Raw genomic sequence first — 144,179 nt, forward strand, 5'->3', positions numbered from 1 at the left:
GGGAAAGGATGTCTCTTAGAAAATCCTGTTAATACTTTGCACACCTACACATTCTAAATGAATGTTATTCACTGTGTATTTGGCACATCAAATACCAGTATCTGTGGACTTATCTCAAGGCTAGGCTTTTATCCTAATAAAAATATGCAAGTGCTAATTCTTGTCAAATACAGTTCAAATCACCAAATTTAAAATTCTCCCTCAGACTACTGACTGTTAGTCACAGCTGCTATGTGGCATCACCTTCCTCAAAGTGACTCCAAAGGTACTCAAAAACTCAGAAAATGCCTGGAGCACCTAACCTATGCACAGTCATTGATGCATGCATGGTAATGTAGTGAAAAATATTTTTATTTTAACTGGATGGCATTACTTAAATATAAGTTATCAAAACTAGAATAAAAAAATGCATTTAAGTATGAAAATATAAATTACATAAATTAAATAAATATACAAAATTATATCACAGTGCCCATTCTCCTGAGCAGACTGCTTGAACCCAGAATGAGCAAAATAACTGCAGACACAGAACAAGGAATATATTAAGGAACTGGCTTTCCAATCCCATTAACAAAAAAACAGCAAATGAATCACAGCATCTAAATCCTGCAAGAAAACTAGCTACTGTAATTGGCTTGAGAGACTTGTTTTTATTTTGGTAGCCTGGACACCCTTGTTGACTTTTAAAGAGAAATCTTGGTGACCTTTAAACAGAAACCTCCCTTTTTTTAAACAACAGTAACATTACAGATAACATTTGTCTTCTGCACCAAAAATAAATAACAACTTTTATGTGTTTAGGAAATCCTGCAGAACATTTATCTGGAAGTAACAGGTACAGTAAGAGCATTTTATATATTTTGTGCCCATGCACCAGTCCCCATCACAAAAAAAAAATGTAAGTCAAACTATTTGAATTTTAATGTTAAGTCCATAGCTGAATGCTACCATAACAACTTTACTGAGATAATATAGGTTCAGGAATCAGACATGTATTATACTTGTCAGGGTGGAAGTAGGTCCTGAATTGATGTTATTCCAAAACAGCTGTTAACAGACACTTCATACAGGAGCATAGATGGCTTTGTCTTCTTCTTCCAACATTGTGCTAATCTTTTACAGTTTATTACACAGCACATCTGTGGCCACTGAACTAAGTCAATGTCTTCTCTTGAAATAAATTTCAAGAAGCACAAGGGAGTGAAAAGTAAGATTTTTGCTTGAAGTGATTTCACAAAGTGTGCCCCTTTGTGACATAGCAGTATAGTATTTTTTTCTACAGTACAATGAGTCTTTTTGGTAGGAGAATCATCCCAAGGGATACATTGTCAAGGTAGGCATGAGAGTGCATGAGGAGCCTTTAAAAGCTTAAATTATATGTGGTTCAATAACTGCCTTCTAGTTATTGCAAATACATAACAATAGCAATAGGGAGGTTAGTTCAGACCTATGCACAATTAACTGCAAACTGTAAAAAATAAAATGAGACGAAGTGAATATACACAAAGAACACGTCTCAGATCATAAATAATTCAAAGGATGTTTATTTTTTAATTCTTTTCACTTCACAATGACATTTACATACTGTCACCAATTTATGGATATAAAAAAGTAAATATAATCCTGGCAGCAGGAAGACTAATGATAATTATAGCAAAGATCTCTTCACTGGCATAGACAGACACTCAGGGCAATAATGTCACTTACAGAAGGTAAAGTGGGTTCAAAGAAAATAAATATTTATTGAAAATTAAAGCAGATATACTAAAGAAGATGAAAACTGTTGACTGTTCATTTAGTTACAGTATATCCCAACAAACTGTACCCCAAGGCTCTCAGCTATCTGCTATTTATTCACTTTTCTATAGACTAAGAAAACAAATGACAAACTGTTGACAGATTTTACAATCATAACAGCAAGAGCCCAAACAGTAATTAAAATAGACAGTCATGGGGTGTCTGCCAAGACGATTAGCCCACTTTCTATCTATCAAGCATCTCAAAACCAAACACAACTTGGAGCCTAGTAAGAAGGCAGCCAGAAAAACACTTCACTGCAAAATTCATAAACATTTTACTTGCAGAGCAATATCGAGGTGGTGAATGCTATTTAGGCAGGTTGTGTATCAATATTTGAATGGTCTGAACCCACAATCTGAGAGAAGCTTTCTAGCCATTAGAAAGAAAATGCTATTGCCTGTAATGGACTGCAGAAAAAAATCTCTCTGTAATTTCCACAGTTAGATTTGTTCCCTTTTATATAAATTGTCACAATGATGGCATCCTTGAATTAATTTAGATTTAATTCTTCATTCCACATCTGTTTGGGAACTCCATTGCCTTCTGCTGCTTTGTTGTTCTATGCTAAGGCTTTCACCATGTCATTAAGTGTAACCAGCACTTTTTCTATGATTGATGGGCAGTAAAAGTCATGTCGGAAGCACCTCTTGAAATTCTGAACCCACACTATAATTATGGGAATAACTCTTCAACAAGAGGAATTTGATGGATCGGAAGTGTAGTGAACCCCCTACGTTCCTTCCATAGTCATATTCGGTACCTTTCTTGGGGATTGTCAAAATAATCAAATATTCAATTTTTTTCTCTTCCACATTTGTTAGGGAATTCCATCACCTTGTGCAGCCATGTTGTTTTTCTTTCAAACGATGACTGTCATCACCTCATTAAGTGCTGGTAGAGCTCCAAGCTTCTTTAGTGTTGTGGGATGGATTTGAATATAGTATCATTATTGTTAGTGGGTTATATGATTAAACAAACCTTTAAACTATACATTCAAATTATTGGTCTGGTAACAAGGGTATCTGTGAGGACATTTGTATATAGTCCTTTTTGTAGTATCTATTATTGCTTTGGTATTTTCATATAATTATTGTTGTATAAATACAATGTATTGTTGTATTTTGTTGTGTGTTTCCTGTTGTGGATGCTTAACACTGTCTTGTATCTGTCTGTTCCTCCATCATGTTTCAGGTTACAGAGCCTGTTAACCCACTCCTTGAAATGGAGATTCACCATTTGGTTTGGTTTCCTTTATTAAACCTGCACTTATTTTGTTCCATTTATTAAAAGGATCTTTTATGCATTTTCTTTTACTTAACTGACAGCTCATGCTGCGTAGTTAGTCACATTATCTTTATGATTCTATGCATGGACAGGGATCTAGTTCATAGTTGGACTTTAAATGTTGTCCATTGTATTCGATGAAGAGACAAATGCCACAAATGCCACTGGAATTGATATAACTTCTTTATTGCCAATTGTTCAATTGCAGAAATTGCCATCTCTTCGAAATCTGGTGTTGAAGTGAGTAAGTAAGATAAATATGTCATCCTTCGGGATTCCTCAAAAATGTAATGGAGTTTGGCATAGAAAGTGTCTTTGGTTTTATCCTCAGAATCTAGAGCTGGGGTATTTGTGGAAATCACATTGGCATATTGGATCCCTGCTAATTTGAGACAAAGAATCAAGAGTTGCTCATTGATTCCCAAATTGAACTTATCAAAGTATTTAATGGTTTCATTCACAATCGTCCTTTAATTTGCTCTTCTAAAAGAAAACAGACACCGTCAAGGCCCTTCAGTTGCCTTTCTGCATCTTAATGTGTTTTACTCAGGGCAGAGATGTTGATGATTTGTTTCTTAACCCTATCTGCACTATTATAAATTAATAAGCTAGTTTTTAAATTTATCTTTAGGGGATGTCAAAAGTCACAGACAAATGGGCATGCTCTCCCATTTGTGCTTTACAGCAAACATGACCCAGTTCACAATTATTGTGGACACAATTATTGTGGAATTCAAAGTTTGAATTTGACCAGAAAGAAAGGTTACAGGTCTTATATGGCTGCGAGGTCACATAACCAACCCTCATTCAGTTGTTACATTAACTCCCCCAGACTGTTATGCTGTATAGCTTTGAAAAGCATAAAACCTTCTATTACAGATACATACTGTAGTATGATATCTGCATGTAAACCACAGGTACAAAATTTGATTGTAGTAGGCTTGTAGTAGGTTGCTCTGAATGCTCTCAAATCACTTATCACATTAGCAGGGCCGTCTCAAAGTGGGGGCGAAGGGGGCGACACACAAAACTCTGATTTTAACTCAAGATGAAATCTAAATTTAGATTTTCTAAATTTAGGAGAGCAGATGCTTTACTCAGAACTGGAGGTTTCCCGCACTAACTACGTCATAGGCCATCAGTTGCAAGCTAAAAGTTATTGCTGCATAACTAAACTAGCTTGGAAAAATGGTGAGCACAAGCAGACATAGGGACAAATGTAGAAAATACAACAGTGGGTGTGAGAAAAGAAAAAGGAAGCAAAAGAGGGAGAATAGAAATGTGGCACTTAAACGGTCTTTGGAAGGGTTCGTTGTAAAAACCAGAAGCAAAGAAGATACAGTCACAGGTAGTGATCTTGACGACGACAAGGATGCTAGCATTGAGACACCTGAAGGTACCGATTGCATTAGCAACAATGGCGATTAGTAGTTATGTTCAGTTCTGTATGTCTGTTTGCGCAGGCCGGTTAGGTAGCTATTTCATCATCTCAACGCTTCTCCCTGCCACCACCACTACACACAAGAACCCCCCCCCAGGCCCTGCAACACCATCCCACCCCAGGATTAGTCATTAGTCATTAGAATAAACATAAATACACTGTATATGCAAAAATATTCACCCCTGCTAATGTCCCATTTTGAAGACTTATATATATTACTTTGCACTTCCATCCATCCATTTTCTAACAGCTTTATCCATAGGGTCCAAGGAATGCTGGGAAGTGCATGGTAGTCTACACCCTAATTGTACTGCCTGTCCTTTGCACGGCACACACAGATACAAACACACACACATTCCATGGTCAATTTTTCCCAGAAACCAATTAACCTACCAGTATTTCAAGTAGATAGGTGCGTCAGCATCCATAGGCTGCAAAGGAACAAGTAAATGTTTATTCTATGCTGAAAAGCGAAGAAAGGAAGCACAACATTTCAGCTGTGGAGCCTTCTTCGAGTGTGACACAGCAATGCTAACCACTGTGTCACCTTTCCACCCCAATGTTGGTATTTGTTTTTTTTTAATCTATGTTTTTAAAGGCTTTCTTTTAGTCACTTAACCATTTACACCTGCTATGTAGGGAGCAGGACATTGAAAAGTAAGTCCTATTTCAGACACAGAACTTTGCAAATTCTGTGTTGCCTTTCTAGTAAAATCCCTAAACCGTTTTCTGTTTGACTGTTTTCAGTTTGAAAGAGCAGCTTGATCAAGGTAGTGTCTTGGTGGCAGTATGCACATTTCACCTTTTATTGATGAACATCACTGTACTCAAAAGAATAATTAACCATTTCCTGATCATTACCTCTCGATCACCTTATTCGTGATTTCTTTCAAAAGTTCTTTGGTCTTCATGGTCAATTTCTCACTATTGTGGGTTATGGCTTGATAACCAATTCAATATCTCTCTGATAGAACTTAATGATGCAGAGACATTTATTCTGAAGTCAAGTTAAACCACTTTGGCAGAGACATTTATTCTGAAATCAAGTTAAATCACTAAATCACTTTTTCCTGCGGCAACTGAGGAATGCAAACCTTCCCCCGCCCATTCTTACCACTTTCTACAGAAGCACCATTGAGAGCACCTTGACCAGCTGTATCACTGTTTGGTTTGGGAATTGCAATGCTTCAGACTGCAAGACCCTGCAACGAATTGTGGAAATAGCTCAAAAGATCATTGGAGCCTCCCTCCCTTCCATTTCTGTCACATATCACAAATGCTGTTTACACAGGACAGTATAGTAAATGACCCTTCCCACCCCTCCCATCAACTCTTTGCCCTCCTACCATCTGGGAAAAGATATTGCAGTGTACGGTGCTAGCTCCACTAGACTCTGTAACAGCTTCTTCCCGCAAGCTGTCAGGCTTCTCAACACCCTAGAATTCCAGAAAGTTTAAATCCCCCCAGTGTGTTGTGTATATTGTACTGTGTATTGCCTTGTAATTTGCACTATCTGCACTTTTCACTATGTGTATCCTGTCTACAATATCTATGTCAGTGTCCTGTCTGTCCTGTCTGTATTTGCACCGTGGACCAGGAGGAACGATATTTCATTCCACTGTATACTTATATATGGCTGGAATGACAAATAAAAGTGAACTTGAACTTGATTACACACAAATAGAAACCATTATAATAATTTTGACACCGTTTTTCCCATCTGGACTGTGTTAGGGTTGCTGTAGCAAATTGTTGCGATTATGCACATTTATGCAATTGAGAATGATAATTTTCTTCAAGAAATTAAATTTAATTGCTTAATTTTAGCCATTTCAGGGTTGGAGTAGATTTTTAAATGTCAAAGTCACAAGCTTAGAAAATAATAAAATGTAAATGCACAGAAGGACAAAACACTATGCAGTACACATGTACTGTACATACCCTCTTGAAATTTGATATCACTGATATCAAACGTTGATATTACTTTTATTCCAAGTATATTGTCTGTACTTAAATTGGTTTAGAAAAAAAAAATCAAATTTGTGATTAATACACAGAATGATGCAGACAAGTGGAGCCTGTCAGCTTCATTTTTCAATATCTACATTTGTGTTTTATAGGCATTGACAATTCAGGCAAAGAAAGTAAGAGTACTTGAAATATTTATTCAACAACTTTGTTGTTTGGCCCCCTTCATAATAATCATGCCAATAACTAAATTACTATTGTAAATTCATATCCAAACATTGGAAAGTATTGGCCAGCACACAAAATTATAAGAGCATGAAAAATTAAGCAAAAAATAATGCAATTGTGTCAGAATTCCTTGATGCAATTCTATGTAGGTTTTGCTCACTGGCAGTCTTTTTAGCCTGTTCAGTGCTACTTCACAACTCAGAATCAGTCTGTTGGCTGATAAGTGCGGTCTCTAAGTTATTATTTTTAACCTGGTGCGTGAGCTAACTTTATCACCTAAGCAGAAGCTATTCTTCACTATTTTAATGTATACTGCTGCCACTCATTCATGCTGTACTGTCTCTTATATGGTAATGTGTTATCTTTATCGCTGTTATCGTGGCCTTGCAGCTATACGAAATAATGAGTTATCTCATCCATGGCACTCAATGTGTTAAGATCATGTCTTTTAAAATGGCTGTTTATGCCAATTCAGAATTGACTCGTTTTGGCAATTTGAACTCCAATACAGAGCACTAAGCGTGACATTTTTATTAAATCAGCTGACTTGACTTTAGGATTGTGTTATCCCAAGGACCAAATACTACTCAAATAATCAATGAAACTATTTGTTCAATGTTTAGCTTGTGAATAGCACTAGGTGTGTACCAAATTATGTGAAACCTTGCATTTTGTAAAATATCAGTGTAGTGCATGCCTAAAACCCAGGTGCTGAGTAATGTGTGTACCGAGATATGGCATCAATCATACTCTATTAAAACATAAAAAATATAATTTAGTGGAAATATACTCTAAGAGAATAATACTGACAATCACTTTCCATTTTTATGTTCCATATCCTCAGTGTTGCTCATTGGATTATCTTAATAGAAATGCATACTTTTGTTCTATAAGCATATAATTTTATTTTTAACATTTAATGGATGTAAAGTACTTCCTCTTGATTTAGGAAAAAATATGTTATGTGAACAGATACCTATACAGATTGAGACCAATTTTATAAGACATTTTACTTTTCTAATAGGAAGTATTATTCATGGGCAACAGATGTATTTATTCCTTGCATCAGCACCCTAGATTTAGACAGTTTCAATGTTTTTAAAATGTTGTGTTATTTTCAGGCTTAAGCATTGTAATACAATTTTCAATTAAGATCACATTGCAAACTGTATCTGTAACCAGTAATGATATAACAGTTTAGATTACATAAATTAAACTAATCTATTTTACATTAAACTACTCTAACCTGTAGCTGTGGACATCAAATTAACAAAAAACCTTCACTTCAGATTTATAACTTAGTAGGAGTGCCACTTTGCATCAAAACCTTGCCTTTCATTCTGCAAATCAGAAGACTGAAGAATCCAAGGAACCAAATAATCATTTGAATTTCTGTTCAATCAAAATTCCAGTTTTCTGCTATCAAAATCTATCCAAGAGTAGCCATCCAGCAGTATTCCCTTTAACATATCTGAACATTCAGTTTTTACCACTGAGGAACTTGAGAATAAGTAAATTTAGGTCATCTAAAAGTACAGTATAACCTTCTCTTATTTTGAGTTATAATGAATTTTTGCATGTGTAAGACCGTGTTACCATTATTTTTGAAGGAGACTTTCACATATAGTAATCGTTTGTCTAATATTTTATTGAAGATAATAACTATAACACTAGAGCAGGACTATACCAAATTCCATGGTATTAAATTCACGGAACAACAGGAATTTTATATACAGTAGAAGTTTCATAAGGAACTCACTCAAACATTGTTTTCAGACAAATTATACTAGAATATGTAATGACTGACCAATAGTAAGAGAAGTTAGTTTGAGTATATTGATTTTGAGACTAACCTTCATCCTAATTTATTACATTGTCAGCTACAGTATATGGTGTTCGGGTCCATGAATGTCTTTTTTAATTTGATTCTGTTAGCTTAATTACTGTGTTTTATTATCCCCAATATATTGTTATTTCAAACTTAAACAATATGTTTATGTTCAAAATATTCTTATAAAGTATAGTCTTAAAATAGGACTCTACTTACATATCCATTAATTGCACATGTTACCACCTATCTAAACACCACAGTTATTCTAAAAATGGCTCTTTAAAAAAAAGATTTGAAACATAAAATAAAATAAATTAAATTTTGTCCTGTGGTTTTAAAGATAAATTGTAAGACACAGAGAAATATTAATCAAGAAAATGTGTGCTCATTTTTACAATTCATCAGTTTGACTTTTACATTAGCTCTGGATTAAAAGATATTCATAAATTTGACCTGAGAATCAGAACTGGCTTTTTTCCTACACTGAAGCAGGTAAACACATTGAAATTGCCAGTAATGAATTCAAGTAAACAATGAAAACATTGTATAATATTTCTGAAGAACTCCGTATTTCTTGCAGTTGGACAGTGACACCTTTACTGTACATTTGTTTAGTTTTCAATAGATTTGCTACTTATTTTCTCCATTTTATATTTGTAATAGATGTGTAACTGCAGTCTTTGAGGCTTATAGCTGTTTTTCATTACCAACTGCTTAAAGTCTAGAAAATAAGGTTACGTAATGTATCTAAGCAATTTAAGTTAACTTAAATTAGTGATACAGTAATGAAGTCACTGAAATTTAACTTATTTAAGTAATTTTGTTCAGAGGTGGAATGAAATCCACAGGGCCCGCAGCCACTATAAAATCATACTGTAAATGTTCTTTTACTAAAACGTATGGGAGGAGATATTGGTCACTGACAGATTATACTAGACACAAAACCAGCTAGTGTTAGTGTGAAATTGTCCTGAAAAACCAGCTTGCAGTGTTAATTGCAGTAGACTCTTTTATTAGCTATCCACATTTTAATTAAATTTTAAAAATTGTTCAGTCATTTGCCGTGATCTCTTTGAGTATAGGACATTTGAATAATTTACTTTAGCTTGAAGCAGTCATGCACTTGATAAATTCTAATAATGTTTGGATTGGTATTGACCAGTGTTTGATTGGTGTCTGCCCATCAGTTCAATAGCCTGAATCTTAAATTTAGTATTATAATAAACTTAGGGGTGTGAATAGTTTAATAAAGGTGTTAACATTACAAAATAGAAATATCAGGTCTATAATTATATAATTATGCACCCCCTTGTAGTCAGGAAATACAAAGCAGTAGAACTTAGATTCTTTGTAGAAGTACAGTAGATTCTTTGGTACAGCGTGGTGACAAACTAATGAACTGGACAGCAAACAAAAAGACAAACATATATTTGTTTACAAAAATATATAAATGCACAACATGTATTCTTTACTATTTCTTATGAAATAAAAGATCCCATTCTGGACTTTTTGCCTAAAATGAATGGGAACTTCTTCACTGCTCCAAATATTGCATCAGTAAGATGCAAATGATTTATTTTAGCCTGCTGGACACCACTATTTCCACAATTACAGTGTAAGGCAACTGCCCCAAGACCTAGTCAGTCTCTTTAGTGCTTAAATTACATATTCTACCAAAGAATGAGTCCTCTCATCCTGATGCTAATTATTCTCTTGTTTTCCTCAGTCTTGAGGTCCAGTTTTCCTCTGTACAATCACCAGGAAGTTTATATTGATGACCTCAATATATTAGAAAAATTGCTTAGCCATCTTTATTTTCGCTGCTGTCAGTGATTGCTGAGCATGTGCTCAAAGAATTCCCATTATGTTAACCTTAATGAATGAGGTACAGTGAAAGTGATCATTTTCATACCAGTGATATGTAACAGTATAAAAAGGAAATCACCACACCAAATATTCATTTTAATAACTGCTTTCAGAATTATAATGTGTACCAACTATACTGTACATGACAACTAATTTGTAAATACCCCCACAAGACATACGTTTTGGAGGTTTCAAACTAAATCAGTATTAAATATGTTAACATGGGGAAACATTGGGTATGTGATCAAAACATACTGTTTTTTCCAAAGCAAAATAACATCTTATAAAATATACTGTAGGTTTAAATATATTTAACTTAAGAAAATGGAGAAAATCAAGGAATGGGAATATGTGTTTTTAAGAATTTTGGCTTGGGGTAAGTTACTAAATAGGAGTCAGTCAATAGTGTAAGTTCTAATGTATAATGTGTGTTTGTGCAGAACAAGTTAAGCATACGTACAAAAACCAATAGGTGAAATAAAGAGTACAGTCTAATATACAAAAGTGTCCAAAACCAACATAAAATCTGTACATTGCAGTAAGCCAAAAGAGGATAATAGAATATAAATATACAGTAGGATATTTTCAAAAACCACTGCAACAAAGGAAAACCACAATAAACAAATAAAAAATGTACTAATTTAATTACAGTAGCTATAGAAAATGAAAAGGAGATATACTCATTTAAACTTCACTTATACGGTACTGTATGTCATAAATGTGTTTACTAACAAATAACTATATTAGAAACTCTCTTTTTGGATACTACATCAGCATGCTTTGGCTGCAAAGGTACAGTGCCTTGCGAAAGTATTCGGCCCCCTTGAACTTTTCAACCTTTTGCCACATTTCAGGCTTCAAACATAAAGATATAAATTTTTTATTTTATATGAAGAATCACCAACAAGTGGGACACAATTGTGAAGTGGAACGAAATCTATTGGATTTTTGAAACTTTTTTAACTAATAAAAAAATGAAAAGTGGGGCGTGCAAAATTATTCGGCCCCCTTGCGTTAATACTTTGTAGAGCCACCTTTTGCTGCGATTACAGCTGCAAGTCGCTTGGGGTATGTCTCTATCAGTTTTGCACATCGAGAGACTGAAATTCTTGCCCATTCTTCCTTGCAAAACAGCTCGAGCTCAGTGAGGTTGGATGGAGAGCGTTTGTGAACAGCAGTTTTCAGCTCTTTCCACAGATTCTCGATTGGATTCAGGTCTGGACTTTGACTTGGCCATTCAAACACCTGGATACGTTTATTTGTGAACCATTCCTTTGTAGATTTTGCTGTATGTTTGGGATCATTGTCTTGTTGGAAGATAAATCTCCGTCCCAGTTTCAGGTCTTTTGCAGACTCCAACAGGTTTTCATCCAGAATGGTCCTGTATTTGGCTGCATCCATCTTCCCCTCAATTTTAACCATCTTCCCTGTCCCTGCTGAAGAAAAGCAGGCCCAAACCATGATGCTGCCACCACCATGTTTGACAGTGGGGATGGTGTGTTGAGGGTGATGAGCTGTGTTGCTTTTACGCCAAACATATCGTTTTGCATTGTGGCCAAAAAGTTCGATTTTGGTTTCATCTGACCAGAGCACCTTCTTCCACATGTTTGGGGTGTCTCCCAGGTGGCTTGTGGCAAACTTTAGACGAGACTTTTTATGGATATCTTTGAGAAATGGCTTTCTTCTTGCCACTCTTCCATAAAGGCCAGATTTGTGCAGTGTAAGACTGATTGTTGTCCTATGGACAGACTCTCCCACCTCAGCTGTAGTTCTCTGCAGTTCATCCAGAGTGATCATGGGCCTCTTGGCTGCATCTCTGATCAGTCTTCTCCTTGTCTGAGCTGAAAGTTTAGAGGGACGGCCAGGTCTTGGTAGATTTGCAGTGGTCTGATACTCCTTCCATTTCAAGATGATCGCTTGCACAGTGCTCCTTGGGATGTTTGAAGCTTGGGAAATCTTTTTGTATCCAAATCCGGCTTTAAACTTCTCCACAACAGTATTACGGACCTGCCTGGTGTGTTCCTTGGTCTTCATGATGCTCTCTGCGCTTTCAACAGAACCTTGAGACTATCACAGAGCAGGTGCATTTATACAGAGACTTGATTACACACAGGTGGATTCTATTTATCACCATCAGTCATTTAGGACAACATTGGATCATTCAGAGATCCTCGCTGAACTTCTGGAGTGTGTTTGCTGCACTGAAAGTAAAGGGGCCGAATAATTTTGCACGCCCCACTTTTCATTTTTTTATTAGTTAAAAAAGTTTCAAAAATCCAATAGATTTCGTTCCACTTCACAATTGTGTCCCACTTGTTGGTGATTCTTCACATAAAATAAAAAATTTATATCTTTATGTTTGAAGCCTGAAATGTGGCAAAAGGTTGAAAAGTTCAAGGGGGCCGAATACTTTCGCAAGGCACTGTACATGTTAATTCCACGCTGAAAAGTAGAAAGTAGAAATAATATTTCAGCTGTTGAGTCTTTTTCAGGTGTGATGTGTGATGGTGAGACTTTAAGGTAGCAGGGTTACAAGGCATAGGAAAAAAATATTTTCATTAACATGTTTGAACTGTATGGAAAGTTTAGTTACTGTGTTTAATATTATTTTGTGCTTTCACCAGAATTGTTACTAATTTCAGTGTTGTTGTAATGTCTATTAATATTATGGAAGAGATACTGGTATATACTGTATCCTTGAATATTTTCTTCTTTGTAATTTTTTCATAAACACTTTAACAGGATTGAATGTTGTGTCCCCTTCTCTGTCATTGACTCCACAGTTTCTCAGTGACTAATTTAACCTTGTGCATTGGGGACCATACTATGGAATTGAAAGGACCTAATCCTTTACTATAATAGGTGGAATAGTTGGAATAAATCCTGCGTTTTCGTTATGTAAGCCATAGCATAACCACAACAATTACAGTACATCTTTAATTGATAATGGCACACAAAACTGCAATAAATAATGATGACAGAAAGGTGTTTTGCCACATAAATATCCATCCGTCCATTTCCTAGTGGAGCCCACCATGGGAAAATAATCGGTGCATGGCAGGAAGCATCCTGGATGGGAAGCAGGGCACAGACTCACATCAGGGCCAATTTTACAGAAACTGTAAAACCTACCAGCATACTGTAATTTTGGACTGTGGAAGGAAACCCACAGAAACAGAGAACATACAAATTCCATACAAATAGTGCCTAAAACATTGAATCCTGTAAATTAATTGAAAGCAGTGAATTGAATGTCTAATAGTTTGTAATTACTTGTATTTATGCAGTGCTTTTTAAACCAAAGGATTTAAAACATTCACCTGGATTTATAACACCACCTTTATGTATCAGTAGCCCCACAACACAGCAGGAAAAAGTGAGAAACTGTTTCACCAATTGAATCTAGGGGAAACTTTAGGAAGGCCAAACTGTATAAACCCAAAGAGGATTTAGCCAAGGTACCCATGTTAACACAACCCCTCTTTAGAAAATGGCAAAATGAAAAACAAAACTGTGTTAAAAACTGATAACACCTCTGCCTAGATTACAGAAATGGCAAACAAATCTAAGAAGAAAGGTTATGATGTTGAGTGTACAAAGATAGCTCCAACGATAACATTTCTCAAGAACAGCTTTAGAGGCTATTCTGTGAACAACATGATCATTGGAAGTATAGACATTACAAATTATAGTAATAAGAGGAAAGTTTAAAATAATACTTTAACTTGTAGTTTATAATATGACAGTTGACAGAAAGCCTGTTGAATTATAAAACTAAGCTGCAAATTGGTCATTACTACTGACAAAGATGGTCCACTTTGCTATAAAAAGGTATTACTGGTATAGACATGGATATGAGAGTATTTTGTTGACTAAGCAATGTTGTTAATGTAGATGGAAAAAGTAAAGCCCTGGACAGAACATTTTGAGAATACCTTAGTAACTGTAAGAGGTTGTGAAATCCATCAGACTTTGACCACTGTATACAGTTTTGCATGAGATGTCAAATCTATGCAAGGAGGTTCATATAAAATATCTTCTTCAGAATGATCCAAGCATTAAAATGATTATATAAATTCATAAAGACAGCTGTGCTGAGTTTTGTCAAGAGATTTTAATATTGTTGAGAACTTTTGAGGCTGCTGTAACATTCATGCCCAAACAAAACCACACTATATACAGATGCAGCCATTCAAAATGAGCAGGCGATACCACATTATTTTGCGGTGCGCTTTACGCAGTCTACCGCGAGTTACCGTAAATTCTCGTATAGTACCTCAAGTAAAATAATAGTATCCGGAATTTCCGCAAGGTGGAGCTAATAAAGCTCAACCTCTTATGTTTGAGCTGTCGCCATCAAAGTCTTTAACGAAGATATTACTAATATTATTAATAATGAATGACCTTGGACAAGCTGTAAACTCAAAGTATTGCCCTGGTCCACATTCTTTTTTTCATTGACCATCTTTGTAAAAGTAACACCACAGCATTTCGCAATCACGCATTTGTTTCCAATCATGCAAAGTACAGTAATTTTTGAGAATCTCCGATTCACCATGCCTTTCACATGCTCATAAAAGAGATTGATTTAGGAACATAAACATATTACTGTATGCAAACTGTACTGTATACAGTATGTATATGTATATTTAATGTCTTTACTGTGCCCGTTTAAGTATTGAATATTTATATGGAATTTTACCACTGAAGGGAAATCTTAGTAGCTGAGCATAAAAAGAATAGGAGCATACTGTAACGCGTGTGAAGGCCATAAACGATATTAATTTTGGAACATAAACATACAGTATATGGCTGGTCTTGGTACTTTAAAGAAAACATACACACCAGTATTCCATTTCTCCCTAAACATTTTAAGCATCGAAGTCTTTAACTAACGTGATACCGGAGTCAACAAGCATACTTTTAGAATTTGATTAAAAGGGAATATAATATGGAATCGCGTATCTAAAGAAATTAATAACGATATAATTATATTCATGTACCACAACACAAGAATAGTACACGCTGTACGATGTCTGTTGATAAAGTTTGTAGGGCTTTTTCAACACTCCTCATGCGACCTTGCTGGTGGCGCTGTGGGTTAGGCTCCTGACTCCCACATCACATGTTGGGTGTTCAAATCCAGTGGGAACCATGACTTCTTTTTCTTTAACAAACATTTCTTTGAAAAAATAAAACGTTTCCCTGGGTCAGAGATTAAATAAAACTTCACTCACACCAAACTAATTTATATTTCTAAATATCACAACATGATCGAATTTAAGTCATTTTAATAACAATGAATAGTCACCTATGCATTACAATATAAACATTTATATTGATTTAAATCGCGTTTAAATCGCTTTTATTTAAAACCCATAAATAAAGCTGATACTGTTTAGACTTTTAATTATTTAAAACTGTATTACAGCAGCACAATGGACAATGCAACCTACATCGCTATCTTTGTCTTCTGCGTAATAATGTTCACCTCTCTGTCCAGCAAATTAACAATAGTAATAATAATGAACTTTATTGTATATGGCGCCTTTAAAGGTGGCTCCTCAAAGCGCTTTACAGGATAAAAACAATAACAACAATACTGTTAGGCTGGGCAAACGATTTTTATTTTTATTTTTAAAGAAATACAAAATGAGATATAATGATGTGTTCCGGCTTAGACATTAACGAAGAGCATAACACGGGGGCAGCGTAGCGGTCGGCTCTGGCTTTCCCATCTATACCGATGCACTGCAAGTACAACCCCCCTCTCTGCAGGAGTGCTGGCTGTGACGAATTAAACCGATTTCACAGATATTTTCAAAGTAGAAGGGGGCAAGATTTCCAGCGAAAGACACCTCCCCCCCTCCAAAACCCAGTAAGTACAGTACTTACTAGTTAAGAAAGCTAGGCTCCTCAATGAAATCACTTTAACATGCTAATGCGTTGGTGTAACAGTCCGGGCATGGCAAGCTTCTAATGTCTCCTGACTACGGCGAAAGGAACCCTTCTTTCATTGGAAGACAATGAACATATTCTTATATTCGTACATGAGAATATAATGCTGGCGCGTGGGCGCGGTGGGGTGCTGTACCAGCTGTCAAAAAAAAGTTGTTGTTTTTTTAAAAGTCAATTGAGTGTCCATAATGTTGCAGGAAGTGAAAAGACCACGGGCATTCTTCCTCCCCCTACATTCTCAGAGTAGAATAGAATTTATTATTAGCACAATTTATTACAGTGCTAAATTTAATATTATTGATTACTAATAATTTATGCTAACACCTAGCTTTCTTAACTAGTAAGTACTGTACTTACTGGGTTTTGGGGGGGGGGTGTCTTTCACTGGAAATCTCGCCCCCTTCTACTTTGAAAATACCTGTGAAACCAGTTTAATTCCATATTAAATTCCATATTAATTCCATATTTAATTCCTTCACTTCTGCATAAGCTTTCTGGAGGAACAGTGGATGGGATGCGGCTCTTTCTGGGAATACTGCAAATTCACAGGTGCCTGACTTGATGGAATTCACATTATCATATTCACATATCACCCCCCCTCTCTCTCTTGCTTGCCTACCCCCCTGTGTATTGTCTGTTGTCTGTTTAGGGCGAGCAAGAGAGAGTGTGCTGTCCTTTGACAAAACAAGGCTCGCCAGATAATGTGAATCGAAACCTGTTTTTATAGCTTTTAAAGTCGTGCGATGTGTAAGCAGGAACACATCATTATATCTTACATATGAAAAATACATAATATAGCTCCCAAACAAACGCAAACGTGTTTTTAATAAAATGCTTTTATTCACTCATAATCTGGCAATTTCAGGAAGACTAAGGAACGACTAAGGAAATTGTCATCTGTTGTTGAAGCTCTGTGAGCTCGGTGACTTTGAGACCACTTGTTATCCCAAGTTGTTTGAATCGCCACAATTCAAATAGAGAAAAAAGAGCTGACTGACAAGATTTAAGATGTGGCTGTCAATGTTGGATTAAAAAAAACACGTTGCCTGACGTTAGTTGCACTGCTTGAAAAATAATTTTATTTCGAGAGACTGGATAAGTAATTCAAGTGTTTTTTTAACTTCCTGAAAAACAAGTAATAATTTAACAATATGTGCAAAAGTTTTATGATATGTCGCTGTTGTGAATGTCTGTGGAGTGCATCTTATTTGCCTGTCTGTCCTGGCTGTGCTCTCTCGCTCGCCCTCCCCCCCTCTCAATTCAATTCAATTCACTTCAAGGTGCTTTATTAGCATGACAGATGGGTACAATCAGTGTTGGGTATTTACTTTGTAATCTGTGGTCCTTTTAACTGTTTTTACATCTACTGTATTGCTTTGAGATGCCACTTTTAAAGGTGATATATAAAATCAAGGCTTTAACTTGCTTTAACTCCGCAAGTCTGAGTTCTTGTGTCCGTCCTATCCCAACCCGAAAGTATTACAATATGTATCTTTATAGCAGGGGGTGTACAGCTTTTTAGTATAGATTACACTTTTCTAAAATGTATTTAAAAAATAAAAATGATTACAATCTAATCTTTCCACGTTTGATCCCAAGATCCCAAGAAAAATAAATCTAAATGGGGAGAAAGCTATGCTGAAAGTTTATTAAGATACTTAGAAGACAAAGATATCAATTTATGTTGCATTTGTCTGACTGTGAATCAAAAAACACATATATTTAAACACGCGTTTGTGATTTAAATCAAAACACGATTTTAATCAATATAAATGTTTATATTGTAACGCATAGGTGACTATTCATTGTTATTAAAATGACTTAAATTCGATCATGTTGTGATATTTAGAAATATAAATTTGTTTGGTGCGAGTGAAGTTTTATTTAATCTCTGACCCAGGGAAACGTTTTATTTTTTCAAATAAATGTTTGTTAAAGAAAAAGAAGTCATGGTTCCCACTAGATTCGAACACCCAACATGTGATGTGGGAGTGAGGAGCCTAACCCACAGCGCCACATGAGGAGTGTTGAAAAAGCCCTACAAACATTATCAACAGACATCGTACAGCGTGTACTATTCTTGTGTTGCAGTACATGAATATAATTATATCGTTATTAATTTCTTTAGATACGCAATTCCATATTATATTCCCTTTTAATCAAATTCTAAAAGTATGCTTGTTGACTCCGGTATCACGTTAGTTAAAGACTTCGATGCTTAAAATGTTTAGAGAGAGATGGAATACTGGTGTGTATGTTTTCTTTAAAGTACCGAGACCAGCCATATACTGTATGTTTATGTTCCAAAATTAATATCGTTTATGGCCTTCACACGCGTTACAGTATGCTCCTATTCTTTTTATGCTCAGCTACTAAGATTTCCCTTCAGTGGTAAAATTCCATATAAATATTCAATACTAAAACGGGCACAGTTAAGACATTTAAATCTTTCTACGACCGACCAACGCACCACGAGTGCCCCTGTCGGTCAACCAATCACGTATTTTGCGTCATCGCGTGTCACGATGCGCGAGGCCGTAGCCAATTACCTCCGGTACGTGTCTGTGCCGCGCACTTTGAATGGCTGCATGTGTATGAAATAAAATATAATTGCTGTCTAAAAAGAGCATTACTGCTTGCTAACATTTTTTTCAAGACAAAACAGATGTAGGTCTATTGCAGTTAGGGTCAGACTTAACACCCTACCACTGCTTTCAAAAAGACAAACAAGGATGGGCATCCTGTCTAGAATTACTGAGATTTCAGTTTTTTTTTTAAATAGACACTGACATGAAATGAGTATCAATGTTTTATTGCTTCAATACTATTGTGGACAGTGGATACTACTGTCAATTTTACAAAGCTTACACAATACCTTTAATTCAGTAATGGGCTGTATTGTAGAACCAAATGGACACAGTAATTTCACCACACCAAATTAATTGAATCAGTATTATTTTTAAGTATAAATCTATCAAACACATAATTAACATTAATGAAAAGTTCATTGTATGAATTAACCATTTATCTGTCACCATAACATTTTTGTACATAAATTAAATTGGGAATAGAGAGGGTAATGATTTGTTCTCCATAAATCTCCATAAATATGTAATAGCAAATTTTGGAGCTTTTAATGGCTTGTACGAATTAAATTTTATTCATCTGAAGGAAAGCCAATAAGTAAGACACTTAATGGCCCTAGCAGGTTGCCAAGCTAAATTATTTTGCTTCAATAAAGTTGACAACATGGAGCTTAACTAAAGACTATTGTGATATTTCACTCTTCAGCTATGAATGGTGCATGCTTGTTTACAATATTGATAAAACAATCTTGAAAAAGGTCCAAATTATCTTCAACTGATGGGAGGAGAAAACTCTCTTCTGAATTATTAAGAATAACAGATAGAATAATAGAAAAGCCAGATAATTCAAATTTATTAAATTTATTTTAGATAAAAACAGAGGGGAGACTATATTTTGGTATTGGTAACTGTCAGGATTCAATCTGCTCACCACATTTTGGGAGAAAATTAATGTCCAAAGAACTCTCCTTTATGCATTTGTAAAAAGGAGAGAGCATCACAATTTGGGACCTAAAGTTTCAAACCTTCATGGATTGTTAATAATTGACAATTACTTAAATTACCAAACTCCAGAAGTCTAACATCAACATTGCTGCACCAAGTGAAAAAGAATGACCTGGAGAAGGACAGTTCACATAAGTGGCTATACTTTCATAGGGAATGTAAAATCAGAGAAAGAAAGTAAAATACAGTACAAGGATTAAAGAAACTGGATTTGCCTTCAATAATGAAATCATTAAATCATCTTCTTAAGATCCCTGTTGTATCAATAAGTGCTTCAGGACTCTTGGTCTCCAGTTAACAGGGAACCAATATGCATATACAGTAGTATATGATTTGAATAAATACTCATAGATTTAGATTGAAATTCTCCAAAGGTCAAGTTTAATGTTTAACCTGAAGCATTGCTAGGAGAGAATTATTCTTTTTAAAGAAGGAAGAAACACAACCAATACTTACGGCGTGGCACTGACCTGGGGAATGTCATGGCTGTGAGGCTGAGGAATCCAATCTCTAAATCTGAGTGAAGCAAGCAGGGAGATGAGGTGGAGGATTGTCTGGGTAGACAAGCAGAGCAGACCCATATACAGTACAATTAATATCATACCCATCAATAGAAATTTCTCCAAAAATTGTAAAAAGTGTAACTCTTATACAGTAATTGTTATTCTGAGGGAACCCTTAGCCTTGAATGATTGCTGTCTCAATAATCCCATTTTAGGATTAGTGTTAGCTCTCATCCTTAATTACAATAACTTTTTTAAAACTTTTTTTCTGAATAAAATAAAAAGGATTTTAATGGGTATATTATATTTAAGATCTATTAATAGTAATCTCTCAAAAACATAACATAAACCCAACCTCAAGGATATACTGTATACAGTATGCTTAATAATTAAGGAAGGAACAAAACCAGAACCTTATTTAATAATTCTTGAACTTAACTGGACATTATTTCCAAAGTTTTTAAAGGATTGACTTAGCAAACATTGTTATGCCTTACCTGGGTCTGCAGTGCCTATCCTTTTCAAAGTAGTAAGCCATGGAATTATGGTGAGCCTCCTGAAACACCAGCTTTCGAAGACTCTGTGGTATTAACAGTTGTGGGCGTATGGGTACTGGATACTGTGTATGGATACGGATACTGTATAATGTGCCATTTAATATACAAAAAATAGGGGAAAGCTTACTACCTGATGCTCTTCCAGGCACCAGCCATCAATATGCTGTGCCTGCTCAAAGACATAGTGAGGGTGCTATCATGGTATTGTGTGGACATGAAATCAAGCAGCCAGGTAAGCAGGAATGCAGTTTTGGATGGTTCTCATCTTTGAAGGCACCACCTCCAGGTCCTCAGCCTCCACACAACTCTCACTGTCCACTGCTACAGTCAGACGGAGTGCTTACTCTGTAGATGTAACTAATGTTCTCATGTACTGTATACACCATATAACTACCTTCATGTTCTTATCCAGTAATTTAGATCAAACCAGAAACTGGTGGATGAGGATACATTAGCAACTCAAATCCAGAACTGTACATCCTTGAATACTTACCCCTTTTTTGCCCCCTCTGCTCAACCATTAAAAGGTACACCCTTATATTGTTCTTATATATTACATTTCTAAACCATGATAATTGCTGATGCTCAATATATATGATATTAAATTCTATAGTTATATACAGTACACTTATTTTTTGTTCTGAAACATTTGAAAGGAAAACATAATAGGCAGATGACCTGTTAAATTTGACTTTTCAACAACGAGAGCACATTAATAAAGTGTGACAGAAGAAATAGAAAAAAGTGCCAATCACATCCCTGTGCCAACTTATTTTATATATTGTACAAAATGAATGATTCCATTTTATTCAATCTAAAAAATATCGGAAACTGTGGCTGAAGGTGGAATGGTGCTCTTGAGTGATCGATTTCAGCCCTGGATATACTGTACGCCTTGAGCCCTTGCTTGCTGGGATAGGGCCCTGCTCCTCTGTAGCCCTGAACAAGAAGAAGAGGCCAGAAAATGGATGAATGAATAGATACTGTTTACCCACAAAAGTGTTATCACCCCTCCAGTGTCAACAATTTGTTAAAGCAGGATAGTAATTCATTTAGTAAATAAGTCTGCTTGGTCTGTTTGGATTCTGCCTTTTTGCAATTTGACTTTTGGTCTGCCGTTTCTTTTGAAATCCAGAACTGCTTTAATAAACAGATATGATGTTCCATAATCAGTAGGGTTCCCGAGATATTTCAGTAACATTTATAACTTTCTTTCACTTCTTGGAAATATTTTTAAAGTAAGGCCTTTCTTTTTTTGGGATCAGTACTGCTGTGTCAGCTACAGTTTAAAATTAATATATGCATTTTAAAATTCAACCCATTTAAGTATGCAAGGGTTACATAAACAAAGATATGAAAAGTGTCTTTGAAGCTAGCACTTCCAGACCCCTTTGTGCACAGGAGTGGTTAATATGATGAATAATGTATAATGGATTAGAAATTCATAATGACATCCTCACCATGGTTCTCAGCTTTACCTGTGCCACCGTATACAGTATATATCTCATTATGTGGTATTTTTTAAAGGAATTTAAATGCTCATCCACATTCAAATTGACTATATATTTGGACTCTGTGATATGTAACAGGATTAGACTTTTAAAACCAGATATTTTAAATACTCTATTGTTAATGTCAGTAAGATGGCAATAGAATCATCTTTATACCCACACATGGTATGTTTATGTACTGTAATATAGAAAATAATTGAAAAATATCTAAATGTTGTTAAATATACAAATTTCAGTGTTAAAAACCACTTTCAATTTTAGACAAAAGTGTTATCACCCCTCCAGTGTCAAAGATTTGTTAAACCAGGCCAGTGCAAAAATGTATTTGAAGTCAAGGTAAGATTTAAAGCAAAGGAGATGAGTGGAAAATGAATTTGCCTCCAGAAACATTGCCTGAGCCAGGTTGAGCTTATCCACTACATTAGCCAGGTGATCTAATCCTAAAATGTTGTACATGCCATGAAGCATGTAAAGCAAACCAAGCTTTTTTCTTAGTGTGCTGAACCATGAGAAAGAAGGCTGATGTAAATGGCCTCAAGGCAACATCAGTCCTGGCTAATGTATGAAGTGTTTCCATTGCAGCTATTGGCAGATAGAAAAACAAAAAGGAGGCACGATTAAGGGTACAGAACCAAATTAAAACATGATAAATTACACAACCAATCTAATATAGCCACTTGAACATCTATATAAATCGAAATTCTCAAGAAACCAATGCCCTGATATGTTGCATTTTGTAATTACTTATAGAGGGTGAACTACCCCACTAATGCAGGTATTCTTTTTATTTTTAAGTAGATAACAGTAACCAAAAGACTTGTATGTCTTTTTGTTACTTATTTTTAAACACCTTCATCAGCAACCTTTCATTACAATGAATTTATACATTTATATATTTGCCACTTTCATTTTTTTCCCTATGATTTACAGCTTGCCCTTGGATACGAATGTAATCATTGCGTTTGTTTGACATCTACTCAAATATAAATTTGAATATTTAAGTATTGTTCTGAAATTAAACAAACAATTCTTCTTTCCTTTATAGTGTTTAATATTTAGTTGTATAATTTTAATGTTTATATTTACTGTGATTTTTAAAATTTACAGTCATAGATACTGAGGAGTTATATATAGAAGTAATTGTATTTAGAATAATTGATTCACTTCAAAAAGTGGAAGGTTTTTGAAAAACATGAGAATGCTTACTGAAATAAACAAAACAAATATTCTTAAAACAAGACTTCTATGATTTGTGATTTTTTGTTTTTGTTTTAACACTGAGGAGTGATTAATGTTGTTTATGCAAGCCAGTTGGATATCTATATTTATAAAAGCACATGAAAATACTTGGCTGTCAAGGAATTGCCTGCAATAAATTAATTTAGCTAGTTTTTATAAAATTGAAAAAAATGGTTTACCATTAATTTGACAGCCTGTTTATGCCTTTCATGTTTTCTTTAATTTTTCAAGGAATGTCACAATGTTTTCACATATCTTAATCATAGAAGTTTTACCCTTAGCCTTGTGTTCCTACAGCCCATTTTTGTTGTTGTTTTCTGCATTTCCTTGCATTGAAAATGTATGTGCACTGAAACGTTAGTTTTACATGCAGCATAAACATTCTAAATTCTCTCACCATTGTCATTAAAATTGAGCCTAGTATGCAAATATGTATATATCTCAAAATACAAGGGTGTAATGTACTGTAAATAGTAGGCATTTAATAAGTATAATCCCTGCCAGAGGAGAATTTACAAATACTAACTACAGTGGTATGAATAAATGTGGACCTCATGTTTCAGGACTTATTATTTATGACAAATTGACTTTGCATGGGCAGCACAGAAATACAGTGTTCAGCACTGCTGTCTCACAGCACTGGGGCCCTAAGATCAAATCCTGGAGTTCTAACTGTGTGAAAATTGGTATGTTTGCATGGGTTTCCTCCCAAAGTCCAAAGATAAGGCTTCTGTAAAATTGGCTCTGGTGTGAGTGTATCCATGTTTGTGTCTATGTATGCCTTGCAACGGACTAGCATCCCAATCAGGTTGGATCCTGTTTTGTATTTTATACTTGCCAGGTTAGACTCCACTCCCGTCGTGACCCATGTGCTGGATAGGTGGAGTAGAAAATGGGTAGATACTGTATATATTTTAAATTCTTTAAGCAAGAAACATCCAATCCGTTAATCTTTCTAGCATTTAATTCTTATTGTTCCTGTGTCATATGGGATATTAAGACATTTGGAGGTTACTGTGCAGCATGCAACCTTCAACACCTTCAAAACTTTACATCTTCAAAACTTTGAAGGATACTTTTGGCAAAATGCATGATATTTTTGGTTTATTTATATTATGGTTTATCTTTATTCTTAAGTATTCCTCTTTATTATTAGGCATAATTCTTTCTACAGTAACTCAGTTTGCTATTTGTTTTTATACTTTCTTTTCTTTTTACACTAACTTAAAATAAAAAAAACTTAAAACAGCTACTTACTGTAAATGGTTTCAATTCATATTAATGTGGCTGATATAACAATTTTTTTCTTGTGAGGGTGAATATTGAACTATACTCATCCACAACCGTGGATTCATAAATCCCACACAGAAGGATGGGCAACTACTGACTGGGTATGTCGCAGGACTGTCCAATCCGTGCTCTGTTGTCCTGAGGCAGCTTGAGGTATTGGGGAGAAAGCTGACAGTTGATCCCCTCAAATTGATTGTCCTATTAGCATCGAGATAAATTGGGACGAAGTCTGTGCACAGGGTGGTGACTGTTCAGTCGGGGCGAGTCACACAAAAAGGGGGGAAACTCGGTTTGCTTCCTGTATGACGACTCTTGCTGAAAAATGCTCTATTCAGGCATGTAGGTGAAAAGTCAAACTGTATTACTTTGGTGATCAACGTGGAGCAGAGTGGTAGCTAGCTGGTCACAAGGTCCAACTGCAGGCTAGCCTTTGGGCGGAAGTCCCAAAGTTCAGACAACAAGTGTGGCAGGCACGTGGTGCTATTTGTCAGTCAACCAAGTTGGTTCGATGGAGAAAGGAGGGCAGCGGAGTTTGAGGTGATGCACCACTTTTTAACTGGGGAAAATACGGTTGGTGATTGTTCAAGAAGCTACCAGGTGGTGAGGGTACCCACACCCTGCAGGTCCCTGATGGTTGGTCAACTTGTTGGATGATTGATCATGGCCTGTGACATCTCAAGATGTGCCTATGTCCCTCTGCCAGACATCCAGGTGTCAGCAGTGGACATCCATCTTAACAGAGTATTGGTGGTGTGGGTACCCACACCCTGCAGGTCCCTGATGGTTGGTCATCTTGTTGGATGATTGATCATGGCCTGTGATATCTCAAGATGTGCTAATGTCCCTCTGCCAGACATCCAAGTGTCAGCAGTGGACATCCATCTTAACAGAGTATTGGTAATGGATCTGGACTGTCCTGGGAAAGATTCTTATCAAAAAGATAAGATCTTCTCCCTTACTTGCTCACATGCACATCCTGTAGCTGACCACAGAGATGGGTCTTTTCTGCTACATTCCTGTGACAGGCCAAAGACTGTTCCAGGCACACAAAGATTGTTAGAAATACTTAATATCACTTAATTGAAAGTTAAATAATAGGCCTTTCCCTACATATCTATTCTATTGTACAGTGCTTGCACATTCTAGAAACGTACTCTTAAAAAAATTAACACATCGCTGTTGTCTAAAGTTGCTTTACTGATTGAATGGCAGTCTGTGCGCAACATCTTCATCAATCTGTGCTATGTTGTTTGCATACACTGTGTGCAAACCCATACAGTACATGACATCAATGCATTGTCTGATCCATACCTCACATAACAAAATAATCCTCATAGGAATATGTTATTTCAGTTACCATTTGAAAACATTTTCAAAATAGCACCTGAGAATATTCATTCTCTTACAACATTTCTTGTGCCGAGTGATCCATGCTAGTGATGTCACCACAGTGGGATTGAATACCAAAAATGTCACTTTATTGGATTTAGAAATGATATACATCAAGTTAGTAATAATAAATGTGTTAATATAACATTATCTTAAAAAGTCCTTATTACTAAAGTGCACAACAGATGTTTCTAAGATATTTTGCAATTCTAAATGTGTACTATTTACAGTCTTACAAAAATAACGGTTTTAATGGAACTAGTGCTGTTCAGATTTAGAGCCCGTGTCATGTGTCATGTTATGGATTGTTTTACAGTTAAAGAGCAGAACACAGAAATGTTCTTTCTGGAGGGTGTCCAGATGATTTACGTTGTGGCTTATGCTGTTTTTTAGGTGTTACTTATTTTTCTGCAGCTATAAATGATGATTGTATCCTGAATGTACCTCATTCTTTGGCACCTCATATTTTAAATGATAGAGGGCACCTTTTAATCATGTCTTTCACTTCCATTTGGCTGAAATGAATAGCTTTTAAAAAACAATAAGTGGGATTTTTTTTTTAAAAGTTAGCCAGCTGTGTTATACCTAAGTACATTATTCTGTAGAAAGAGAAAAGAAAACATATGCATCAAACTTTTTTTTAGAATAAACTCTGTTGAAAAGGAAAACTATCAGGCATACCCCTGTCATATGCAGTGAAAATAAGATGCTGCACTGATTAACAATCAGCAAATCAGAAAGACAATGCACACTTGATTAATTAAAGGCTTTAGGCAATTTCACAATCCCACAAATCCTCTGTAAAACCAATGATTTACTTAGAGCCCACTGACCCCGCAATATTTCTTTTAAACCACCCTTCACAATATTTTTGCTTCATTAAATTTTTAACAGCATTTATCTTGAAAGGTAAATCTTATGTACTAATATCCAGTAAACACATCCATTCAGCTACAGTATGTGATGCAATTATTTTTCAAAGCAAAACTACCCCTGTTATCTTAAAATAAATACATGACATTTAACTAAACTATATCTGATTTTTTAATTAGAGGAAAGGGGCAGGTATAAAAGGTCACATACAGTATAAACTTAACATCATTGAGCAGCATAAGTTTGGTTATGAGGAAATTATTATTTTTTTTACTATTGCAACATGCTGTGAATTGAACAATAAAAATTATTGCTGGCCTAATAATATGATATGGGCATAAAAGTTAAAACAGTTTAATGCAATCACATAACTGCACAATCCTCAAGGATCTCCTAATGGTGAAATAAAACATTATGTTTTTTTTTTAAATAAAATCTCTCCTTCAGAGATCATGTGTATCTCTTTATTAGAATGGTTTCTCTCTAAGGAGTGAGTCATATTGGCCAAAGTAGTAGGAATTGCCCAGCATGAGGCATGTTGCATGATTACTGAGGACTACAAAGCAATAGTAGACTATTTTAGTGTATATGCCTCTGGTGCATCACTGCAGGCAACAGCAGTTCTTGCTAAAGTGGTAATCCAGATAGCCTCAAGGGTTAGAGATGATGGTGGGCAAAGAAAGAAAACACCAAGAGAAGTGTAATTCAGGCTACAAGAACCTAAAAATTAAGTTTATATTTAAACATTGTGTTGTGTTTCATTGTGTTTTTGTGATAAAACAAATTTGAATTAAAAATATTGGCGGGATTGATGTTTTACTGCTCCCCGTAATTTACTGTATGACATTCTTCATTCATGTGATTCATGTGTCAGGCTCCTGTAATGTGCTTAGCATTAAGTTTAGCAAAATAGGAAAAAATCTCAGAAAATTTCTTCCAGGCACATTGACGTACAGTACATATGATGCAATTCTTAGGACATTTCCAGTGGAAGATACTGCTGAGGCTGTTTAAGGAGTCTACTCAAATAGGTTTCAGTTTCTGAATTTCAGTTTCTGAGTAGCTGTTGATGATCCATGAATCTCAGCTGTAAGTCAGTTATCTATGATAGGAGCTTTTCTGTCCAGTCAACATGGAGACTGAAGAATGAAAGTCTATTACTATACAAAAGCCAGGGAAGAACTTGGGCTTTTGAGATTACTACATCCTTGTAAATCATATGGATCTAAGGTTATATATGAGTTTAAAGGGACAAATAATGCTCATTTCTGTTTTTTATTTTACAGCCATCTATAACTTAACTGCAGTTAGAGGTTTTAGCTGCCAATTCTGGGGAAATAACTTTTAATCTTTACAAAACATAAAAGCATAAGTGTTACGTTTTAAGGTTAAATGTGATCATCAGTAAATCTTTAGTACTTCCTAAAAATCCTTTTTACCTGATTTCAGAGTACCCAAAAAATCAGCAGAACTTTAATTCACCTGAAATACTGCCAGGAGGACAGGCAAAATGAAGGTGAAACTAATTCAGAACCAGGACTAGAAACTATGGTTGTGGCTTAATATCAAATGCACCTGTAGGCTAAAGCAGTGCAGTGCAAGAGAGAAGGGCAACATCAAGTCCTATACCTGTCTTTTTTGGAAGCACAGAAAAATCTGTAATCCAGTAAATTGAAACAAACATTGTAATAACATCATCCCATGCTGTAAGAAAAAAAAACTTCGTCGCCACTTTGAGGGAACTAAAGAGTTAACTGCATGTGATCTAAACAATAACAGATGCTGAGATTATTATTAATGTAGAAAAAGTTTCAGGACATTATATCATAACCTTTCTGCAGGCCCAACTTTGTTCTTTTCAATCTATACTTACTATAGCACTGGTCCTGGAGAGCATCAATTCAGTTCGTTTCACAGGTTACTTATTTCTAAAGCTAGGGAACAACTTGTAAGTTTTTGATGAATGGGCAGTCATTTTTTTAAATTAAGAAAACTCTGGCCCTTGAGGTTTGAGGTTACAAACATTTTAGTCCCAATTGGTTTATAAATTATGTAATTTAAGAAATAACCTGCTTAAATGGCTTTGAAATCAGTAATTTAAAGACTATTTACAGTATGGAGCTCTGCCGGATTGTCTCTCCAGGATCACAGGACTACAGAGCTGGGGAGCCCTGCTTGAGATAAACTGCTGTTAACATTTCCGGTTGTTATGAGGTAAACTGGCTGACACTTTACTGTAAACAAGCGCCGTCTTTCGGATGAGACGTAAAACCGAGGTCCTGACTCTCTGTGGTCATTAAAAATCCCAGGGTGTTTCTCGAAAAGAGTAGGGGTGTAACCCCGGCGTCCTGGCCAAATTTCTCATGCCTCCTAATAATCCTCCTCTATGAAGTGGCTACATTACTTTGTTCTCCTCCCCCCCTCCCTCTGACGGCAGGCGGAGCAACGCACCGGTTGGAGTAGTCTCGGTCGCATTTAATGGCAACGTCAGCTCAAAGATTTGGTTCAAACCACCAAATGGAGACAGGCATACTGACAAGTGGACCCTGCTGATGCGGGATTAATGCTAGGATGAGAGAGAAACTGGCTGTGGGAAAATGTACCTTAGTGAGAGTGTGTGCATGTTTGTGTCTGTGCGTGCCCTGGACTGGCTTCCCAATCAGGGTGTATCCAGCTTTGGGCCCAGTGCTTCCTGGGATAGGCTCCGGGCTACCATGATCCTGAATTGCATACACAGTTCATGAGTGATGAGATGGTTATTAATTGTCAAAAAAGAATGTATTATTTTTTTTAAGTAAATATAGCAGCCCATTGAAAAAAATGGGGATAAGAAAACATTTATTTCTTGTTTGTATTCTTTCTGGGTTGTTATTATTTATCTCCTCATTCCACCTTTTCCAACTTTTTAGATCAGCTAGAGATATTCATTACAGTTGCTACATAAACAATTTAATAAATAAGAAGGTAAACATTAACTGTATTTAGTAGATTTAGCATCCCATGTGGAAACAGGAAGGGCATAAAAACATATTAACTGTATTTTTTAACTTATTTACAGTGGGCTGTTCCCCATAATTGTGTAAAACTAATAACTAGATATTTCATATCTAAATTATTTACCAACAGTACCAAAACATAGCTGGCAGCTTATAGCACCACTGATTAATTTACTGTTTTCATTCTGGCATATGATTTCTTTCATCTCACACTATGTTTTCAAACTTATTTTTGATCCCTATAAATGCTGTATGTTTGGAATAGTAGAGTCAATAGTTACATTCAGAGATTATATGGTAACATTTTTTTGATCTTGGCAGTGGCTCTGAGAAGCTAAGAATTTCAAATTACAAGATTTTGATTGACAAAACATAAGACATATAGGTAGATCAATTGGTTGATCTAAGTATTATATAGGACCTGATGAAGATGCTTCCATGGAAAGGTGTTTAGGTACACCATTTACATACACAACAAGGAAAGAAACGTATTTTGTGAGAAATCTGTTGTTTAATATTTTCCTCTTGGCTCAATAGTGTACATGGTATGGATGTTGACATAGGCTAATGAATAAAGCAGATTATTTGTCATGTAAAGCAAAGCAATTTGTACAAATAAATATGCAGTACTAAGAAAAGAGAAACCTCCCAGAATCAGACTCCCACCAGCAATATGGTGCTGATCATTCAGATCACCAGCAGACAAAATGGAATGAATCCTGAGGAGACCAGGCTTTAACACGTAAATTTTATTTTGGTGGATTTTTCAGTGGCACCGTTTCACTTATGCTAAAGAGTATTTACATTTCAAGAATGTACATTTTAAATTAGAACACCTTATTTTTGTTCCTTTTTCCTACAAAGCACAAAGGGATATTGGCTCCACACACTTCGAGAAAAAAAGAGATACGTATAGCAATAATACACATGCTGCTCTGTAGGGATCGATAACTCAGGTTTAGTAAGATATTGTGCTTGTTTCTTATGAATCATTAAAGTGTTATTTATAAGGTTAGGTATAATGCACATTATATAATGTACATCTATAGAACTGAGACTTGGGAAACATTTAGAAGACACCTCAAAGTGCTAGAGTGTTGACAATACTGTATGTGAAATATTTTTTGAATACTGTCAGAAGACAGACAAACCAGCTTTAGAAATCTCTAGCAATCAAACAATGATCATTGATGCAATTATCATGTTTGGATAATCAGCTCCAGGCAAAGTCTTAGGCATTGCATACATTCAAGAGGAGGGTAGAGAAAGGACTTCAATGATCTCCTGAAGGACAACATAAAGAAGTGTGATTCATGGGAGACTATTGCCCAGAACCACTTTTCAAGGCATAAGAATCTGCAGCAAGGATCTCATCACATTAAATATATGATTACAGCAGGACACTGAAAAGAGTCCATGGCAGAAACATGTGTGTAAACTGAGTCATAGGAGTGCTGTTTGAATAGAATTACATGAATAATCACACTGACCTGCTTTAAGTTAATATTTTCTTGAATCAAACATAATCAGGTAATATTGTCTGGTGTAGAATCAATGTTTTTAATAAATTTGATTTACTTGAGTACTATAGCAAAATGCTTTCCTACGAGAATTTCTATGGATTTCCAATAATTTTTCTTCATTCTTTTGATAAAGGTTAATTTTTTATAGTAAAAAAATAATCATGAAAATAAATATGTTTAAGGAATTCTAGCTGAGAAATACACAAACATCTGAAGTAGAATTTACACTTGTTTTTAGCAAGATTTCGTTTTCTTTATTTTTCTAAGACATATACTGTACAGTAGCTAAAATAGATGATGCAGTAATACTGTAAGTTACAGCCAAGTGCCATTTCCTTGTGACTTAGAGATGTTAAGGAGATGCTCAGTGACACAGCTTATAAAGACATATTTAGCACATATATTTTGCCTTGTAATCCATTATTCTCTGGTTTGAACCTGGGTTGTCGCATTAAATGACAATTAATTGGGCTCCCACATTAATAGAAAAGCACCACTTTATTGGCCCAAAATCATCAAGAGTTCCTTGGTCTAACCACAAAACACTGTTCCTTTTTCAGTTGCTGGGTGTCCATGAGGCTGTGGTATTGTTAACTGTGGTAGCTGCTCTTCAAATTGTTGGTTAACTTTTTTTAACTGTACCTCCATTTTTAGTCTATATGTTTTTCTCAATACTGATCATCAATAATGGGAAAAGATTCTGCTAACAATTTGAAACAAATGTGCTAAATGTCAGTGTCTCTTTTACAATGTAATTGTTTTAACTTTAAATCTTTTAACTTGTAATTGATTGCAAGTTTTGTTTATCTAGCATTATCAGGAATTTAGCTGAAAATGTCTTATTACATTATAATGGAAAATGAAGACCTATAATTTAAGGTTACCATACAGTAAATAAGCAATGAATATCCACTGATGGGAAACTGAAGAGAATCAGATCATTCTAAGTCATGTTACTTAATCCATTTCACGCAAAGAAACTGCAATTCTGATTATCAGTTGGTATAATTTAAATTTACTGAGATAAATTTCTATATCTCAGATTGTCGCAAAATGCTTTCCTCCTAAGTGAGGGATACTGAAACCGATCTCTAGATAGAAAATTAATCCTACCCTGCAATTAACATGTTTGTTGCAATTTCTCTTCATTTTGACAAAACTTTTGACTAAAAGGTGTTTTGAAACTCTTATTATACAGTATACTACTGAAGGGGCAGAAAAGCAAAAGCATTCAGCAATTCCAAATAATCTGAGTATTTAAACAAGTATGCAAAATGCTTTACTCAAAATATTACTCAACTTGCTGAGTTTTGCTGCTTATACACGAAAAAGAAATATAATATTTATAAGTGTAATAATAAGAGAAGGATGTTAAAGAACTGCTACTGTACATTCATCATACTCAAACTCTTTATTTATACTGTTTCAATTTTGTTTCAAGTCTGTACCATATTTCAATGTGCATTACCTTTCTTTGCAATAAAGAATCTCAGATGTCATGAAAATCTTTCTAAAAGAAAAAAAAATGTTTAAGGCTTAAAAGAAGATTGTGCAAATGCTCATTTTTGCTCTTTCCTGTGTGCTGTTCCTGCTGTTGCTCTTAGTCTTTCACAGTAAGCGAAATGCTTGTAGTTGAAGGATCCCTGCAGGTCTTTCTTAAAGACTTCTAAATCATTATGGATCTCTTCTTTTTCTGCAGGATATCCGAAGCCTAATCACTCCTAGCAGTCATTAACAGATGACACAGTTCATTAAATGCCACATCACTGAAAGCAGTAGTGGATTTGACAAGCTTCCTTTAAACTCGCCCCTGTTAAAAGGGTACCACCGAAGCCTCCTTCAAAAGCCACTGGCTTGTTTGCAAAGGAAAAAAAAAAAAGAAACATACATGTACGTTGGAAATTAACCCCCTATATGTCGTTTAATTCTATCATTCTTTGAATGTATGTTATTTCAATATATTATTTTTATACAAATGTCTGTCGTGTTTGATATAGATCATACCAAAATTACATTTGCAGTCTGGTCACAGGCAAAGATTTGACATAAGATTCAGGCTGCTGGCTGCCCCCAGGTAATCTCTCAACATCTGTGTGATTTCTGCATGTAAGAGAAAAGTCTCTTTTTACTTGCAACAGGAATTTAAGAGATTAACTTTTCCATATCGCAGAATTGGTGGCATGGGCTGCCGTGGTTTAAAATTACTCCCATATTGTTCATTTGAGCTGTTGCACATCTGTACCTTATGTACAATGGTATAATATATGGATTTTCTGATATGTGCTCCTGTCAGTCCCATAATCTAAATGAGATTTTCTTTAGCATTTCTTGTTATCTTAATTTCACATTATCTTGATTTCCTCTCCACCGTTAAAATTAAACATCTGAATATTTTTGCAGGGAGAGTCTCTATTTTACAGTAACTGACATTAATGTTGTTGTTTTTTTAAAATCTAATAAATACAGTATAATTTGCAAATAGGGCCTTTCTCTATGAAAATTAGTGATCTTAGTCAAATGTGTCAAAGGCTTTTTTGTTTGCCATGCATATTTTAGAAATCAGCAGATTTTAGGATTTCCAAATCAGTAATTGGTTATTAGCAATGCCTACAAATATGACATATAAACTCAAGGCTCTTTTCCTCTTTGATGATTGTCCATAACTACATGTGAAAGCTTTTAAAATCCGTATAATTTAAATCTACAGGTAAAAATCCTGTGATATAGTATTTTTCAAAAGTGTTTTAGTAAAACTGATTAAGCATTAACACCCAAAGTATTAATCCCCATTGAAACTGAACTGGACTCTTGACAATAAACAGACATAACTTACAGGTGAAATTCAAGCAAACAAAGTAAGAACATGCAAGCTCCACACAGATGTCCCAAGCTGGAGGTGAACTTAGGTCATGGTGCTGTGAAGCAATAATGCTAATCACCATGCCAAACCTTAATAATACTTATTTATTGAAATATGTTTTCAGTAATAATTCAAAATCATTTTAATTGTTGCATCAGAAACATTGAATTTGAATTCAGTAGTGTAATATTTAAAATGTTTATTTTATCATACTGTATCATACTTCTTTTGTCTTATAAAACATGTATATATAATTTAGTAAAATCCACATCACTAACTGAATTCTATCTCTGATGTTCTCTATCTAGAGGATATCAGAAAATAAGTTGCAGCATTCTGCTCCCAAAAAACATTCTGCCTCATGTTTTTAGCAATAATTTTGTCACTGTTCTATGGGAAGAGTGTTATAATGCCAACAAGCTGAAGCTGTAGCCAGTAGTACCTGGTTTTAGGGGTCACCTTCACACCGTAATCAGAAACAGTGGGACTTATTGGCATCAACAGAAAGAAGACTTTCTCAAGCTGCTGTTCCAACGAGTGCTTTACTGACAGTGTGAAAATTAGATTTGTTACAGTTTCTTTTGTCACACTGTGCCTAGTGACTTTTTTTTGCTGTAAACAGCTGAAAAGATTCCAGTTAAATTCTTAAGAAAGAGATAAATTTGCAACGAGCAAATTTGGTTGGTATTATTACTACAATAGCTCGGTTTAAAAGAAACCTGATGTTAAATGTTAGTGCAATACTGACCTCTAGTGATGGATACATAGACACAAATGTATCTGAATGGAAATAAAAATGAGTGTGAATAAGGGAAAATCTCAGTACAAAAATTAGTTAATGATGCAAAATAACTAATATGCAAGCAGAAATAGTACAAAGTTCATCAGTCTAACAATACAGCTTGAAAATAGTATTAATGTTGTCGTAAATTGTAAACATTAAACAAGGCTTGAAAATAATTTTTACTGTATGTGGCTTTTGTTGAAAAAAATTACTTCTGGTCAGCTGAGGATTAAATGATCCATCATTATTATTTTCAATCAAAACATTTATATTGAATTCTTAAATACGACACAGAAAAAAATAAAAATACTTCACATTTAGTGAAGAATACAACTTTGTTCTAATATTCTAATATTTTATTGAAATGATTCTGAATGTGAGCTAAGCTTCTCATCAGAAGGCAAATGTACTTATACTGTTTAATTAAGAGGACTGTAATCTTTTAGAACTGTATTAAAATAAACTCAGAAATGTTAATTAAAAATAACCTTTTGTGCTGCTATTATAAATGTCTGCTTTGTTTTCTATTTAAAACTTTAAAAGTTTAAATTTCTCCTGATACAGTGCGTACTTAATGTTCAAGTATTATTTATAACAAGTAATATTGTTGTATTTAAATTGTATATACATTCTAGAAATCTTGACAAATTGCCAGCAAAATAATAATAAAACATAAATTCTCTACCTACAGTACAAGGGAAGGCAGTTTGGCTCATCCATCTCATTTGTTTCTACTCTATTCTAATCCCATAACCTGTATTGGTTGTACCAAAGTAAAGGAGCAACCTATGTAACCATTTTACAAAAAACAAAAATAGGTTTCTTAAAAGGCTAAACTCTATACCTCCTTTGCCATGAAGAATTCAAATTTCTTCTTCTTAAGTTTCTTTTAGTAATCCTCCCCTGCCCCACCAAAATGCAGTATTAGGAAGCAGTACACAGTACACACTTAATTCCAAAGGTGTGCACTATGTACAAAAATACAGAAGCACAAAGGTGCAAAGATTTAAACTGACAGTTCATTTTAAACTCTTATACCTTAATGGCCATGTTCTAAGAGGAAACTAGTGGAGAGTGAAGAACAGAGTTAGCAACTTATTCAACAATGCACTGTATTTTGTCTGAAATCACCCTGAAATCACCTGCCAAAGCACCAGCTTCCTTTTTTGGCTTAGTCCTGAAGATAAAAGATGGAGGAAGCATCAGAGTGATGAGAAAAGATGGATGAGAGACTCGAGAAAAATTAGAAAGAGGATTTATCAACCTTACCCTTGTGAGAGTAGTGCTACACAGCAGGGCTAGAACTGATACATAATGAATGATCACATTCTTAAGTCATAAAATTGGTAAATGCAATGATGGCAGACCATACAATAATCCTAGACAAAAGTATTGTGACTGTACATTTGGAAAAATGTATTCACTAATTTCTTTATTTACAGTGTCCTCCAGTTTTATTCATGCCCCCAATGCCACAGAAACAAAAACGATCAAATAGCAGAATAAGTTAAAGACTGCATAATGTGTCTCACTGCTCACTTAACTGGGCATATTTGTCATAATTAACGGAATTCCAGAACAAAAAGAGGAAACAAGAAAATGTATTCATACATTTAAGTATTCTGTCCATCTATCCATCTTCTAATCGCTTTATCCAATACAGTGCCGCAGGGGAGCCGGAGCCTATCCCAGCAAGCAACGGGCAAAAGACAGGATGCATTCTGGATGGGACGCCAGTCCATCAAAAGCCACACATACAGTACATACAAACACAAGCACAACAAGGCCAAGTTTCCCAGAAGCCAATTAACCTACCAATATTTTTGACTGTGGAAGGCAATCAGAGCAAACAGCAGAGAGGCATGGGAACACCAGAAAAACATACAAACGTCTCGCAGACAGTACCCCCAGGTATTGAACCCAGGGCCCTTGTGTTGGGAGGTAACAATGCTAACCACTGCTTCTCCATGGCATCCTCAAAGTATTCATGTAAATAAAATAAACTAAATCAAATGTAAAATAACATTCTCATTTTTGGAAGTGCAATGGAACAATATACAGCAGAGTTGTGAATCAAGCATTTCCTTTTAAATAACACATTACAGGACTAACTCTTAATTCCAGGAGATTTAACATAATTTTCAACCGTGTTTCACAAATGTGCTGTTCATCGCTTACAATAAAGAAAACTTGTATTTATTTTCTTGTTAAAGTTGATAAAACACTTTATCATATTTTTACTCATTGTTAGCCTGATTCATAAATGCAGACATTACAATGTTATGGCTTATGACCAGAAAGCAACAACATTTAGACGTTTCCTTGATCAGATGTCAGGTATGTTTCTCTTCAGTGCCATTGTAGTACCTCTGCAACACAGTCCCATCTTTTATAATAGGACTGTGTTGCTGAGGTATCTCATTTTTAATGAGCATGAAGACTACAATTATGGAAATACAATCACATCAAAAACTACAAACAAATTTGATGAAAGCACTCAAGAAAATGTATACTTAGAGAGATCTTAAAATAAAAACTAAAGTAATTTGCTGTAATACATATTTGTTTTCAAAGGAAGTTGCACACCAAATGTAAACATTAAAATCTGTTTACATTTCTAAAGGCATTTAATATTAAATCATGGCCCTAGATTTTATATAAAGCTCAACACATCCATTGTGGTAGCAATGTGCTATAATTAGGCCTACTTAGGCCAACTTTTAAATTCTGAATTATCTGTAACTGAGATCCTTCAAGATCTTAGTTAAATTAAAAACAACCATTTGAATTACAACTAAAAAAGTGTAAATTGCTTAAAGCCACTGTATTCCGTTGATCTTACAAGCACAAGTATCTACAAATGAGCAATGCAATGGGTTAGTTAGCATGATTTTGTTTTGATTAAAAGAAGTTGTTAGAAGAAAATCTTCAACGTATAAATACTCATGCATGCATACTTAGTTGAAAAGATTGTACTTATACAACAATCTAATTTCCTGTAATTTAATATCCCAGGCAATCATACTATAGGTGTGTTGGGGAATAAATGTTCTAATAAAGTTTACATAAATGCTAAATAATAAAGTGATTTTAATTAAGTAAATGGATTTGGTTCACATTTACATTAGCTTACATTTAAGTGCTAATACTCTATTTACCTTTGAACACAGCCACCTTAAGAAGCCTGTACTGTCAGAGGTGACTTGCTATTGAAGGCATATGAAGGCATATGTCTGTATAAGCACATATTTCATGGACGTTACAACAAAAGATTTGAACCAAATGTGTTTTGAAAAGTTACACTTTCTTTAAAAGTTTATTCAATAATAAAATGTGTTTTATTATATGAGGGAGTTTTAAATTCCATATTGCAGTATGCCTTCCAATTATGAGGAACCATGTTGGCAAGTATGGTGTTCCATTAGCTTATGGTTTTATCTCCAAGGCCACAGATTATGTTCAGGAAAAGTGTTTGGCAGTTTCTGTTTTCTATAGCACTAACGCCTACAGCCTAAGAATGCAGGAGTAGCAGAGTAGCATCTTGCTTAGCCAGCTTTGTAAATTTGCTCTGTGTGAGAGGAAAAACAGGGGTGTCCATATGCAAATGACAAGGACATTCATTCTCAGCTGTGAACTAATTATCACATAATTAACTCATGAGAACACACAGCTGATACCTTCATACATATTTTTAATATTCTTACTTTTGGGACTCCCAAAGAAGTAATTGTTTAAAATTCACAGCTGACCAAAATCAGTCTTGCAAATCCTGATTAACACTGATCCTAGGATATCGAAATTCTCATCATCATCATCACCATCATCTATTTAACCAGATAAGAGTTGAGGACAAATTCTCAAATGGTGAATTATGATGACCTGGCCAAGAGCCAAATTGACATTGGGTCACTGAGTTGTCCAAGAATAGAGTTAATCGGTATCTGCAAAACCGAAACAAGAAAATTAATGGAGAAAAGAATGAGTATCTACAAAAGCTTCGGTTTAATTAAACCTTTAGATGAAGATTAATTAAATAATATCATAGATTGGAAGAAAAATAAAGATACAGATGATTCAGACTTGAAATGTCAGCTGGTTTGACGCCTCATCAGAATTTGTACTATATAAATACCTGGGTAGGAGTCATGCTTATACAGTAAAATGCATGTTAAGGACACAATGTTAAATTACTTCTATAGTTCTATAGTTAGGAATGCAAAATCAAGGTACAAAAGAACACTCGGCCAATCTACTTGATTATTTAATTCAACCATTTTTAGTTTTAGCTTGGATAAGTTTAAATAATTTTTTCCAGGTCTTAAATTAATTCTTATTAAAAGAGACATACACTGTGGCCATAAAGGATGTCATATATACTTCCTGAACCTGTCTTATTGTACTCCAAGACATTTTGTCCATCTGTGTTTGCTTTCCAATGTATTCTGAAAAGTGATGATTAAAAATGTTTCTGGAGTGTAAACTGTATATAAAGTATCAATCATTACATATCTTAATAATAAATTAATGTGTCAAAAATAAAAATATTAATAACAACATATAAATTAAAAGCATCAGCATTTCCATACTTCTAATGTTCAAAAACGAAGTGCATGAAGACTGAAGAGAAAGCATGTCTCCATGCAAGTCGTTACACTAATTTTAAAATATAATTTGAAATTATATGTTCCCAGATCTGTGCCCTTTTTCATCTTCAAAACACTTTTTAAATTTAATTTAAAACTATAACTTAATTAAAGATTTTCCATTATTTCATCTTTGCCATGTGTTTTGGTACGCCTCAGTTTAGTGCTTAAAATGTAATTGCTTTTGAAAGAGAACGAGATGTTCACACACAAATCAAAACTTGTATTGCAGCATACAGTACCTCTAGTGCTTATAAAGATCTTTAAAGCATTAAAAGGCTCTATAGCTGAAATAATCCATCCATTCATTTTCAATAACAACAGAATGCAGGGTTCCTGTGAGGTGTTAAATTAAATGTGATTATTACAAAAATACACAATACCCTTTTAGAAGTCACTGAGTTATCAAGAGCTGTATTTATTTTTTTGTGAATTAAATTCTAAAAATGTTTTAATGAAAGAGAAGAAAATCCGGATGTTAATTCAATTCCTCCATTCCGTCAGCTCTCTAGATCTGTGTTTACATGATTCCTGTTCTGTTACACATCTACAGTATATGATGTTAGCCCAAACAACAGTGGACCCTGCATGAAATGCCAAAGATGGTCTTCACCCTGTATTGATTTACTAAATACCGTATATGCCTTTCTCAGTGAGCCATGGGAAAGACCCCAGCAACTCAAGTTTCTGAGGTTTTTTATTAGATTGGGCTATTGAAGCTTCTCTAAGACTGAATTTGGAAAACACTGATCGAGCAAAGGGCCTCCCTCCTCCTGATGCTAATTTTCATTATTTAGTTGAACCTTTAACTGAAATAAATAAATAATTAGATTAACTAGAATGAACTAGAATGAACTAAAGGGGCTTGAGAAAAAACATACAGTATTGCTGGGCAGTATTTACTCATGAAGAATTTGAGATTAAAGTCTTATTAAGGATGTTTTGTAATTATATTTTTAATATTCAATTATGTTCCACCTTTTCAACCAATCTGAAATTGCCTGTTGATTACATGCAAGTAAACATTTTCATTCATGGTCAGAACATTAACAAAAGCAAATTAAAGTTCCCATTAACCACTAGTTTTGATGAATAAAAAAAACTGCAGAACATACCATTTATACAAAGATTTACTTCTATTTTACAATAAGCAGCTGAAATCATTTAATTATTTACACAACAGGCCAATGTGTCAATTAAAATAAAAGGTAGTGATTAAACCTCAAATTTGATCTTAGAATTGTTTTAATCTCTTATACTGAATCTCTTTATTTCTTTAATCGCTCTTTAATCTCTAATCCATCAAGGTGGATGTATAAATTATGTATATATTATTATTATATTTTAAAAATCCAAGTAGATTTTTTAATAAATTTAATAAATAACTGGAAATTGCAACTTTTATTAACATCTGAAAATGCTGAGAACCACTTTATTTAAACCATTCTTAGTTCTTAGTGCAAAGCTAGAAAAAAAGTTAAAGTAATTTTGAAAAAAAGTTATAGTACTTTAACTTTGTAAATTTGTAAATTGAGAAGAATATCAGTTATGCTTCTAAACACCAAATCTCCAAACATGTTATGAAATACTTACTAAACATGAATTCAGACTCTTCTATCATTTTTTATAACATTAGCACTTAATTAAAATTATTCTTTTTTAAAAACTCAAGGTAAATACCTAGTGAAAACGTTTCATGTTTCTGGTGATTTTATACCTTCTTTGTGATTTTTTAAATATTGTCTCAGACTTGAGGGATTTAAGAATGCACTAGTCAGTGTATCTGTCTGAAAAACTTTATATAGTTAAGAGTGCACTTCCTCAGGAGTGACAGGGGAACACATTATTCCTTTTACTGTTGTTTGCATTGTCTCTGTGACCGCCATTCTGGAAATTCTCCATACATCCTTAAATCTTATTAATTTTGTTCGTATTTAAAAGTCCAATGTTGTAATCCATGTTATTTCTGAAAGAGACATAGTTTGAAAATTAAAATTAAGTAAGCTGTAATCACAACACTCTGGGCCTGAAAGCTTCATTGTGCTACTGTACATGTGAATAGATCCATGTGTGTTAGTATTTATATAGATAAATTCATTCCTAAAGTGAAATTTTTCCATCAATAAATAATGCAAAAATGTCATAGTGTATACAACATGACAAATTCAGTTAGTCAGACAGTTCAATGATAGAAGTAATTAATTGGATTTTGATTATTAGCTTAATTGGCTTGGCAAGGAGTGACAGTTTTATGGTAAGGATGAGGTCATCATAACAAGAGCCAAGATGCTGCTGTAAGAGTGTAGTTGGTGCAGAAAGAAGGATGCAAAGTGACAAGCAAAGGCATGTAAGACACTAATCTTATCCTTTGATACTTATGCTTACGTGAAATGAAGTGTGAGATTTCCATTAACTTCCATTTAACTCCATTTCAGTAGTTCATCCAACTTTAATATAAAGACAGAATGATAGAAGTGGTTAATTAGATTTGTCATTAGAGTGAAATCAAACATATCAAACATGCATATGTGAAAAAGGGGGCTTGAAGGAGGAGATGAAAGCTGGGAAAGTAAAAAAGGAGAGATTTAATAAAAAGTTATGAGAGTAAAACAGTGTTTTTTACAGGAAAAGTGCTACCTACAGTATGCCTGAGGTTATAGGCAAAAAAGTTAACACAGGAATTTCAGATTTTTGGAGGCCTTTTGGGAATAATTTATTTGCTTATGGGAAATTGTTTAATGGCATGACCATTTAGTAATTTATGGAAGAAATAAAGGCCAGATAAGTATGCTTTAAAAGTTGACCATTTGTTATACAGGTGCAAACAAATGAGGATACAGTATAATCATAGGATTGTATCCTATATAGAATTAAATCTTATTACATAATATATAGGATTATAGGATATAAATTGCACAATTTCTGAAATTTAAAAAGAGTGAGTCAGTGACAATATTATTAAACAACCAGTGAAATGAACAGGGCTAAAAGAAAAACAGGAAGCATCTTACAATGATAAAGAAGAGTCATCATATTAACAAAAATAACAAAAGTATGAAAGTATCTTAAGTCGGGTGTGGGGGGGTGAGCCCATCAGGCTGAAAATAACTTTCCATGGCACACGTTCTGAACAAAGTGGAAGCAACCAAAGAAATGGTCATGGATTTTCGAAGGAATAAGTCTCCGCTGAACCCTGTTTCCATTCAGGGTGAGGACATAGAGGTGGTGCAGTCCTACAAGTACTTAGGGGTAGACCTGGATGATAGACTGGAGTGGTCTGTTAACACTGACGTCCTGTACAAGAAAGGTCAGAGCCGACTCTATTTTCTTAGGAGGCTCAGGTCCTTTGGTGTGTGTGGAACACTGCTACACATTTTTTATGAATCAATGGTGGCAGCGGCCATCTTCTACGCTGCTGTGTGCTGGGGCAGCAGCATCATGACAAGAGATGCAATTAGGCTTAATAAACTCATCAGGAAGGCTGGTTCTGTGTTGGGGCTGAGCCTTCACTCCCAGGAGGTGGTGGCTGAGAGAAGAATGCTGACCAAGCTCACAGCCATCATGAACAACGCCTCTCATCCGCTACATGGGACTGTTATTAGGCAGCAGAGCACTTTTAGTAACAGACTGCTCCAGCTACGGTGTTCAAGGGAACGTTTCCACAGGTCTTTCCTCCCAGTGGCTGTCAGGGTGTATAACACTGCCCTAGGCTAGGACTGTTAGCCCTTCATTTGCTCATCTATGGACAGCATGTTGCACTATTGAACATTTGGACACTCAATCTGTATATACCTATGCACATTTTGCACATATTTTATTGTTCTTACAGTGACTATGAGCATATTTTGCACACACCTATGTATTTATTTATGTTTATTTTGTATTACTGTATGTATTTTAATTTTTCAAGTGGGTAGCTGCGTCAGCTTGCGTAGGCTGCAAAGGAACAAGTAATAGGTTTATTCCATGCTGAAAAAAAGAAGAGAGAAAACACAACGTTTCGGCCGTGGAGCCTTCTTCAGGTGGAATTTTAATTTTTCGTCTATTCTGATGTCTGTTTTTGCTTGTCTTGGGCTGGGCTGCTGTAACAATTTCCCTTTGGGATCAATAAAATCTTATCTATCTATCAACAGCAACATTAGACCATCAAAGGCAGTCATCTTTAGACAATATTACAATGTAATTGGTATGGAACAATTGTGATGTAATGCCTACAATGCAAATGGGTTTTAGAGTGACACTGCAGTGCAGGGAAGGAACAGAAGACGTCAAACTAAGCTGAGATACAAATAATGCCTTTGAGGATTTATCCACGTAACATAAATGTGGTGGAATAGTGGGATTAAAGGTACAGTATGTGTGGCACAGAGTCTGAAGATGACATCACACCCCTGTTCTCTAGATAATGTTAAAATCTCTCTCCACAGGGAACCACATATTCTGGTGCAAAATTCACCACTGTCTAGGAATTAGTGCTGGTTGGCTCTGAAGTTGAGGATGCCTGTGAGTGGCTATGATTAAATGCCGGCAGGGGCCTATTTATACTTGCAACACATGTAGAAATAATTCCATGTAGGACCTAACTACCATTCAGGCCCCATACAGACATTAAAGATTTATTATTTAAAATTTAATCTGAACTGAAACCACCCCACAGGCACAACTGCAAGCGCTTAAGACACACTACACAACAAGCAGCAAACACACTGTGCTAAACTGGGGATTTGGGATACCCTTGAGCCAAAGAAGCGTTTGAGATAACAATTTGTGGTACGATGTCATGTTAAATATGGATGTCTTACACGTTGTATTCAAATTTGCTGTTTGATCTTAAGAAGAATATAGGAACATGCTTTATTGATATTTGAGTTTAATCTCTCAAGCACTACCAGCAAGAATTTCTGAGAAAAGTTGTCATACAAAAAGTAAAATTCACAGGCGTTCGTCAAGAATTATACTCATTTTTTAAATAAAACGAACTAAAGAAGTTACTAAAGATAACGTACCATGCGTTTTACAAAGTAAAATATTACAATCTCAAAAATAAGACAACAAGCAATGGCTAACAAAATCGTGCCCCACACAAATAATAATGTCAAAGGGTTGCCTTAATAATTAAAAAAACATTCTTCCCTGGATAAAAAAAATGCCTTTTTTAAGTATTTCAGTCAAAGAACTACAGGTACCATAATGCAGTCTGGTGAGGAAGAAAATACAACTCCTAGGCTTCCATTAAACCTTTGAGTCACGCAAGACCTGCTGTACTTTCGTTTTAATAATTAATATAAGGATAGCGTCCTCTTAGCCTCACGGCAGCTGTTTCTTTTTGACACAAACAACATGGCGAGAAACGTCTTCCACAAAAATGTTATTGACAAGTTCCTGTTTGCAAACTATTAACAGGCGTCTGTTCATTTCTATGCTGAGAGCCATGTTTACGTAGTTTCCAAAAATTCAGTTTTTAAATGTGACACATTCTATTTGTGGCGTGCTTAATGCACGGTTCACAGAACTTTTATATTGTTTGCTTTTTGCGCTGAATGTACATTATTCCTAAAGTTTGACAGAAAATGTCAAGTGTGTATCCTGATAAACGAAATGAAGCTCTAGTTAAGGTAAGGCTACAGCAATTATGCTTGTTTTTATTTGTTTACAAAATAATTAAACAAACATTAACAATAATTGATGCTGTAGTGGAAGGCGAGTCAAATAATTTAATGGTATTAAAAATGTCAAATCATAAGTGAATAATTGCGACAGTGCGGAAGGTGATCAACGCATCTAATTAAATGTGATGCAACACCTAAGATATACTGGACTTTCATTCAGAGGTCATTAATAGAATCAACTTAATAGTAATTAAATCGTATTGTTTAGGAATAAATTAAATACATAAGAAAATGTATTTTCGTTAATATAGGTTGAATTTGTTTTATTATTTTGTTAACATAATGTGTTTACCTATATATTAGTCTACAGTTATGCACACTTGTGCAAAAAAGCTTAGACGTTTTGCTAACTTCTACTGTTATTACTTGGTAATAAGTCATTTTCTGCTGAAAACAATTCTGTATTGATTATGATGGAGAAAACGTAGTCTTACAGTGTCATGGAAGTGTAGAGAAATCCAAATGATGTTAATATCAAGAAATCTTGTCCTGGCAAAGAGACACTGTAGATTTGATTGGTATTAGATTTGATGTCATAGTTTAGCTCTTTAGAACACTTCATACTGGCTGCTTGTGCATACCTTGAAATGTTCACATTTTCAAATATTTTTGTTCAATGTGAGTTAAGAATGGATGGTGTAGTGGTTTGCATAGCCCTGGGTTCAATTCCTGGGGTCCTATTTCTGCCAAGTTAGTATGTGTCTGCATGGGTTTCCTCCAGTTGTTTTGGTGACCTGTGCACCTCTGTGCACAGTCCAATGACATAGTGGTACGATAATTGGCTTCAGTAAAAAAATGGCCCTAGTGAAAGTGTGTGTATTTGTGTTTGTGTGTGCCCAGCTTTGGAATAGCCTCCAGTCAAGAATGTTTCCCGCCTCACACTCATTGTTTGCTAAGTTACATTTTCCCCTTGACCTGTGTAATGGATAAAACAGTTTAGAAATTTCTTTATACAATTTATAAATTACTTATAAAATGTTGACATAATTGTCTTTTAATATATTTAAAAATACAGGTATTTATGATTTGCTACAGTAGATGACCAAAGAGATCAGGCTCAAGTTAATATATTTTTCTTTTACCTGCAGTGCCACTATCAGTTTCCCCAGGATGTCATTTCTGATGTCAGCAGTGTTCAAGCCGCCTATAGAGATCTTCATCTGTATATAGATTTTTATTGTGAGTACTCCTAAAAGACATAACTTTCTGTCATTTGTTTCAACAGAAGTGAATCTGAAACAATTTATTTTAAGAGAAGGAGGAAAAATATACAAAACATAAAATCTATATTCAAAACATTTACAGTATGCAAATGTGTGTTCTTTATTTATATACTATAGCTCTGTCCTGTTTAAACTGATTTAATATGGCAATATTACATGAAGTATTTTTCTTGGTCATTTTTTTTTCACTTGAAAGCAAGTCCAGTAATGATCCAGAGATGGTCCAGTGATGGTGCATTCATTTAGCTACAGTGTACTATATGTGTCTGACCTGTTTTCACTTTATATGTAATTTATATGTACACGTATTAGGAATAGTATTCAGTTTTGTAGCTGGATTTATATAAGCAAAAAAAGGAGAAGTCCCACACAATCCAATTTTCTTCTTCTTCTTCGTGATGATGATAATGATAAATGATGATGTTGCCTTTCTTTCTTCCTTCGTTCCTCTCTCTTCTTTTGACTTGTGTTATATCTTGCCCTGAGGATAATTCTGTCCCATAATTCATTTCTAGGAGGGTGGCCCAATGACTTCGCTATAATGGTCAGGTCACTGTTAAATAATTATGTTAGAATGTGGCTGACCTAATGATTCAACAGTGATTTAATGTACTGTAATCTGATTATTAAGTGAACTCCTTCGATCATTTATATCAAACCATGTTTATTTGTCACAAGACCTACTGGACAACTGTGTAGATACTGCAAGACAATACTCAGTTTCAAACCTTCAAAATAAGGTAATCAAGCTGACAATTGCAAACATCTAGCTAACCAAGCTATCCCCAAATTACAACAACATATTGGTTGAGATCAACACTTATGCCTTTGAATTTCACTGACTCTAGTCTTCCACCCCATATTCATGTTAAGTTACAAACTTCATGTTTTATTTACTAGGTTATTAAGATCTCTCCTTATTTTCAGTGAATCTTAAAATGAGAATTCTTCACATCCTTAAAATGAAAGCAGGGTTGACTAGATGATCTTCCTTACAGGTTGCTCTACATGATAGCATTCCTGTAATAAAGGTGAATATATATACTGTACTGTGTATATCAAAACCAGAAAGGAATGGGAAAATAATTATATTTCTTTTATTTTAACTTAGCATAAGAAATCAAGTTGATCATACTAGGTCGCCTGTCCAGAGATTGATTTTACAAATCTGAGCTCTGAGAATGAAAATCTAAGTTGAATCATATTGCATTGGAGTGGTATGTAGTGTGGACCTGGGCTGGTTTCCTGTCTCCTACATATTTCATGTGTATGAAAAAAGATGTAATTGAGAGATTGAGCATTGCACCTTGTGCTATGATGGGATTGAGCAGGAGCATGGAGTGTTAAAATTGCTTTTTTGTCAGTTTAAATAAGTAGTGTTGTTATTTTCTTTGTGCCTTGTCTTTATCATCCAACGTCTTGCTTTCTGCAGGTTATGCCAATGGTGAGAAGAAGCAGCTGGTAAATCTAAGTGGTACTGTTCCCATTTTATATGAAGGTAAAGAGTATTATGTTTGTCACAGAAATAAATCACTCAAAAAATGCATCGTGTTTGTCTAAAGGCCCTGTGTATTGTGTGAATACAGACATTATTGTTTATACAGTGCCTTGCAAAAGTATTCAGCCACTTAGATAGTTTTCACATTTTATTGCTTTAACTTTTGCAGTCATGACTTGGAATAATTAATATTTGCTATATATACAGCCTACTCCACATATTCAAAACACAAACAAAAAGTAAATAGATAATATGAAAGCAAAATGGAAAAGTGATTGAGGAATATTCAAACACTTTGTTGTGGCAAACTTATATTACGTGCACAACAGTACCTTATCAAGCCACACAATTAGTTGTGTGGCCTTTGTGTGTAGTAATAATGGTTCATAGGTGATGTTATTTTGATATCATATCTCTTTAAGGTCCATCTGTCAGGTAGTACATGTGTATAAAGACAGCTCAGGAGAAGGGAATAACATCATTTCAAAGACCCTTGATATCTCTTTGAGCATTGTGAAGTTGCTTATTAAGAAGTGGAAGACACCAAACACTGCCTATATCAAGCTTGAAGCTGTCTCTTTAAGCTGAGCATTTTGGTAAGGGGGAAACTAGGTAGAGATGCCACAATAAGGCCTCCAGAAACTTTGAAAAAGAGCATTCAGCAAATGAGTAAAAAAAACCCACCTCAAATCATGCATAGGGTTAGTGACAAAACACTTAAGTGATACTGTAATTATGTGACAAAAGGTTTTATGTTCAGACAAGACCCAGTTGTAACTTTCTGGTCTAAATGCAAAGCTTTATATCGGACTCAAAGAATCAAACTCAGCATAGTTCATCACTCAGTAAACACCATGCCTACTGTCAAGTGCTGACAGCATGTTAAATTTCTGCACCTGCAGATACTGTTGAAGGTTGTCAAGACTCATGTGAACATAGATGGAGCAAGACCTGCTTCAGACTCTAAAACTGGGCCAAACATTCACCTGTCAGAAGGACAGTGAACAAAAGCACAAGGCCAAGGCTACAATTGAGTGGCTTAACAAGAAAGTGAATGTCCTTGTAGCCCCGTCAAATTACTTACTGTAAATCTATGGAAAACTGAAAAACTGCTGTCTATAATCAATTTCCCAAGCATCTTGAGAGAGTTTCAGCCAATATGCCAAGAAAAATGGACAAAAATCACATGTGCCATGTTGGTATACAGATGCAGCCATTCAAAGTGCGCGTTACAGACACGTACCGCAGGTGGCGTCGCGCAGCGTGACGCAAGATGACGCGTGGCACCGCAGTACGTGATTGGTTGACCAACAGGGGCACTCGTGGTCCGTTGGTCTGTCGTAGAAAGACTTACAGTAAACGTCTTTGCTGTGCCCGTTGTAGATATTGAATTTTACCACTGAAGGGAAATCTTAGTAGCTGAGCATAAAAAGAATAGGAGCATACTGTAACGCGTGTGAAGGCCATAAACAATATTAATTTTGGAACATAAACATACAGTATATAGCTGGTCTTAGTACTTTAAAGAAAAAAATACACACCAGTATTCCATTTCTCCCTAAACATTTTAAGCTTCAAAGTCTTTAACTAACGTGATACCGGAGTCAACAAGCATACTTTTAGAATTTGATTAATAGGGAATAGAATATGGAATCGCGTATCTAAAGAATTTAATAACGGTATGATTATATTCGTGTACTGCGACAGGGCTGTGTAGGGCTGTTTCGCCTCCCTGTTCATGCGAGTTGTCCTGTAGCCTACTGGTCTACGTGCCTGTCTAACAACTCGCAGGTTGTGTGTTCAAATCCAGCTGGTGCTGGACTTTTCTTTTAACAAACATTTCTTCGAAAAAACAGAATAGCGATATTATGGACAATCAATTGACTTTTATATTTCAAAATATCCCAACATGATTGATTCTAAGTCATTTTTGATAACAATGAATAGTCACCTTCTTCCCATCTGACAACGGTCCCTGCTTCTGCTTCCTGCTTCTATTGTGTGTGTGTGTGCAACAGAGTAAATTTTTATAGAGAAATGGAGGCTGGACAGTATGCGTTACAATATAAACATTTATATTGATTTAAATCGTGTTCTGATTTAAATCGCAAACGCGTGTTTAATTATATGTGTTTTTTAATCATAATCAGGCTAATGCAACATAAATTGATACAGTATCTTTGTCTTCTAAGTATCTTAATAAACTTTCAGCATAGCTTTCTACCCGTTAAGATTTATATTTCTTGGGATTTTGGGATCAAACGTGGAAGGATTAGATTGTAATCGTTTTTATTTGTCAAATACGTGATTGTATTTCTGAATGTTATGTGACACCTACAGTAGTTCACTGCTTTAAATACATCGAATTAAGAAAGTTATGTGTAGCACTTTAGATCTTTTTTCTGAACCAGGGAAAATCTGATCATGTTTCTCTATAACAATAATAAAAAACTTTATTTTACATATCTGGACAGCTCTGTCGCAGTACACGAATATAATCATATCGTTATTAAATTCTTTAGATGCGCGATTCCATATTATATTAGCAGAAAAGCTTAAAACTACCACTTTTTCACACGCTATTTCACATGCTAGTTAAATACTTCGATGCTTAAAATCGTCAGGGAGAAATGGAATACCGGTGTGTATTTTTCCTTTAAAGTACCGATTCCTGGAATCTGACTGGCTGACACCCTTCTGAAGTGGTTCCATAAAATCTGGTATACGGAAAAGAAAGCGTTGATAAATACAAGTGTCTTTTAATACACTCTTTGCTGTGCTCTTGAGGATCCTTGTGATATTTTGAGCTCTAGTTGAATGATAAGTGTCGCATTTTAAATCATTTTCGTAGTTAGAAATTATGAAACGCCCTGTTAAAAGCAAGGAAGTTTTTATGCCCGTTGAAGTAAAACAAAATGCCTGACAAAGTATGGCTTGGACAGATTCCAAGTGCTTGTACAAATGTGCTAAAGAAATTATACTTTGAGTATACAGCTTGTCCAAAGTCATCCATTATTAATACTATTAGTAATATCTTCGGTAAAGGCTTTGATGCATAAATATTTCTGATAAAGGTAGGTTGTGTACTTTTGTCCAACTGAGCAATCTTGCTTTCATAAAATATACCAACATTTTAATGACTGATGATTAACATGCTGTAATACACAGTTCAAAATTAAAGGCTCAAATGCTGTACATGAGAGGTTAAGCTCCCCCTGGCGGTTTTACAAGGTGACGCCAGATAGTTTCCGGCAGAGCGTCAAATGACGCGCGATTAACCACGTGACACTGCGTGACACCGCGTGATACCGCGACACGCCCACCGGGGTATGCCGCAAAATACCTCACCCATTTTGAATGGCTGCATCTGTACACCAAATAGATGTGGCTACAATGGCTTCCAAAGATGCTTCCACCAAACTTCACAAGTATTAACTATTAGCTTTTGCTAACATTCACTACATTCACTACATTTACTACATTTACTACTGCATTTACTCTAACATTTACTTGCTAGCATTCAAGTTTTGAATAACAATTTAAGTTTAAAGCACGTATATACATCATTTTGTAATTTTGCTACAGAAAATGTCCAAATAATTTTGCAAAGCATTGTACATACAGTACACTTCTTTATATGTGAATTGATCCACATTTATTTGAGTTTCTTTTTTTTTGGTTTAGGTAAATCATACAATATACCTGTCTGCATATGGTTGCACAACACACACCCTCAAAATCCTCCTAAATGCTTTGTGAATCCCTCAGCATGTATGGTTATAAATGCAAACAGCAGTTATGTAGATAAGAATGGGCATGTTCGTCTCCATTACCTCTGTAACTGGAAGCATGTAAGTAAAATCTTTTTATACAGTATTGCATAATACTAGTTTTTCTCTGCGCTTTGTCTGCTTGACGCTAGTGAATGTTAAGTTACAGATTGCATGATGTTAGTTTTACATTTTTTTTAATTGCTTGCAGTACCTGGCATGGTACAGTACCAAACATGATTCTATAGACATTTTCTTCTCTAGGAGCACTCTGTTTTGACAATAGAAAATAATGTCCAAAATAATATAATGGTTCTAATGTAGATTAGATTGCAGTAATTACATTTTTGCCATAGTTGTGTCAGTTTTGACACAGGATGTTTAACAAATATGTTGTATAAATAAATAAAATATTGTATTAAATGTATAAAATAAATCTGTTTTAATGTAAAGGCAAATGTTTAATGTAAGAAATTGGAATCTTTAATTTTTAAAGGTTAGTAGGGGTATGTTTATATTATAACTGACTTTTAGTATTTGATTGTTTGTTTAAAAAATTAATTAGAATACCCATATCACCTTTGGTATGGTTATAGTTATTTTCAGGTGGTACAAGAATTTTACTGGGTCTTGATGAAGACTGCACATTCTGGCTTTAAATACATGTGAAATAATTTCTGGCTTTTGACATGTTTTAATTTTAAATACATTGGATTGGAGCACCTTTTTACATGTTTTTGTCAAGAGTTGTCATCATTCGGGTGCTTAGGTATAATCCTACCAGTACATGGCCAATTAGGCTTCCCTGTTATTGAATATAGTGTGCCTTTGGAAATACTGTTGTAATCACATCAAACAAAATCCTTCGTAAAGCTATTGAAATAGAACGAATTACAGTGAGATCTATTTCAGATCATAATTCCTTTTATGTCACTGTATCAGTTAAATTCATTATAAGGCTCTTTGCATTCCCAAGTTCTGACTCATCTTCATGTTGAAAGTGTGGTTCATATGACAAACATATTGATGTTGATGAGACAATACTGATGTCATGAGAAAATGCAGTCTGACCGTTACACTATAGTAGTAAAATCAATCCTCCTCTGTCTGGCACATGTCTTTCAGTACAGTGACTATGGTTTTGCCTGTATATGTGTTTATGACCACAGGGAACATCTAATTTATTAGGAGTTGTAGAGGAGATGAGGACAGCTTTCCAGAGTGAGACACCATTGTTTTCTGCATTACCTTCACAAGGGCTAGTGCCATCTCCACTCCAGCCAGGTGACTGTAGAATGTCAACATTAATATTTATTACATATTCCTTATTTCTGCTGTGTATGTATTAATCATTTTTCATTTATCATTTGTGCTACATGATAGAAATCAAAAAGGTAATACAATTGTAGAAGAAAGTCAGTCAAAAGCTTCCTTATTTATTATTTTATTAGCTTTGTCCTGCCTGCAGCTTCTTTTGATCCTTTTTCTCTATATTTAACCCCACATCATGTTTACTTAATTAAATGACATTATACTAAAAGTCCCCAAAAGAGTGATATAAGTGATTATTAAGAATCATGCAAGTAACTTACTTTGTGGATTTGTAGTGTGTTTAAGACTTGTCTAGAAAGTTGCTCTTTATGTTATTTTATAAAGACAAACCGATGGATTAAGCAGGCTGTTCTCTTAATAACATTATGGCTCTAAAAGGCATAATTTAGTCACATTTAGTCAGGCAGTTAAAGCCATCTTCCCCCTTTCCTTTGCATTTTTTATTTTTTAAAATTTATTTTTTGTTATACCTGAAAATTCTGAAATTCTGTTAATGTTAATTCTGAAATGTCATTCAGGCTGCATGTAAAGAAATACAGAGAAATATGTCAATGTTAAGCAGGATTTAATGTTCAATGACTGAACAGTGGATTTCAGGTTATTGTACAGTGCTGCTTAATCTAGAGCAGACATCGGGAATTTTTCACAAACTTTTTTTTGGTCAGGAGTTGTTACTGGTACAGTAGTTGATTAAAATAGCTAGATTATCATATTTAAGAAGACTAGTGTTGCTTTATCAGTGACGGCATTTTTCTGTTTTACGTATTTGTACAGGTAATACTAAACCTATAGGATATTATGAACCTTCCAGGAAGTATATTCCTGACACCAGGTAAGTGCTTATGCTTTATGTTAACTAAACTGTCCAATAGATTGCCTTGAAGTACTGAACAATAAAGCAAAAGGAATAAATATGTACATAACAGTACATCATCTGTATATTGATTTTTTTGAGAGATATGAGAGATACGTGTAGGAGGCATTACAATTGCATATTTCCTTAGAAATATGGTACTTTTATTATACTTTTCTGTCCTGTTAGAAACATTTACCTACTTTTATATACTTGCATAAATTTGGCTAAAAAAGATTGTATTTGTGAACAAAAAAGGCAAACTTCCAGAAAACTTCCTCTAACCCATCCCTGCCCTACAGATATTGCTGTTTGTTATTGATCTATTTTGCCTTTTAATGCAGTGACGTACAAAGCTTCTCAATGTAGAATGGAATGTACTGTACCTACAGTATATGATTCTTAAGATGGAACACGGTATGTTTAATTCTGGTTCTGACAGCAAAATGAAATATTTTGTCATTATAATCCTGGTTGAGAACAAAATGCCTGTTCAGCCACTCAATTATACGTATTCCATTGTGTTCTTTATAGCACATTGACCTACTCTGGGACCGTCATCTTTGATCCGAATACCACACTGAGTCAAAGCATGCACGATGTTTCACCAGTTCAGTGTTCAACTGATACACGTAAGTACATCTGTTTACTCCGGTAGAAGGGTTACAGACTTTTTGTTTAAAAATAAACTTTATTTTATGTACTGCCTTTAAAAGTAACCTCTCAAGGCGCTTTACAGTAAAAAAAAGTAAACAAGGAGAAGAGGTAACAAAATTACAATTCAAAACAAGGATTAAGAAAGCAGATAAAGATGCAAGGGGTAGACACAGAACTGGTTCACATGAAAACTGATAGGAAGCCAGTGCAAGGACTCCAGGACAGGAGTAATGTGATCATTTGCAAGTGGCCTAGTCAGGATTCTGGCTGCCAAATGTTAGACATACTGAAGTAGATTTAGAAACCTGAGTGAGTAGGGCCTTGCGATAACCAGTACTGGAAAGGACAAACATGTTGACCAGCTTTTCAGCTACAGTCAGAGGTGTAATAGGACGTAGTCTGGTATTTCTATTTCTGAAATGGAAGAATCATGTTTATACAATATTTTGCGAATCAAACGTTAAGCCTGGATCAAATATCACTTCCAAGTTCTTTAATTTAGATTGAAACTCAAGTGTAATGCCGTCTACAGATAGGGTTACTGTGTTGGCTTTACATAATTGATCAGATGTGCCGAGAAGCATGTCTTCAGCCTTGTTGTAGTTTAAGTGAAGGGAGTTTTGAGTCATCTTATGTCAGAGATGCAATTAGAGAGTGCAGAAGCAGCAACTTCTGTGTCAGGTTTAGTATGGTTTAGAAGATTTGAGTATCATCAGCATAGAGATGATAATTCAGACCATCTTGAACATGTAAGATCTTGAAGCATTATTAACGGAATAAACAAAACTGAAAGTTTACAACTGGGATCAATTCTAATAAGGCACAGCTCTGTGTCATGAACAGCTTTATAATATATAGGAAGAGTAATGTGGTATGCAAAATGGCATCTTGGTTCTTAATTTATTATTAATCTTTAGCTTTAATGTAATTCAATGAACTACATAGACATAATGATAAATGTTTAGCTACTGTATATAAGTCTTGAATGTAGCTCACTGTGATAATGAAGCTGTATGATTCTTGGGTTTACTTCACTATTGGAATTAAGCTGTATCAGTCTTGGGTTTACTTCACTGTGATAATTAATGCTTTTGTAGAAATAGTCATCTAATTTTGCAGAGTAAAACTGTATTTATTGTCAATGTCTTAAATTAATTTTATGTACATTAATATTAATTTTGAACTTGAATTGAGGCTTATTAGCTACAGTTTTTCTTTGGCAACACCATTACTTGTTTAGTTGACCAGTGCTTTAGAGGTTTCACTTTCTGTTACTGTGTTAATATACACTCTACTTTTTGTTACCAGGAAAGCATGTGAGAAAACCAGAGCAAAGTTCACAGCACGAGGAAAAGAAGTCCTATGCTACCGAGCTTATGGATCTGGGAATCGCATTTCAACCTGCCAAAAACAAAGTCTGTTCTTCTTCTATCCCCTCTGAGCAGAATAAAGGTATGTTTTATACAAATTAAATGACAATTGGCCTTTAAAATAAAGGTAAAACTGCCAGTCTTTTCCATAGGAGGGCGCGTAAGTCACAGAGAGGTTCTAAATAATGTCAGCACTGGAGGCAGTGGCATCTGAGTTTGATATTTGGTATTTAAAAAGATGTGGAAATAGTCATTTTGTCCACAAATTTAAAAGTAAACAAGCTGAATATTTTAAAATACATGTAATACATGTAACAGTAATTTTAAATCAATTATAGTTTTTGTTTGTACCAAGTATGTTTATTTCTTGTCATTGTGCCCAGACCCTTTTTAATGCTTTCTGGTTTCTGAATTAATTCCTTTTATTTTGGAATTGTAGTATTAAGACACTGGGTAACAGTGGAGCGATTACTGAAAATATTTTCAATCGTTGAATTCTATTTTATTTAAAATAAAAACTCAGTTTTAGTGTGCAGTACTGCAGTGCAGTATTTACTGATTTTAAATATGATTTACTTTCAAATTACATAGATTGTTGTAATTCTATTATTAATAATTAGTTGGATTTATGTATCTAATAGCTTTCACAACTGTGGGGTGCTCAGGGACTTCTGAGTCCTACACTTTTCCTTCTTTCTGATGATATTCAAATTAATCTTAGCCTGGCTTCAACCATAAATCTGGAAGAACTGGCAGCATCCAAAAGAGAGATATTTACACTGTTACATTTCTGAGAAAAAGGGTTTGTCCTAGCTCTTAAAAGTGTTATAGTATCATTGATCTCTCCTTTCCTGTTTCAATGACATACGATTTAGATAATTATTATTTAATTACTATTAATATCAATAACAGTATTTTAAATATGTGGTGTACAAATCTTTAACAAATGCTTAAATGTATATCTGTATTATCTCGAATATATAATAAATTAACTAATTTTCAGTATGTTTGTGGGCAGTATAATAAACCAAAGCACTTGTTTTCTTTGTATTGTTCTAGAAGCTTTAAGAAAAGTAAATCTATCTTTCTTAGTTTATTTTTATTAGTACTTGTATTAACGTTTTTGTACAACTTTAATTAGTTGTTTGCAATTACTGTTTCCTGATGTTACTACAGGTTTCTCATGACTGCACAGACAAATTTACAAATATATCTGACCTGTTTCATTTAAAAAAAAAAACGATTTGGAGGGATGCTTACACATGCCTCATAAAGTAAGGGCTGTAATTTAAAACCTGACCATTGCAAATTCAAGGAAGTTCTGTACGTGTGCAGTATAAAATTTCTAAAATATATATATATAGTATTGATAAACTTCTTTTTATCTATTCACAGCTAAAGTTCCAGCAAAAAGTCCCACATGTGCAGCAGATGTTGATGATGTTTTCAAGAGTTTAGAGCTTGAAAACATTATAAATATTTACAAGTTAGGCACAAAAGAGAATGGTATGTTTTATCCTTTTTTTCTTTTTGCAACTTTTAGAAAAAAAAATACATTTTTAAATTCCTGTGCTTAAAATCCTGTGATTTTCTCTTTTTTAAAAAGTCAAAATCCAAGTGTTTCTTAAGTTAAAGTTGACATCCTGGCAACTTCTTTTCACAGTTAATGATTGAATCTCAGTTCCATCTGTTTTCAAGGTATCATGTGGTGTGCATTTATGATAAAAATGTTAAAAAGTGTTTTAACCTTTCTGTTCACAGTTAGAATCTAATCAGAATGTATAATGCTATGGTTTCCTCCCATAGTCCAAAGTACTGGTAGGTCAATTGACTTTTGGGAAAATTGACCCTGGTGTAAGTGTGTGTGTGTTCGTGTCTGTGTGTGCCTTGTGATGGGCTGGTGTCCCGTTCAGAGTATATCCTGCCAGGATGGGCTCCAACACCCTCACAACCCCAAATGGGTGAAATGTATGGGTAGATGGTTAGAACCATTATTAACTAATTTATGTGTGTGAGCAGTAATAATAAACGAAAGCACTTGTTTTCTTTTTATCGTTGTTCTAGAAACAGCTTTAGGCAAAGCAAATATATCTTTCTTTCAAAGTAATATTCAGTTTTGTTTTAGTGGTGACATTTGCTTACAGTTCTCTGAAAGTATAAAATATGAAGTGTGAAGTCTAACAAATCTAAATGCTATTTTGTTCTCTTCATCATGTTTTTGAAATTAATTTAGAAGTAGAAAACATGGAGTAAATGTTCTATTTCTTTAAGAATTTCACAAATTATTTTCTTCACCACCAAACTAAAAACAATTTTCTGTTTTAGTTTTCTAAACAATATTATTGCAGAAAATTGGAATTAATGAAGGAACTCATGAAATGAAGGATTTTGACAATGTTATTTTAAAGGATGTTGCAAATCCAGAATAGCCACAAATGATATTCTGTTAACTACTGCATTAGCTACGTTCAAAAGACTTAATTATACTTTTGAATTGATTATCATTATTTTAGTTTCATCAAGGAAAATTAGCACAAGTAACATATACTGAGATAATGATAGTGAATTCAACCCTATTTTTTTAAAGACGTCACCACCTTCATTGGCAAAATGCAGCTTAATGGCCCCTTTGCCCAAGACCTGGGACTGGTGGATAATAGACATAAGATCGAAGTGAGCAGACTGCCAGGGGGCTTCCCAGAAAACAAGCTGAAAAATAAGCTCACCATTTACTTTCAACGAAGACTTAATGGAGGTGGAGAAGTTCTGGATGTCCAGTATCCAACTGACCAACCCAACCAGGCTTATGTTACATTTTGTAACCCTCAAGGTACTGAAGAATAGGCAGATTAAAAAAAAAACTGAAATAAAATGCTCTGCATGCCTCTACTTAGGCCATGGTAGTTCAATTGCATGTTCTAATTATATTTTGACACTCAAAATGGTTTACTATTTGAATATTTCTGCTATATTTAAAAATCTATAGTACTGTAGAATTCATCTCAATTTACATGAGCAATGTAAGTTTGAAATAAAGGTTTGGGCATTGTTATCATCTGCATGAAAGAACAGAGTATCAGTGATTGAAGTGGGGAGCTGCATCTGCATGCAAACTGCAACAGAATAAGTAGAAGTTAATTCCTCCTTGAAATTCACACATCAATGTTTGAATTTAATCTTTTTACTTTTCATTGTGAAATTAACCTTTACTTGTTTCTATGTATCAGATGTCTGCAGGTGATTGTATTTATTGTCACATAAATATATGGAGATCAAATTCGGCAGATCCGATGAACACGTGAGGTGAATTCTACTGCAGTTTGTTACAGTGGAATTACTTTTCATTATATTTTTAATCCATAGTTTTTAAAAGTTATCTTCATAATTTCATTTATCATACTTTTCACCAATGGCTTACAGTGGAGCTGGTATTTGCAAAAGAAACAATAGGTATGGATTCTCAATGTCTTTTGCACAACAAACAGCCATAAAGTATTTATTGTATACATTGCAGATTTGTTTCTTTTTAAAACAACCGTTTGCAATAGTGCAATGAAACAAGGGAAATAAGTTATTTCCAAATGCACTTTTTTTTTGCAACCTTTCGGTTTGATTTTTTTCATGAACATTAAGGTTACAAGTACCTTACCTTAGCTATGACCTGTACACAATGTGTGATTTTTACCTTCTCAGATGCAGAGCGTGTGGCTAGAAAGGAGGAGCATGTAATTACTTTGAACAACCAGAAATTTCCTGTTCAAGTAAAGAAATATGAAAGACCAGAGGTAAGGCATTTACACAGCTATGGGGTTTATGATTGCCTTTCAGATACACCTCAGCTTTGCAATAACATCTGTACCTTGTGCTGATTTCAATTATTGTTACATGTTCAATATTTTGTTTGTTTTGTTTACTTTTCTATTTTGCAGATTTATATGTATCTAAATGTATCTTCTAAATAATCCTAATACTGTAGTTAGCTGAGACAAACAACAACATGATAATGTTTAGTATTTTCAGTTGATACACTTAGCTATAATTATTAAGCTACTACTTTTCGTTCTCATGGGAAAGCTATCTGAGGCACGTGCAAATATTATTTGATAACACATTCATCCTCTAATAATTAGGAACACTTATTGCTGTTCTACCATATGTAAGGGTAAACCTACCGTGCAAAATTGTCTTTGAACACAGAAACTCTAAATGAATAGCTGATGTAATAACTTATTATTAAGGGTAATGATATTAATAAAATACTATTAATAAATGGAGGATAGAAGTTTTGTGTGTGCTAATCTTCAAAAACTCTACCACTACAGCTCTCAAAGTATTTACTAATTCATTAACTGCTAACATAATTGTTCATATACTAAATGGACTTGAGGTTTTAAATGGCATCCTTCATTGAATACATAGGGATATTATTATGTATTATTACTATTTATTTATCTAATACTTTTATCCAGAGCAACATAAAGGAGTTGTAATTACCTGTTCCTTTTACAAAGTGCGTTGTTCTAACAAATATAATTACTTTGAAAAGAAATATTTGAAACAAAAATTCTTAGAGTGCTACCAATGACATCACTGAAATGTTATATATTTAAGAGTGATATCAAAGACAAATACCCTGTCAGATGTAAGCTTACAACACCTCAGGTTTACAGGTTTTCTTTTTATACATAAAAATGATCAAGATTTATACACACAATCTTACTACTTACTGTAGGCATACACTTCATACTTGTGTGCGGTTGCTTTCTAATTCCATCTTTTGAGCGCAGAAAGGGAAAATGAGTTATAATTTTTTCTACAGGCACATCATAACCTGTCATAATGTAAGACTCACAGAGGTTAATTGTTAATAATCAACATTCATCAAGCAATTTTATGCCTAAAGAAGTGTTTTTTTCATTCCAAATCATCATAGGGATGTGATGTCAGTAATTTAGTCATTTCATTCACAGTTGTCTGACCCAGAAAGCCCAGAAAGCAAACCAAGATTGCATTTGTTTCAGAGATTCATGTCTATTGAAGTTAACAAACTGTTGTTGTTTTTTTTCACTTGTCTTCTCTCTTAGAATTACAAAAATCTGAATCATCGCAAAGATAAAAATGTTATGAAAAACACAAGAATTTTGCAAAGAAAAGACTATCTGTTTAAGCATATCTGCCATGAATGTCATGTTTAGAAAGTTGCTTGGACTTTTTTTCTTTGTAATATTCCCCATCAAATCACTTCCAAAATAACCTAGTACTGCTTGAATAATTCTAGGCACTTCAGTGCTTGGAAATAAGTATCACAATACACCAGTCCTTCTTACAGTACTGTATGTTTATGCATCCCAAATTACTCATTTATGAAATTGCTTGCCTTGCAGGTGAATATTCCAATTCCAGAAGGTGTTTCAAAAGAGAAGTCTCACATCTTCCAAAGCCTATTGACTCTGGATGGCAGAAGCTTCTCTGTAGAAGATGTCATGGAGGCTGTACAATCCAGTAGAGACTATGACTCTGCTCTTAGGTACCTCTCACATGAATGTCCCATCTGCAGTGACCAGGTGTCATTCAATAAGGTATGGCCTGAAGGTGGAACTCCTCATGTTATAATGTTAGTTTCAAGTGTTTGAAGGTATACATTCATTTCCCATAATGTGAAGGACTGATTGAAAATCAGAATGTTATTCAGATGTGGATGCACAAACAGCAGGTAAATGAAACAGACAGCTCTTATAAATTGCCACTGTTGTGTCTGATTACAGATAGTACAGTTAGCCTTTATTTTCTATGGGGACTCTTGACTCCAATGTGTATGGAGTCCCAGCTTTTCCTCAGCATTTACATTAAGATGTTCAAATAATTATGGAATTTGGGTTTTCTTTTACATTGCTGGTGCACTTTAAACACAATTAGATTCTGGGAATTTGGAGTCACTTAAAAGTGCAAGTCTAAATTTCAAAATAAAGGATGCTTTTTAGTGCACTTTGTGCCATTTTCAATCATATCTCTGTTGACATTTGGCTGAACACCATGGAGCAGAAATCAGATCCCTTTCATGGTTAGCTTCCTACTTCTTAGAATCATACACGCAAGATGTACAGTATAGTGTGTACTCCTACTTCCTGTGTGGGTCATTTTGCATTTGATAATTTTACATTTCATTTCTCAGGTGTCAGCCCAGTCCATATTTATGTCCAAGACATAATTAACTAGTTTTCTAACCAAACCAGAATCAATATCATTGGGATTGATCAGGAAGAAGTGCAGTACACCTAAAAATGACACCTGTGGTGTACCGTGGCTGACATCTGTCCAGCTGGGGGTTATGCCCTTTAAAAAGATATTCAGTTTTTTTCATTGTTAAGTAGTTGATAAAAGTAGTCTTGTATGCAGTGAAAACCTTGCTTGTATGCAGTGAAAACTTTGTGCTTTTCTTAAGGATATAATGAGAGGAGGCCATTTGTCACATCTAGCCTGTTTGGTATCTTATTTATCCAATGATCTATGTTTCTTGGAAAACATCTGGGTATGAGATTCAACAACTTGGCTGGGTAGCTTGTTCAGTACTCCCATTCCCAACTTTTTGGATGAAGAAATGACTCCTGCTCCAGTTTTAACTGCACCTCCATATACTGCAGTTTCCACTTGTGTGCTTTGGTCTGTGTTTCACTGTTCATTCTGAAGACGTTTATTGTGTTGACTTTGTCGGTTCCCTTGAGGATTTTGAATAGTTTTCCATGATTTTGATTCCATATCTCAGATTAATTTACTAAAGGGCTATCTTACAGTATATGCACTAAAAGGTTAATTAAATCTCCATGCCCCTTAGGAAGTTGATTTCTGAAATATCTTGACATATCCAGTTAACATATGGATGGAGGTGTTCTGCTTTATCCAAGGCAACATTGCTACCCATTTGTGCCTCATTTTAAGAAATTCTTCCCCATATTTTTCTCAAAAGATCGTCACCATGACCTACTGTTCCTGTGCTATCTGCGAAGGCTGTTTCAAGGCTTACTTCTCTTCGGTCATTAAAGAAAAGAGTATTGTGAATGTGGTCTGCCCCATTTGCAACATGCCTGATGTAAATGGAAGTGGATGCACAGAAGATATGATGGATTACTTCAATCTTTTGGACATACAGGTCAGAGTTGCTTATAAGGGATGCTCCTAAAGGTGCCCCAGCTTTATCCCCCACATTTGCCCCACATTTCCTGATAGATATTACAAAGAGTATCTACTGCATCAAATGAAAGTCCTTGCGTGCTAATTGTTGAAATCCATATCTATGGAATTCAACAATTTCACTATTATAGGCAAGGACAGAAATATGGAGTTATATTTAATAAAATCTATATTAAATGTTTTTTTAATAAAGGTTATGAAAAAATAGAAAATGACCTGCTTTGTAACTTCAGAAGTGTAAAGTTTTGGAACCTTAGTCAATATATTAAATCATAACAATAACATGAATATACCAATATCATTAATATGAATATTGTGATAAGAATTTTTGATAAATTGTGAACTAATCAATAATTTGTTTCTGCTTAAGCAGTTACTACTAAAGCATCTTCTTTCTGATTGATAAAGCAGAATCTGACATTGTGGTGCACATGGAACATTTCTGTAAACATTGCAGTGAAATTGCTGGAGGAAGAACTCTGAGGAAATGTTAACAGAGTCCATCTGCGAACATCAGAATTTTTGGAATATTAAGATATATTAGAAATGAAGTAAAAATGATTGAAATAAATGTGTCATTTATTTATTTTTTCTTATAAACAAACCTTTAATAATTAAGGATGTTTTAGTATTTAAGAGTCTCTGGTACTTCTTTGTTCATGTGCAACTTGTAGAAAATATGGTAACATTTCAGTACAGCAAAATGTTTCTTTAACAGATCAGGCATTACTTGGAACCAGAAATTCATGAGTTATTTCAAAGAAAACTGAGAGACCGAACACTGCAAGAGATGCCCAACTTCCGTTGGTGTGCACATGTAAGTGCCTTCAGTTTTAACTCCTTTCTTTCAAAACTTTTGAAAGATTTCGCCACTCTCTGCTGTCTTCTTTACTAAACACTGTTGCATAATTTTTTAACAGTTCCTTGTTTCAGCATGGTATTTTGAATATGTAGTTCAATTGTAAGATTTATAGGTTTTGCTTTTTCATCACAAATGTAAAAAATTGTAAAGTAGGAAATTCTTTAAACATATTCAATGTGTATATATACAACTGCTTCTTATTATATGTAGGCTTTATTTTCACCGAAGATCATGCTTACTTATTCCTTCATCCAGACTGACTTTAAAACAAGTTATTTTTGTTTAAAAATCACATTTTAATTTTTCATATAAGACTCCTGATTAGAAGAGTGTGTAAACATTTTCAATAGTATTACTAGAAATTGGACAAAATAGACAGCATTTAGTGTGCACCCCTTGTAGGGTTAAGACTACAGTCAAATAATGTGAAAGGTTAGATTAAAGCCAGTGATGTCTGGACTGTAGAATTTATTTAATGTTTTGAGCAACAGAGGACTATCTTTATTTGTTTTATTTAATAACATTAATATTATTAGCATCAAATAGACTTGAACTACTGTATATAAAAAATAAATGGAGAATTGAATCAAAATCAAAGAAATAACCCACAACATATCAAGTTGGTTACAGGGAACTTAAGTATAAAAAATAGTTCTGTGTCATTGAAAATATTTTTTTATTATTTTGTATTCTATACAGTTTAGCTTTTTCTATACAGTTCAGCATGTTTTTATTATTTTAGGATATTTGAGGCTACAAGTGGCCATCTCCTCCTGTATTGTAGTAGTTATTTGGTCCTTTAGTAAAGATGCACAGGTAAGTTATATAATGTAATGAAAAGAAGGCCTTTTTCATTACTTGTTCAATCCAAAGTATGTGACTAAATGAACTCATTTGCTCATGTAATCAGTTATACTGTTAGATTTTATAATTAAACAGAAGTGATCTGAAATATAACTGGATTTGTAATTAATTTTATTTTTAACTGTTTCAAGGTGTGCTTTAAGCCTGGTGATAGTTTCTTTGCAATCCGATCAAGTTGAAATGTTGTGGAAACCTCCCCCTTTACTCTTCCCTCTGCAAAACACGGAATACAACTAAAGTTACAAAGTGGTGTGTTTCCTTCCAGTGTTCATTTGGACTTCTGCACGAAGCTGACAGACTACGGATGGACTGTCCTTCTTGTGGGAAAAGCACCTGCTATCAGTGCAAGTCTCCTGTAAGTCTAAATAAAACAGAAATTCCTGAACCCCAGTCTGTATTCTGGCATCTCATTTAACGATCAATTTATTTCTTAAATTTTTACCACAGATTTTTAAGGAAATGAACATCTCTTTGTTTATATGCTCACATAAATAGGGATATAGTAATTGGCAGGGCAGTGTCAAAAACGTTATTAGGAGTTAAAACTGTATTATTTTTAGTATGAATTAATAGGAATTGATTTTTAAATTGGAATACATTCCACTGTGAAGACAAACCTGTTTGTCCAGGACATTAAAAGGTTTATGCAGCTAAACTGGAAGCAGAAAATCTGGTTGTGATGATGTCATTTGTATGGTTTTACAAAATTCTGACACAATTGTTCCCACGAGCATAATTCCCACCCTTCCTCTTCCTATAAATTTCAAGTTTAAAAGAATGTTTGACAATATGTGACTGAAACAAAGGTTTGAATCAGGTATGTGGTTTGAGTTCTGTGTTTTGAACATTGCTGTCAGTTTGTTATCTCCAGTTGAAGATGATTTTTTTACAGGAGATACATGCAGTGCTTCAATCCAAACCAACCTTAGTTGAAAACAATAACTGTAATTTCTTACATTGCATTTTGTTTTTTGCTTAAATTTCAAAATAATTATTTTTTAATGTGAATACCAACATTTTGGATTGAATATAACTGCAGGTGAGCTTCAGAGGATGTAAAAGTTTGATTATGAGAACAGGATGTTCTACCCATCAATGCGTATTTTTAACGCAGTATCACAACATCAAGTCTAGACTTGAAAATGCCCAGCATCTCCACCTCCACTATTTGTTCCGGTAATGTGTTTTATGTTTCAGTGACTCTCTGTGCAAAATTAGAATGTGTCCCAAGGTTCTGTTCATACTTAGAGCAAGGATCAGCCTTATTGTTTCCATTTAAAGTTTTGAAGACCTTAATGAGATTGCCCTTTAGGTATCTTTTACAGATTCTGAAAGATTCAATTCATTTAGTGCGTCTTCATAGCTCATCTTCTTAAGTCCTGGAATGAGACTTGTTGTTATTCTCTAGATATTCGTGATCTGTTTTATAGTGTAGAAAACCATATACAGTTTTGCAGATACTGTATGGTCTAATTAGGCATTATTCTGTTCTTCTATAACAGTTTTGGATGGTGTCCTTATATCAGTTTTCTGAATAATTACTCAATATTTACCCAGTTTACTAAATATAGAAATTGTATTGTTTGATATTTTTAATCAAAAACTAAAATACTGTACAGTATGTTGATTGTGGAAGTATTCACCCCCTAAGTTAAAACCTGATGGAAGCATGAATTACAGCTGTGAGTCTTTTGCTCAGGATCTGTCATGTTTGATGAAAATACATTTTCAAGTCTTGCTTGAGATGTTCTGTTCAATTGAGGCATTTGGCTTTGCCATTCGAGGGCTTTCACTTCTGTTTTGTTAAGCCACGGCAGTATAGCTTTGGCCTTGTGCTTTGTGTCATTATCTTCCCGAAGGGAGAATTTTTGTCAATTCAGTTTTATGTCGTTAGCATTCTGAAACAAGTTTTGCTTTAAGGTTTGCTATAATGTACTCCCTCCGTTTCCATCTCAACCTTCACACTCTTCTCATTCTCCCACTCCCTGTTGATGAGAAGCAGTCCTGTAACACAGTGCTGCCATCATCATGCTTGACAGTAATCCGGATGATTGTTGAATGGTCTTGAATGAGTGATGGACTGTGTTGGGTTTGCACAAAACGTAACACTAGACCAGAAAAATTCTGTTTTTCTTTCATCTGACAAAACCTCTTCCCACAGTTATGCAGTATCTTGTGAATGCTTTGTTGCAAACTCCATGTGGGATTTGAGATGTGTCTTTTGCAGTAATGGCTTCCTTCTTGTCACTCTGGCATATAAACTGGCTTTATGGAGTGACCAGAATGTCACCAACTCATAGGCGTTTTTTCCAATTTCAACCTCGAAACTCTAAAGCTATTTCAAAATTGTTGTTGGCCTCACGGTGGCATCCGTAACCAGATACTGTATCTCTTTCATCAACTGTTCAACTTGGATTTATTAAATTTGTTTAAATAAATATAATGAGCATCAAAGGAAACTTAACACTTTAAACTGCTACAAATTCACTACGTTATCAAGAACATTACTATCTTTTGTAGTAGGTACACTGAATTGTATTGATCAGAAATGGCATAGATACATTCATTATGCTAATTAATGATTGATGATAATGAATAATTGATTAATTGAGTGATACATTTTTTTTAGATGCTCATGATATATTGAACAACTGGAGTTATGCTGTAATTACCCTAAACCCAGCCTCACACAGCCATGCAAAATCTGAAAAAACAAAAGGTTTATATACATGTGCCATGGTCATAGACTCTAATTCTACAGTTAGTGTAACAGAATGTATAGCAGTTCCATTTTAATTTATTTTGTCTTTTTCTTAGTGGGCTCCACAGCATGAAGGAATAACTTGTGAGAAATTCAAAGAATGGCAGCTCTACAACAATCCTGAATATCAAGCAGATCGTCTTGAGCATTTCCTTAGCAGAAATGAAATAGGTAAGCAATCTGAAGTTAAGCTGGTGGTTGAAAACAATCAAATATGTAGTCTGTTGTATCTCATAAGAAGAGTAAATGCTGGCACAATTTAGGAGTCTTTTGTTTTCAAGAGCAGTGGAAGGTGCACAGCTTAAGGGGAAATTGACTGTGGCACATCGCACTTGCAGGGTAATATAGAGTTCTGACAAGAAAGCTATTTTTTTTGTTGTAGTGTAATGTTATGCAGTGTAAGAATTGCAAAATATGAAATATCAATTAATCTAAAAAACGGGTCCTGAACCCAGCTTGCTATGGAAAGCAAATTATAAAAGGTAAAAATAATTACATTCCCTATAGGCAGGGAATACCAAGCATTAGATGGTATGTTTTTATTTTTACCTAAATAGCTTGGCAATAAATAATAACCATGCAGCAAAGCTAATAAAACAAATGTTAATTTCACATTAAATGACTTCAGTTTTTTTCTACTTCAGTTTTTTCTGTGAATAGATATTCACAGATTTGTGAGTTACCAGAAAGCCTGACTTCTTTAGATCTAAATAAATAATTTATTGGGGAATATGTTTCCCCAATTTTTATATTAGCAAGGTGGACATTTTTAGCTCTGTTTGAAGAGTGTTTTTTTTTAAATAGCTTAAGGTTAAATATTAACTATTATTTATTCTTTTTTTAGATTGTCCAAATTGTACATTTCGATTCTATCTGTCGAAAGGAGGCTGCCTACACTTCAAGTGCACCCAATGCCAACATGAGTTTTGTGGAGGATGCAACAAGCCATTCAGAGTGGGATCTGTAGGTGTTGGTGTTCTTCAGATTGGTGCTGATTTCTTATGTGTCTTATCCACCGTTTTGGGCACAAGCAATAGAATTGTAGAAATGCACGTGATTGATTTGTTTATATTCTTTTCAGCGTTGATTTCAACTTACCTTTTCGTCCCTCACAAAAAAGGGTTGTAGAAGTACTACAGATGTATGAAAATTCTGCAAAATATTAAATCTTGGTTTTACTTTCAATATAAAATAGCCTTGAAACAATCAGTGTGCATAAGTATACACTGTTAGAATTCAAAGCCTCCCTCCAGTTCGAATGGATTGCTATCTGCCACCTATTAGTACTTGATAGCATTTTTACATGTTCTTGAAAGATCTGAATCTGTAGACAACATAAAAGACTTCTGTTCGCAAAGTATTTGTAGACAGATTGTCAATAGATAGTAGGTGATAGATGGCTAGAGAAGTACTGTGTCATTGTGCAGCAGAAGTTTTCATTACTGCATGAGGAACTCATTTATTGGTAATCTGCAATTCCCAGTTCCATTTAATCTCAGTTTAATTTCACCATTTCAGTTGTCCTTAACTCTGACTCTAAGGGAGCCGTGAAATTATTGAATTCTTGAATTTCTTGAAGTACAAAACCTCAGCCTTGGTCCAAACTAAGAGAAAGAAATTAACAGTACAACACTGCCACCTCTACACTGAACAACAGGCACAGGGCACTGCTGTTTGAAGCATTTTCTGGGGCTGCTGCTACTTTATTTTTCATTCAAAGTGAACAGTATGCACCAGGATTCATCTGTCTAAAGGTTTATTTTACTTTCAGTGCTTTTGGGATGAGTATAGTTGTCGATGCATATTCACACATGTGATCATTGGCTTCTGGCTGCATTACAGATGTACAGCTTGTATTGCTTCCAGCAGTGGTCACTTCTACTATAAAAGTCAGAGACTAGTAGCAGCTCTCCTGTTAATTCCAAATGTTTTTCAACATAATTATTTACCGACTGTATGCCATTTATGTTAGACAAAGTGTCAGTTTACGTGGTATAAAAATATTATTTTCCTATGTTAATTATGTTTTGGATTTGTTGCAATTATAAGTGATCTGTTTATTTTGATGTGGCACGGAGGCGCTGTGGTTAGCATTGCTGCCTCGCAGAGCTGGGGTCCTGGGTTCAATTCCAGATCTGGGATGCTGTCTGAGCAGTGTTTGTATGATCTCCCTGTGTTCGCATGAGTTTGCTCAGGGTACTCCGGTTTCCTTCCACAGTCTGAAGACTTACTGTACTGGTTGGTTAATTGGGTTCTGGGAAAACTGCCTGTGGTGTGTGTGTATGCCCTGTGATGGACTGGTGCCCCCCTCTGGTATACCCCACCTTGCTTGCTGGGATATGCTCTAGCTTGCTCACGGCCCTGAATTGGATGAAGCGGTTAGAAAATGATTGAATGTATATTTGAATGCTCAGTATATAGGACTGTTGCAAATTGTTTTCAATTAAAACTGTATATCCGTGGCATTGTCTATAAAAGTATTAAGAAATTCACCTTTTTCTCTTGTTACAAAACTTATTTTTAAAGTTTCTCAGCCTTTTGTCTGACCCGTTACATTATCAGTACTCTGCTACTATCTGAAGATATTAAACGACCACCTCAGTACAGGGAAATACAAAGGGCCCTTATTGTTTATTTTTAACGAAAAAATGTGCCAATAAAGCACAGTTTAATTGAACAATTATTTCCCTAATGTGGACAATAGAGGACATTTAAATTGCGCATCATTAGTGAAAGAAACATTCTTTTCAGTCTGTGATTGTCCTCATTCGTCAGGCTTGCAGCTTCTCAAAAGAATGCCATTTGAAGGGTCTTCATGCGCATCACCCCAGAAACTGCCTCTACCATCTACGAGACTGGCCTGTGAAACGATTGCAGCAGCTTCTTAGGGTACGTGCTGTTACAGTTATTTCTTGCTGGTTCTTGAGACAGAAAAAGAATATCCTGTAACATTTTTTTTCTTACAGAATTACAACATACCTTACTCTCTTGAAAACAGAGCTGAGGATAAAAGAAGCTCCACAGGTAGTGTTCACCATTAGTACAATGTTTATTATGAGGCTTATAAGTGCTGTGTGTTTGTAAAGTGTGGACATACAGCTAACACACAGTGTTGGCTAAAGTTATTCTAAATCAGTGATCAAAATGATAAAAGGAGAAGCTTTTGTTTTCTAAAGGAACTGCAGAATGTTTAAGCAAGTCTAAGACCCCTGTTCTTTTTCCTAAGACCAAGTGCAGGTATTGTACTGTACTGTTTTGCACCGGACTTTAAATAGATTATCCACATTTTCCAGATGATGACAGCATCAGTATGAATTGAAGTAATTTACTTATTTTGATACGTCATGCCCAAAGTTGATGTTTTTCATAGGTAGATTGCAGTACAGTAGTGCTTAGTGATTGATTCGTATTGCCAGATACAAACACTAATATAATTTTACAGATCATCTGTGGAAAATATGATCTTTAAATGTTTAGAAGTAAGACTGAATTCAATGTTTTGGTGTGTGTTTAAGGAATGTGCACTGTTTTGGAACATAAAGAAACAAGTAATGGGGTGGAAGAGGAGCAGTGTGGGAGACGCGCTCCAGTGCTTTATTCAGGATACTGCAAGTAAGTTTCAGCATCACTGATGTATTTGAATTTCATTAAAATTTCGAAATTTCCGTTTTTGTACTTTAAAACAGTTTGTCGCTTTATGTGCGTGTATTAATTTACTTATCCAGAGCCCTGCCATATAAAAAATATATACTATAATGCTAAACAGAGCACATACAGTACCAACAGTAGCCTTTATCAATGGAGTTGCCTACCCCCAAATATAGGATTGGATAAAAAGTGATGCCCACAGCTCTTACATAACACCGTTGTAACTTTTCTGATAAAATCTTTGTTTATGTAGAAGGATGATAACTAAAGCTCCATTTCTATTAATATAATGCTTGTATACAATATAAATATGACATGTTTGTGGTATATTTTAATATGTTATTTTTTATTCTAATTCATTTCCTGATTTAAAACATTTTTCAGACTGCATTATAAAGAATATTTGGTGGAGCTCATAAATAACCATTCCCTGGATCCTGCAGTGATGTTCACTATTGATGAAATTGCTACTGAATTACAGCGCTGGAAACTTTCTGTCCCTGAGAAAATGGAAGGAGAACTTGTGGCACATTATCAACATCGACTAAAACAAGTAGGATATTTCTAATGATTACCAAGACAAATTGTTGAGGATTTAATTACAACCAGTATTAATGTAACCAGATTGCATGAAGCTGTAGTCCACAGAGCAGCATATTAAAATAATTAACATATCAAGTAATAGGTTTATTCCATGCTGAAAAGAGAAGAAAGAAAACACAGTGTTTCGGCCATGGAGCCTTCTTCAGGTGTGAGAAAGACAGGGCAGTTAGCAAAGGCAATGTAGCAGGAGAACAAAAGCTGGGAGAGAGGAGGAGCGAGAGGTGGGAGCAGGGAACAGACAGAGTGGCCAATCAGGTAGTGTGAAGTCAGGATAGGTGAAGAGAGGTGTGAAATGAAAGCTACATTGAATAGAGAGAATTTAGAAAAAAATAGTCTGTCATTGAGAGAGTGGAGTGCAATAATTAACAAATCGCCTTATTAAAATTATCAATGTTTAAGTAATTATACTACTATGATAAAACAGAACCATATTACTGGTTGCTTGGCCTAATGCAGAATAGTTACAAAAAGTTGCTATTCATCCCATTGAAGCAGATTCAACAATTTAACAGTTTCCTTATATTATGTTTAACGAATAATATTGTAATTATGAAGCACTAACTGTAGATCTTTTTATATACTGTAGTTTTTCTTCAGTCAGTACTTGGAATTAGACTATTTTTGGGGCACTGCAATACACTGATAAATTCATTGCGTACTGTATAGGCTATATATAGGTGTTTATCAGCATAACCACTTCCAGGGTTATGTAAGTAAACTAACTTCACATAACAACTCTCATGGGTCCCATAATAAAAGTTTACTTTAGATACATACAGAGCAAGGAAAGAGTTTATAATGTGGCAGTAAATTTACCCTGGAGGAAGGTCTTAGCCAATTAGATGAACAAAAAAAGGTATACATAATAATTAGGCTTCCTGGGCTTCCTTTACTGCGTGACAGGTGTTTTAAACCTATTGTAAAGCAAATGAAAAATAGAGGAAAACCTTTGCTAAGTGTAGTACTTGGTTTATCTGTGGAAACAGTATAGAAAATTCCCTTTATCTTCAAAACTACTGTCTGCTACTAATGTTAGATTCTGTTCTTCTACTTCTGTTATTCTTACGACTAAAACAGTCTCAAACCATTAAGTTTAAGGACCTTGCAAAATGTATGGTAAACAAAGTCATAAATCATTTCTTTCAATGGCATAATTACTCTTTTCCACACTCTACAAAGTGTACAGCAGACTAATGATCCTTTACTTTACAACATAAATAACAGTTCAACAGCTCAGTAACACAGAAGCTCATCAGATCAGTAACAAGTAGCATTTTATAGGTATTCAAGAATAGAACACCACTTCCCCCTTGTCCAACGAATCTTTGCCCAGGACTCTACAACAGTGTGGAATAAAAGTTATAAATATATCTGCATTTTTAACACATTCTTACCATAATACTTCAATTGTGAACATTTAGTCACTTAAGCACTTTTACAGTTAAGCACTGTGTCAATGAAGTTCAGTCATGAGTGTGTCAACATATTCATACTGTATATTAGTTGAATTCATGTGTTTGTGGACCGGCATCCTGTCTGTGGTACGATCCTGCCTTGCACTCTGTGCCTTCAGGCTTAGGCTCTGTCTCATTCTGACCCACTGCGGACAAGGTATCAATTGCCATTTTGGTAAACCTCAACAGTCTATTTGAAGCTAGAAAGGTTTTATAAATTCTACCCTCGAATCCATAACTTAACTTTTATCTGTTTCAAAGTTTGTAATCAAGTTCCATGACTCTATAGTCTACCATTACAGCATACTCAGAAAAGGTTTGGGTTCACTAATGAGTTTTGTAATTTATGAATACACCTTGAATCCGAGGGATTGTGCGGGTATTTGTATAAAACATGAAGACTTTTGTAATTTGTGCTTTTTTTTTAATCAAACAGAAGCTAATTCAGGAAGTGAAGTTAATGCCAGACAAGAGAAATCTGAAGAAGACCTTATCGGGACTTTCATCTACAAGGTTCCCTGGGTCTGCACATGCTGCTTCAACAGAGAGAAGGCAGCACGATCTTCTTACAGACTTGCAATTTCTGGTGCTCAATGAATAAATGTTATTACAATTAGTATTACAATTATTACAATAATCCACTAGGAAACTGTTAAGTACTTTTTTGTGTCATTCATATTTTAAGTTAATGCTGGTAATTTTATATTTAAAATATATATTTTTAAAAAAACAATTTAAAAAATACAGTTTCTTTATATGTCTTAAAATAACATACAAGTAGTAAATCTACAGTCATAACATTTTTAGATGGCAAGAAACCTGTGATCATTTTTTATGGGTTATTCCTGTTTTAGCTACTCAGCTTCCATTAATGAGGCAGCAAATGATGGATTCATTGCATGGTGTAAATTTGGTACCATCTACAATTATTTTGATCATCATATGAATAAAATAGTACTTGTTCTGTTTTGTTACGTTTTTGGAGATTCCTGGCATTATAATTGTGCAGTTATAATTTTATACATTTTAAGACCAGTAAGCTTGCTTTAACATTTCAAAATCTATCCATCTTCTAACCACTTCATCCACTTCAAGGTCACAGAGACACTTGAAAATACTTTCACTAAATATTATATACAATAGATGCAGTCCAAATGGGAAAAGTACATATGTGAGATGTTGACTTTTTGTTGAATCACCTGATATTTTGTAAATATGTGTGTCTGTTTTTTTCATGCAGATTATTTCATGCAGCATAGTCAATAAAACAATTTGAATGTGAAAACAGACTGCATGATGATGAGTTTTGCATTGTGGTCTACAAGTTTAAAAGGAAAAAAGAAAACTGATAGTCCTTTAACATCAATGCATTTGGTGGCTTCAAACTCAGATGTTGGAGACATTGTGTGATGTAAATTTTTTTTTCATTATTCTACAAAATAAAATACATTTTGCACTTAAAATTTTTAAGTATAACTCAGATACAGTATAAATGCTACACTACATCATTGAAACCAAAGCACCAAAACTAACACCCGTGAAATGATCAAATTAGCATGAAGAGTTTGGAGCACAGAGGTGCATAAACTCAAGAACCAGCAAGAAATAATTCAGGTGCACATTGCAAATGAACAAGTAGAGATCAATTCCATGAGGTGGAGTAAAAGAGCAAAAGTAAAAATAAATGAATACCTATTTAATATATATCAAGAGTTCAAGAAACTCATAAAACCGCATACTGGTAAGTAATATATGGGATTTCTAGATGTAACATTATAACAGGAAAAAATAGTGCAGATTTCTAATTGGGTACAGAGATCCCAATGTTTTCCTTCTTTTAAGCTAATGTAAACTGCATTTTGCATGACGTTTACATTAACTGTGTTCTTTGATCCTTTTAAATGCCAAATAATTCATGTACGTTCAAAAAGAAATATAATTTTATATAATTTATTCTTTTTAATTCCTGAACCAGAACAGTGAATTATATTAACCTTAATTCTGAATTTAAGATAAAAGCATAAAGAAACTGTGTTGTTTCAAATATAGCTTTGCACTGTTGCATCCAAATCAGGGTAGATGATCACATAGCACGTTTGTGATTTAACAAGACATCATTGCTTTCTAACTTGATAACAGAACATTGTATTGAGTGAATAGCACTCAGAAATACTCCAGAAACTATACTGACAGAAATATAGAATAAATGAACTGTATACCAAATTTTAAAAATGCAGTATGTTTAATTAAGCATGAATCTGCATAAATGACAGATGTGTTCTTAACAGTAAAAACAGTAAAAAAATGTTGTGATAAGGCTTAATTTAATATATATACAATTCAAAGAACATGAGTGCTATCAAAACAGGTAACGTATTACACATCTTTGGTGACATCCAAGATAATAATTTATATATTTAATATTATTTATGCTTCATATTATATATATAGTACGGCATTTACTGGAAACATCTGACTGAAGTACGTTTTAAAGCCCTCTAATCAAGAGTCCTAACCACTATGCCACTTTAAGAAATAAATAAGTATTTTCAGGCTAAAACACAAAATATTCATTAAAAGTCTTTCAAAGAGAAACTATAAAATAAGTTTACTTTCATACATAATCTCTTTCAACGTGAAAGGTTTCAATTTCTTTTATAATTCTCTCTGCAATTATTTTATTGTTGGCTGCCAATGTTCTTCGGGACATCAGATCAAAAGGCCCACCTGAAAAATAAAACATATTGAAGGCATCAGAACTTTTATGACAGAAGAACTTTCCTTTTCTACCTTTGCTGTCTTCAAGATGATGTTGACAACAACATTCTTGAAGCTAACACATAATAATTACTTTCTGAAACTACAAGGTGTTCAGTACTAAAAATTATAATTATATCTAGATGGGTACTTACAGTATGCTTTGTGCCTGTATTTGTAAATTCAAGTAAGAAGTAGATATTTCTGCATAGAAATTCAAAGAGTTAAACAGTTCCTTATATATAAAGGAAATTAAGCATTATGTTTGACAGTTACTCTTTTTTTGTATCCAACTTAAATTATAAACCTTATAAACTTACTTAGGAAGACAGCAATCTGCTGGATCATCTCAAACCAGCCATATACCATTAAAAATAGTGACAATATTTGTAATAAGGAAATTGATTAACATGTCTAATCTATAATACTTCTCTCACTGAAATGTATTTCATTTCTATTTGCAAGTAAGGGAAAATAGTTTTTGCATACCGTCCACATCTAGTAAGATACCACCAGCCTCTTTCACAATGACAGCACCAGCTGCTACATCCCAGCAGTGGATTCCAATTTCAAAGTAGGCCTCAGCTGCCCCCGAAGCCACTAAGCACATGTTTGTTGCTGCAGTGCCCACCCCTCGAAGCCTGAGAAATCAAGCAGTATTCAATACTGTCAAGGAAATGACTTTCAGTTTGACACAGCAACTCAAAATCAAAAGGCACATCCACATACAAAAAATCTACTATATCATATAATCTTGTCATTAACTTGAGGTTACTTTAACAAAAACAGAAAGAAAGTACTTCTAATAAAGCATGTATATGTTATGCACATCAGACTGGGGAGAAACAACAGAATGTGTTAATAAAGTAGAACTGTGAGAAAAAGGCGGTACACACATAGTAAGACAGTCACACTGCAAAAGTAAACGTATATCGTTTCATTACCTTCCAAATGTGCAATAAAGAAAAAAAAATCAGGAGATATTTTTTAGAAAAAATATATTTAAGAGGATGGACACCAGACTTCTTTTGGGACTACTCATCTGGAATGGAAATAAGGTCAAGCGGAAGAGTAAACCAGTACCCAGTCACACTTGAACTAACCTGTAATACAGGGACCAGCTCCCAGCAAAAGCCTGTTCTGCGCAAAACTACATGTTTTGTCAACTCTACCCTACACCGTTCTGGCATTATGATCATTCAAAAACGTGAAGAATCATAAAACGATACTAAAACTTACCCATGTACTGGAATGGACAAGATTTTCTGCATGGTGGAGAAGATCTTGCCGACTACTACTGGGTCTCTGTTAGATCCCAGCTCAGTGATGATAATGGACTGCTTAACGTCTAGGAAAGAAAAATAGAAAATCTATTAATCTATTATCCTGTTTATCTACTATAAAAGCTACTTCATGGAGCACAGCCTTTTAGGTCATTTGTTGTCCATATGGCTGAAACAGGACTCATGTCTTCAAATAAATTACAATACTTCAAACTTAATTTTGTAGTTATTAGTCACATATTAGACCTCCCCAGTGACCCCCTGCTAAATCAATCCTTGAGAACATATTATGGGAGCCTGTATTGCCAGTACTAAAGGAACCGTAAAGCTGTTGAATTCTGTCATGAATTCCTCCTTGTTCATGTCTCCTACGTGTTTAAAATATTTCCCACTTACCATCCTGATTTGATACTGAAAGCTTGACACCATTACAAAATGCCCCTTTCCCTTTCCGGCCAGTGTACATTTTGTCTTCCACACAGCTGTAAACGACTCCAAATTCCAGCTGCAAAACACATTTCAAGATATTTTTTTATCTTAAAATATCTTAAACTTCCCAGCTATTTAATGACATAACATTAATGTATATAGATTCAAATTCTATTTGAGGGAAAGGTAAATATTGTCTTAGATGATCTTTTAGATTAAATCTGTATTCTGTGTTGCACTTACTTAAAATAGTCTTATGCATTTTCATATTTGAGCAAAATTATAAATGATAAAAAGCAACAGAGAATTAAATTACTAAATGTGACTTATTCAATAGGCTTCAGATGCAGCTAATTCAGCTTTACGTCCAGGACATCTTTGCTTTGCTTTGAAATTTAAAAGAATTATTACCTCCTTATTGACAGCAAACCCAATGGACACTGCAACAAAGGGAAACCTAATAAAAAATACAGAACATACAGACAAATTAGAACTTCTAAATGGCCCCTGAATTTGAAAACCTGCTATTTTATATTAACTTTGATGTTACTACTTGTAAATGCTGCAAGTGGATACCTTGCAGACACTCCTAGAATTACAATTGACTTATAAACAAAGCTTCATAAGATGATTTTACTTGAATTGTTTGGATATCGCAGCACCAGCCCACACATGTGAACCAGTCACTTTCAGGAACTACTAATTGCACTTAGTTCACTATGTGGCCACATACTATATGTAGTGTAGTCAAAATACTGTGTTTTCCTTCCATTTGTGTGGTCTCCAGAAAATGACACTAATCATGGATGATAAAATTAAGAATGCTAGTGATACAGTTTTATAAGAAAAATGGAAAACTGTAAGCTCTGATGTGAAATTAAACATCATAAAGTGTTCAGCGAAAGGATGACGTCTCAAAATGCCCTCAGATGCTGCAAGGAATTTCAGAAAAAGAAGGCTACTGTCCAGATTTCCCCAGATTTTTAAATGCCTCCCCCCAACAAATGAACCAGTGCCATCAACCTCTCAAGTCCTTGAAAGCACCCAGAGTTCCCTCCACAGAAGTCCTTCTCATCATTATGAAACTTGCTTTTCCACAAGAAATACTGTACCACTTCCAAAGTTTAAGGTGGCACCAACAATAAAGGTAAATAAAACTACTACATTTTATTGTCCTACTATTTAATTACTTGTATTAAAACAGTACTGTTTTGTAATATTTCACTTTGCACAGCTAAAGTAACCATCACTCGCACTATGTTTTAGTCCACAAAAGATTAAACAGGCTTTTGTGGGCTAGCCTAGGAACATACCCAGCACTTATAACATTGTTTCTATGGGTTCCAAACAACTAACTTACAACTTAGTAACTTAAGGAACAAAACACATTTGTAAGCTGGCGACTTCCTGTACAATATAAACAAGCCTTGGCCCTACACAGCGACCTAACTCAATACCAGTATTTCAGCTACATTGAAGAGGTAGGGAGCTTCAAAGGAAGAAGTAAATACTCATTCCACACTCAAAAGTAGGAAGAGTATGAGAATATTTTTTTTGTCATATTCTCGTACAGATTGCTTCTGACATCTGAAGAAGACTCACCAATTAAAACACAATGATTTTTCATTTTTCCTTTTCAGCTACTTGCCTTACACCAATAGTATTATTAGAAGCCAAGGCAACGTAGAAACAATGTAACATCATGCACTATTGACATCAACTATTTAAAAACCAAAGCATACCACATAACTCCAAAGATAACATGGGATATGAAAAGATGAAGAAGGAAACTGAGACATATTGATTTTTGGTGAGATATGGAGTTAAGGTAAGGGCAAAACATTCACTCAGTAAAAGGCCTCAGGTAGACACCGAATAAATTAAGAGTTAGAACAGTAGAACTATAGATTAAATGCCAACCCGTGCACAAAGTTTGTTGTGCCATCGACTGGATCGATGATCCAAGTGGGATTGTCTGTCAGTATGCAGGGCTGTCCAGCAGCAACAGACTCTTCACCAATAAAACTGAAATGAACAGAAAAGGAAAAATGATGACATTATTGTAGAGGAGAAACTATCTTTCACAGTGAGATGAGAAAGAAGAATAAGACTTCAAAAGGTATTGGGAACTGGATAAGAAATAATGCAACACAGTATAGAATTCAAGCACAAGCTATCAACACAATAATGGTCAGCCATATGGTAAAATATTGTCAATTTAAAAAAATAATTATATTAATCAGTAAAATATACCTCCGATAAGAAACTTTTTTCTAATTATATCTTCTATTTTTTGTTATTATTCTGTGCTGTTCTAACTACCAATTAAATGTGTTTAGTGAATACCCACCTGTGGGATGGATACTTCTCTCTGATAGCTGTTATAATCAGCTGTTCCACTTTTTGGTCCGTCTTTGTTACTAAGTCCACTGAAGAACTTTTATGCATTATTTTCATTTCCTTTTGTAAAGCTTCTCTAATAACCTGGAGTGAACAAAAAAGGTTGCTTTTTAATTCAAAATAAACATCAAGAAGGCACATTTTAGGAAAAAAAACGTAATACCATTTTTAAGATATTCTTACTAAGAAACGAAAAGTGTTCTAATTTTGTGTTAGCAGAAAAATCTAGTAGACTGAAATATCATACATCTGGGAGGGACTGGTTATAGTTGTTCGGACAGTTATGTGTGAAATAAGTACAAGCCGAAAACTCACTGCTCCAGCATCCCTTGCAGCAGCTACTGCATGGTCCATTGCCTCTTTCCAAGGGTCAGCCATTTTGTCCAAAGTTTCTAAATGTCAAATGAATATGTGAATAAATGACTACATATTAAAACATTAAAATGAATCCCACCCAAAAATCTACAAAATGACTCTTATTCTGTAATCTGTAAAGGAAAATACATCTCAGGAGTAACTGCTAAATGGGCGGTGCGGTGGCTCTATGGCTGGAAGGTTTCCAGTTTGTATCCCGTGGCTGGCAGAGGAATCCTACTCCGTTGGGCCCCTGAGCAAGGCCCTTAACCCCAACTGCTCCAGGGGCGCTGTATAAATGGATGACCCTACGCTCTGACCCCCAGCTTCTCTCCCTGTCTGTGTGTCTCAGGGAGAGCAAGCTGGGGTATGCGAAAAGACAAATCCCTAATACAAGAAATTGTATATGGCCAATAAAGCATTATTATCTATCTAAAATCAACATTTATAAAATAAAAAATTGAAAATAAATATTAAACTCATAAAGATTAAATGTAGGATCATTTAAATTACACAATATCATTACATACTGTCATAGACTGCTGACTTATCTGAAATTCTTATTGGTCTGGGAAATTCAAATTTAGCTAAATATAAAAACAAATCCTTTTAGTTTCTCATTGGTATGCTTTAATGTGATTAATATACAATTCAAGAGCAAAAGAAACAAAATCAATATTGTTTATTGTAATTATGAAGTAATAACATAATAAATAATAATGTGCTCATTTTAGACCGTTTTTAAAATAATAAGCAGAAAAACAAAAACTTAAAAAAGATACAGCAAAATGGAAAATCAGGTGTGAGTGCATCTATTAATAATAGCAGCTTTCCTTATGTCTCAACTTACACATATATTCCTATTTCACAATTTCAGTTAGTTTTGTAGGCCCAAATATAACTGAGTAACCTGATAGCTCCCACACAATACTGAATATTTAAATTGACTACCGGTAATTACATCGTAATGTCCCGTGTTCAGAATTAAGATCTGTAATAAAAAGTGTTCTATTCATTCTATTATTATTTCTAGGACAATAATTTAAGTTTATCTGCAATACCCTGTTTGTATAAAGCTGTTTAAAGTTATTAAAATTTTGTTGACTCACACGCACAGACTTCCGAGTTCCTAAGACACTGCTTCCTTATATAACAGACTGAGCAAATATAAGAGCATTAGGATATAGCTATTACCCACAACGTGTATCCACAATATTCCAAATTGTGACACCGTAGCTCACACCCGACATAAACTCGACATATACTATACCTACTTAAACCCAGACTAAGAACTAGTTACCCCGTATTTGTAGGTAAATAAAATAAACTTCATGTTGCAAAGAGTAATGCAGTTCTTTAAGTATATAGACTACATTATCAAAGCATCACTGAAAGATGCACAAAACTACCTAATTCAACTTTGCTGTGCGCGAGTTTCAGCTGGTGGTACCAGGCTCCGGCACGTACTGTATACTGTACTGTACCTTTCAGTGCAGTTTTGTCCTTCCTGGTCCACTGGTCAGCTTTACTGTACTTCTCAGTGCTCGAGTTATGCCAACGCAGTGAAACTAATCGAAGGCCAGACAACTGGGAAATCACTGTCACAATAATAGATTCATATTCATCAGTATCATTTACATTACCGCCTTTGGGGAGGAGCGGGAAAAAAAAGACAACCACAAAAGAGATACGAGGTCGAGTTAACGAGCAAAGCTAAAATCACAACACAACGAGCTTTGAACTTCCTACCTCCGTCTCTCCTTCCTGTTTAGCACGTCACGAGTTCGTCTGATGCAGCTAAATTGTTGTCTTAAAGGAAACACTTGCAAAATCCTAGTTTCCTCATTTTGCTACAGTACGACTAATATAATACATGTATATATATATCTGAGATCTGCATACAATTTTGCAACGAGTGACAAAAGGAAAAATGCATTTAGGCAAGATTACAAAATACACATGCGAACAAACAACCTGGACGTTCTTACTAAAGAGAAAAACCATAATCAGCAGGAGCTTTCTTTTCCAGAAAAGATGTGTCTGGATGAAACTCCCCTGCTTTACAATCCACACTCGACGAGATTAAAAATATTTTAGTTAGGTTTCAATTAGTGTTTTTTTTTTCCTAGTAATTAGACACAATTGGTGTTTTAGAGTGTAAGTGCCTTCATTAGGGTGGAGAGTGAATTCCTTTGAATTCTGCAAAATCTCCGTTTTAAAAATGTACCATCTTTAAGTGAAATTGAATTTTAATTTACTGTACATACTGACTGTACAGTGGGAACTCCACGATTCTCTTTTTCATCATGGAAGATACATTGTCCTTAAAGGCACACTAGTTTGAAAAAAAAAATAGTCTTGGGGAAACCCAGTACACTGACTTTCCTGTTTGAGTTTGACCTGGCTGGAACCCACTGCACCAGACGCACCCTTAAAAGAAAATTGAGGGATACCCACAGGCCCATTCTGGTTCACATTGTCTTGCTTGTCTTTGTTTAGACAATTTGTCCACAGTTTGTACAGGTGCTATTTTTTTCTCCAGCCTGGGGAGACATTGCACACAGTCTGTCTCTCCTACTGGAGGTCTTTCACATTAACTTCCCACTGCTGCTGCTTTGGATCTCTGGAACCAAGTTCATTTTTCATCAGGAGAAAACCAGGAATAAAATATTTCCCACATTGGAAACCAGATTCGTGAAGGTTAACACTGTTATTCCCTAGAAACATGCAGCTTCAGGGCTGACAAAATCTACCTTCACTTAATAACATTTTCCTTCAATACAAGTATTTATGATCTGAATGTGTGTACAAAATTACCCATTGTGTTGAAGTGACTTTCATTATTACTTTCTTTGCTCTGGGTCACCACAAAATTTACAGGATTTATAAATTCTTTATCAATGTAAAAAAAAACAATCATTCAGAATCACCTTTTTCAAAAGAGGTTTGGCTAAAATGCATTCCTCCTAACCTTGAAGTATATTCTAAAGCTTATATAAACTTCTCATAATACTTCAAATATTTCTCTCAGTTTCTTGAAAAGTGTTTTATTTTCATTTGTTTGAAAACAAAATTGTATTAATCATAAACACAACTGAAGCTTTTGATCAATAGATTAAACTTAATCATAGTCATAGGCTCTTTGTTTATTCTCTTATTTAATACCTAAATAAAATTAACATTCATCTTTTAGATTTCCCACGATAATAGGTTACATTGTCATTTCAAACATTATTTTTTAAGATTCATCTCACTTGTAAAATAAATGAAAAGAAATTAAGAGTAGCTTTCCTTACCAGAATGCACAAGGTGCCGCTGACCGATACCTATACTTTGTGCAATATAGAAAGACACAGAGCTGTTTCACTGATCAGTTCAAACAGGATATTTTGGAAAAATGTTGAGATGCAGGCAACAGCATTGAGAATTTAAATAATTACAAATGCAGCTGCTGACCAAAGTAATCTTACAGTTCAAAGGATTTCCCAAATTACTCTTATATCAGTAGCTTGACTATAGAAATTAATTTTCTATAGTCACCCTGCGCTCACCCTGCGGTCCATGTGGGTCCTAATGCCCCAGTATAGCGACGGGGACACTATACTGTAAACAGGCGCCATCCTTCAGATGAGACGTAAAACTGAGGTCCTGACTCTCTGTGGTAATTAAAAATCCCAGGGCGTTTCTCAAAAAGAGTAGGGGTGTAACCCCAGCGTCCTGGCCAAATTTCCCATTGGCCCTTACCAATCATGGCCCGCTAATAATCCCCCTCTATGAATTGGCTTCATTAATCCGCTCTCCTCCCCACTGATAGCTGATGTGTGGTGAGCATTCTGGCACACTATGGCTGCCGTCGCATCATCCAGGTGGATGCTGCACATTGGTGGTGGTGGAGGGGAGTCCCCATTACCTGTAAAGCGCTTTGAGTGGAGTGTCCAGAAAAGCGCTATATAAGTGTAAGCAATTATAATTTAATAAAAACGGGGGTCTGTTGTAAACCATGCTTCAGACATTTGTCTTGGCTTGCTTTTTCCTCATTGTATTGGAAAAACAAAGTGGAAAAAGATCAGTAGAGGGCAGCACCTATACAAAAACAAAACACTTCTGAAGTAAAAGCTCTTCCTGTACAAATCTTTCATGAATATCAAACAAAAATAGTGACTAGAAGTGTGGGGTATTTTTGACTCAACTACTCACTCAGGTAACTGGGAACTTGTCAACTGGCTTAAAATGTTATTGCATCTAAAACATGAAAACTGCCTAGCACAGGGATTCCTAATCTTTATCCTAGGGACCCACATACCTGCTGGGTTTTGTTTACATTTGATCATGTGAATAATTGAGCCCTTAATAGACCGCAATGGGTTTAAATCTGAACTTCATGTTGGAGCTGGTCTACACTTTTGCATTATTTTTAACATTAAGATCTCCAATCTCTAAACTGTTCTACCAACATAGCTACAGGTGTTCTTTGAAAATATTGCATACATTTAAATGGCTAAAGGCAGAGTATTACACATTTTGTCAGACACCACGCAGTCATAACAGTTATTTGGATTAATTCATGACTGAACTAAATGCATTTGTTTCATGAAATAATACAAACCAGTAGGAATGAGTCCCCACACTATACAGTACATTATATTTTAAACACTGAATTGAAAGAAAAAGCATTTTGAAAGTCTCCTACTAGCCCCAACACCTTCCAAGTGCAAGGGCATTAAACTGACTCGCACCTGAAGAAGGCTCCATAGCCAAAACATTTTTCAGCATGGAATAAACCTTTACTTTTTCCTTTGCACCCTATGCATGCCGACACTGCTACCTACTTAAACTGATTAGATGTCAGGCTTAAAAAAAAAAACTAGCACCAGAAGATGAGAACTACAAGTACAGGGTTTTGGAGGGGGAAAATAAAAAACATAGAAGACTATAGCAATAGAATATGAATGAGCACTGAAAATAGTAACTTATTGCAAGTGCTTCCCCCCCAAAAAAACATTAAAAAAAGGGGGAGGTAAGTAGCGATTAGCATCAGAATAAAAGGCACAAAATTCCTTGCAATACAGATCTTTATTTAGTGAAAACCTGAAAGTTAGTCAAATCTTCACATTTATAAAGCAAGGGTACATCACTTTTCCCCACTGGGATGACCATTTACATTCCCACTCGCACCCTGGGGCTTCCCATCATCCCTCTCACAGGGAAAGGCTTCAATCTCTCGGGCAATCCTCTCTCCGACAGCTCTGCTACTCGCTGCAATAACCTTTCTGGACATCATATCAAACTCGCCACCTGTGGATTACAAGAACTCAGTCCAGTTGCCGCCCTTGTTTTCTTTTATATTGACAATTACCTCATGGCAAAAGCCTTGGAGGGTGACAGTTTGGTTTGTTAAATCAATGAGTCTTAATGGAACAGAAAAGGAGATCCTGCACAATTAAAGATCTGAATTTAAAACCCAACTTACCATCAGTATCAAGCACCACACCACCAGCCTCCGTTACGATAATGGCAGAAGCAGCAATGTCCCAGCAATGCATCCCAATATGGTAGTAAGCATCAGCTCCTCCTGTGGCTACCAGGCACATGTCCACTGCAGCAGTACCAACAGCACGGATACTGAATCAAAGCCAAAATGGAGATAAGGGACCCAGTATGTAGCTAACCATGCTTCCCACAGGACTTCAATACCAACTGTGATGAGGTTGGATGGAATGGCTTCTTACCCATGAACTGGGATCTTCAGCAGCTTGAAGATGTTCGAGGTTAGCGTTTTCAGAACATCCTCCTTTCGTTGAGTTCCAATTTCAGTCACAACAAGTGATTGTGTTATATCTTGAAATAGAAAATAGTATGGAAGCATTGTTTAACAGAACAAAGTTCACTGTATATCTAGACAATGAGCAATAATGCAGTCAAATTGTATACTTTAGACGAAAGGCTTCATCACTCAAAGGGTACATTTAGGTACAAGCCTATACACTTTAGTAAAGAGACTAAACCAGTTTTGTGTCACATACCTTCCTGTCCAGAGACCTGCAATTGCACTCCATTGCAGAAAGAACCTTTTCCTTTTCGGGCAGTGTAGAGTTTATCTTCCACACAGCTGTAAACTATCCCGAACTCCGTCTTGAAGAGAGAATTGTGTCACCACTAAGTGTGCAAGGACTTCTAAATTGAAAGCTTTATGGCTTTCAAAGCTTCAGCTTACCTGCTTGTTAACAGCAAAGGCAATTGAAATGGCAACAAATGGAAACCTAGAAAGGACAAACATTTCAATACCCATTCTACTAAAATGTGTAAATTCACCCACTACTCAATTCAAGATAAAATTCAACCTGTGCACAAAGTTTGTAGTTCCATCGATTGGGTCAATAATCCAGGTGGGGTTATCAGTCAGGGTGCATGTTTCTCCTGAAGCAACAGATTCCTCACCAATAAAACTGGGGAATAAAAAAAAAAACAGCATACAATGAAAACTGAAGCTGGGGTCCACAATGGTTTACTGTAAATTAACCCTCAAAGCCAGAAGGAAATTTCACTAAACATGGCAAGCAAAACTAGACCTCAGTTTACATTTGCATCATTACTATACAACATTTAGGACAGACTAGAAAAGCAAACTGTTAAGTCTTAACCATAAATCCATTTATGGATCATAAGTCATTATAGAGAAGAGATACCATCTCACCTGTGAGTCGGGTACTTCTCTTTGATTGAGGATATAATCATCTCCTCAATTTTGTGATCAGTTTCAGTCACCAGATCCACTGGAGAACTTTTCAACATCACAGTCTTCTTGCTTTTAGAAGCCTCAAGAACAATCTGTGGACAAACAAGCTTAGTATAAAGGTTTTCTGTAACTCAAAGCATTTCCAATAAACTTTATTTTAAAAAAAGCCTACCTCTCTTGCACTTGATGCAATGGAGATCCCAAAGTTCATGCAGTCTTGCCAAACATCTGCCATTTTTGGTGCTGTGGGGAAAACAGAAATACCTGATGAGAAGCTCATCTTGTAAGATAGTTACAGTAGTATGCCTTTCAACAGAAGAACTACAACTGCAGACTTATGGCCATCTTATTCTCATATTAAAGGGGAGGAGAAAAATGTGTAGTAGGCGAAAGTGTCACAAAGTTTACGACTGTAGCAATCAACCATTTTAATATGCAATACAACAGCCGAGAACTCCAACCAAGGGAAAAAACCCTCAAAAATAATGAAACAGCCTTTACAAAACGTACCCCCTTTTAACTAATTATTAATCTACTCTAGAAACGAAGAACTAAAACAATGCTTAGCACCCAAAGAAACGAATATATAGAGAGCTCGTAGACAAATACAAGATGTTAATGATTAGTTTGGATGCCCACGAGGAACATTTTCGACTCGACGGTAATTGTTGTACTAATTGTGTTGTCGCTTTTGGAAATGTACTCCGAATGTGCCTGATGGCTCACGGAGCTTCTGCAATTAAACCTGACTTAAAAACACAGAAAGCTAAGCAAAGTAGATACCAATAAGAGTTTCCAAACTGCAATAATGAGTAGATAACCTAAGTACATCGTCAAGTACTGTGTAGTACACTCCGTACAATCGCAGTTTGATAGATTTTATTAGGTATTATAACATAGAATGTCTGAGGTGCGGACTAGTTAAATTATTTCAAAAAATGTCACAGGGTGTACATCACAGGACGCTGAACAAAAAGCACAATACGTGTTAAGTGTACACACGCATGTATTGCTTTGCAGCTTCAGACAACTGAACAAATGGACTCCAAAACCTAACTAATTCAACAACTTTCAAAAGATGATTGTTGCGCTTCCGCAAGTGACAATAATCGAACTGAGGTTAAATGTTAATGCTTTAGTTTTTCAGCACCAGATTTAGTTGTATGTCATTTTGTTTTAATGTTTTGCAGTTTTGGAAAAAAAATACTTAGCGTTTATTAATGTAACGCTAATAATTCAAGAGGGAACGAGATTACTGAAATGGCCAAATACTAAAGTGTGGTATAAACAGCAGCAAACACTGCAAATAAATTATGTGCAACAGACAGTAAAATAGTTTATTTGCATGTAGTAAGATAAAAAAATTAGAACAACTTAAAGGGAAGCATATAGATATAAATGATTCTATGTGAACTGGTAATAAAAGCTGTTTATAAAACGGGAGACCTCTGAATTACAATTCAGCTTCTGGAAGTGTCCTGTCTCTAAATTCAAGGATAATGTTACGTCTGTATAGCCCCTCAAAGAAAATACTTTATTTCGTAGTGTATAATATGGTGCATTATGCATTTCAGCAAGTCATTGTGGTTTCATTTGATATGCCTCTTGTTTTTAATCAATTACTAAACCATATACTGTAAACAGTAGTCTGTGCAGAGTAGAAGCAATGATGGCAGCTTCAGCTGTATAGCGGTGCACCCATAATGGACAGTAATTGTCCATAGTTGTGTTTGTTACTGTCATGCACAGCAAAGTCGCTACAGCAGCACTGTCTTGTCAAACATTCAGAATTGCAAAATCTACAGTATTAGTCATTTGAAAGTGTGTGTAAAAGGAAAGAATAGGTTAAAATGAGAAACTGCCCTCAGGAGTGTCATGTATAAGGTCAGGGCTGCTTAACTTCTGCCCACTCCAACCCAGTCCATAACTGAATTTTGCTACAAGCAGCTCCTGAATTATTTGATAAATAGCAAGATCAATATAACGTTCGAATAGCTGCAGTGTGTGAAATTTCATAAGACTGCAGATGTCTTTGATGTTCTGCATTCGGAACGTGAGCAAATTATTTTGATTTTCAATATCATGCCTCTATTCACTTGAGGTGGTTATATGGAAGATTTTGATACAAACCTTTTTGTTAAATGAAAAAAATAAAATGTGTCCAAACTACACCACTATAAGTGGAATAATACCTGGACATTTGTAAGACAGAGAAATAAGAGAATTTTCTTGTTTTCTACAAGATTATGTATTAAGACTGGAGATAATGAGTGTTTTGGCTAAAAATAAAGATAGCCCACATTTTCCTGTGTGGGTAACAGCTCACCTCATTCCTTCTTTATTTTTGCTTCTTAGGTAAAGATGAACATTCTTGCTATTTGCAGTTTAGGGTTCTTAATATAAAATATATTTAAAACCACTTTTTATCTATCATTTTCTCTCTGTAGTCACACTGAACCTCTGAGCACCTATAAACCTTTTCAAGTTTTGTAACAAATAAACACACCATATGCAGTATTGGGAATATCAAATTGGGAGCATATTATATCACTTAATTAGTGCAAAAATAATGTGTAGCTGACTTTAATTTCTGTACTGTGTGTTGCCATACTGTGAATTCCAGGACCAGAATCGACAAATTCTTCCATACACCACGGACGTCCACGAAATTGTGGCTATGGGCAGGCCAGTTTTTGTTTGAAATGTGTCCTGTTCCAGGAAAACTTTGAGCATTGCAGTGCCTGATCTGTCATTCTCATAGTCTCATAATAGAAGAGCAGACATGACACAGCAACAGGTCACAAAAGTTCATCAATATTGTACTAAGTAGTAATACCATTTACTACTTTTGGGGGGTTAAAAATCACAAAATTAAAGTTTCAAAATAAGGTTAAGAAATTATTTTAAGAAATGCAGACACAATAACACTACATTGTATTCAGTAGAATTTTGGCCTTCATTGTAAACATTTCAGAATATTACAATAACATCATCTTGGGTGCACAATAAGACTAGTAAAATACAAATAAAGTGTTGAAGATAATTAGAAATAAAGCATTGTTTTATGTTTTTAAGGCTTTATGTTTTCTAGTGTAGGGCTTTGTATAAAACGTCTTGTATACATTTGCTATAAAATGAACACACTGCAGAGAAATACAATTTTTCTTAAATATGATATAATCTTTAAATATTGTACCATACTACAGTAGATCATACAGAATGTTTACACTTTAATACACATGATACCCTTGAGAAATTCAACTGTTCACCTGTGATACAGTATATTAAAGTTACGTTAATCAAGATCATGTTAATTCTTTCACTACACAATAACCCACACAAATATTGAATTTAAAGGCACCAGGTAAACATTTGTATTTTATAATCCATAATCTTAAATATAGCTGCCATCCAAGGATGAAGACTACATCAATACTTGCCAGTAAATCTGACATTTCTAAAGTATAAACATTTGAAGCTTCCAGCATGAGACTGTGATTTTCTCAGATCACAAACTCAAACTGTTATCTTCACGAATCCACAAGTGAACAACTGTGACAGAAGATATAATAGAAACTGATAATACCTGACATAACAAATATGCTCGTTGTCAGTAGAGACAAAGCCAGTGGCATTTCCATATTGCAGTGAATCAGTTGTCTATTCTTTATCCACATATAACCAAAGTACGGTATTTAAAATATTTGAATTTATTCTAAAATATCTGTATGTTCTATCATTGGGAATGATAACATTTATGCATTAAAAAAATCAATCTCAACTGATGTATCTTCTTAAGATTAAGTAAAATAAACTAATGCAAATATTGAGCAAGAGAAGAAATAAGAAGAATATTGTGATGCATGCAAAATGCAAAGGGTTCTGTGATCTTTTCTGTCCTTTTTTGGTGATTTTCTTTTAGCCAAACCTGATGTTGATTGCGTGCCTTCACAAAACCTTATCCTGCACAGCAGAAGAAAATATGAGGTACTACCTAGAAAAAGCACTGTTGTACTGCATATGGAATGTGATCTCTCAAATATTTTCAAAGACTTTCTTATAATCAGTAAATGTATCTGTTTCTGGAGCTTTTTTAACTTTAGACAAATCTGTAGTTATTTATACCTTTTTAAAAGGTAGGAGACATTTAACCAGTATACTTTCCCTCTGGAAGTCATACAGGCTGCAACAAGCAGAGGCTAATTCCACCTTCAGGCATCAAATAACCAAATATACAGTAGGCACTACAGTATAAGTATCCTAAGTAAAAAGTATCCTAGTCTTCTTCATCATCTCTTCCACAGGGAAAAGGCTGAATCTCCTTAGCAATCCGCTCAGCAAGAGCTCTGCTGCTCGCTGTGATCAGCCTCCGAGACATCAGATCGAAAGGACCTCCTAAAAAACAAGCAAAGGTTATCTGAAGGGTCCTATAATAATAAAACTATACCCTGAAACGTGACAGTAACCTCATTGTAAAATACTGTAATAGTATAATTATCAAAGTAGTGCAATTTTCAGATTTTCATATATTTATGTGCTTTTATAAGTTGTATCAGCCTTTTGATCGAAAAGCAGCATTTAGGGCAGCATTTTTACCAGCCTAGCTTCCAAATTTGAATGTGCTGGGGTTTGTTCCATTTTGTGCTTGTGGTTCTGAACTGGTTCTATTTTCCTTGTCACTGTACTTTCTTTCAACATAGTTGGTCTCTGACATACTAATACTACAGCTACTACTAGTAAAAATGATAATAGTCATCATCATATTCATCACTTTGAATTACAACTGGTAACACTAATGTGACACACCCACCATGCAAAGAGTTCCTTACCACTGATATCTATAATCACTCCACCAGCTTCAGTTACTATGATAGCCCCTCCTGCCATGTCCCAGCAGTGGATTCCTATGTGATAATAGGCATCAGCTGCTCCAGCAGCCACAAGGCACATGTTGACAGCTGCACTTCCAGGAGACCGGATTCTGAGGTGAATCATAGAATGAAAGAAAAAATAAGTAAAAATCTCATGCCTGCTTATGGAAAACATAGAATGTACAAAGATATGACCCATTAAAAAAATCAACCTTTCAGACAGAGATTATACATCATCTGACCAAACAAAAAAAAAAGCTCAAAATGGAGATGCCACAAACACCCCATTGTCAAGTTGTTGTACTGTCAGTTTAAAACATGTAGGCCCTGATGTAGGCATTAAGACAGAAGCCTGAACTTTATACAGTGAGCATGGAAGTCCTCTGGAAAATATAAACTAAAAAAGACTTCTACAGTTTTGTGGGGGAGGGAGACCTCATTCATGGCAGGACTCTCTCAGCATACACTGTAGGCTCTACATCACAGTTTTCCTGTTTTTCATCTCCATTAAAATTGTCAAAATTGGTAGTTAGACTCCTGCACATACAAAACATTTAAATTATCTTAAGCTGCTAGTTTCAATAGATCCACCTCTTGCAGAGGTAATTAAGTTAAAACAGAAACATGATCTTATTTCCTCTGCAGTTGCAATGTTTCCTATAGGACAATACTACCATAGCTAATTATGGCAAGGCCAGCAAACATGTGGGTGGAATGATATACAGAGGGACAGGGAGAGAATGGTGTAAGGGGGCTTTTGGGCTTCAACAATTTTAAAGTGTATGAATTACCAAGAGGACAAAATGACTTAAAAAGCTTTGAAAAGCTGTGAACTCTTATAGTTAATCTGTGTCAAAATAAATTTCCATATAGCTATACTGCAAAAATATTTTGAATTCAAGAAATGCCGATTATGCTTTACTACATACCCAACTAAAAATTGTCAGTTGCGTCTTTCTAATCTTACTGATGTATCTGGCTGAGTCTCGAGCCCTAGCCACCATTCCACACTGTTTTTATATCTCAGCTCACAGCGACAACCTCTGGACCCAAAGAGGGAGAATGAGGATGTGCAGACAGGCTCCACTGAGCACTTGCATGGCGAGGCACTCATCTTCTGACATGCTACAAACTCCATAGTTATGTATTTGAGATTCACTGCATCCCCCACTGAAATCAGTGAAGTTTCGCTGGTAGATGAGAAAGCCCTTAGCCCCTGCAATTGGGAAATCCTTGCCATAGCCACATAGTGTCATGACCCAGCCTTGGACCGTCACAGGCTTTTGAATTCTTAATCCTTATTGCACAGTGCTTCTATCCAAGCTGACTAACTTCATTTGTTTGGAACAACCTCAAAGGGGAGTACCACCGACGGAGGGAGGGATATCATATTTTTATTGCTTTCTTCTTGTTTTGGAAAAACAAAATAAAATTAAGAAAGGGTGGTTTAAAAAAAATCAACATCTAAACTGCAAAAAATGAATGCAGAATTATGTGATGCAGTCTAAAAAATGTAAAAATCCATAATGCAGTACAATTTATAATACACACAATTATACATTAGCAATCAGCAATTTTTAGAAGAAGCATAAGTAGTAGGAATGATTTTTGTTGGACCACGCACTTATTAGTTTATGAACTATCAGCTTTACTGAAAATGAAATTAAACAGGCATGAAAGAAAACGTGCTTACCCATGGGTTGGGATGCTCACAATCCTTTGCATGTTGGTCATCATTGTTTTAAAATGCTCTGGATCCTTTTTGTATCCAATTTCAGTTAATACAAGTGAGTTTGATATATCTAAAAAATACACTTTTATTACTATCTGCACAGATCACTGTGATTTATTTGCATTTTCTCTTTCTTGATTGATAATATGTCTAACACATCATTAATAAACTAATATAAATATGCAATGTTATCGTGGATTATGGGAGACTGAATCCAGATGAATTGACGTTATTGAGATGCTTTTACTGACTGCTTCAGACAAGCCTTTGAGCTCATATGGTCCAACTTCATGAGATCACTGTACTAACCGCAAGATGAAATTGAGGGAACAAACAGACTGATGTGCACACTATGCACAAAAGTGATTGTGATGCGGCTCTTAGTGGTCCAACCTGTACAGGAACCAATTCTTACGTTTCTGCTTTGAGTGTGGGCAAGCTATCTACAACTAGAGTTCATCAAGCACCAGTCCATGACTGGATGAGTGGATTTTGAGTCCTCCTTTACATTACATTACAATGCTTTCAGAGTATGATATATTTCAAAATATAGCGAACATGGAATTGGACAAAGCTAGAATTACCGATCTCCACATACTGTAGCTTCAAACATCGCAAGATTTAAAATAGATAATTATGATGCAGTGAACCTAGTTAACCTTACCAGTTTTTTTTTCAATCATGCAAGTCAATTAAGATGAGACCCCAGCAGCATTATCATGTTTGAGATTTGGTGTCCTAAGCTTCTATATTAAAAATAATTTAAATGCAAAGGGGTTTACCACAGAGAAATATCAGATAATATTTTAATCAAGAAATGTAATTATAAAAATGGGAAACCCACCTTCTTGTCCTGATACATGTATCCTAATCCCATTGCAAAATGCTCCTTTTCCTTTTCTGGCAGTATACATTTTGTCTTCTATACAGCTGTAAACTATTCCAAATTCAATCTGGAACACACAACAAGGACAATGGCAGATTTCAGTTGATATAATTTAAATTTAATGTATTGATGATTGGATTTAAAAGAAAAAAAACTAATCTTGTCCCACTTTATTCCTGGCCACATCACATGTTTTACAACTTTTAGATTTTTTGGGGAGTTGTAAGAAACTTAGTTGCCTGGTTGGACTATATAAAGAAGAAAGGTTCAAAGAAGAGTTTAGAGTTTTGTTTTGTGTTCTTGCACACTTTTTTTTTTATCAAACCCCAGGTGTATTACAGGGTTCATAAATTAGACAAAACCTAACTGGATCCTATTGTTTGAAACCATTTTCTAAAATGACTAATTGTCCCTTGTATAACTGATTTGTTGAACCATTTGGGGCACTCTTATTTAGATTCTGACTAACCCACTCTTAGAAAAAAAACTGTTTTGTGCTTTGTTCCCATCTGCTCTCAACTGATTCCATACCTAAACTATCTATTTATACATGTATTCCGTTATTTCACTAATATGACTTTGTACATATAATATTAATTTTATTATACAGGGTTGAATTATAAGCAACATCTGCATTTGGCAGTCTATAGCATACTGCTAACACTATAGATTATTTAATGACAAGTATGACCCATATAGATTCAGGGACTCATGATTCCTTTAGCTTTAGTTCCTGAGCCTAAATACTTTTTTGATATGTAATACTACATCTACCCATCTGTCTTTCTTATATCTCTGGAACAGTGTTATCCAATAATTTTACGCTAATCTCTATCATTTTCAGTTTTAAGATGCCAAGGAGGCCCAAAAAGTTAAATTATCTGCACGCAAAAGCTGTCACTAACTTTGCATACCTTGTATAATTGCCACACACATCTATTCATGTTTTGTCTTATATACTTCACATTCAAAAACATAGCAGCAAATCACTTTAAAGATTCTGAAAATGAGCATTTTAAGTTCCTTCTATCACAATCAGAATGTGGACAAGTCTCTGCAAAACGCTCTATCAACATTTGAATTTACATTTTTTAGAAAAAATCTGTTTAAGCATTTGCCCACCTTCAGTATGCAAATCACAGTTTGAATTATTAAAGCTGCACCAGGCCTAGATACACATTACTTTCTACTTGTGCACCCCCTTTTCCTTTCTGTGACTCATATAAAATTTATTTCCGGAATTCCTTTGGAAGATTTACTTTGATGTAAACCCACTCCTAAAATTAACATAAACATAAAGCACATAACTACATGTTGTGAAATTTCTGTTCAAGAATGGGAAGGTCCCACTTTATTGAAAAGCCTTTGGTCCTTTGAATTTGATTTTAGCCATCATCAGTCTTCAGATCAATTTGGTTGGCTTTTTTGATTGACTGTCTGTTGAAGGTGGAGAAGATTAGAGAATTACACAGTGTCCTGAATCCTCCTCCACCTCTTCTACAGTATGTTTTCTCTCCACATCTATTTCTGGGGACCCCCTTCTCTTCATTCCTCTCTTGTGCTCCGCCATTCTCCTGAGAAGATTGTGGTTCTTCTGAAACGTTTGAAGCTTCGCTCTTTCTGATGAGCTTGGATGGGAGGCATGATATGTCCCCTGTGCTTTCTCTTTTTTCACCCAATACTTTTTACGAGCTCCACATGTCTTGCAGTGCTTCCTGTTGCCTTTTTGTCTCCCCTTATCATCCAGTTGTTTATCCCGTTTAAGATGCTGAGACGTTTCAGGGAAATAGTCAGAAGATAGCTCATACGCTAAACATGTCACAGAACCTTGCTTGTCCTTGCTTTCTGGTGAGGAAGGTTGAAATAAATGTTCAGGTTCCTGGGCCAGTGAATCTTCAGCAGTAGTTTGAGGTAAAATTGCAGGTGCATTTGACAAAGTTGATTTTGGTTCCAACAGTTCTGAATTGTTACTCTTTGTCTCAGGAAGTGCTGTCAGAGGACTTCTGAAATGATTTGGCGAGCACTCCTGGACTGAATACTGAATATAAGCTTTAAAACGTCTGTGAGGACCACAGATGGGTTCCGTTTGAGACTTACAGCCAGGAAAATGGGTCTGAAAAGCCTTTGTTCTTCTTGTTTCAGCAACATCTGCAGGCCATTCTTTGACAGGGATTTCTTCAAGGAGAATGGTACCACTGCCCATTCCAACTGACCTCGTTTCCTTGTGTCCTTCAATCTCACCAAATTGTGCAATTTCATTCTCTATAGTCCCACTTGGGTTTTTAATTGTTTTTAACTTATTTGGCTTTGAAAGCGTGGAATCTGAATCCAAATCTTTAATGGTAGAAGCCTGACAGTGACCTGCCTCCTCTGGTGAAGACACAACTGCAGCTTGATCCTTGCTTGTCAGTCCCGGTTTTGGTTTGTGTTTTCTCTTCAGCAGGGATTGTTTCGCTGCTTCCATCTTTTTGGCATTTTTTTTCTGTCTCTTCCTAAATTTGATCAGTTTTCTGGCACTGTGTACAGAAATGCCGGACAAATGAGTGAGCTGTTTAGCAGTGCATCGGTTCAGGTCAAGAGCCCTTCTTATCCCCACCATCTCTGTCTCAAAAATGAGAAGGACAGCCAAGAGACAGACTTTTCTCTATCTCTCTAAAGACCTCTTCTGTCTTAATTCTGGAGGTCCTGCCTTTCATTAACACATTTATGATTACATAACACAAAATTCTGTTGTGTCTGCTACAGTAGTAGTGTGTAGTGTTACTGTAGTCGATCAACACTGACATGTCATAATGATGTCATAATAGGTTCCCTAGTTCCTGTATTACCATGGCAAAGGTCACAGACTCCCAGATCTACTCAATATTTACTCAGTATTTATTTTAACACTGAGTAAATGCTGAGTAATACCAAATACAATAATGTATTATAAACTGTATGTTATTTTTTTAAATTTAATTTACATAGATATATTACCACAAATACTACTTTAGTATTTATCTTCAAGCAATTATCTTCATAAGCAAGGGATAAAAGTATGCCCTTCCATAATTGTCAGCAAACCCTAATGTTGTGAATGTTTTATTTATTTGGAGCTTATAATGAAAATTCAGTAGGTAGATTCACAATCCTGTCAATCCTGGGTAATGTGGGTCTCTAATCTAATCTATCCCACAATTCATTACACTATTACCCTCCTACACTCAATTCACAACCTCTAATTCACTCAGCAGTGGGGCTACAGAATGCACCCTCCACCTTGGTCAAAAAAGCCAAAGGACCTGAGCTGCTAATATACACAAAATCAATTTGCCTCAATCACAGTGTTGAAGATTTATTATACAGCTTTGTTTATTTTACTTAACATAAATCTTGTCTCCTCTATTTATTATTTTTCAGACACTGAATACGTCATCTTAAAGGTTACTGTGATCAATTGAATCCTTAAGAGTTTGTATTTTACATTAATGCAAGTGGGACTCACTCTCTCATTTCAGCTTTTTCCCTTGGCCAGGCAAACCCAAATTCAAATGTCACCATCATCTCAACAATAATATCCTATGTGAATATATCCTAACACACATATTGAATCTGAAGTTCATATACAGTACTGTATTACTACTGAAACTGAACATAAGAGAACATTTCTTAATACTTATGTATTATAACATTACTTCTTAGTGTATAATGTGAAAACCAGGGAGCAACCGATGCAGAAACAAACATATATTAAAAATGCACATGATGTATAAAATGCTGAAAGGATTCACCTTACACTTTTATTCCACAAGATCTCAAAGCACTTCACATAAAGCAGCTCCAGGGCCTGAAAAGCAGTCATTATGTGCCAAAATCCCTACTACATACCAGATCAGGTAGACAAGTACAAAACTGCTTCACAAATTTGATTAAGGCAGGAGTGTTAAGTAGACCAGATTATGCAAGGACACAGGGGAGTTTAGAAGGGTAAACACCTCTTATTTTAAGAGCTTTGCCACAGTCTCATTAATGACCAAGCAGTCCAGGCCACACTCCGTTGAACACCTTATCCAAAGGAATACACTTTCTATATCACAGCCCCAGATCACCATACTGCAGCAGTGGTTTTGGAAATTCTGGTCATGAGGGAAGCATGACATCTACTGGTCCACTAATAAAACTAACAACAATTGGCTAGAAGTGGTAACTTCCATCTGTTTTTAAAGCAAACCGTTTTAAGGAAATGTGATGCACACTATTATCATTTTCCTTCTATTTGGGCCTCAGAGACACCAGTCTGCAAGGTGGTTTACAAATGTCACTTCTTTCACTAAGGGCCAGTGTAAAGTAAGGATAACCCTCTATAACTTTCTGTATTAGGCAAGAGTACTGTAGCATCAACAAAAATCACATTTTTGCTTAGAGCAGTTACATTAAAATGCAGGTGAATGATTAAATGTGTTGTGCAGGTGGGTTTGACTTGCAGTATAAACTCATTCAGAGATACTTAAAAGTATAAACTATACCTCTTTGTTCACAGCAAAACCAATAGATACAGCCACAAATGGGAATCTGAAAAAGAAATGTTATACAGCAAATCTTAAAAAATCCTGGTATTCTTTTAGGATGTGAAAGTAGAATTATCAACATTACACTGTAAAGTTAAAAACTCGCACAATATTTTTAAGTGGAAATTCCACTGTTACTACAATTTGGAACTTCCCAATTTCTGTGCCTTGCTTTGCACTGCTTTTGTTTGTTACAGCATTTTAATACAGAATCACACTGTTTCATTTTTGTAGCATTTGTTTGGCTTAATAATGAATAATGGAGAGGCAGGCACATTTATTCTCCTTGCGCATCATGTACGTGCACTGTATACAACAAAGAGCAAGATGAAGTCGTAACAGAAAAAGAGAGCATTAAGAGGACTATGTAGTGGTCCTCCGAAAAAAGAAACATTACCCATCAAAAAACAAGTTTGAAAGTTGAACCACCTGTTATTCGGCAAGCAGACCATATAAGCAATAAAAAAACATGGGGTTCACTTCCTTTGTTCTTTTGCTCTTATTGCTAACAGTCTGATTCTAAAATCAGCATGTTTCTAAAAGCACAAACCACAGAAGGAGGCATTTTTATGTATTTTCTGGAATGAAAGTGCACAGTCTCTGATTTGTCATGGATCAATCATTTCAATTAAAAATAATGCAGGGTATGTTCTACAGTAGCTAATTTTTAAGTGATCTTTTTAATAAAATGCAGTATTACATTTTTTAATAAAAATCTTTTTCAGCTCTTTTTCGTCTACCAATATATCCTATTATTGCAATCACAGAGAATGAATTGCTGCTAATTCTGTACGTTTAAGCCCACTCCCATCCATCCTATGCACATGCTCCACCATTGTCACCACTCTGACCTTGTGGATTGTCAGCACCTACTGGAGGACCCATGCATCTGTCCCTGATGAAAGTGTTGCTGTTGCTGACTTTATTCCAGTTTACCTTGGCAGTGCCCAAGGAATCCCAGTGACTATCACCAAGGGAAAACCAGAAACATATGGATCTCACTGTGCTCTGCAGACAAAAATACTTTCACTGGGTGAGCTACTCAATGTGAATTATTCAAATTTTAATTTCCATTAGTAATAACATTTTAAAGTTAAAAAATTGAGAAGAATGCTAACTACGTACTGTAGGCGAGGCCACAAGAGTAATGTAAAGTATAAATCACAGTGACATACAGTACCTGTGTACAAAGTTTGTAGTCCCATCAATTGGATCTATTATCCATGTGGGGTTGTCTGTCAGAATACTGGGTGCTCCAGCAGCAACAGACTCTTCACCAATAAAACTGAAATGAAACAACAATTAAAGTTATTATACAATACATGTTACACACTGCACTAGCAAGATTGTCATAAAAATGTGTCCCCGGATAAGCATTTTATGAAAGCACCATAACCACAACCAAACCTTATGTACTATTAATTGACCAACATTCATTTTCTTACCCATCACATTTTCATTTGAAGATGTTTTTATTGCTTGTTACTTTTACAAACCAGGATTTTACACTCTCACCATGTCTTTCACCATTGTACTTGTTCCCTGTGTGTTTCTTCCAGTTCTATCCATGCTCACTAAATTTGTCCGCTATATACAGTTTCATTTTTATAATTTTTTTATTAGATATCCACCCAATGTAGTATTACCAATTGTTTTTAAGACTTGGCAATGGCACTCTTACTGCTTGGGACAGAAAGAAGCACATGGACATGCTCTTTCAACATGCTTTCCTGCAAACACATCCTCTTGACAGGAGAGGTATCACTGACTGAAGAAGCAACATGTTTGTCATTTGTTTTCAGCTGCTGGAAAGCCAAAGGAGCCTTAGTCAAACAATTAATAGGTTTATTCCATGCTGAAAAGAAGAAAGAAAACACAACGTTTCGGCCGTGGAGCCTTCTTCAGGTCATGACCTGAAACGTTGTGTTCTCTTTCTTCTTTTTTTCAGCATGGAATAAACCTATTACTTGTTCCTTTGCAGCCTAGCATGCTGACGCAGCTACCCACCTGAACTACTTAGTCAAACAATGTCAACTGTGAGACACCATTTGGGGAAATCGTGGTATATAAAGCAGCTTTTTAAAAAAAACCTAAATATAAAAAAAAACTATTACCTGTGAGATGGAAACTTTTGCTTGATTGATGATATAATTAGAGCTTCCACTTTCTGATCAGTTTCAGTCACAAGATCTACAGGAGAACTCTTCAACATTATTGAAACATCATGTTTTAGGGCTTCGCGAATCACCTGCAAGGAGAACCCATTTTTCTTCTTACAAATCCTCACAATTCCAAAAGTATAAAAAGAGGCAAAAGGTCAAAACCTTTTTATGCATATTTTAATATAGCTAATTGGATAAGTGAAAAATCATAGTGTATACATAGTCTTGATAGTTGGAGATCCATAATATACCCAATTGTATCCAAAGAAATCAGATACATCACAAACTATTTAATTCCTTACTTAAATGATTGGGAAGAATCACACAAATCTGCTGCACTCATCAGAATTAATGAGGTACGTAGCCAAAAAAAGATCAATGAAATGAGGCATAAATGAGGAATTTAATTTAAAGTACTTTTATAGGGCATTACTTTGGTTCTTGTTCAACCTGAAAGCAGTTAAAGTGAACAAACAAGAACTGTATTATTAAGACTGATAACTTAACAAGTTGGTATTACACGCAAGCTGAATTACTTTCAGCTTTTAGGAGAATGTGTTTTATTTAAAATGGTTCAACTAATTATTGTTGTTGCTGAGCCTGTACCCCATTATGTTGTATTTTTTTTCAAATTGGATAATCAGACTTAAATGAAACTAGATTATTTATACAATGAACATTCATCAAAATAATTGTATTACTCATAACTACAGTACCCCTCAAAATATGGGGACAACAAAATCAAAACAGTTATTTTCACTTTACAGTCAAATACTTTGTATTTTTTAATTATATCAATCTGAATGATAAATAGAATACAACATGCATTTCAGTTTTAAATAATTCATTAAATGCATTTGACTGTATTTTGTACTAAAACTGAATACTTTTAATAATATCTAAACTAGTGTTAGGTGTAATATCTATACTAAGTACTAAGTATTGTGACAAATCCTATTTAAAGTGTGCATTCCAAAAACTAACAGCAAACTGCTACTGCTTCATTACTGAAGCAAAACTCTAGTAAAACTTTATATACTTTTTAAATGACATGAAGACTGGTACTTTAGATTGCAAGTTGTAATTGTTCACATTGTAGAGTACTTCTGCATTTCCACAATATTATTGAGTATACTTGTAATCTTTTTTCTAAGACTTTTCTGATCACTTTTGTAAGACTCGCTTAAATGTTATGTGATATAATATATACAGAAAGCGTTAAAGATAACCCCTGACCAATTCGTTTTTAATTCGCCATCTCACTCTACACAAATGGAAAACTAAAGGCAGGGCACTTACCTTCCCAGCTTCTCTAGTCACAGAAATGCAATAATCCATGCATTCTTGCCAAGAATCAACCATTTTTCGCTGTAATCTAAATCCTAAAAAAAATTAAGTAGAGGAAGTTCAGTACATCTATCCTTAACTTTTGAGTTGGTCATGGTTTTAATTTTGCGCTGTAAATTACTATTTTCTTAATTTAGATGGGTGGCAACGCTCATTAGCAACGTGAAAGAATAAAACTAGCAAATCCATTATTTTGTTATTTCGTTACTGTAGAATATAACTTCACAAGGCGTACTTTGTTTAGGCTACTTTCGGGAAACAGAAGTTTCCCGTAGGAAAAGGCTTCCTTCGAGTTAAACAAGGAAAATAAAAACACCACCAAAAATAACTATTAGCGGGGCGCTATGCAGTATTTCCTATACAATATTAATTGGTAGATTAATATTACAGCTATCAAAATTGTGTTAACTTCCAGATTGACGGTTTTTGAATAGATTTCCTTCTACTATCTTGTTATTCACCTGTTAATAAACCTAAATATCTAAACTAGATCTACAGATCGTAGACAGAAAGATTAATATGCTGTCTTCCGAATTGTCCATCGGGGACTAACTGATTGCTAAGGGATTTCAATATACCTAGATTTATAAAATCACAGAATACTGGTAAATTTACCGAGATGAATGCTTAAGAGGCACTGGTTTAGATATACTGTAAATATTTATAAGGTTAACTTTAATTGAAAAAAGCTTTAATATAAAAACACGACTATACCTTTTTATTTATATATATATATTTCTTTGACGAAGGCCTTTTTCATAAAGGTTTCCCTGCTTCTCTCTGCTTCTCTGCTTGCAGCAATACCAGTTTAAGACTACAGTGTCGACACTTCCGGTGAAAATGCGTTGCCATTGTACTGCGCAGAAGGGCGGTGCTAATATATTATGCATAAACATGCAACCTCTGAAGCATTTTGTTTCATTTTAAGCGTTATCAATACAATTTGAGTTGATCAAATATTTCCATTGTTCCAGGGTTTTCTTTTTCATTTTAGAATTACTTTAATTGCTCTCTTTCTTGCTACAGAACGGACGCTTGGGATTGAATTTTGTGCAAGTTTACATGATATGGCTTGTTTTGTAATTTCAGCAAAAAGTGTTACGGTAATCCATTCTGGATGAAAGGGAGACAGGGTTTACTTTTTTAGAAAGAGATATACACAGACCGTATCTAGTTTTGATAATATTTATGAAATAATGTAAGCATATTTTTTGTGATTTTCTTGTGCAATTCTAAAGAAAGGTAAAGTCAAAATAATAACAAAATTTCTCACTTGGGGATTTCAAATGAGACCTTAGTTACCTAAATCTGTTTTTGACAATTTAAATTGTTGATGTGAATCTTCAATAAAGACTTCTATATAATCAGAATTTAGGTTCAAAAACTTTGGGGGTATCCAATTTTTTAATTAATACATTCAAAACCAATGTAGTGGTAACATCACTAATATTCCCAGAGATGTTTGATATAAATGTGTGAATCATGATCATGTGAAAAGTTAAAATGATGCTTTCAAATACTTGACTAGACCTCAGAGGACACTGCTGGTATTTACTAATCCTGATTTTGACACTCCCGGCAAAAGAAAAAGAAAATCTCATTTGTAACCATCTTAGGTTCTTTGTATATTTAAATTTGGCTTCCAAAAGTCCTAATCATCAAATAATTTAGTTTTGTTCATGACCGATGATCCTTGTAGAAGTACTATCCGCAGGGTTTTTTGTGCATGTCCAGATGTTAATATCTTTTCTAAATATATTTATTCTTCTTTGTCCATTGTTCAAAATGAAGATATTCCTTGTTCTCACCACATACTTTTGATAAATCATGGTCTCCTATTACAGCAGGGCCTACTGGTTGCAGTTAACCTGGTAGATGATGTGATCAAATACTTAGTGCTTGTTACTTCTATCATGGGTTATTCGTGATAATTCTATTGCATCTCACTGAGTAAATTTGAGGGATTCTTTGGCAAAAACTTAGAGTAATATATTGTACCATTGCGGGGAGCATCTATAGATTGATGGAAAGCGTTCTGCTATACAGGCTCACAAAAAAGTTAAAATTCCTGTTGAATTCATAAACATAAAGAAAGGTGGTTGATAAGATTCTTAAAGCTCGCTTCCTACCAGTACAGTATGTCTGATAGAGTTAAATTCCAAAAGCCAAGGAAGTCATTGTATGATTTACTGAATACTCTGATTTGTTTCATTAATGAGTTAGTTTGTTCAAAGTGAGATCTCGTTCATTGTTTAGATTGAGATCTTGATTTTGTTTATGCAAACCATTGGTTTTATGATTATTGTCCATGTATTGAATCTATTTCCATATACTGTATATGTTCATGCATGTAAAACGTGAATGTACATTGTTTATATTGTGAAGTGAATATATTATTAAAAAGATGATTATTACTGATAAGAGACCTCCTGGGATGTTAGTCCATTGCAAGGTACAGTATACAAACATTGGCACGATATAGAGATTAACCTAGTTAACATCTTTTTGGAAGGTGAGAGGAAAGTGAATGATTAAAAAAAAAATCTGTGGGAGAGGGAAAAAGCCTGGAATCAAAACAGGGTTCAACAGTTTTGAGGCAATACCATCACAAACCTCTATGCCACTTTTCATTTGAAAAATATACTGATCAAACTTAATTGAAAAATAATTGGTCATATCTTGTGTGTGATGCTACTTTTGTACTTTGGAGGAAGTTACTTCACACAGATTGCTTTATACAGTATGTGCTTTACTGGAAAAATGTGAACCTGGTCACCAGTTCCTGGTCATTATTGAAAATGAGAATTTACAATTTTATTTAGACGTGAATTATTTTCATTTGTATTGGGTATGGGCTGCATGGTGGTGCAGTGGTTCACATTGCTGCTTTGCAGCTGCAGCACTGAGGCCCTGGATTTGGTCCCAGGAGTGCCATCTATGCAGAATTTATATGTTCTCCCTGTGTTTGTGTGGGTTTGCTCCAGGTGTCTTCCTTCAGACAATGTGAATAACAGTTGTACTTTGTGCAGCACATCTGTTTAGAAGATGACTTGCACGAAGAAACCTGTGCAGGAGAGCTTTTTGAAGTGGAAAAGCCATTGCACTGGGGCATGATGCCTTTCTGTGCCTTGTCATGCACTTTGCTTTCCACGGAGCATTGCAGTATAGTGTCCTATTACTATACTGGGGCTTTAGGACCCACACAGACCGCAGGGCGAGCACCCCCTGCTGGCCCCACTAACAACTCTTCCAGCAGCAACCTTAGTTTTCCCCAGGAGGTCTCCCATCCAGGTGCTGACCTGGCTCACAGCAGCTTAGCTACAGTGGGCTGCCAGTTGTGAGCTGCAGGGTGATATGGCTGCTGGCACAGACATTATACTGGTAGGTTAACTGGCTCTAAAAAACTGGCCCTGGTGTGTTTGTGTGTGCCCTGAAATGGACTGGTGTGTCTCCTGGGTGTACACTGTCTTGTATACGTTACTGTCGAGGCTGTGACCTGTATTTGGTCAAGAATTTAGAAAATGAATGGATGGTATTTGGTACTAAAAGGAAAAGCCAGTTTGGCTGGAACACCTTCTTACTGATGCTTCTTTGCAAATACGGGTCTCTGTTTTCAAAGCAAAATTCGGGGCACCAGTGTGACTGCATCCTTCACTTCACCCATGTCAGTCACGCTGGGCGAATTTGTCCTGTTCATATCAGATTTGTTTGTGTTGTGTCAGACATTAGGTCATAAAGTTGTTTTAATATATTTTGAAATTTGTAGTCAAAACCCTGCAGTTTTCTGGTGCTTGCCTTGCCCCAATTACATTTCTTGCACTAAATGGCCCTCTCTATTAAAAAGTATTGAAACTATAGAAACTATTGCAGCAAATACAAGAAGCAACTTCAAAAAATCATTAAAAATCACGATCTGGTACAAATTCTACATATCAGTGGGGAAACTAGGGAAGTGAAATGGCTGTGAACAATGCATCATGGTTAACTAAGCAGGAATAAGTCATTTCTTTTGAGAAAACAAAAGATAAGGGTTGCAGATGAACAAATACACATTTTCTTTTCATTGTCTTTATTTTAAATCTTTGTTTTACTTTATTACAGCGCAGACAAACATACATTTCTGTTTAATCAGTAATACCTATGATAAACGAATATGACATTTTTCATTTCTTTCTGTTATAAATGTTTAATGTAGTTGTATTAGTTTTGTATTTTATTAATATTTAACCTCTACTGTACACTTCTGTGGAAAATCACATTTGCGTTACATTATAAAATATATATAATCTTTTACAACTAAAAAATGAATAATATTTCACATCACAGATATGATATACATGGTAAGAAAGTGGGATATACAAAACAAAAATGCAAATGAATTACCATGTGAACAATGGAAACCAGCTTTAGTTTTCATGTAGCACTGTTAAGAGTACAACATTTCGGCTGTGGAGCCTTCTTCGGAAGAAGTGTTATCTCTTTTCTTTTCCGCATGGAATAAACCTTTACTTGTTCATTTGCTCATTAATACATATGCACTATCTATTGCAGCCAGATTAATTGTTCTCTGCAGTATGCACCATTATGTAGAGGTTAGTACTCTGCGAATGCCATCTTATCAGTGTCATACTTGTATCACTATTCGAGTGGTTACATTTTACACCCCCACCTTTGCAACTTGGTACAGTAGGTTATTATGGGAGCAGATGTTTGTGCCTTTACTATTAAAATCCATCAGTGTTAGCAGAACATTGTTTTCCTTAATGTCACTACATACAGTATGCTAGTACTTGTGGTCTTGTTCCAAAACCTAGTGGCACTATTCATTTCACACAATGTGTATGACATGAAAGACATACCATTTTCAAGACATAACTTTGTGGTTTTAATATGGTCTTTCCAAGGCTGTTTGTTCTTACTAGAAAAAATGTTCTTCCACTTCTTATGAATTAAGGTCTTCAGTCAAGAATGTGAATCTTGGGCAGATGTGCAGTGTGTTATATTTCATTGTCATTGCAAGAGACTGTTTCCTGGATTTTTGAATTGCTAGTTGTTTCATACTGTCATTTGTCTAGGTTTTTCAGTGGAATTTGCAGTGCTACAGTCATACCCTTTTTTTAGACTGAACCGACATATTAGATTCCTTCTCCAATTCCATGTGAAACCAAAGGCTATTCTCGCTTCTACTACAGAAACTGAGTAACTGAGGGGCTGGAAAATCTAAATTTCTCTAGTCACTGCCCATATGTTTTAAGGGAGTTCCAGCAACAAGAAATTACCATGTCTGGAACAGCCATCTTCCTAAAAACTAATGTTTGTTTTTTTGGTCTTGAAAACTTTAATGAGAATGTGAGTGCTTCATTCAGTTCTGCAATCTCCTTTTGATGTTTTTCATCTTTTATCAAAAGGTTGGTGTATTTACAGTAATATTCAAATATTTTGGCTGGACAGAATATTTGAAAGGTATGCTCTTTATAATGAGGTACTGTAGATAATCACCATCATTATTGAAGGAAATTACCCTTAATAGTTAAATGTGTCAGCAAGAAATATAACTACTACAGATGTGTATAGCTTTAAATGATTAATTTGTTTAACGAAGTTGGCAGCAATCTTAATGAGTTGTGATTGTGCTACTTTTTAGGCTCTAAAATCTTTAAGCAATTTAACCTATTCTGAAATATATATAATCTTTAACAACTCAAAAATGAATAATATTTCACATCATAGATATGATATACATGGTAAGAAAGTGGAATATACAAAACAAAAATGCTGTGTAATCAAAGATGCAATAATGCAAATGAATTATCTATATCAAACATATTTTCTATGTAATACCTTATTTTGTCCGCTAAAATGTAGACATTCAAAATGAATAAGGCTTGTAACATCAACTTTCCTTGCAATACAATGCGAAGTCAACAGCTGGATGAGATCTGTTTACTCCTTCATTTAACATTTCATGGATTAAAAGTTCATAATATAATATTTTCAGATTTTTTTCATTCAAATTAGCAACACTCAATGATGACCAGGTAAGCAGATCCACAATGGTTTAATGATTACAAAATGTGTTTCAATAACAATCCATCACTGTTTTCAAAGCAGTGTGGTTAAAGTGATACCTGTTTTTTAAATCACATATCTAGGTTGTGGAAAATATATGCATCATTGCAGCAATTGAGGTACAGAATCGGAATCCAAAGTGTTTATTGATAACTGCGGGGGCTGTAATCATAATGATAAGTTCATCTTATAGTTAACATTTTTTTAGGAAATTTTTAAAGGAATTTTCTTAAAGCCAAGATTTAATTAGAATCTCCAAGCATTCATTATCAGAAAGGTACTTATTCTGGTAAAGGTCATGGAAAGCATAGTACTCAACATACTATGGGATGTAATCCCTGGATACATAACTAATCAAAACTTGCATGGGAAGTGAGAGGAAACCAGAGAATCCAGAAAATCCCTCCATGGAGAGGAGGGAGAACATACTGTAGACAGTTGTCCGAGATGCCATTGCTGGATTTCAAGTAATTACAAAACCTCCTTTTTGTTCAACCTTGACAGAGTCCCTATTATCAAGGCTGAAATGTAACCTAATATAGAAAGCTAGAGAGTTTTTTTACAGGCAACCAGTTATTTAAAATGCTATAGTCATGCACAGGGATGTGTTACAACTCAGAATGATTGTTGTTCAGGATCAATGTGGAAGACATTTGATATATAAAGCAGGTTTTATTAAAAATATTGAAGTGTGCAACCTTTGGTGAGACTGCTCACTGTGCTTGGCATTGGTAACATGATTTGGGAAGCATAGCTGAGACAAGTGCAATGTGTACAATACATTAATTAAAAAAAAATATGTGTTGCAAAGAAGCTGCTTTGCATTGTCTATAACATCTGTGCAATATCATAACATAGGTTGTATACAATGGGTTTTCAATTTTGAGAGCTGATCATTCTTAAATGAGTCTTAAATTTGGTCTTCAATGATGCTGTTCTCTGTATGACATGGCAGGACCCTGTATACTGTGCAGTATGTGCGCCACTTGTATTGTGCTCAAGCTAACAGATCATGCATTGGTTTAAGAAATGTATTAAGAAAACGCTCTTGAAAGCCATGTACGAAAACTGAATTAAATTAAAAAATGATTAGACAAGTTATAAATATTTTTCTAATATTTATTTCAGATAATATATAAAAATATTAAATAGAAAAAAACATTTAAAATATACATTTTGATAATATAAATATATTTATAAAGTACAGTAGTGTTATTGTTTCAATTTCTATTGCTTTCAACAATTGATCTGTTAGATCAACAACTGTTTTTAGATAGGTGCACAACAGGACAGAATCTGACAATAAAATAAATGGAGCCAGTGGTTGTAATCAAGTTTCACCGCCTTCGTCTTGAAGTGAAATGTGCAAGCCTCTGAAGCATCTCTCTTGTTTTGACATGCACAATTTCCCAAGCACACTTGCTGTTGGCCTAAAAAAGTAAAAAAAACCAACAAAAACTAGTTATTTCTTCAGAAAAATTAAAGCAAGTAAAATTCTACACTTTTGTTTAGAAAAACAAGTTATCTTGTTTTATTCAATGGTATTCAAAGATATTGAACTAAAGCTGATTCCCCATCTAAGGTAAAATGTGTTAAAAGTCCTGATAGTGTTCTCCTAAAATGTATTAAAATAATTTATTTCAAGTTTAGTGTAACTTTTAGCAGGATTTTTATTTCACCTGATTCTCTTATTTCACCTGATTTTCTGTTGATTTATCCTTAGGGATATTAGCTCTAGCTCTTTCATTGTCAAGTATTTCAAGTATCTTTCATTGCTTGCTTTCAGGAAGTGCACATGTTTGCACTAAATACAAACTGCCATGGTTATTCAAACAAACAGAAATATATTAATATACTGTAGATTCTAATTCAGAGGTGTCAAGCATAAGGCCTATGTGCTGTGTATGGCCTACCAAGATCATTTGTCCAGCCTGTGTGACAGTTGTGAGATCAGAGCCATTGGTTATGAGTTCCACATACTGTAAACCTTTTGGTTCTCTACCTTTATCCATTCAGAGTGCCCCTGCTTGATGTTATCATTATACTGTATCATTATACTGTATCACTGTATCATATCGATTTAAAAAGTTTGACAGGGGCATATCTTTGGTGGGAATAAAATCGACATGTGCTCACACTTCTCTCAACTCCACCTCCTAATTTTGGAGAAAGCTCAATAACTGAACCACCTTTGATGTCAGAGAATCTATACTATTCTTTAATATCTCAAAAGAATATTTTTGAAAATAGTGATAAGGTCCTTGTAGTCATGTCACAGAAGAAAAAGAAGTGGAGAAATACAGTATGTAGCAATAGTTGTAGAAGTGAATTTAATTCTGTTTTTATATAGCTGATACTTAGCAAATAAATAGTGTTCTGCATTTTTGGCGTTTACTTTTTGTCTCAACATTTCCCTTTAACCTGGCCATTTGTTTCCCAGTTAAAAACACCAAAACTCTGCTAATAATGAAAGAAGGCAAATTGCTTTTCACTTATCAAAAATGCTCTGTGTTAGTCTTATCAATATCGGTTTTCTGACATGATGTTAAAAATAAGGAGCATGGTCAAATCATTGAGTGAAAGCAAAAAGTAATTGGCTACAAAGAGCTGTCCATTCATTTTTGGCAGTTGTTGATCGATATGACTTAAGAATATAATTTTCAAGGGAACAGATATATTTACATAGCATATAATAATCAAAACTATGATATTTTAAATACTTAAGCTTAAATCCTAAAACAATCCCATACTCAGATGGTGATGAGTAAGTCTTGTCAAAATAGGATCTAGTGAAGATGCAATTATTTACAGTATATGAAGACTGCTTATTTTAATGAGAGGTATATAATTGTGATTTAACACTGTAGAACACCCTAAATAAATAATACTGTCATAATTTTAAACTAATGCTATTGAAAATAATGCTTTGTAACTGTTAATTTGCCTAATATTTCAATAATATATGGTTTGCACACTATAACACCTGTGCCTTCTTAATATGACAGAGAATCACACACAGTAATTACAATGTATAATAAACAAATTAAATAAAAGCTTGGGAAGCAAGAAGTACTAATATGAGTGATTCAATATAAGTGAGAATATAGGATTAACCAACAAAACATCAGACCTACCTTGTTGTTTAGAAAGGTCTCAAGTTTGTCAAAGCATGTGGTTACTGCGTCATGGTGTGTTGAGTGAGGAGAGTGCATCTGAGAATTGAAATAATGTCATTATTTTAATAAGATGTTACCCATTAAAGCCATATACATTTTGTGCACTGGAAGCCCAGTGTACAAACAGCAGAGCTAAGGTATCTTACATATAGTACAGTGTATATATACAGTATGTATAGATGCATATTACAGGAATCTGAAGTAAGTACTCACACATGAACTAAGCACAGAGTGAGTATGAACCACCCCATCAACAAATTTCTTTGAGTTCTTGAAGGGATTGTCTTTGCTGTAAATCACTGCAGTCTTATCAATGATGTTGGTGAGCAGCATTTTGTTATGTTTCACCTGAAAAGAAAAATGCGATATGAACTCCAATATTTTTTCTGTTAATTTGTATCAATAATCAATTGATACATTTTGCATTGAAACAGAGTAAAGTTAACAATATTACAATAAAAAAATAAAATTCTATTTAACTGTATTTAACTTACCACATTTGTCACTGCAGTGACATCACAGAGATTTGCATCATCAAAGTAATGTTCACATTCTGGGGAGATGTTTGTATTCTAGTAAGAAAAATCCAAGAAGAACAATATATATTTTTTATTTCATATGGAATGCATAAAATATTTATTGGTGTGCTGCTTAAATATCTAAAAGCTCATGAAATTTATTTTTTAATTTATTTTTAAAAATCATTTGTTACTAGAACAAGTTGATTTATAATTGTTTATTCTATCAGCATGAGATCAGTTATACGAATTAAAAAAGAACTATTTACCAGATTGTCCAGATCCCACAATAGGTCCCTCCATTTAATATGTTCAAAACAATGCTTGTGTGCTTGAAGAATCGGGAGGAGAAAGCAGATGAGGGCAGCAAGAAACGCAATTCTGATCCAACACATATTTCCTAAAAATCAAACAACACAAAAATCAATAAAACCTATATCTACATAAACAAAACAATCTTTATAACATAACTATATTATAATGGGAGATGGCAAAAATAATCTTTAATACATATTAAACTTGTAATAGACACAATACACTACTTTTAGTAAAACATTTGACATCTAGTAAAACACTCATAAAGCCTATATTTGAATAACAAGAGGTCCTCAGAACTTTCAGCTCTATTGCCTGGATTATAACCTAAGCTTGAAACATTTATACCCTTACTTAACTCATCACTCAGTCATATTTAGAATGTTCTAGGGTGTAAATTGCTTTTATTTACAATAACATTTTTCAAAAGCCTCTTTTTTTCTTGTCAAAGTATATAGCAGCTCTGTCATGATTGTTAATAAAGATGAAACAGCTGTCCATGGCTGTTTGCTTTGATGTTGAATTTTTCTAGCTTTGTAAAACAATCAGAGATCATTAATATGCAAATTATATATTGATTATGTGGAAATAATTTGGAAAATGGAATATTCAACAACAGGAAAGTCAGCTTATGATTGATAAAAGTAAAATTGTCCTAAATTAAAATAAAACAGACTCCTATGGAGAATTCAGTCATCCTCCTTTAAAATATGCAAGAATACTGTAAGCACTTAAGAAGAAATGCATCATAGGTTAGAGAGTAAGGTTACCTTACAGGTGAAGATCTTTGGGCTTCAGTTCTTGAGCAGGTTTTGGATGTCGTTCCTTGATCTTTGTTGCCGTTCTGTGCACTGTTGTAGTTCTTATATACCATGTTGTCAACCCTAAGGGGACACCGCACCTGTTAGGTTTACACAAAATGAAACATATTTGTGTCACTGTGCACTAGGCAGGAACAGTTATTTCCAGGTAAAATGCCCACACAGTGGAAAACTCTGTGTAGGTGGGAGGCTTGCACATTTTGTTTTCCACATTTTTATAGCATAAGACTCTATAACAATATTAGTACTAGGTCAAGTCAGGTAAAGAGTTTGGTTGGCAAGTCATCTGTGGGCAAATTTAACCTAAATACATTTTCAGATCTACAGAAGTTGAAGCAATAAAGCTAAGTTGTCAAAAAGAAAAAAAATCCTCAGCTATTTTTACAGTAATATTGCCAATACATTTACAATCACAATTTCTACAACTGCCACTAATATTCATAGTTAATTATGAAAATATTAACATAATTATTTGTATGCTGTAGTTGTACAATAATTAACAATTATTGTAATATTAGTAATAAAACAAGCAGAAGAAAAGCTTCTTCTTCTACATTCCCTGTAGAAAAGCTTATGAAAAAGTTAACTCTAAAGAAACTTCAATAATTCAAAAGTATATTTTGACACAATTAATTATTTCTGGAACATTGCATGCAACTTCTCAGTGACTCAAAAGTAAATGGACATGTACATAGGCTATGGTTCATTTTTCAGCGTTTTTTTGCATTTCCTGTTTTCTCCCTTTAAATGTTCCTTTTTGTCATTTTTAAATCCTTTTAATCCAGCAAAGTTAAAGTTTTTTTTTTTTCATGGAGCAAATATTCATATTTTTCATATATTAGTGTTATCTCTCGGTGAACATGTACTGGTATAATCACTTTCAATCACTTACAATAACTTTTACAAAATGTGCAGAATATTTGTTCCAAAGGCAAAACGCTCTGACAATACGTGAAAGGAGACAAGCTCAATTTTATAAGTGATGTCAGAAAGATCTAGGTTGGAGTACAACTAGTTGACTCAGTTCGTTTTATGTGTCTCACCATATTGGGTCCTAATATGCAAATGCAATTTTGAGACAAACAAACATTATTAAAACTGTTTCTGGAATTTCTTTTTTAAAAGATAAGAAAAAGACTCCAGCAGCATGCTGTGTCTTCAGAATGATATTTTAGCTTTTACTTAAAACAGCTCTATTACATTTCTATTAAATTAGTGTGACCTGCTGTACTGTGTTGTCACGAAGAATAATGAAACCTATGTCAAGTGTTGGGAAAAAGGAAGTGGAGCAGGTTGAGCGGGTGTCTTAGAAGAAAAGTGAAAGTAAATCCTGTGAATTCCTGTACTTTAGAAAATGAGATTAGGTACAGTAAAAGCAAGAAAAAGGGTGTTTTACATCACCCACACCTTTTCCGGCCTTAGGCTTGATTTATTTTTGCAGCATGTCTATATGTGAGAGATGTAGTCAAAAGTCTATTGCCTTTAAAATGACCAAAAATTATATTTTCTCTCTGACTGTGATGCCATTGTTATGGAGTTTCCACATTAAATGCATTAATGTATATTTCCACAAAGAAATTAAACGAAATTATAATTTTACGTTAATTCCAGTATAACACCTTTTCTTACAATGTCAAAAATGTTAGATTCTAAAATACCACAATATGAAGGGAAATTATTTATCCTTAACCCATCAAAATTCCATCAGTGATTTTTAGAATAAAGACATTACAGTATATTGATTGCTCATAGTGAGGTAGGGAGTGGGTCTCACAGTAGTAACGGCGTACAGAAAAACAGTTTTTTATCATAAAGGTGATCGAATCACTTAAATATATAAACCACTTGTCAAATCCGTTTTTGGAAAACATTTAATGAAGCAGAAACCTATTACATTCACATATGTTTTCTATGGCTGGCATGCTGGCACCAAATGGATAGAAAATGAATCAAGGTTTCTTGGTACAGTACATGTGTTTAATCAGATATATAAATGCCTACTACATGTCTTGTAAATTCCACCAGATATTTTTATCAGTAATTTTTCCTTGTTTCTTTCAATAATAAATATTTAATACATGCGTACTAATATACAGGTAGGTAATAGTATTTTCAAAAACATTTTCAGTGTTTACAGTACGTTTCATAATACACTCTAATGTCTCTTTAAGCTTGACACTGATTGATTCTGTTTTCCGTATTAAAAACACTAAATTTGCTAATTTAGTGGCTCTGTCGCTAAGGATCTGTGCCTGTGGCTGGAAGGTTGCCGGTTCGTACCCCGCGGCCAGCAAAGGAATCTTACTCTGTAGGGCCCTGAGCAAGGCCCTTAACCCCAACTGCTACAGGGGCGCCGTATAAATGGCTGACCCTGTGCTCTGACCCCAAGCTTTTCTCCCTGTCTGTGTGTCTCATGGAAAGCAAGTTGGGGTATGTGAAAAGACAAATTCGTAATACAAGAAATTGTATATGGCCAATAAAGTGATCTTATCTTATTATGAAAGAAAGTAAGCTGGTTTTCACTGAACATTGCAACCAGTGAAAGAGCTTGTGATTGTTTTGTCCTTATTAGTTCTTCATGAAGATGCTGCTGATCACTAATCATAAAGCCTGTTTAACTCTGTTTTCAGTTCTTCAATTTACTGATGTACTGTACAGTACAGTATGTGCATATGTATATGTTATTATGTACAATATATCCAGTATATAATAGATTGATACTTTATTGATCCTGTGAGGGAAATTGCACAATAACTGCAACCATGGTATTGTAAATAGTTCTAGTTAAACATGATAATTTATCCTACGTATATTCAGGAGGCAATACATGAGTTTTGATATATTCGGATCTTGTGAAGGAAAAATGAACACCAATTATATTTTACAGTTAGACATGTCATTGTAAAGTAAATTTAAAAAACGCCAAGTATTTAGGACTTTCAGTGTCACACTTTTCAAAGATAACTGTATTGATAGGCATAACTATAAATTGATTTTGATGCATTTAAGGCAGAAAAAGCTAGAACACCAATATACTGATATGTATTCAATGGTAATCACTTCTTTTAACAAATGTCCATCTATCAATGTGACAAACAGTAATGATGACAAAGATCAGCTTCTGTTGTTAAAATTGAGAAAAGGTAAGCAGGAGTAAAAAAGAATGTATTTTATACATAAAATTAGAAAGAAAATGCAGTTTCTGGCAAGCAGGGGACATTTTTTGCCTCTTTAGTATTTTGGAGGTGCTCAACTAATTTGTCTGTATTTGACAATCCTTCTAGACCTGGAATTATTCTGGTTACTCTTTTTTGAAAACTTTACAGGCACTTATGTCCTCTTTTTAATGTGGCAATCAGAATCGTATGCATTATTTTAAGTGTAGCCTAATATATGTATTATGTAACCTCAGACTGATACTACACCAGGAGTCTCAAAAACTACTGCTGAAGGGTGTAGCTCCTTCTGGTTTGTGTTCCAATGTGAGAAATGCTACATTTCTTATGGATAAAGAGGTAATGGCCTTTCAGTTTAAAAAGCATTCACTTAACTAGAAGTACAGTTACATGTAAGACAGTTTGGAGACTGGTTGGAAGTATTCCAATTATGGTCAGACATAGTTCTGGAGCATTATTTTTATTGCTTTGTAACTTTATATCTCATCTTTGGAATTTGTACTTTAAGTACATTTTCTAAGATTATAATTTATTTGACCGAATTGTGCAAACTTGAACAGAACATGCGGGAAACAAGTAGATACGTGAATAAAGTTTCAATTTGTTCTGTACCTGCTATGTGGGTGTGGGCATAAGCGTAATTTTCTGTTAGCCCTTGCATGTAATTAAAAGTAAGTAGAGTGTGACTTAGATACAGCCATGCCAAAAGAGACTTCCCTGAACTCATCATACTGACGTGTACTTGGACAGAACATTACTCCATCACTTACTTCCTTTCTAAAAAATATATCCAGCAGATGTAAATCATTTAAAAGAATAACCCTGGCAGGAGCAGTGATAGGTCAGGCACGAAAACACATACAAACTGATTGTCAAAGCTTTTTATTTCTTTTTCTTTTCTCTCAACACATACTGTATTGTGAAGACTTAAAAAACAAATCCTAAACATATTTTTGTTTCATTAAAATCTGCAGTGTAAATTTTAACAGGAGTCTTTCTGGAGATAAAAATGTTGGAAGTTTGAATATACTTGAATAATCACATTAAATAGTTAATTTTATTTGATTATATGGACAGTGCATTGCAAAAATATTTATACCCTCGGACAGTTTTCACATGTAGATGCCTTAAAAGCTTGCAGTCATGAGACTTTAAAGTAGCAATTATTGTTATTTACAGAACATAATCTGCACTTTCGACGCAAAAAACAAATTAAAGATATGGATGATTAAAATGAAAGAAAATGGAAAATCATGGTTGCATAAGTATTCCAACACTTTGGTGTTTCAAACACAAATTAATTTACAGTAGGTACACAAAATTACCTATACATAACGGGCCACACCAGTAGTTGAGTGGCATCTTTCTGTGCAATAATGGTAGTTCTTATGATTTTAGAATAAAAACGATGTGGATAAGTGTTTGTCAACACAAAGTGCAACACAAAGTGCAGACAGTGCATCAAGACAATATACAAACACTAGACAATGTACTAGCAAACAAGTAAACAGTCTGAATGTAAACAATGCAGACATGTAAACAATGACTGGAGATGTGCAATAAATAAGAAATCATAATGAGCTAGATGGTGTATGTGTGGTCCGAGGGGCATGGCTAAATGTGTTCGCTAATCGCACTGCTTGTGGATAGAAGCTATTGAAGAATCTAGTGGTGAGTGTCCCTGTGCTCTTGTATCTCTTTCCTGAGGGTAGTGTGGTGAAGTGCTCATGCCCGGGGTGGTGACTGTCCTCTGTGATGGCCAGAATTCTACTATGGCAGCGGTCCACATAGAGCTGTTTAATCTCTGTGAGACCAAGAAGAGGTGTTGCCGTACCACACGGTGATCCCATTGGTGAGGATGCTCTCAATGGTGCAGCGGTAGTTCACCAACACAGGTACTGGCATCCTCCATCGTTTGAGGCACCTCAAGAAATAAAGGCGCTGATGAGTCTTCTTCAAGAAAGAGTCCATGTTCACAGTCCAGGTTAGATCATTAGAAATGTGAATTCCCAAAAACCTAAAGCTGGTGAGTGTTTCCACTTCTGTTCCATCAATACTGAGTGGGCTGTGAGTGTGTGGCCTGTGTCTCTGAAAGTCCACTATTAGCTCTTTCATTTTATTTACGTTTAAAAATTCCTTTCTTGTGGCTAAGTGGAGTATTATATTTGTTATGGATTAGATATTGTGGTATGTTATACATATATATTGTACATACTGTATAATATATATATTATGTCCACAAAGCTTTTCCCTCAAACCTTCACATTTCTAAAGATTGTAAAAGTCTTTAAGTGCCATGCATGTAATGAAGAGTATTACAGTACATTTTTAAATAGGTCAACATGCTTTGCGACTTATTAACTTTTTACCCATTATTTCCTGTCTTTATTTTTCTGATTTTTGCTGTTTTAAAAAACATAAATGTCAAATTTTCAAAGACTATAAAATCTGTACCTTTGGTTGAAAAACAAAAATCAGGTGATTATAGAGGCATACAGAGGATACATGGTTTGGTTGAAAATGTTTTGGAACTAAATCAACTTCAGATATTAAACATTTTCCAATTAAATCCTATGTCCAAGATGTGAACCTGTTCAGGACATGTTGATAGGGTACTTTGTTGCAATTGGATTGGTCTTTTTTAAAAGCATCCATATAAACTTCTCTGAACAGTCCTCTCAAAACTGTTCCATACATGTTGCTATATAATAAAACATTGCTGCTGAAAGTCAAAGTTCAGATGTGTTTTGTATGTATGTACAAATGTTGTGAAATGAATTATCTCACGAATTATCACACAATAGAAACATACTGTATAGAAGCATAGGCTACAATGGATTCAATGGATTGATATGGTAAGCATGCATTACCTTTGATCTCTCCTTCTAGTCAAATGCAAAATTTGCTTACAACTCCTTGCCAAGTGTAGGTAAGGACATGCTTATTATGTAACACATATTGGTAGCGATATATACCTGGATGGGAGACCTCCTAGGAACTCTGAGGTTGCTGCTGGAAGAGGTATTAGTGAGGCCGGTAGGGGGTGCTCACCCTGCAGTCTGGGTGGGTCCTAATGCCCCAGTATAGTGATGGGGACACTATAATGTAAAAAGGCGCCGTCCTTTGGATGAGACTCTCTGTGGTTACCCAGTTACCCCGGCGTCCTGGCTAGATTTCCCATTGCCCTTCACCAATCATGGCCTCCTAATAATCCCCATCTATGAATTGGCTTCATAAATCTGATCTCCTCCCCACCGATAGCTGGTGTGTAGTAAGCGTACTGGTGCACTATGGCTGCCCCTGCACCATCCAGATGGATTCTGCACATTGGTGGTGGTGGAGGGCAGTCCCCATTACCTGTTAAGTGCTTTGAGTGGAGTGTCCAGAAAAGCACTATATAAGTGTAAGGAATTATTATAATTCACAACTCTTACAATTCCATAGAAGATGCATTTATCCATGGATGTGAGATGCAAAGTTACTAAACAAAACAGATAGGGCTACTGTATATCTATATGCTCCAGCAAGGAATCTACTTGTTTTTCATCTCTGACATCACCCAAACTTTTAATACAAAACATACCTTATTAGAGAGTCCAAATATTGTCCTTGTTAAAGTGGGACAAGCCTTAGTTTTCAAATATTCTAATTGATAAATCCTCTTGGTATAAAATTGAAAACAATATGTTGTTTGGTCGTTGGTTAATGTTATGTACAGCTATAGTTTCTATTATATACTTTCAGAAAAAAGCTTTATAAATATAGTCTCAGGTTTCCCAAGAAACAGTCCCGGCTGATCTAAGAGCTTTTAAGGAGCCTTAACCAGCATTTTTATTATTACTGCACATTTCCCTATAATGTATCAAATGCACAAGATAGAAGGAATAGTTTTATGAATCCAAAATATTTTCAATTTAGTAGGTTTATAACCAGAAATAATTCAATTTCAATTACTGTACATATAACCTTACTATTTGATAGGTCTTTTTATGAGTTAGGATCAGCATAAAAAGAAAATGTGTGTATTGGACTCAATCCAGTAATGTGTCATCTTTCAAGTCTTCGTTTTAATGCTACACTTTAAAAATGAAACTTAGGAAATATGCTTCTTCCATGCTAAAGTCTGGTACATGAAAGGAAGTACAGTGAATGGCTGTCTCTTACAGGAATAGGATTGGAATGAATTTGTACTAATAAGTAGGTGTCACTGAAAGTCCTTGTGGAAACTCTTTCAGGGTGTGCTTTAGAAAAATCTCTAGATGGGAAACAAGTGTATTATTTAGACAAAGAAGTTATCAGGGTGCAAGAAATCGTATCAGGACATGTAGGAGCTTTGTTTTCTTTTGGGAATTCCTGGCATATTTCTTGTACTTGCCAGGTCAGTAAGTATGTTAAATAAAATATATTTTGTGTGACTTTAAAAATAAATTAAGCTAATTAATAACAAAGACATTAAGGAGAAATTAAGTGACAAGCCTCAAATGGAAAAAAAGTGTTATCAGAAGACAATAATGGAAAGAAATGCATGTGAACTATGCACAAATGTTGACCACTGAGTTTTATTTTTGGTCAGAAAAAAACAAGAAGTTCTAAAGGTAAGCAAACAACCCTGATATGATAATCTTCTAGAATATAATAATAATAATAATAATAATAATAATAACAACAATTAATAATTGCTTACACTTATATAGCGCTTTTCTGGACACTCCTCTCAAAGCGCTTTACAGGTAATGGGAACTCTCCTCCACCACCACCAATGTGTAGCCCCCACCTGGATGATGTGACGGCAGCCATAGTGCGCCAGAATGCTCACCACACATAAACTAGACACTTTACAGACTATACTGTACACTTAGTTTGGAAAAATCTTCAACACATGGTAATAGCAGTCTTTTGTGACTCTGAATATACATTATGACAGGTTACAAACAAGGGGAAATCGTAGCGTCTACCTAGTTATTTTGATTACTTATTGTTAATTGGTCTGAGATTCTCTTTAGATTTCTTGAAGGAAGCCAAAGTATGTGATTCAACAAAACTCCCACAAGCCTCTGTGTAAAGTGATGCCAACTGATCACAGCTTCCGAAATGTTATATACAGTATACTGTACATTTAAGTGGGACATGGTGTTTGAGATAAAAAAAATATTTTTCACCATCATTGTAATTCACCACAGGAGGGTCTGAAACTTCTACACAGCTTTATGTACTGTAGTTGAATCAATACAGAAAAAATAGCATCCCATAAAATCTAACACACTAAAGAGACAGTATAAGCACTACCGTATGCATAATGATAATTGCATAAATGTTAGATAAAAGGAGCACTTATGCTTGTATGAAGTGTAGGACGTGTAGTCTTAGGATGAGTAATAATGCTTTCAATAAATGAGGCACAGCCTTAGGCTGAGAAAATAGTGAGGCATAGAAGGTTAAAAGCAGCCTCTCCTTTAGGTCTTATGCCAATCAAATCTTAGTTGATACTTAAACATTACAGTTCCTTAGCAACTAAGAAATAGTGAAGAAAGGACAAACAATAATACTTAAGGAAAAGGTTTTGATCTTTTTTATGGCAATTATTTATTACATTTTTGTGAAATAGGGCGACCCAAGATTGTTTCATATTCATAATGCTAAGAATATCTTCACCTTATATTAAAGGTGTACAATATACAATACAATAGAAATGATCAGTAAAATAAAACATAAGTGCAGAAAAAGGTTTGTGGACTCCCTAGGTTGATCTGTATTCTCATGTACTGTAATTTAGACCTCAAACATAAAAATGTCAGACCGTGCCTTCACATTTCAGTAGTATTTAGGTCTGCTTTTTAACTTGGCTAAGCCAAAATGTTCAATTTATTTTTCTTCAGCCATTTTGTTGTAGATCTACTTACAGTATACATTCAGAATCATCATTTTGCTGCATGGTCCACTTTTGGCTTAGCTTAAGGAAAATTGCAAATGTAAATAAAAGTCAGTGGGCTCAGGTGTCTTACAAATATGAAAATGCATACACTTTTTCAGTGTAAAAATAAATTTGATTGAAATCCATCCCTGGAAGCTTATATACTGTATCGCTAAAGATGAAGGTACTGGGATCTGCAGCTTCATTAAGCCACTGTTTGCATAATGTGAAAAGGGTAGTTGTTATCCACCTTAGATTCAATATTATTCAAAAGCAGTTTATATTACTTTTAGTTTTGAGAGAACTAGAGAGGAATGAACAATAGGCTCAACACAATTGTGAAAAAATATTTATATTGTACCATTGTATATTGTTTATATTGTTTCAGGAATTATGAACAGAATGCTCATGGTGAAACCCTTCACAGTTTTTTAACAACTGACTCAACACATTTTTCAAAATACTGTGCCAACATGCAAAACTGTCAATAAGAAACAAAAACGTTGTAAAATGGTTTATCAATCTTACAAAATATGTTAAGTTTCCATAGAAAATGTGAACCTGCTCAGTTCTTTGAATAATATTGTCTCACGTAAGTATTGTAGCTGTTTGAAATGTTAATTACTATTTATACCTAAAAACTAATTATCTTTTTGTAACAATTATGGTTCATTATCACAAATGGCCTTGCCCATTTGAGAATGCAAGATATCAGAATTGATAATCACTACATTACTACACAAGAGTGAGGAGATGAGGGTGCTAGATGTGGACATGGTAGTGATGGAGATCAACAAGTTGTTATCTTAAATGAAAATACAGCAACTGTTGACCATATCATAGAAGTCTCATAATGTGGGCAGCTAGATTTGTTGATTTATCAACTTTAACCTCAATTACCAAAATATTTCAGACTGAGAATTGGTGGTAAGTCAAATATTGGTTCTGAAATTGCACATAACGTACAGTATAACAGAAATTGCTGAAAGAAGGTTCACATTATTGTAGTGTTGATGTGAAATTTCTGTATTTGCATTGCAGTGTTTATCAGCATTGAAACAAAAGACATCAGTGGAAATATTCTAATTGCAGAGCAGAAGAGGGCCATAGTAAAAATGCTGCTGAAACTGAATTGTGTTAGCTTAAAAGACATCTAGTACAGCATCATTACACACAACAACATTTCAAGAGATGCCATCTGCATAAGCACAAATGGGCAAATCTGGAAAAGGTACCAAACACTTATGAATTTATTATATTGGGTGCATGTTCAAAGAAATTAGTGAAGGTACTGTTTATAGTTTAGGTACAGTAGGTACTATAGTACTGGTATGAACAGTAGGGTGCTTTGTAAACTGTGTGCATACAGGTATACTGTACTTGTGGTGTGTGAGCTATGTTCAATAGTACGAAAGGAGGGGTGTGAACATTATTATTTCAAATGTGAAACCAAGCAACACATACTGTATGAATAGAACTTTTTTTTCAGTGAAGGATATAATCTAATGTGAGTACCAATTGCTATAAGTTCCTATGTGTTGATAACATGGGCTTCCATCACCTCAGATGGACCAAACCAAATGGGAACCATGATCAGAACATTACTGATGACCAAGCAATAGTCACTATGCAGTGACTGAGTGGAGAGACTATAATGTGAGGGAATAATGTGTGCTGCCATATAATAGCTGTGGCATGAAGCTCTGTGCTAAAGCTGTATTTTCTGGATGTGCACCTTGTACATCTAATGGCTGCAATTACTGTACATTTATCATGATCTATGTAGTGTAAACATCCATCATGCATCAGTAGTATGAGAGTAGTTTGCAGCACATCCAGAGTACATCATGATATTCCTGAAAGCTCAGTCCCCATTTCTCAATACTACAGAGGACTTCTTTTCAGCCTGGAAGAGGAAGGTGTATGATTGCCACCATTACTGTACAAATAAGTCACCCTCATCAGCAATACCAGTGGGGGATAAGGCACTCAATGCTTTTTTTTTTACAGTGCCTTCCTAATGAGGACCACAAATGCAGTCTGGATGCTATGGCTTCATGCTGAAGTGAGATTTGATCAAAGATGGTTAACATGGTGCATTGTATACCTCATTTTGTGTTTTTAGTCATTATTGTGTTCACATTAATTAGGATCAGTCATTTTTATTTCTTAAAATGTTGTATGTATCCCAAGTTTATAATTCTGTTCTCTTGTGTTTGATGAGAGTATTTCTTCATCATTTTTCTCTTATTTCCCTTTAATGATTAAAATTACAATTTTGAATGATTTAATATTTTATTGTTATTATTTGCATGACAGTACAGAATCTCTCTAAATCATGCATTTTGCACTGCTTACAGATCATAGATCCTGGAGTGAGTATTTGAGAAGGGATAGGAGCCTAGAATGAACCAAAATCTTCACCTACTTTTTAAAAAATAATTGCATACTTAAAGTTGTGTAGAGGTAGTCTACAATGGATGTGTACAAGAAAACTCTCAGGCTAATTAAAAACCACAATCAAGATGTACAGTATGTGTAATTGAATGCTGGGCCCAATGACCAAAGCAGTTTATTTTGCAATAGATGTTAAACGCTGATCCTAAGAGAACAATTGTAGCATTGCGCTTTTTCATAGTAATGAAGCAGCACACGCACTTTCTACACTTTATTTTAAATTGTACACAAATTTAAAATCTCAAATGATGGAAGGTGCCTGTCAGTACTGGTATTTTTTAATGTCTGAATTAGTAAACCTTAACACACTTTTTCTTTATCAACTAGAGTTTTGAAGCAATTTTACATGAAACATTTATACTTTTACCCCACAGAGAATATAAAACCCCATAAAAAAGTATATTGAAACTGAAAAGCTGTTTTCACAATAAGCTTGCCGGGTTTCCTTTCCTATCTTTGATGGTTTTGTATGTGTAGGTGGGAAATACATTCTTTGACAATACCGTAAAAGTAAATACTTCCTTCTGTGGATTCCCACAGAGTAACAGAAAAGGCTGCTGGGTGAGTTTGGGTAAACTGACACCATAGAAAGAATGTGAAACCTACAAAGAGGCTACTAATCAGTTAGTCCTACAGTATAAATAAATGCCAGGTGAAATGGGATAAAAAATATGATTCTACAGTATAGATGTAGTTTAGAAAACTTGAAATGTGAAAATGTTTATATTGAAACATGGCAACAGAATTGATAAGGCTGTTGAATAAAGATGTATGAGCCAAATAAGGTTTTTATTAATCAAGTGCCTAAAAGCTGCCCATATTCTGAAGAGCATTTTGGGGTTTGCTCTTGCTATCCAGTTTGCCAGTGAAAACATACTGGGCATCAAAAGAAGCATTGTATGCATCAGTTTATGCGTAAGTTGATCAGGACAAAAATAGAAACCCCATAACCTGAATAATACTCTGAATATGAAATAAATCCTACCTCATGTGAGCAGAAGAAGTTGTCAGGCAGTCAGTTACTGTACCTCACTGTTTCACATTTTTCTTTTAATCAGTTAAGACTTCCCAGATTTCCATAACTCCTTCTCCCAGGAGAGCCCAGATACATCACATCTGGACAGAGATGACTTTCTTTCATTTTAGTTCCAAGATCTTTGTGACACCTTCTCAGAAACAAACAAAAAGTTGGAACCAGAGCCACCAGAACAGATACTAGGGACAGCTTTCAATCTACACCTGTTTGGACGTGAGCCAAGAATGGAGTTGCCACACAAACTAGGATTCTCTTCTTGGTTTAGGGTTGGGTTACCCACCTGTAACATTGTAAGGTAGTACTGGCCAGCTGGTTCTGCATAAGGAGAAAATAGAGTTCGTCACCACCAAATATCTTGGGTACATAATCAGTCTAAGAGATACCAGTCAACAGGATATACAGTATATAACATACCTCATTGCCAGAGCAAAGAATTAGCTGTGAGCTTTTCTTGCATTAGTAGTATACTACTGGTGCTTCATTTTCAAGTTCTGTGAAAGGACAAGATCACCTAGTAATATTTCTCAATAACAAATTGCAGCCCCCTATAATGTAACTATGCCGTAGTCGATAAAAATGTCATGCTGTAAAATTGGCCATTGAGGTTTTATGTTATTACTTTTTTGGGAAATGATGTACTGTATCATGTATTTGGATGAAATCTTATAAAGAAAAAAAGTTTAAGTGACAGGCCAGTTCATTCCCCTGAAACCAAAGTTTGTGGTGAAACACAAGATCTTCTGCAGGGTTAAGTATGCCCACAAGTCAAAACGCCTTTATGTCCACATGAAGATCTTGAGATTGACTATAATTCAGTTCAAGCTTTATTATCTCTTGGTGGAAATTTGTCTTACGGCATAGTCCAATGCAACAATAAGACACAGCCAGGCAAACTTTACCAAGAATGAAGTCAGTAAATCAGTGTTGGGAGAGACAGGAGAGTTATTTTACATTGTTTGAGAGTGAGATTATTGAGGGGATGAAATATTTCCTGAGTCTGTTACCATTACACCTGGGGACACGGAGGCATTTCCCAGAAGGGAGTAGTGTAAATTCACAAAGGAAGGGCTGAGCCACACACTCCATGATGCATTAAGAGAGTTAACCAGCACAGTGCACCCAAGGAATTCATATACAGTAGCAGACCACCACAATGTTGTTAATTCCTATGAAGTCATGGCTTTCATAGAGATCTGGGAGAAAATCATAGCCTGCCAAGACCTCAAAGACGTCATATGCAATGTGGACTTTACTAAACTGTGGCGCAAAACTCTGCTCAGGGGTAGTCTTTGGTGCACTGAAAAAACGTGAAACCAGTCGTCAAGGACTAGGGCTTTTTGCAAGGTTAGGGACTGTCAAAGCCCCAGGTTTCTTGAAGGAGAAGCTTGTAGTGATGACTGAGACTTTGCCATGTCTTCAAAACAATAATCTCTGCCTCAACACAAAAAGTAGAATTTTTTTGAGCGTGAAGACATTCTGAAACCTCAGGATGGAGTCAATAAAGAAACTAGATCTTAGTGAAACCTCATGAGCAAAACACACTACATTCTCAACTGCAGAAGCAAGTGGAGCTCTACCGGCCTTCTGAAGGTCAGCTCTGGTATAAAGTTAAGAAGGACAGTAGGAGAGAAAAAGTAGATGGAAAAGCCTAGCAACACAGCAAAACGGTCAACTCTCTACAGAATATCACATGGCAGATCTAGTAGGGTTTTAAATTCTCTGAAGAAAAAGTGAAGCCAAAGATATGCAGTCAATCACTGTTGCAGCCAAAACAAAACCAATGTTACCAATGTTAGCCCTGACCTAATGTTTGATAATGATGAAATCCTTAAAAGAATGAATTGGAGAACTTCCAGAGCAAATTCCGTATGTAGAGGCACATCTTTAAATTTTTGTTGCACTACTGTTGTTTACCTATACATATTTTGTGATATTAAAAAGCAGCAATGCATTTTTCATGTCTATTTCAGAAAAGATTAAAGGTTGATGCATATTGTTAATCAGAAGCTATTCAAGATTTTGAAGAATTACCGTTGTACTGCAACATAACTATTTCCAGCACTTTAAGCACTTCTTGAAAGAAGCAGTAGATGGCAGTGATGGTAGTGTATACCATATGAGAATATAATTTTAGAAAGCTGTAAATTAATTATTGTAAATGTAAAGCAAATGACTAAATGTAGCTTTATACATTTAAAATAAACAACTGCAACCTAGTTATTTGCATTTCATTTCACAAATTCACATCAACACCTTTTCTTTTTCTATACCATCTGATAGCATTGTTTTTGCACAGTAAAAGATTTAGACAAATCTATGTTGATATAAAGTCTATGTTGTAATGAAAAGGACTGTTTATAAAAATATTGTACTTACTGGTGTGGAGAAATTGTCAGAAAATTCTTACCATGTTAATTACTTTAACGATTTACTTTATTAACCATCTGTTAAACATACATAAAGTATTAATAAAATATAGTCCCCATTATATATAAGCCCCATTATATAAATGTTGTACTGCTCTACTGTACATGCAATATTTTAACAACTGTGCAAACCAGTTTTTTATTGGTTTTATTTGAGATTTTAAAATAACAACAATATTAATAGCATCACTTAAAGATTAATGGATTTCAAAGTTGAAATATCATAGTGTGAATACAAAACCTCTACTAAAATGTTTTTTTTAATGATAAATTTATGGAAACACAGACCGGTTAAGAAAAAAACTCTGAATGGCCCATAGATGGTGCTAGATATACATTATAGAATCATCACATATTTCATCTTTATCATTTTACGTTACATCAATGCCAATAATAGAGGATATTTGATCACACAACTTGATATAAGTATAAAAAATAAGTATAAAAAAAGTATAAAAAATGTTAATCATTGATATTTAACTGACAATAACAGTTCCAGTATTTATACATACAAAACTCTTCTGTCTGTGTTTGTACCAATTTAAGCACTTACAGTAAATGCTGTAGTATTTTAACTAATGACATAATGATATGTTGGTCTTTTTCAAATTGTTGCAACAGTGACAAATATAACATCACTTGTGGTGGAGTTTGATTCCAAACTTGTTAAAATGTGTGTCGCTTTTTAACATTGATGCCAGACATGTTGGACATGTTGGAGGCAAATAATGTGCAGTATCTCAATTATGCTAAAACTGCCCATATAAGGAAAAGGTTTAATTGTCTTTCCTACAGTCATGAAATATTCTGCTCTCATTTAATTCTGTTATTGAACTCCCCCTCTGCCTTGTGATGCCCCTAATTATGCATACAGCTCTTAGAGTGGAATGTGTGATCCCCTTTCCTTCTGAGGAAATCTAAAGGGTTAAGAATTTTGTGCTCTGAGAAAAGAACAACGGGCTCTGTCTCATAACTATCCATAGCCTTGGCGAGTAGCTGGCTGATAGCTGCAATCACTCATGACTCTCTTTTATCAGGTAATAGACATTCCATTGTGAAACTAAATGTTCTCTTAATACGCAAACACCTGAAACTGCCTAGGAAAATATCTTGCAGATGTTTTTCTGCTGGAATATCTGCTTTTGTTTTGGTGTCCTCCTGTATGACTAAATTAGTGTGACTCTCAGTGTATTAAAAGGGAAATATTGCTGTATTCAGTTTGAGCTACAGGCAGAACTGTGCCTCCTGTAAGCATACAAGAAAGCTCTGCTTTCCTGCTCACCTCAAGAACCTGATCATTGTGTGATTTCTACACGTCTTTGATAAATGGTTAATAATCCAGTATCTATCAAATAATACTAAGGCTGTCACTGATTTTGCCTTTTTATTTTGTCCCATTTAAAATGTGTCAAGGTGTGAAGCTATGTGTTTTTGACCCCCACCAATCCTCTGGATTCATCCTGAACAATGGTATCCCTGATACTGTTGTTAGGGGCAAACATGCTGCTATCTCCATCTCTGCAACCCAAATATCCTAGCTTTCTCCTGTTAAAGTTGGGCAAAGTTGTGTATTACATGTAGGCTAAAGCCATTTTCAACAAAACAAAATAGTTATCTTATGTGAATGTTTGCAACTGGTGCTTTTACAAATACTTTTTGAAAACATGTGGAGGCTACTTGAGGAATTTCATGATGACTTGATGTGCGCATTGAATTTGGTTAAAGTCACCCCCCGCCCCCCCCCAATTTGAGTGAGTGTCTTTTATTTAGATTGGAAAGCGGAATTAATTAATCTCCAAGCAAGATGATTATTAGAAAAGGCCATGTGAGTGTTTTTCCTTTCTTTCTTGCAAATACAATTTTAATCATTTCCACAAGAGGGCATGCTGTCCATTTTTAATATAAGCCTCACTTTTGTCTTCAGTATTTTTATGCCACCAATATTATTGTTTGTGATTTCTGTCTGTCTGTTAAATGTGTAAAATCATGTATGGAAGAATATTGCAATCTTTCCTATACCTGCAAAGGGATCTTCTTGCAGACTCATCACTTAAACCTGTTCTGTTGCAGTTTTATTGTATGAAAGATAACAGAGATTAGATGTGGGGTAACATAGTTGTTATTTTACACATAATATATTTTATGTTTAAAACAATGCATCACATTATTTCTTTTTAAATGATTAACCATTAACATACATTTTTAAGACTTTTCTAAACATTGAATTGAAACACATGTTTAAAGTGTAATATACGATTAGTAAACACTCCTACTAATTTATACAGATTCGGTGCAAAATGGGTTCATATATAATTGTGTAATTGCACAACACCTAATCTATTGTAACCTCTGTACAATGATACAGTATTTTGAGACGCCCCCTGCTGGTCAGAGAGGCCTATGACATGAATGCCCAGTCTGTGGTCTGTGTCAGCCACAAAGTCATTTCTTCTACTGTATGAATTTCAGGTAAGCAGTATGCTTAAATGTAGAATGTATCATCATCCTTGTGAAAGCTTACCAAGGCTTGAGTGTACAATACATTTTCCAATGCTTATTCTTTTATAAGTGATTTTTTAATGCTGTATGCAGGCTTGCCCTTTGTATTTTCTTTGGATTGTGATAAGTTGTATCTCCTAATGAAACTACTAACAGGAAGTATTCCACTTGTATAGGAAGGATCCCTTGTGCACCTTATAAGAATAAGAGTTGAAATGTGATGCCAAATATGTTTCAAACTTATTACATGCCTGTATAGACACACAGAAGTTCCACAGAATACCCATTTTGAGCTACTGTTATTTCTACTTTTTTTCTTCTTCTTTAAAATCAATGAACTATAATGTACAGCTTAACACTTGTCTTAACATAGCAAGAATAAAATATTCAGAGAAAAAGTAGTGAATGTTCATGCGGGAGTGAAACGTGTCTTGAAATATGTATTAAGAAGAATGATAAATACTGGCTGGTAAGAAGCTTAGACATAATACAGCGATATTTTATTTAATGCCCAAAACATACAGTACACTCGAGGGTTACACATTGTAACTTGCAGCACTTTGAATAATGTTCATTAAAGTAAATGGGTATACCAAATAGCACGTGATTCTTATGCTCAAGGTGATTATTAATGCCATGTGAAGGATAAAAGCAAGGTTCACAGCATCAGTCCTTCCATCTCACTATGGCTTTGATTAGGTTAATCACTTCATTGTCCTTACAACACTCTCTCTGTAGGTCTCAGAAGAACAGAAAATATAATGTAAAAGAAGGAAGAAAAAACTGCATTTTCCCTTTCCCATATAAAAATTTGCACCATTACCTTGTCTGTATAAAATGCATACATGATCCATCTAGGTCACTTAAATGATTGCCTCATTATTATTTAAATGATTATGTGTTGCAAGCCATTTAGCATGCTCAACGGTTCATATTTAATTTATTTTGCACAGCTAACCCAAATGACCAGTGAGGGAGGTGTGTGGAAGTGGTGGGGGGGGTGTCAAAAATTGCATGACAGATTGTTGTTTTGAAAAAAGCGATCAGCTCAAGCCAACATATTAAGAATCTTACAATTCAGGCAGGCTTTATGATGGAGTTTAATTTAATGCTGTTTGTGTTAATGTGTCTGTCTGGATTGACTTGCTGTTTCTCAGGAACTTACAGGCTTCTTTGCCAATGTATTAGTTTGTGTTGTTGAGGAAGATCAGATTTATGTGATAAAGGCAGCTGGCACCAGAAGCAGAGCCGTATTTTCACCTCTGGAGAAATTCACCATAGAGATGGAGGTGGGAGTTAAACTGTTTTCATCAAGCAGCTTGATTAACATTTTAATTATTTTTTACTGTAGTTTAATGGTCTCTCTGGCCCACAGTATTTAGTTTTTAATACCTATTATTAAAACTGTAAAAATAGCTAGGATTAAAGTGTGTAGGCATTTGTTTACAAATGTGTTAAACAATAGCAGATTGCAATTGTAATAATAAGAAAGTGTACAAGGTTAGTGTACAGAATATAAGAATGTGCATGCAGTATTCTGCAAACCATCTTACAACAAAAATAATATTTAAAATTTAATTTTTTAGTGCAACAGCATTTTGTAGTTGTCTTTGACAGACAACCTCATGTCAGCACTCTTCCTGACTTGAACAATATTTGCTACCCCACAGCTGTTAAGAATGTAAGCCCGTCACAAATTGTGGAACGCACAGATTTGTATCCCTTTCAAAAAAGACAGTTGAACTACAGCCAAAACCTGTCAGAACCTTGAAAAGTGATGCAGTGATATGTATTGTGGAATAATAAACTAATGATGCAACCCTATGCGTAATTCAAGTTGTACATTTCAGTTTCTGGGGTTTAAAAACTGTATAATGGGTTCCTAGAAGAAATTGAGGTTTGTGTGTCTTCTCTGAGTTTGGAAATTAAAGAAATGTCATTGTCGATCTGTTCTTGTGCCTCTGTTTTTTTTAAATCAATCCCATGTTACATTATCTGCTAGACCATACATTCTTATTAATTTTGCTAATGTTTCAATGGGTAAGGTAAGGGGGTTACAATCAATACTTGCATCAATAAACAACAAGAATGGTGCTGGGGGTGTGGTGAAGTACTGTACATATTGTCAACTAGAGACAAGGAGGTCTCATGTCATTGTACAGTAAGACATGGGGATCCATGACTTGCCAACTCCCACCTACAGTAGTATGGACTTTATTTCTGTTCCACACAAGGGATCTAAATGGCAAGCTGCTGCAGTAAACACAAATTTAAATTGTAGGCTTTTTCAACATTAGAAATATGGAGACTGCATCTACACTTTATAAAAGTCACATTATCCTCCAGATGCAACAAGAGTGGACTGATATACCGTGGAGTATAAATCCTTTACATCAAAAAATCAGGCAGATAAAAGCAGATAGCAAACCTGTTATTTGACTCAGTGGCTAGATTAGCTGACAGAATTAATTTGGGATATCCTTGAACATCTGAACATTAGAATTTGTTATCACTATGCAACAATCACTTATTGATAGAATATGATATGAATATGTGATTGTTGTACAATAAACTTATACCATGAATTATTGCAATTTTACATTCTGTGGTTAAATATACGTTCTGTGCTTGTCTTGACAATTATGGTTGCACAAGAGGATGAACGGGGCTATATTTATGTACTGTATTACATAAGAGGCCTGTGAAAATGATTGTATTCACATCAGTCATGTTCTGTTGAGCTCTCTGGAAAGGCCCATCCTTTTATTAAATTCCCAACTTTCTTATGACTCTTTGCATCCTTACAATACTTTGGATTCTTCTCTACTAACAATGCGACCAGAATGTAGGTTTTCTTTTAGCAAACTGCTTAAACTGTTTGGCATTGTTGTTGTTTTAGAAGATGTCTGTCAGAATATAGAGGGCTGTTATAGAGAGTAAATCCTAAGGCAAACCAAAACCATTTTCAATATTGCATCCATAGGGCTGAAACATCCACTTTCTGTATGTCTGCTGACAAATGGTCAAACATCTGATAAATATACAAAAAAAAACTTACTTTGATCAATATTAGAAGACAGACCTTGAAAAGCCTTGTTTTGTTACTTCTCTGACCTCTCTCATGGAACCATGGAATCAGAGTCAATGTCACTGTCAGTGTCACCTTTACCAAGAGTAATGATTGTCTTTTCAGTTTTCCTCTCCAGTAAATATTCCCTGAGCTGATTATGTGTTGCAACTTGCAAACATCTCACCAGAAAAATGGAAAAGTGGCCTGTACATACAATATAATTAGGGTGTGCATTTTTCCTAACCTTTTTTAAAATCTAATTCTATTTGACATATTCAAGATGTTAATATACCCTATCATCAACCCATATAATGAGCTCCCATTAAACAATCATTACATTTTGATACAACATCAGCTGTTTTGCAGGCACTGTACAGGTCTGTGGTGGTGAAGCAGGTGTTGAGTTTGAAGACAAAGCTCTCGGTTTACCGGTCAATCATGTCCCTGTCCTCACCTTTGGTCATGAGCTGTGGGTAACGACCGAAAGAACGTGATTGTGGATACAAGGGGCAGAAACGAGGTTTCTCTGCAGGGCTGCTGGGTTGACTCTCCGTGACAGGGCGAGGAGCTAGGCAATCTGGGAGAGCCTCAGAGTAGAGTTGCTGCTCCTCCAGATCGAGAGGAGCCGGTAGAGGTGGTTTGGGCATCTCATTAGGATGCCCCCCTGGTCGGCTTCCGCTGGAGCTGTTCCGGGCACGTCCCACTGGGCGGAGACCCCGTTCTGGGTACAGGGAAGTCTGGGCTGATTCACTCGGCTTGCTGCAACCGTGACCTCACCAGGTAAAGTGGAGTGAAAATTGATGGATGGATGGATGGATGGACTTACTCCCCTCAATCTTTTTACTTTTTACTGGGGTACAAGATACCAGCTATTTTCTTCCTAAAACAATGTGTTTACTTCAAGAAAAATAGTATACTCCTAGGGTCACATCTGCCCATTGCTGCCCTAGTGCACTAAAGGAATCCTTGATTTCATCAGGGATGTGTCACGTGAATCTGAGGTTAAAGCCTGATAACTATAAAGTTATTTAAAATTTTGGTGTTTAAAAAAAGTGACCATTCTTTAAAACTCAGAAAACTTTTAATATGACAAGAAATTTGAATATTCATACATAACAGAATGAACAACATATTTTTAAATATGTACTGTACTGTACTTCAAAACATCCTGCAAAAAACTAGAATATAATGTAAATCTGACAATGGTGTGAGACAGTTACATTTCTTTGGTGATATGCTCATCAAACTGTTGCTGTGTAGCACCAGCTTTCAGTAGACCAGTATAACACAAACATTTTATTCACTTATTAGCCTTTAAATGATTGCAGTATTGCAATTACAGTCTATCATGTACCCATATAGGCATGTAAACATGTTACAATTAATTATTATAGCCTTTATCGATGCCTTTGTTCAGTTTCTTAAACTGCTGATGTAAGAAGTTGCAATACTATATGTCTTACCTGGGACTGCCGCTCCAACTTTTTAAAATTAATTTGGTTTTAATATTTTTTAATATTTTTAAACAAGCAGAGATCAATTGTGAGTCATGTTTTATTAAGACTATCAGTTATTGAAGTGCAAAAAAGCAAATGTCACATTCTGTATCTGTTACATATTATGTCTTATTTTTTATTGGTGCATTCTAATTGATAGGCACAAAAATCAACAAGGAAAAATGTAATTACATTGAGTCACAGAAAGCAATTTATACTGTAAGTCATACAGAAACATGCAACCCTTCACCTTTTGAGGCCTTTCTTAAAGTAGCTGTCACATAAGTCAGAGCTACTAGAGTTATTACAGTGTTACTATAGAAACACACCAGAAGAGGAGGTAAACTACCAATTCAGGAATCCGCTGTTGAAAGTGTGTCTGCATCAGGTTTTCTTTCCAAGTGTATTTAAAAAAAGCATTTAGAAAAAAAAACGATAAAAGACTGAAGACAGGTGGGAAAAGACACACTTAGGTTATAGCTTTAGTTGAGGCTTACCTTCCAAACCTGGCTTTCATAACATGAAACATACAGTATGTTGACAAACATGTTATGACAAATATGCATTTCAGTTTTACCCAATTATCCCATAAACAATCACTAATTTTATTTTATTTTTACACTGAATGTGTTAATTGCTGAAACCCACTTGTTTTGCTACTCCTGTCTGAATGTCACACTTTTGAATATCACTTCTACCCAACACTGAGAAACAGACCTCACTAGATAGCATGATTGGTTCGTGAAGGAAATGATGCAAATGGTGGTGTTATTTTATGTATCATATTAAGGAAATAAATGGAAGGGCATTATTAAGAAAAACTGGAAGAGTCACCATACTGTCTTCTTTTGCAGAAAACACATAGTCATAAAAAAAACAATAAGGAAATCAAAACTGTTTTAAGAAGAGACGTAAATATACACTATACTAAAATTGCATTTTATGCAGTAAATGTTGTATTACATTCTTGTTTCTTTGGCATCTTATGATAACAGTTTCAGGTATTCTGACAATGCCAGGCCAAGGTGGAGCATCCTAGGCAGAAATAAATAAGAGTTGCTTTGTGATAAGAGTAGGTGTCAATGACTGTGAGAAAGTGGTAGTGGTTTCATTCCATACAAAAAATTTCTGGACCTGTCCAATCAGTCCTTGTGTTACTGGTTTCAAATAGCGTTAAGATTAAGGCATTAAACTGACCTAAATCCTAAACAGTGTTGGATTTTATTCCCCTGTTTAGTATTAGCTATGGTAAATTGCAGCACTGGAGAGGAACAAGAACACAGTGGTTAGGAATTGCCTCTCAGTGTTTTGGCCACAGGTTCAAATCCTGAGATGATACAGTAGCTGCATGGAGTTTGTACTGTATGTTCTTCCTCTGTACAGTTTTCCTCTGGGTGTTCCAGTTTACTCCCACAATCCTAAGAGATATTGGTAGTTTAACTGTCTTCTGTAAAACGTGGCCCTGGCATAAATGTATATGTATTCCTGGTTGTGAACTGCAATGGACTGGTATTGTATCCTGGGTACTGTATATCCTGCCTTGTGCCCATTGCTTGCCGTGATTGACTCCAGTTTCCCCTGCAAGCCTATATTGGATAAAGTAGTAGGAAAATGGATGGATGGATATAGACCTTTATAAAGAGTTTCAAATGATCCGCAAATTACTCTACGAATACAGTACATCATGCTGTTATTGCTGATTTCTATGAATACTGTATATATATCTTATACACCAGGGTTTCATGGTTTTCTTCAAAAGACACATGTTAGTAGCTTCCTACAAAAAATATTCTGTAAACGCACTTTGTACCCCATTCAATAAAGGACCGAGAATGAAAGTTTTCTTCTAAAAGTACATTTCATCTGTGCAAACATGTACAAAAGGTAAAATGTTAATACTGTATATGAACAAGTAAATGCTTTTTTGCTTTTTGCCATTTTAAATGAGTGCAACGGCAGACATAAGATTATAGATCACTCTTTTCCCATGCTTTAATTAGCTTCACAACTGTTAGCAGATCAAAGAAAGCTGCTGCCAAGTGCAGATTTAAAGACCTCTTCCTGCAAATACCTTATACAGTAAGCTAGATGAATACTGAGTCGTCTGATTCATTTATTCTTTAATTTATTTGACAGACCTTTCCTTAATCTTACCATCAATTTATTTATGCATTTGATCATTGAAGTACTTTTTTTCCACTGTTCATCACAAGTTCCTCTTTGACATTTTTCCAATTGTCCTTCATAAATCTCATCAGGCAGATGCCAGTGATGTATCCATTTATTGATCTGTGGGAGGATAGCATTGAACAGAACTGAAATTCCAGCCAATAGACTTCATAAAACATGTTTTAAACGTTTATTTTTTCTTTTTGTAAATGGACAGTGGATTAATACATTGTAGGAATGTAAACTATAATAATATCTACTAGTCTAACACAGTGGAGACCTGTAAACAACAAACTTAAAAATTTAATTTAGAGTATCAAGTGATAACAACAACACAGAAATAATACTAAACATTAAAATGCAAAACATATAGTAAATTAAAAGTAAAGATTAAAAGTAAATTTATCTTCTAAATGTTTGTAATATGAACCATTCAGAAATTGAGTTTAATCTGTAAGTTATTATTCTTTAAGATCAAGGATTTTACAATATACAGTATGTGTTTGGTATTATTATAATTATAATGGGTAAGATTCTAGCACGATTTTTCGATGATTCAAGAATGATGCTGCTTGCACTTGTGATTCACTGGGAATATCTAGGAAGAAGGTTACATGCAAAAGAAGGCAGTAGATTAGGTTGAAGCTCATGATGTAATCTAAGGCTGAAATGTATTCTGAATCTGTCCAAGGACGGTGTTTTGGTAGTCTTGAAACTGCCACGGTGATCTGGGGAGATACTTTACAATTGAATGTTGTTAGAATGGTTGTAAAATTTTATGACTGGTGCTTATTTTTCTTGTGAACTATATGACCAAATTGGAAGTCAGTAAGGGATGTTAGATGTAATTATAGTATTTAAAATACTGAATGATGCAGTTAAATTTAAGATCTGATGGGTTTTACTGCAGCTGTAAATCCTTGAATTTATTTACTAATTTATTGATGTGCCCTTCACAGATTAAGGTTAATAATGAGAGCAAGGTTTAGAAATGATAACAGTGGTGATCAGTTCACTTCATCTCACAGTAGATTCAAGGGTTGAGAAAAGCTTTTATGGTGACCTACAAAACATACTTCTCCAATTTCAGCTCTAACAGACGTAGCATTTGATAATATAACAATGATGGTTTAAAGTGATAAGAAAAATTAAACAAGAGCAGAACAGTTAAAGATTTATGGGAGACTCATTGGCTGTTTATAATGTATAATTTGCAGACCTTCTCTTGAAGCTTTTTTAAGGCTTCAAAGAGATCTTCACACAGCACAAGGAGAAAGATGTCTTATAATACCAGCAATTTCTGCACAGTGTTTTGACTTAGTGTGCCATAATATATTTAAAGTGAAAGTGCATATGCTGTACTGATATTAGCACTTAAAATAACATTAAAAAATTGTCCATCTGATAATGCCTTATGTAGTATGATCTAAAGGTAAATGTTTGTTTGATGATGCATATAGAGTAAAGTCCACACATGGTGCAAGAAATGAAAAAAAAACAGCAAATCAATAATCAAAATTCCTGTAAACTATGCAGATGGTACTGTACATGGGAAAACAAGGAAAAACCAAGGTATCCTGCAAAATACAGTTTGGAGTCTCACCAATCAAACTGCTGTGAAATGAGATCAAGGGGAAATCAGACTATGCCAAACAATAAAACACAGCGGTAAACCTCAAAACTGTCTGGAAATTGTAATTTACTGTAGTTAGGAATTGCAATAGAAAATGTTCATCTGTAAGGATGCAAACTTCATGCATTTTGGATAAAAGTAATAATCAGCCCAAAGTCCAAATCCAAAATCCAAAGTCAGTTTGTTCCAGTGATGTAACATAGCTTAAACAAGAGAGAAGAAAGGATACAGTACCCACAGATTCCAATTCAGGACAAACCAAGTTCTCATCATTTGTCTAATTTGTAGCTGGACCACAAGAAGACAAACTGTGCACAGATTATTATTTAAAGATGATGTTTAGCAAAACGCTAACTTTGGCCAAGTTGTCTGAGGGCCAATGCAAGACACCCAGCTACAGTATGTAGCTCTTTCTCCCTTGCCTCTCTGCAACCAGGACCCTCCCAGCATAGAACAGCTGCCACCAATAGACCACGGACCAATCCGCCAAACACCATTTTATCAGTGGGAAGTTTAACTCATCAAAGACATCTGGTCAAAGATCTTGAGTATTAATGTCTTTATTCACATTATAATTCTCGAGAGTTTAACTGTAATTCCAACATTTGTACAATGTTTAATTAACAAAAGTAAGTAAATACAGTATTTACTTGTATCTGAGAATATGAATGTGATTCAATTATATGAGACTACAAGGTAGACCGCAATAATAGTCAATGTTAGCTCTGAAGTTATTAACTCTGATCTTTGTAATCCCTGAGTGAATGATCAGATTTTGTACTACAGCAAGTCTTTTGCTTATATCAAGAAATTGTATATTGTACTGTATATTTAGGATCTGCATGTGAGACTGTAATTTATTATGTTTGATTGATTCCTGAACATCATCAAGTACTCTCACAATTTACCTTAACATTTTTTTAATGTTACAGTGCCTACACTACCACTTATTTAAATGTTGTTGTGCCTCTATTAGGCTTCTGAACATCTGAACATTGTAACATTAAAAAAGACTGATGTGATATATTTTACAGACAACTGAAATAAGCTTTTCAAAGACAAAATGGTACAAATTAATACAAATACATCATATTTAACAAAAATGGAATAGAGAATATAAGTACTTTCAACTCTGTGAGGTGTATCAAATAAAAACACAAATATTTTCATTCACCTCATGGATATCGACAACAAGAAAGGCTGGCTGTCAGACTCCTCAGCACCCTGGAATCTACTTGCACCCACTCTAATTCCAGAAACAGGGTTTAAATCCCCCCAGTGTTTTGTGTATATTGTATTATGTATTGCCTTGTAATTTGCACTATCTGCACTTTGCACTACATGTATCCTGTCTACAATGTCTATGTCAGTGTCCTGTCTATCCTGCCTGTACAGTATTTGCACCATGGACCAGGAGAAACGATATTTCATTCCACTTTATACTTATATATGGCTGGAATGACAGTCCAACTGTCTAATTGTGTTGATCAGACGAAATTTACAATGGGTTTACGAACATGAGATTTAATTTGTTTCAGAAAGAATATCTTGGAAATAAATTTGTAGTTTACTGAGTGTTACATCCCAGTATGTGGTCCATGTGTGTTTTGCTGCTATGTTCCACTTCCTGACCCTGATTGTTCTCCCTCCCCCATTGGCCCATCATTCATCCATCTTTGCCATTGTGACATCATTGTCAATCAACTCTCGACTTTTGTATTAGTAACAGTAGTTTAGTACGGGTGAGTGCCGTTTATCTTGTATGGTTTTGGGTAGTCAGTGAAGGTTAGCTAGGGTGAAGACACCGAATACCATATGTTTCAGGTTTTCTTTTGTAGTTAGGTCAGCTTTCTTAGCCAGCTCCATTTTGTTTGTTGTTTTTCTTTGGCACCACTCTAGTTCCCTTACCCTGTGTGTTATTGTGTCTTGTATTTCGTACCAGTCACTTATTCACCTTAAAAATGATCAATTTTTGCACCAACCCTTGTTATCATGTTCCTAAGTCCCTCACCAGAACCCACCTGCATCTAAAAATTATCCTAAATGTTATACCCCTTTACCTCTAGACACTTGGGGTCGTAACACTGAGTCACAGGAAAAAGTCCTGATTGGCTTATTTGTAGTTATGTGGTTGGAAAGGTTAGTTAGCCAGAGGAGCCAATGACTTACAGTAAGCAGTGAAAAATTGGTTCTAAAACCCTAGTACAGGATTGGTTCTAGTAGGATCTTGCAGATCCTAATTGGTGAATCTTCATTTGGGTAATGGATAGTGACCTTGGACCCGTGGTTTTAAAAATAAAACTAATTTCTTGATGAACCCCATCTGTGCTATACAGTATATCATTACAGTGTGCAGCTTTGATACAGCTTTATGATATATTTTATCACAGGACCTCTTAGCCACATTCCTGTCACCTTACACAGAAAGACACCAGGCTGCTTGGTCAAGGCAACGCAAAGATTACTCTTAATTCTAAGAATAATAATAATCTTTGTCCCTATGGTGGCAATCTCCCAGATCTGGCCAAATCTGGTTCTGTTTATACAATATTGTATGGTCACAGCAGGCTAACTTTACTCTAAAGTGAAGTCTAATAAATACTAAAAAACATTTTTTCTTTTACTAAAAGAACATTTCTTCTGTTTTCTTCTTTTTTAGTATTTTTACATTGAAACTTTAAAATGTACAAACATGATACTTTTTCAGCTTTTTAGTCATTTTAGTACTTCTGTACATCTTGTCCTTAAGCCACATAGTAGCCTCAGAGTGGAAGTGGGACAGAAAATGATGAAGAATTTCAGTTGTGAAGTAATGATGCAGGATTTGAGAGGGGAACCTGTAATTACTGTATACTATACTGTAAATCCACTGCCTTCAGATTCAACTCAAATTTTAACAGAAAATTGTATTTGTGTTCTAAATAACATACAATGTACCATTTCAAAAGAAACTCTAAAAGCAATCTCTTAATCTCAATGCGGTAAATTAACTTCTCTTTGTTCCTCAAGCCAGATTCAATGGGTATAGCAAGACTGTGAGGGTGGTTTGTATCTTAAATTCAACAGCAGCTGTGAGAAAATGCTGTGTAAAAGTGGTTAGTGAGACTTCCCTGCTGAGAGGACAGGTTGCTATGAAAGTTATAAACAAGTTAGTCAATTTAGTATTAAAGCAGAAAGACATCAACCACTTAAAAAATAATTTCTAGTCTAAAACACAGTATTGTTTAAGAACCTTTATCCAATCTGCATTTGTTACTAATTGGTTGTTTCTCAAAAAGGAAGAGAAAATGGTTTCGCATATAAAATTCCAAACTAAAATATTTCTATGTAATGTTTGAGTGGAAAAGTCGGTATGACTATAATCAGTAATGTAATTTTCTCATCAGTGTATTTTTTAAGAACTTACTGAGATGGACCACTGTTTTTTCTTTAAATTTTCACATGATGCACTTTGTTCTAATACACGATTTGTGGTTAAGAATCCTTGTTTTACGGAAAGAAGTTAAGGTGAACATCTTAATGCTGGAATTCAAAAACATCTATCAATTTTAATTACAGTATATATTGTTAAAAATAATATCTTCATAATTTATTCATTTAATTTTATACACAATTAACTAACAAATTACAATGTTTGATTTTAGCACAGCATTTCTTGAAGATTATTCAATGTCTACAATGCTATTCAATGTCAAACAAATTTTTAAGGGTACTGAAATACTTTAACCAGAAGGGGACACTATAACCATTCTATAGCATTTAAAAACATTTTGAAATATATTATTTTTAATGTTGGGATGAATGAAGAATTAACTTAAAAGTTTTCATAACTTGATGGAACTTTTAGAAATAATTGTATTGATTTACTTGTGAATTATTTTTAAAAAGTTCTATAAATGCCATAACATCCAAAATCATCTTATTCGTAGAAGGTGAAACTCCAGATGAACACTCCAGACCCTTTTTAAATATTATTTAATAATCATCTTTAGCAAATGTTTTCTGTCATTAATGTAT

The 144,179-nt window shown here is 34.9% G+C and overlaps 5 protein-coding genes across 11 annotated transcripts; 1 reads left to right on the plus strand and 4 right to left on the minus strand.

Moving 5' to 3' along the window:
* The first annotated feature begins 45,393 nt into the window (after positions 1 to 45,393).
* On the plus strand, positions 45,394 to 75,171 carry LOC148833018 (E3 ubiquitin-protein ligase RNF31). 5 transcript variants are annotated; one of them, XM_088918717.1, is made up of 22 exons: positions 45,394 to 45,749; positions 46,892 to 46,982; positions 48,459 to 48,524; positions 52,209 to 52,375; positions 53,464 to 53,578; positions 54,401 to 54,458; positions 55,014 to 55,111; positions 56,445 to 56,588; positions 57,902 to 58,012; positions 59,094 to 59,336; positions 60,200 to 60,291; positions 61,891 to 62,085; positions 63,471 to 63,653; positions 64,413 to 64,511; positions 65,686 to 65,775; positions 68,238 to 68,352; positions 69,026 to 69,144; positions 70,957 to 71,070; positions 71,148 to 71,205; positions 71,697 to 71,793; positions 72,214 to 72,382; positions 74,323 to 75,171. In XM_088918717.1, exons 1-22 carry the CDS (start codon positions 45,705 to 45,707, stop codon positions 74,485 to 74,487), a joined length of 2,634 nt encoding a protein of 877 aa, XP_088774843.1. In that variant the 5' UTR covers positions 45,394 to 45,704; the 3' UTR covers positions 74,488 to 75,171. The 5 variants fall into 5 exon arrangements, with proteins under 5 accessions (XP_088774843.1, XP_088774845.1, XP_088774844.1 ...); XM_088918719.1 differs by lacking the exon at positions 59,094 to 59,336; XM_088918718.1 differs by lacking the exon at positions 52,209 to 52,375 and having other exon boundaries at positions 53,483 to 53,578.
* A 938-nt stretch (positions 75,172 to 76,109) lies between these two features.
* LOC148833019 (inositol monophosphatase 1-like) lies at positions 76,110 to 82,879 on the minus strand. Of its 3 annotated transcripts, none has more exons than XM_088918980.1 (9): positions 82,594 to 82,879; positions 81,071 to 81,147; positions 80,706 to 80,839; positions 80,276 to 80,380; positions 78,767 to 78,812; positions 78,323 to 78,431; positions 77,883 to 77,991; positions 77,133 to 77,284; positions 76,110 to 76,613 (listed from the first exon to the last, which is right to left on the minus strand). In XM_088918980.1, exons 2-9 carry the CDS (start codon positions 81,131 to 81,133, stop codon positions 76,501 to 76,503), a joined length of 831 nt encoding a protein of 276 aa, XP_088775106.1. In that variant the 5' UTR covers positions 81,134 to 81,147; positions 82,594 to 82,879; the 3' UTR covers positions 76,110 to 76,500. The 3 variants fall into 3 exon arrangements, with proteins under 3 accessions (XP_088775106.1, XP_088775107.1, XP_088775108.1); XM_088918981.1 differs by lacking the exon at positions 82,594 to 82,879 and adding an exon at positions 82,519 to 82,537; XM_088918982.1 differs by lacking the exon at positions 81,071 to 81,147 and having other exon boundaries at positions 82,594 to 82,730.
* Positions 82,880 to 86,240: 3,361 nt separating this feature from the next.
* LOC148833020 (inositol monophosphatase 1-like) lies at positions 86,241 to 88,080 on the minus strand. The gene is made up of 8 exons (XM_088919038.1): positions 88,018 to 88,080; positions 87,804 to 87,937; positions 87,451 to 87,555; positions 87,324 to 87,369; positions 87,133 to 87,241; positions 86,839 to 86,947; positions 86,580 to 86,731; positions 86,241 to 86,404 (listed from the first exon to the last, which is right to left on the minus strand). Exons 1-8 carry the CDS (start codon positions 88,078 to 88,080, stop codon positions 86,241 to 86,243), a joined length of 882 nt encoding a protein of 293 aa, XP_088775164.1.
* A 2,924-nt stretch (positions 88,081 to 91,004) lies between these two features.
* On the minus strand, positions 91,005 to 104,211 carry LOC148833021 (inositol monophosphatase 1-like). Its single transcript, XM_088919196.1, has 9 exons — positions 104,105 to 104,211; positions 103,343 to 103,425; positions 101,996 to 102,129; positions 101,062 to 101,166; positions 99,840 to 99,885; positions 95,293 to 95,401; positions 94,410 to 94,518; positions 92,675 to 92,826; positions 91,005 to 92,240 (listed from the first exon to the last, which is right to left on the minus strand). Exons 2-9 carry the CDS (start codon positions 103,403 to 103,405, stop codon positions 92,122 to 92,124), a joined length of 837 nt encoding a protein of 278 aa, XP_088775322.1. The 5' UTR covers positions 103,406 to 103,425; positions 104,105 to 104,211; the 3' UTR covers positions 91,005 to 92,121.
* A 6,585-nt stretch (positions 104,212 to 110,796) lies between these two features.
* On the minus strand, positions 110,797 to 114,342 carry ifnu (class II cytokine, IFN-u). Its single transcript, XM_088918165.1, has 5 exons — positions 114,244 to 114,342; positions 113,130 to 113,207; positions 112,849 to 112,983; positions 112,594 to 112,671; positions 110,797 to 110,889 (listed from the first exon to the last, which is right to left on the minus strand). Exons 1-5 carry the CDS (start codon positions 114,340 to 114,342, stop codon positions 110,797 to 110,799), a joined length of 483 nt encoding a protein of 160 aa, XP_088774291.1.
* Between the last annotated feature and the right edge of the window lie 29,837 nt (positions 114,343 to 144,179).

The sequence above is a fragment of the Atractosteus spatula genome, chromosome 6, assembly GCF_055471065.1.
Source record: "Atractosteus spatula isolate fAtrSpa1 chromosome 6, fAtrSpa1.hap1, whole genome shotgun sequence".
Taxonomy (NCBI): domain Eukaryota; kingdom Metazoa; phylum Chordata; class Actinopteri; order Semionotiformes; family Lepisosteidae; genus Atractosteus; species Atractosteus spatula.

Bases quoted from the DNA above. Each gene is read 5' to 3' on its own strand.
- LOC148833021 (XM_088919196.1), bottom strand. From the start codon at position 103,405: ATGGTTGATTCTTGGCAAGAATGCATGGATTATTGCATTTCTGTGACT. The intron at 99,886-101,061 runs GTACTGTATGTC...TTTCTTTTTCAG, and splicing joins ACTACAAACTTTGTACACAG to ATTCCCATTTGTGGCTGTAT. The intron at 92,827-94,409 runs GTAAGCACGTTT...GATTCACCTCAG, and splicing joins GTGAGCATCCCAACCCATGG to AATCCGGTCTCCTGGAAGTG.
- LOC148833018 (XM_088918717.1), top strand. From the start codon at position 45,705: ATGTCAAGTGTGTATCCTGATAAACGAAATGAAGCTCTAGTTAAG. The intron at 59,337-60,199 runs GTACTGAAGAAT...TTACCTTCTCAG, and splicing joins TACATTTTGTAACCCTCAAG to ATGCAGAGCGTGTGGCTAGA. The intron at 71,794-72,213 runs GTAAGTTTCAGC...AACATTTTTCAG, and splicing joins CTTTATTCAGGATACTGCAA to ACTGCATTATAAAGAATATT.
- LOC148833020 (XM_088919038.1), bottom strand. From the start codon at position 88,080: ATGGCAGATGTTTGGCAAGACTGCATGAACTTTGGGATCTCCATTGCA. The intron at 87,242-87,323 runs GTAAGCTGAAGC...TCTCTCTTCAAG, and splicing joins CCTTTGCTGTTAACAAGCAG to ACGGAGTTCGGGATAGTTTA. The intron at 86,732-86,838 runs GTAAGAAGCCAT...GCTTTGATTCAG, and splicing joins CTGAAGATCCCAGTTCATGG to TATCCGTGCTGTTGGTACTG.
- ifnu (XM_088918165.1), bottom strand. From the start codon at position 114,342: ATGGTATATAAGAACTACAACAGTGCACAGAACGGCAACAAAGATCAA. The intron at 113,208-114,243 runs GTAAGGTAACCT...TTTTCTTACTAG, and splicing joins AAGCCCAAAGATCTTCACCT to AATACAAACATCTCCCCAGA. The intron at 112,984-113,129 runs GTAAGTTAAATA...TTTTCTTTTCAG, and splicing joins TCACTGCAGTGACAAATGTG to GTGAAACATAACAAAATGCT.
- LOC148833019 (XM_088918980.1), bottom strand. From the start codon at position 81,133: ATGGCTGACCCTTGGAAAGAGGCAATGGACCATGCAGTAGCTGCTGCA. The intron at 78,813-80,275 runs GTTGGCATTTAA...ATTTTTTATTAG, and splicing joins ACAACAAACTTTGTGCACGG to GTTTCCCTTTGTTGCAGTGT. The intron at 76,614-77,132 runs GTATGCAAAAAC...TTTATTTTTCAG, and splicing joins TATCTTACTAGATGTGGACG to GTGGGCCTTTTGATCTGATG.